The 144179-nt window shown below is 48.1% G+C and overlaps 2 protein-coding genes across 3 annotated transcripts; both read left to right on the forward strand.

Annotated features, from left to right (window-relative positions):
- Positions 1 to 4234: 4234 nt before the first annotated feature.
- On the forward strand, positions 4235 to 73559 carry gmcl1 (germ cell-less, spermatogenesis associated). Its single transcript, XM_080216917.1, has 14 exons — positions 4235 to 4486; positions 13069 to 13192; positions 22175 to 22271; positions 37584 to 37681; positions 45969 to 46081; positions 46303 to 46368; positions 48455 to 48539; positions 51467 to 51557; positions 57374 to 57514; positions 60395 to 60464; positions 62002 to 62077; positions 65544 to 65689; positions 70640 to 70727; positions 72176 to 73559. Exons 1-14 carry the CDS (start codon positions 4317 to 4319, stop codon positions 72302 to 72304), a joined length of 1494 nt encoding a protein of 497 aa, XP_080073043.1. The 5' UTR covers positions 4235 to 4316; the 3' UTR covers positions 72305 to 73559.
- A 4186-nt stretch (positions 73560 to 77745) lies between these two features.
- tgfa (transforming growth factor, alpha) lies at positions 77746 to 120302 on the forward strand. Of its 2 annotated transcripts, XM_080217015.1 has the most exons (7): positions 77746 to 77827; positions 89500 to 89600; positions 96989 to 97042; positions 112444 to 112561; positions 114949 to 115098; positions 118586 to 118689; positions 119869 to 120302. In XM_080217015.1, the coding sequence occupies exons 2-7, from the start codon at positions 89561 to 89563 to the stop codon at positions 119874 to 119876; spliced, it is 474 nt and encodes a 157-aa protein (XP_080073141.1). In that variant the 5' UTR covers positions 77746 to 77827; positions 89500 to 89560; the 3' UTR covers positions 119877 to 120302. The 2 variants fall into 2 exon arrangements, with proteins under 2 accessions (XP_080073141.1, XP_080073140.1); XM_080217014.1 differs by lacking the exon at positions 77746 to 77827 and having other exon boundaries at positions 89416 to 89600.
- The last annotated feature ends 23877 nt before the right edge of the window (positions 120303 to 144179 follow it).

Raw genomic sequence — 144179 nt, forward strand, 5'->3', positions numbered from 1 at the left:
AAAGCAGTTTAACCACCTGTTGGGGTTGTCGCAAAGAAAATATGGAGCCGGACAGTTATTTGGCAGAATTGTCCCTTTTTTCCCCAGTGTTCTGTCCATAGGAAATCATAGATTCCCTACAATACGGAAAGAGGCCATTTGGCCCATCGCGTCTGCACTGACCATCACATCCAGGCCCAACACCCCCATATCCCAACATATTATACCCATGATTCCCTCCTACCTACGCATCTCAGGACACTAAGCAGCAATTTTAGCATAGCCAATCAACCTAACCCACGCATCTTTGGACTGTGGGAGGAAACTGGAGCACCCAGAAGAAACCCACGCAGGCATGAGGACAATGTGCAAGCTCCACAAAGACTAATAGAAGCTGGGAATCGAACCCAGGTCCCTAGAGCTGTGAAGCAGCAGTGCTCACCACTGTGCTACTATGCTGCCCCCCCCACGGGAGCACAGTGGTGAGCACTGCTCCAACTGGTCAGTCATCCCAGCTTGTCCCAGAGGTCATGGTGTAACCTCAACTTATCCCTGACACGGAAAACAACTCTCACTACTGACATATCAGCAATCGGACAGGATGTTGTTTGCATATGCAAACAACATAGAATCGGTCTTTTTAAACCCTATTCCTTTGTCACAATAATAGGAAAATCTATTCCATGCAAATTTCTTGCAGCCCTCCTTTCTCCCAGTGTGCTTTTATAGGACCTTTACTGAAACCAGCCAGCGACAGATAAAGGGACCGATTCTCCCAGCCTCCTATGAGACGTAAGCAGAGTTGGTTTAGCGGGCTTCCTACTGGCCATCCCAGCTGCATCAGCTCCACGCCAGGAAATTTTTGCTATATTATTGTCATGTGTATTAACATAGAATGAAAAGTATCGTTTATTTTGCCCGGACTGACAAAGCATACCGTTCATAGAGAAGGAAAGGAGAGAGTGCAGAATGTAGTGTTAGTCGTAGCTGGGGGGTCGAGAAAGATTAACTTAATGTGAGGTAAGGCCAGTCAAAAGTCTGGACAGCAGCAGGGAAGAAACTTGAGTTGGTTGGTACGTGACCTCAGACTTTTATACCCTTTTCCTGGAAGAGACAATGTCCGGGGTGCTTTCACGGGATCCTTGATTGTGTAGGCTGCTTTGCCGAGGCAGCGGGAAGCAGAGACAGAGGCAATAGATGGGAGGCTGGTTTGTGTGATGGTTTGGGCTGCATTCCCACGACCTTTTGTACTTCCTTGCGGTCTTGAGCAGAGCAGCAGCCATACCAAGCTGTGATACAACCAGAAAGAGTACTTTCTATGGTGCATCTGCAAAAGTTGGTGAGAGTCATAGCTGACATGCCAAATTTCTTTTGTCTTCTGAGAAAGGAGAGGCATTGGTGGGGCTTTCTTAACGATAGTGTCAGCATGGGGTGGGGGGTGGGGGAACTAAGACAGTTGTTGGTGATCTGGACACCGAAAAAGTTGAAGCTTTCTACTTCGACCCCGTTGACGTATGTCAATGGGCATGTTCTATACGCTTCCTGAAATCCATGACAATCTCCTTCGTTTTGTTGACATTGAGGGAGGGATTCTGGTTGCCAGTTTAAATATTGAAATCTTCATTTGAATCTAATGGGCGGGCCCAGGACTGAAGTTTCCAGGTCTGCTTCTCTTCCACCCCCCCCACCCTTCTTCAGCAGGAAGTGGTTCACTCCAACAAGGACCCTCTGACTTTCTCTCATGGAGGAGGCCAGCGATCGGGACCACGGCAGTGTGGGGCGACTGCTTATGTGTTGATCTTGGCTCTGAAAGATTAGTGCATGCGCAGTGGCCCATCCAGCGTAGTGCTGCTGGCCTCTCCCGTGGGAATATTCCCCACCTCTGGATTGTCAGAGTGAATCCACTCCACAGTGCTCCAGGTGTGGACGATTCATTTTGAAACTCCACTGAAAAATCTGTGCGAGTTACTCCAGTCGTTGTGCAAATTTGGTGCTTATAGAGTCATAGAGGTTTACAGCCTGGAAACAGGCCCTTTAGTCCAACTTGTTCATGCCACCCTTTTTTTTTAACCCCCTAAGCTAGTCCCAATCGCCTGCGTTTGGCCCATATCGCTCCATACCCATCTTACCCATGTAACTGTCTAAATGCTTTTTGAAACACAAAATTGTACCCGCTTATACTAATACATTTGGTAGCTTGTTCCAGACACTCACCACCCTCTGTATCAAAAAAACTGCCCCTCTGGACACTTTTTTTTTGTATCTCTCTCTTCTCACGTTAAGCCTGTGCCCTCGAGTTTTAGACTCCCCTACCTTCACAACAAGATATTGACCATTCAGCTGATCTGTGCCCCCTCATTATTTTATAGACCTCTATAAGATCACCCCTCAGCCTCCTACGTGCTGCAGAAAAAAGTCCTGGTCCATCCAGCCTCTCCTTGTAACTCAAAACCCTCAAGTCCCAGTGGCCTCAGAGTAAGTCTTATCTGCCCTTTTTGAATTTTTTTTGGGAGAATCCCAGCTGAAACATTTTAATGTTGTGATAGTTAGTCGCCAAACTCCTGCAGCCACAACCCGTGTACATGATATATCCAAGGACCTGTTAGTGGTCTGTAAACTCGATGACCCCACATCCCTCTGCTCCTCATGCGAATTACAACCTCCCATTTTGAACGAGGACCTTTCCCTCCCGCATCCCTCAGTGATCCCTGTGATTCTGGCCTCTTCCACCTCCCTCATTTTAACAATGTCACCAGTGGGCGGCTGCGCCTTCGGCTGGAGTGGGGGGGGGGGGAGCATAAGTACTGGAATTCCCTCCCCGAACCCCTCAATTCCCCAAGAGTCCTGCTGGCACCTGTCCCAAATAACTCGCTCAACACGTTTGCTGTCACCGATTTAGTTTGAGGCTTCTGCCTTGGGATACGGTGCCCAAGTCCCGATAGCTGGAACTGCAGCTCAGGGTTAACGCACCCGAAGGGAGTATCAGCTGCAGAAACACCTCTTCCAGCTCGTCCTCACGATGTGATTGCTTCCTTCACTGGCCCGCACTCAGTTGCCGAAGGAGCTTTGACCTGGTGTTGGAAGACTTCTTACTGTGTCTACCCCAGTCCAACACCGGCATCTCCACAACATGCCTCTCACGGTGGCCCAGGCTTCTGCCTTGCTCGTGGCTGGGTGCCTGTTTTAGATCCAGTTACTTGTAAGAGTGCAGAATGTTCAGAGTGCTGCTTTCATTTTACGCTTCTGATTAATGTAACTTGTTCTGCATTTGGAGTCCAATATGATTCGTCTGTTCTGAGGAACTTCTGCAATCCTGCACTGTTCACTCTGTTTCTCTCTCCATAGATGCTTATGAAGAGTTTTTGTGGGAGGTCATTGGTGGGAAAAGGTCTTTCTAACATCAGATCCTTGGTCATAGAATCCCTACGTGCAGAAGGAGACCACGCGGCCCATTGTATCCATTCCAGCTCTCTGTGTCTGCTCCCATCCCTTTTCTCCTCTCTCAGAGTCCTGCAAATCCTCTCCTTGGGAACAGTCTCTCTCCATCCACTCATTCCTGATTTTTGAACAGGTCTAACAAAATTGCTCTTGACTCTGTGTGAGGGATGGATCGTTATTACATTGTCGCTGGTGGGATCTCACTGTGTGCTGGCCGGGTTGGGGAAGGGGCCGAGTGGGAGGTTGAGGAGCGAAACCAGAATCACAAATTCTTGTGGTGCAGAAAAGAGGCCAGACAGCCCATTGTGTCTGTGCCGGCTTTCCAAACAGGCAGCGTGACTTAGGAGCGATTTTCCCCTGCCTTTCCACCCCCCTACATTGTCTCTATTCAAATCCCTCACCAATTACAGAATGGTTCGAACATAGATGTGTGGCCACTCGGCCCTTTGTGTCTGGGCTGGCTCCCTGAGGGACTCATTCCCCTGGGGATGCAGCCTCATCCCCACCGTCATCATCTCCCTGTTCAACCCCCCTCGATCCTTCCTGGAAAGAAAAAGAAGCACAGCCAAACTTGTACGAATTGATTGAAAGGAAAGTTCATGACGGCTGATATTTCTTTTCAGTGAATTCGGGTTGCACAACCGATATTCTGTGAGTGCCTTTCTCGCTTTAACTGGGTGCTGGGGGCGGGGCTACAGAGATAGGGCGGGGCCAGGGAGAGAGAGAGTGGGCGCCAGGGGAGGAGCCGGCGACAGGGGCGGGGCCAGGCCAGTGAGAGGGGCGGGGTCAGGCCAGGTGGCTCCTCTGGTTGGCTTGTGGACACCCCGCCCCCCCTCCCCGGGCCGAGCGGCGCTATCAAGATGGCTGGCGGTAGGAGCGGGCGACGTTGAAGCCACAGGATGGGCGCCCTGGGCAGCAGGCTGGCGGCGGTGGGCAGCCGGCCCGGAGCCTCCAGCTGTGAGTGCGAGCGGCGGAAACGCAAGCGACTGCGGCGGGAGGACGATGATGATGATGAGGAGGAGGAGGATCGAGCGGAGAGCGAGGCCCGGGAGGCGGGCGGGCCGCGCAGGTCAGCCAGTGGGCGGGAAGGTGGGGGCGCATGCGCGGTCAGGGCAGGTCACGTGGCTTCCAGCGTTGTCCACATTGAACCTGGAACCCCAGTCCCAGCCCAATAAATACCCCAGTACTGAGCCCCAGTAAATACCCCAGTCCCATAAATATCCCTGTACTCAGCCCCATAAATACTCCAGTACCCAGTCCCAGCCCCATAAATATCCCAATAAATACCCCAGCACCCAGCCCCCTAAATAACACAGTACCCAGTCCCGTAAGTACCCTAATACCCAGCCCCATAAATGCCCCAGCACCATCGATAGCCCTGTCCCTGGCCCCATAATACCCCAGTAAATACCCCATACCCAGCCCTATAAATAGCCCAGTCCCCTGCCCCCTAAATAACCCAGTCCCGTGAATGCCCTTGTACCCCAGCCCCGTAAATGCCCCAGCACCCTCAACAGCCCTGTCCTTGGTCCCATAAACACCCCAATACCCAGCACCCAGCCCCGTAAATACCCCGATACCCATCAGTTTGAAACCACCTCCACACAGCTTCAATTACCCCCCCACGTACCCCAGTAAATATCCTGGAGCAATCAGCACAATGCTGCAAATCTGAAATTATTACATAAAATGCTGGGTAAAACCACAGCAGCACAGTAGTTAGCACTGCTGCCTCTCAGCGTCAGGGACTTGAGTTCGATTCCCGGCTTGAGTCACTGTGTGGAGTTTGTACGTTCTCCCTGTGTCTGCCTGGGTTTACTCCGGGTGCTCCAGTTTCCCCCACAGTCTGAAAGAGATGCTGGTTAGGTGGATTGGCCGTGAAAAATGTGCTTGGTTCTTGGGATAGGGCACACCCTGGATAGGATAAGCTGCCAGGGAGTCAGTGCAGACTCGATGGACTGAATTGCCTCCTGTGCATTGCAGTGATTGTATGATCGCAGGTTGTGATGAGGAGATAAAAAGTTTACAAGTAGATATTGATAGGCTCAACAAATGGGCCAGAATCGGGCAGATGGAGTGTAATGTGAATAAATACGAGGTTGTCCACTTTGGCCTGAAAAATAAAAGGGCAAATGACTATTTAAATTGGAAACAGATTCAAAAAGTGTCTGTGTGGAGGAATCTGGGTGTCCTTGTGCATGAGTCTCAGAAACTTTAGAAACCCTTCAGTGCTGAAGGAGGCCATTCGGCTCATCGAGTCTGCACTGACAACAATCCCACCCAGACCTTATCTTCGTAATCTAACATATTTATTCTGCTAATCCCTCTAACCTGTGCGTCCCAGGACACTAAGAGGCCAGTGCACCTAACCCACAAGTTTTTGGAGTGTGGGAGGAAACCGGAGCACCCAGAGGAAACCCTCACAGAGCATGGGGAGAACTTGCAGACTCCGCACAGTGGGTATGCAGGTGCAGAATGTTATAAGGATGGCAAATGGAATCTTGGCATTTATTGCAATGTGGTCTGGAGTATAAAAGGAGAGAAGTGTTGTTACAATTATATCACACGTTGGTGAGACCACACTGAGAGTATTGTGTTCAGTTTTGCTCACCTTCTTTGAGGAATGATGTGATGGCACTCGAGGTGGTTCAGAAGACGTTCGCTAGATTGATTCCAGGTTGGAAGGGGCTGTCATATTAGGAGCGGGTGAGTAGCTTCTGTACCTTGCTGGGTACAGAAGAATGAAAGCGGATTTGATTGAGGTTTATAAAATACTCAACGGGATTGATAAAGTAAATGGTAACCAAATGTTCCCCCTTCTAGAACACTCTCAGACAAGAGGAGATATTTGTAAAGTTGGTGGGGGGGGAAGTTGAAGACAGAGATGAGGAGAAGCTACTTCTCACTGAATCTGTGGACCTCACTGTCCGAGAGTGTAGAATCAATCAAGAAATTAAAGAAAGAGATCAATATTTGATCAAAGCAAGATAAAGGGCTATTGGGAAAAGGCGGGAAAGTAGGGTTTGGATGAGGTAGAGATCAGCCATGATCATATAGAATGGCAGAGTGGGCTCGAAAGGCTGAATTGCTGACGCTTGCTCCTAATGCCTATGTTCCTCTCTACCTTGACAATCCCCCTCAGGATCTTAGGTGTTTGAATATGGTCAACCCCTCACTCTCCTAAACTCTAAGGAATACCAACCCAGACTATTTCGTCTCTTGATGTAGCTCTTGGGGCAAAGAGGTCAAAGGATATTGGGGAAAGGTGGGAACAGGTTACTGAGTCGGATGATCAGCCCTGATCAGGTTGAATGGCAGAGCAGGCTTGAAGGGCTGAATGGCCTCCACCTGCTGCTACTTTCTATGTTTCTATGTCACTGGACTCATGACACAGAGAGCTAAGTTAATGCTCTGTGCGCGAGGGTTCAGATCCCATTACGGGGCTCTCTGTATCCCTGGTCCCGTGACATTGTTTCATTCCCCTCAATTCACCTGACAGTACTGACTGAGTAGATGAGGCTGGATTTGATTTCCTCACAGAAGATGATCTGGCTGAGTAGAGATGGAGGTGTGTAAACAATTGGACAGGGGTGTTAGATGGTCATTAGATACCTCCATGGGTATCTCCATTGTCGCCCAATTTGTAAGTCAGCTCCAGCCCCAGAGTTACTGGACATGGCCAGTGGTGCTGAGCTGGCGAACTCTCAGTGCTGGTGGTGGAAGGCTGAGGGACAGTAACTACTCACAGACAGAGCAGGACCCTTTCTGTATCATTAACTTTCAATGGCAGCTTTTCTAAAGAGGTGTGATGGGCTGAACGGCCTTCTCCTTTGCTGGAAGCAGACTGTGCTTTCTTGAAGCACACATCGGAAAGGCAATGGAACTGACCTGGTGTATCCTTTTCCCTCGTCAGACTGCTCCTTGAAAACGGGAGGTTCCTCCCAGAAACAGAAGAAAGAGCGACGTTTCGAGGAGTGGGCAGGGGACGTGCTTTCTAGGGTCAGTCAGCAGAGGACAGGGATTTTAAGTCTTTGTTGAAGGGATGAGATGAGGAACCACTTTTTTTTCCCCCAGAGGATGGGAGTAGTTTGGAATGCCACTATCTGAAAGGATGTTTGAGCCAGAGACCATCACCGCATTTAAAACATTCCACAACTTGTCGCGTGCAGCAATGTGGGAAAACTTGACCAGTTTGGGATACAACAGGCTGAATGGCCTCTTTCGGTGCCATTAACTTTCGATGACAGCTCTTCTAAAGAAGGAGAATGATGGGTTGAACGGCTTTTCCTTTGCTGTGGGATCCTGTTCCAAGCTAAATGTGGGCAAATAGAACAGGTTAACAAAAATACCTATCACATAGACCCAACAAACTTGAGAGGAGTTGCTACAAACGTGTATCCCACTACCATGGGGATGAGTTGAAGTCGAGAGGGCTCATGCATTTATTCAAATTTACAGTAAAAGAGCAGGCCGTTCAGCCCATCAGGTTTATGTCAGTATTTACTCAAGGGAATTGCATTCCAATTCTCTTCCCATGTGTACAAGAACAAAGAAAATTAGAGCAGTGGAACAGGCTCTTCAGCCCTCCAAGCCTTCACTGATTACGCTGTCCGAATGAACTAAAACCCCCAACCTTTCCGGGAATATATCCCTCTATTCCCATCCTATTCATGTACTTGTCCATACGCCCCTCAAAATTCACTATCATATCTGGTGCCACTATCTCCCCCGGCGGCAAGTTCCAGGCACTCACCACCCTCTGTCTAAAAACAAAACTCGCCTCGTATGTCTCTTTTAAACTTTGCGTCTCGCACCTTAAACCTATGCCCCGTCGTAATTGACGCTTCCACCCTGGCAAAAAGCTTTTGACTATCCATTTTGTCCATGCCCCTCATAATCTTATCAAGTTGGTTATTTCCAGAGTAGGTTGCTAGTCTATCGCTGGGGCTTATAGCTTAAGGGGCAGCACTCTACATCAAGTGTGGCTGACCAGGAATCTCTCCTGCTCTGCGAGGCACATTGGCATGTTTGGAAAGATGTACAGATTGACAGACTCAACCTGTTTGGCCATGTTATAATGCACCAAACTCAGTCATCAAGTCCCGGGGTGAGAATCAAACCCAGAGTTTCTGGCTCGGAGGCAGGGACATTACCCACTGCACCATTAGCCCTCTGAATTAAGGGGATGTGTGAGGACAGACAGGAAAATGGGAGGATCATGGGGCAGTGAACATTAAGTGATTAGAGTCTGAGAAGGCTTGAGTGCTGCGTTACCCAGTTCTATCAAATGGCCTGTTTCTGCAATGTAATTGGCAGGTGACATTCCCAAGGTGTTTTGCAGGACTGGGTCAGTGAGCCATGGCTAGCAGTAAAATTGGAATTTGAGAGGGGTTTGCAAAGGTAGAGAGAGAGAGGGAGACTGGGGGCTTGCAGAGGGGGTTACGTTGGACTGGGGGTTACGAGGCTGGAGCAGGTTACACACAGCAGCAGCACCAGAGGGCAAGGGATTTGAGAATCACAATGTTAAATGGTGAAATGGCAAAGTATTTATAAGGAGTAAGGAGTATGCCTGGAATTTGACAACTGTGAGAGGGTGGCATGGTGGCACAGTGGTTAGCACTACTGCCTCACAGCTCCAGGGACCTGAGTTCGATTCCCAGCTTGGGTCGCTGTCTGTGGAGAGTCTGCACATTCTCCCCGTGTCTGTGGGTTTCCTCCGGGTGCTCTGGTTTCGTTGACACTCCAAAGACGTGATGGTTAGAGTGCATTGGCTGTGCTAAATTCTCTTTCAGTGTACCCGAACAGAGTGTAGCGATGGAGGGATTTTCACAATAGCTTCATTACAGTGTTAATGTAAACCTGCATGCAAATAAACTACTTTAGATAGCAGAGGATGAGAGGCGGGTGAGGAAGGCAGCCTCAGGATGAGAAAAGCAGGATTCAGTAAAACCCAAATTCCAATTCAATCTGAAGGCCTGCAGACGGAATGAGTAAAATTGTATCCATGGTCTGTAATTGCAGCAGTGGGAAACATTCAGCTTCACTGTGAGACCTCAATGTGAAGCAAGAGCGTTGCGAGGAATGAATTCTTTATCTCGCCACAAATATTTGCATTGCAAGTTGGCTGCCTTCTCCGGTTCTCCCATTCATTACCACTCCCCTCCACATTCTTGCCCAGTATATTGAGCCATTCCGGATGATAAACTCTCTGTTTAGCAAGTTGCTGACATTGCTGTTGGGTCCAGAGAAAGCAGATCCTATCGGATCTGAATAGTTCTAGGGGGGAGGAGGTCGAGGGAGTGAGAATGGAAATTGGGACACAGCAGCCTGCCACGCTCTCACCAAACCAAGCAGGAAGGAATGACACCAGAAATTCCTCGGTGGCTCAAGTAGCGTCTATGGAGAGAAAAAGACATGAATGCTCCAGGTTGGGCAGCACAGTGGTTAGCACTGCTGCCTCGCAGCGCCAGGGACCCAGGTTCAACTCATGGTTTGGGTCAATGTCTGTATGGAGTCTGCACATTCTCCCATGTTTGCGTGGGTTTCCTCCAGGTGCTTCGGTTTCCTCCCACAGTCCGAAAGATGTACGGGTTAGGTGGATTGGCCGTGCTAAATTGACTCTAGTGTCAGGGGATTAGCAGGGTAAATATGTGATGTTCTGAGAATAGGGCCTGGGTAAGATTGTGGTCGGTGCAGACTCATTGGGCCAAACTGCCTCCTTCTGCACTGTCGGGATTCTATGAGGTCAGCGACATTTCAACCATAGCTTAGAGTTCAGGAAGACTGAGCAGGTTTGGTCTCTATACTTAAGGAAGGATATACTTGCATTGGAGGGGGTACAGTGAAGGGTCACTGCACTGGTCCCTGGGGTGAGAGGGTTGTCCTACAATGAGAGGCTGAGTAAATTGGGTCTGTACTCTCTGGACTTCAGAAAAATGAGAGGCAATCTCATTGAAACACAATTGGTACGGTGGATGGTGAGAGGTTTCCCCTGGTCCAGGGAAGTTTGAACACAACTCAGACTGAGATGAGGAAGAAATGTCTTCATTCTGAGAGTTGTGAATCTTGAGTCTGTGTACCCCAGAGGATTGTGGGTGCTCCATCATGGAGGAGCAGGGACAGAATTGTGGTGTGAGGGGAATTGAGGGACAGGGAGAGGTGTTGGAGATGCTATTGAATGATGGAGCAGGTTCAAGGGACCGTGCAGTCTAGCCCTGCTCCACTTTTTAAAATTCTTACAAGGTGCTTCAAATATCAACACATCCGTCAGGCTGCCTTTGAATGCAGACAGGCAGGTTCCTGAGAAATCCCATTGAAGATTCTGGCAGAAGCCTCGGTGAACACTGTCATTGAGCCAACAACCTCGACAAAGGCAAACTGCCAGAGATCCTACCTTCCAATTATGAGTGTGTGGCACCCAGCCATCAGTGTGACTGCCAGCAACCGAAACTTCACACTGTGTAAACAAACAGCCAATAATCCACAGATTTCACACTCTGGAGGAAATCCCCATATCGGACACACCTACGCAAAAATACTTCGTCTTCCCTCCAACATTTTCCGTCAGTTTAGAATGGACCGTAGAGCAAGTGTTGGCTCGTTGCAAAATCATTGTCACCTTTTCAAGGGTAATAAGGGATGGGTAATACGTGCTGGCCCAGACAGAAACGCCCATATCCCGTGAAAGAATAAAATAAAGATGGATTTTATCTTCAGTTACACCATCAGTAAATATTTTTGTCAGACCCGCCTGGACATGGAAAATCTCAGAAAAGAACGTTGAAAGGTGGTTCGTGGAACAGTTTAGTGAACCCACTCTGTACATAATTCACCTCCACTCTCATTGCAAACACAGACAAGACAGATTTAACAGAGGAACTGTCTTAGGAAGTAGTTGTTTGTGCAGTTCCAAACGTGCAGCCTCAGCGGAACTAAGCATTTAGCAGGAACTGTGCAACGGTGCACCTGTATGTACACAGCCCCCTCACCCTGTCTACAAAAGCCTGCTTGGAGCTTCCAGTTGGCAGCTTTGCTCCATGGGGTGGGGCTTGTAGAGCAATGCAGAGGTACACTGCCTTTACAGAGACTGCAACAAGCAGAGAAGTGGCACTTGTCTGCATACTTATACCTACACGATTGGCTTCTTTTTTAACCTGATCTGCCACTTCAAAAGCAGCATGTTCCTTTCACAGAATCGTAGATAATTGTGTTTCAATGCAGAAGGAGGCCGTTCAGCCCATCCACGGCAGAAATGCTCTGACCTGTGAGGCACAACCAAGGCTGCCAGTCAAGGAATGGCCACTTGTGTGTGGCCCTTCAGCGTTGTATTGGGGAAGGGGTGGTGGGCTGACAGCATGGGAAGGGATAGGGGGTGAGATGCCAGCCGGGAGGTGGGGTGGAGGTTAGGAGAGAAGGAGTGTTACTGGGCCGATAGTGTTGGGGAATCACCAGTGGGTGGGGGTGACTGGGCTGGCAGATGTAGTGGGGGTAGGAGTCACCAGTGGGGAGATGGGATGGGGGTGCTGTAGGAGAGGATGGGAGTTACTGGGCTGGTATGTGGGTTAGAAGAGGGGTTTATTGGGCTGGTGGTATGGAAGATTGCCAGCGGGGGTGAGCAGAGAAAGAGCGTTACTGGGCTGTCATGTGGGGGGTTCGGAGAGGAGGGGTTTATTGGGCTGTCAGTGTCGCGGGTCAGGAGAGGAAGGGGTGACTGGGCTGGCAGTGTGGGGAAGTTAGGATAGGAGGGGTTTATTGGGCTGGCAGTGTGGGGGTTTGCCAGCGGCGAGGAGAGAAAGGGGGTTACTGGATTGGCAGTGTGGGTGGGTGGGTTAGGTGTGGAGAGGAGGGGGTTTATTGGGCTGGCAGTGGGACGGAGGGGCATGATGTGTAATCTGAAGCCACACCTCACGGGTATCTAAATTGGACACAGTTGTACACACAGAGAATGAAAGAAGTTTGGACCTCACTCTAGCCAATAGAAGATAGATCAATTGGTCAGTTTTCAATCTGGGATTGATAGATTTTTTTTTTTGTTCAGCCATAGTCACAAGGACGATGTGGCAAAGGGAAGTAGCTGGAGTCCACTCACAGATCAGCAGTGATCCCACTGGACGATTCAGGGGTTCACTAATCTCCTGCTGTCTCCAAATGGCTTCTCAGCTAGACCGAGCACCATCAGGAGACATTGGTGAAGTTGTGGCTCTGAGAGGAGTAGGTGTTCTGACTGAAGAAAGCACAGGTGAGCCAAGGGCAAATGGTGCAGTCAGGCCAGGCACTGAAGCTCTCAGCCTTCTTCAACCAGTTTATATCTTCACCCAAGAGCAATCGAGGCTAATAAAGTTCTCTGCTGAAAACCAAGCAAACGCCTGGCAGTGATTGACACAGCAGCAGGTCACTTTTTGGGAAATTCTTTTATTCATCAGCCTCCGGCTTGTGATGGTGAGCAGAACGACAAGCCAGGGTTTAGAAGAATTTGGCAAGAGCCGGAGGATTTGCTGCAGGGTTAATAACCTCTCTGTTTGGTTTTGTTTGAGCTGTCTCGAACTTGGCAAACCCGTGCTCACCGCTGAACATCGAATGTCCTGTGACAGTGTTTTCTTTGTGTTTCTGTTCCTGTCATTAACATCAGGCTCTGGTCTCCTCTTACTGCAGGAAAAAATTGAAAAGCACTTCCAAGTACATTTATCAGACCCTCTTCCTCGCTGGAGAAAACAGTGATATCACAATCTGTGCCCTGGGACAGGAATGGCACCTACATAAAATCTACCTGTGTCAGGTAAGAGATTAAAGCTTCTCTGCCCCTGTTGTGTGGGATTGTATTGTGGGGTTATTATCAGAGCATTGCCTGCACCTGTAAAGACTTGATTACCTGTAAAGACTCGCATTCCAACCATTACCTTGTAATTGAGGTTGTGTCTACATAAGCCCTGTTTGTGAAACAAATCCTGCACTCAACTGATGAAGGGGCAGCGCTCCAAAAGCTCGTGCTACCAAATAAACCTGTTGGACTTCAACCATTTGGCCTTTGGAGCCTGCTCCCTCATTCATGACAATCACTGCTGATCGTACAACTCAATGGCCTAATCCTGCTTTCTCCCCATAACCTTTGATCCCATTTGCCCCAAGTGCGATATCCAGCTGCCTTTTGAATACATTCGATGTTTTGGCATCACCTACTTCCTGTGATAATGAATTCCGCAGGCTCATCATTCTTTGTGCGAAGAAATGTCTCCTTATCACTGTTCTAAATGGTCTACCCTGAATCCTCAGACTGTGACCTCTGGACTCCCCCACCATCGGGAATATCCTCCTGTATCTCCCCTGTTCAGTCCAACCCCACTCTCTCTCCTCTCTCTCTCTCTCTCTACCCCACCCCCCCACCCTCCAATAATCTGAACTCCAGTGGAAACGATGCCAACGTAGTCAATCTCTCCTCATCTGTTCAATAATTTCTTGTTTCTTTTGAGGTTTTTAATTTCTGCATTTCTTCCGAGGGTCATGTCCTTGCTGACCATACACATTTCATAAACTCAACCTTCATTTCTCCTTGTCTTTGTTTCGGCCAAACCCTTTTGTCTTTGCTGTTGGGCAGCTCTGTCTGATCGAATGTTGACTGTATTTCTCTTGTTCTTCTCTTTTTGTTGTTCTTTGGTGCCCCCTCTCTGAGGTGTTTCATTGCCCCCCATCGTGGGGTATTTTGTGGCCCTCTCTCTGGGATTTTCTGTTGCCTCCTTTGTGAAGTCCTTGTTGCCTCCTCTTTGGTGTTTCCCTTTTTGAGGTTCTCATTGCTTCATCTTTGAGGTTTTATCAGGGCCTTTTTTGCAAATTGCCCTCTTTCTGGGATCTTCTCTCATTTTCCTGTCTATTGCCAATTATTTCTTCTTGTAGTGTCACTTTGATTGTAATCTCTTCAGGGTATTGCCGCCTTAAGCACGTATCATCACAGTTATTCCCAGGGAAATATCGAACACTGACATGCACATTGAACAGAAAGACAGGAGCTGGACAAGAGTGATGATAGCCTGTTTCGCCTGGCTAAAGTGTTTACAGATAAACATCCAAATTCCAGGATCAGTGCTCAACTATCTTCTTTCATCTCCGGGCAGCATGCTAGATTATTCAAGGGTCACCAAACTGCGGCTTTCCCCGGGCAAGGCGCTGGGCAGGGCAATGTTGGGGCTCGAGGGCAGGGTGAGGAGGAGGAGGCTCTGGGGCAGGGCGAGGAGGAGGAGGAGGAGGCTCGAGGGGAGGGCAAAGGAGCAGGGTAACGAGGGGGAAGCTTGAGGGCAGGGCGAGGAGGAGGCTCTTGGGCAGGGCGAGGGGACAGGCTGAGAGGAGGCAAGTCGGAAGGTGGAGGTAGGGTGACGAGGAGGCTCGAGGGTAGGGCAGAGGGGGCAGGGTAAAGAGGAGGTTCTGGGCAGGGTGAGGAGGCAGGGCAAGGAGGGTGGCTTGGAGGCAGGGTGAGGAGGAGGGAGTCAGCAGAGGGCAGGGCAAGGAGAGGGCTCGGGAGCATGGTGAGGAGGAGGGGGAGGCACTGGGGCAAGGCGAGGAGGGGACTGGGAGGGGGGCAGGGCCGGGGGGCAGGACAAGGAGAGGGCTTGGGGGTGGTGGGGGGGGGTGCAGGGTGAGGAGGAGGTCCCAAACCTACCTCAAGGAATTATTCTGGGTCTCACACACTGAGCTCCCTTGCACCTCCCCAGTATATTAGTAAAGAATGAGATGAGGCAAAGTACCTTCAATTCTTGAGAATTCTCGACAGCCAAGAGGCCTGGCTGGTGAATCAACGAGTATAATAAGACAGAGATCCAGATGTCCTTGAGCACAGAGACAGAGCGGGAACTTGGAGGGTGGGGGGGATCTTTCGGGTCAGAGTGGGAACTTGGGGTTGAGATGGAAGATCAGCTCTGATCAAGTTGCATACCGGAATAAGCTTAAGGGACTGAATGGCCTCCTGTTCCTTCTTCTGGAGGAAGTTGAAAGTGTATAAAGCATTGCACTGGAGTTGATACAATGACAAAGCTGCCTGTTTGAGCTGAATAATAGCTGTTAAGGTGAAAAAGCTGGAAATATGTATGAAGCTGTGTGCCACTTTCTGCTCATGTATATTATCTATAATTGAGTGAGCGTCGGTTTGGAGCTAGCTGATGACTATCACTCTTTGCAAATTCATCCCTTGGTGATAATAAGTGCTCTTTCAATCTTGGTCCATTTCTCAAACATAAATGAGATATGTGGCGCTTAGCTCTGTCATTGCTAATAGCACCAACTGGTATGAGAGAACAGCAACCACAAGGCGGTTAGAAAAAGAGAACAAGAAGAGGAAGAGAACAGCCAAGACAGACAGCAGCGACAGACAAACGTATGAGAGAGGAGGAGGGAGACAGTACCAAGACGAAAACAGAGGGGAGAGAGACAGAGTGTTCCGATCACCAGCAACTTGTCCAGGTCCCCACCGTGCTGAAACTATAGTAAAGAAAGCCCCACCAACGCCTCTACTTTCTCAGAAGAGTCAGGAAACTTGGCATATCCACTACAACTCTCACCATAGAGAGCATTCTTTCTGGTTGTATCACAGCTTGATATGGCTCCTGCTCTCCCCAAGACCGCAAGGAACTACAAAAGGTTGTTAATGTAGCCCAATCCATCACGCAAACCAGCCTCCCATCCATTGACTCTGTCTACACTTCCCACTGCCTTGGCAAAGCAGCCAGCATAATTAAGCACTGCACGCACCCCAGACATTCTCTCTTTCACTTTCTTCCTTCGAGAAAAAGATACAAAAGTCTGAGGTCATGTACCAACCCACTCAAGAACAGCTTCTTCCCTGCTGTTGTCAGACTTCTGAATGGACTTGCCTTGCACTAAGTTGATCTTTCTCTATGCCCTCGCTATGACAGTAACACTACATTCTGCACCCTCTCCTTTCCTTTTCTATGAATGGTATGCTTTGGATACCATGCAAGAAACAGTACTTATCACTGTACGCGAACACACATGACAATAGATCAAATCAAAAAAAAAGGAAGGGAACAGCAGTGAGAGAGAGGGAGGGGCAGCAATCAACAGAACATTAAAGGACGGCACCAACATTTAAGCAGAGAGTGTGGTGCGAAAGACAGCGGCAGAGAGACACTAATCTGAGAGAAGCAAGAGAACACGGCAAAAGAAGAAGCAGCAACAACATGCACAGACAGAGAAAATGTGGAACTGAAGGGAAATCTCTCCACAGATGTTGTCAGACCTGCTGAGATTTTCCACATTTTCTGTTTTTGTTCCTGATTCCAGAATGCACACTAATTTGCTTTTATTATAACGACTGTCACAGTATTGATGTAAGAGTCTCACAGAAATAACTAAAGACAACAGGACACGCCAGAGCACTTCTCATCCAGGGGTGTGCAAGAGGGTGCTGGCCATTTATTCTTGGTTCACCTGAGTAAAGTCGATAAAGTGAGGAAAGGCAGAGATAGTGTTGAATCTTTTTCCCCAGGGTTGAAATGCCTGGCACTAAGGGGCATGCACTGAAGGTGAGAAGGGGAAAGTTCAAAGGAGGGCAAGAAAGTTCAAGGGTGGCACAGTGGGTTAGCGCTGCTGCCTCACAGCATCAGGGACCCGGGTTCGATTCCCGGCTTGGGTCACGGCCTGTACGGAGTTTGTACGTTCTCCTGGTGTCTGCGTGGGTTTCCTCCGGGTGCTCTGGTTTCCTCCCATGATCCAAAGATGTGTGGGTAAGGTGCATTGGCCATGCTAAATTGCCCCTTAGTCTCAGGGGGAATTAACAGGTCAAGTCTGAGGTTATGTGGGTCAGGCCTCGATGGGATTGTTTTTGGTGCAGGCTTGATGGGCTGAATGGCCTCCTTCTGCACTGTAAAGATTCTGTGATTCATTCCATGAGATGCGAGGGGCAAGTTTTTTTTAGAGTGCCTGGAAAGCGCTGCCAGTGGTGGTGGTGCAGTCAGATACGATAAGGGCATCTTTATAAGTCCAAAGATACGCGGTTTAGGTTGATTTACCATGCTAAAATTGCTCCTTAGTGTCCTGAGATGCGTAGGTTAGAAGGATGAGCAAGTAAATATGTAGGGATGTGGGGTAGGGCCTGGGTGGGATTATGGTCGTTGTCGACTCGATGGGCCAAGTGGCCTCTTTCTACATTGTAGGGTTTCTATGGTTCAGTGATTCACCCAAACATCTAAGGAATAGAGGAACATGGGCTTGGTAGGCAGAAAGGATTAGTTTAATTTGGCGTCCTGTTTGATATAACATTATAGGGCCGAAGGACCTGTTTCTCATAGAATCCCTGCATTGCAGAAGGAGACCATTCGGCTCATCGAACCTGCACAACAACAAGTCTACCCAGGACCTATCCCCGTAACCCTGTGTATTTATCCTGCGAGTCCCCCTACACTAAGGGGCAATTCAGTATGACCAATCCACCTGCCATGGCCAATCCACGGCATGCTTGCCTTCATCGGTCGGGGCATTGAGTTTAAAAATTGGCAGGTTACAGCTTTACAGAAACTTAATTAAGCCGCACTTGGTTCAATTCCGGTCGCCACACTGCCAGAAAGATGCGGATGCTTTGGAGAGGACATAGAAAAGATTTACCAGGATGTTGCCTGGTACGGAGGGCATTATCGATGAGGAGAGGTTGGAGAAACTTGGTTTGTTCTCACGAGAGCGACGGAGGTTGAGGGGAGACCTGATAGAAATCTACAGGATTATGAGGGCATGGACAGAATGGATAGTCAGAAGCTTTCTCCCAGTGGGGAAGAGTCAATTACTAGGGGGCATAGGTTTAAGGTGCGAGGGACAAGGTTTAAAGGAGATATACGAGGCAAGTTTTGTTTTACACAGAGGGTGGTGGGTGTCTGGAACTTGCTGCCGGGGAAGATAGTGGAAGCAGATCCAATCGTGACTTTTCAGGGGTGTCTGGACAAATACATGAATAGGATGGGAATAGAGGGATATGATCCCTGGGAGGATAGAGGTTTTATTTCAATCGGGCAGAATGATCGAAGCAGGCTTGGAGGGTCGAAGGGTCTGTTCCTTTGTTTTCTTTGTTCTTTGTACCCCACACACTGTCCTTTGCTGTACTGTTCTATATTTGCTTTCAGAAACTTGAAATGAAGGAAAATATGATCAATAACCTCGTAACTTCGTATTCCTAACACATATCAGGTTCAAGCACCTGAATTTCAGCTTGAATTCATGTCACGAGCTCCCTTCCCAATTATCAGTTGACAGGCCTGAAGGACAATTATGGAGCATTTGAGAATTTAACTCCATTCGAATACATGTCTTTAGCTTTCAAATTTTAAAAAACAAACTCACTCGAAGAGTTTCAATCCACGTGGAGATGGGTAACTTTTTCAAAAGAAATGCAGACTTCCAGTGACTGACTGGAAAGATCACATGACAAGTTTGAAGACTTTTACAGCAGCAAACAAATGAAGAGCAATGCTGACCAAACATCTAAAACAACTGATTCACTGTTCTACTCACTGTTCTCTTCACTGTTCTACTCTGCCCTGATGTGGAGATACCAGCGTTGGACTGGGGTAAGAAGTCTCAGAACACCAGGTTAAAGTCTAAAAGATTTATTTGGTAGCATATTGGGGAATGAGCCTGACCAGATGGTCGACGTTTCAGATGGAGAAGAGTTTGAGATCGATGACCACAATTCAGTAAGGTTTATGGTACTGATGGGTAAAGATAAGTATGGTCCTCAAGTGAAGCTACAAAATTGGGGAAGGCTAATTACAACAATATTAGGCAGGAACTGAAGAATGGAGATTAAAGACAGATGTTTGAGGGCAAATCAACATCTGGCATGTGGGAGGTTGCAGTGGGAGTCCCTCTCCCAATTTACAGCCATTCAGGTGGTAATCTGCCTCCTTGTTTTTACAAGGTTATTCACTTTGGAAGCAATAACAAGAAGGCAGATCACTACCTGAATGGCTGTAAATTGGGAGAGGGGAGTGTGCAGCAGGACCTGGGTGTCCTTGTTCACCAGTCACTGAAGGTAAACATGCAGGTGCAGCAGGTGGTAAAGAAGGCAAATGGTTTGTTGGCCTTCATTGCAAGAGGTTTCAAGTACAGGAGCAAGGACGTGCTATTGCAATTATACAGGGCCTTGGCAAGGCCACACCAAGAGTATTGTGTGCAGTTTTGGCCTCCTTTTCTGAGGAAGAATGTTCTTGCTCTCGAGGGAGTGCAGCTAAGGTTTACCAGGCTGATTCCGGAGATGGAGGGAGTGATGTATGAGGAGAGATTAACTCGGTTAGGATTGTTTTTGCTGGAGTTCAGACAAATGAGGGGGAATCTCAGATTTATAAAATTCTAACAGGACTGGACAGGTTAGATGCAGGGACGATATTTCCGATGGTGGGGTGAGTCCAAAATGAGGGGTTACAGTCTGAGGATTCAGGGTAAACCATTTAGGATGGAGATGAGGAGACATTTCTTCACCCAAAGAGTGGTGAGCCTGTTGATGCCAAAACATTGAATGTATTCAGGAGGAGGCTGGATATAGCACTTGAGGTGAATGGGATCAAAGGTTTTGGGGAGAAAGCAGGATTATTAGGCTATTGAGTTGGATGATCAGCCATGATCATGGAGAATGACAGAGCAGGCTTGAAGGGCCAAGTGGCCTCCTCCTGCTCCTATCTTCTGTGTTCCAGTGGAACCCCCTTCTGAATCTTTCTAATGAACTGTATCCTCAATCAGTCTGGTCATATTTAACAGTGAATCACCCTGCCATTGATCTGATAGCTGGTATTCCGAATCTGCCTGTCGATTCAGAAGGTTCTTCTCTGTGAGGTGGGCAGGGAGAAACATTGGCTTGTAAATTCATGTGAAGTTAAAGTTTCAGTGAAAGGAGGAAAGCCTGAAGAAAGTGAATTGGGATGAGTATCTGTTACTATTTTAAGAATTGATGTGCGATTTGACAGAATTAGATTTCTAATTATAAGGGACCTAAGGACTGAGCATTCTCAGAAAGAAGGGAGCAGTTAAATGGAAACTATCTGTGTGAAGGGGATAATTACTGGCAGACTGCTGTATAATTTTACACACCAGATTAATTCGCGGGTAAGAGAGCTGAGTATTTTTGAAAGTGAAAGGGTGGGCCTTTCAGCGTGCTGTGTGTGTGTCTCCAAAGATGTACAGACCCATTCGCTGGTTCCTTGCCTTTGAATCTCTTTGCCTCTTGTGAAGGAATCTGTCGCCTGGGTAAATTCCTGTTATAAATCTTGGCGCCTGGAACCTGTGATTCTGCCCGCGTTAACCTGGCCAGCGAAGGCGTGCAGGTAGAACACAGATGGGCTGCCCCTCAATCAGATTCCTCTTCTTTCTATCGACTCCGTTGGTGGTCCGATTGTTTGATTTGGCTAACGAGTCTTTACTAAACAGATCTGACTCTGTCAACCTGCCTTTGTCAGCTGATTGGCAGCAGTAATGGGAGTCCTCTGACGATCAATAAATCACCTTGGGTGTTACGCAGTTGAGTGTAGGAGGAGAAATTCATTGACAGTCTGCGATGTCCCCTGAGCATTGCCTTCAGAGAAAATTGAATATTCATTGATTGTGTGACAGGCAACCAGTGCAAAATCTCATACTTTACACTGTGGCAAAAGACTGATCCCATACCACCCCCTGCACAACCATCCCCTCACCTCCACCCAATACCCTCATTGAATTCTCCCTGCTCACTCACCAACCCCCGATATCCAAATGAATCCCATTCCTCCCTGATGAATTCTTCCTGCTCCCCCCACCCCGATTCCCAGATGAATCCCAAAACCTGCTCCCCCCCCGATTCCCACTTTGAATTCTCTCTGCTCACCCCTAACACCCCCCACCCTGATTCCCAGATGAATCCCCTCCGATGAATTCCCCCTGCTCCCCCAGTTCATCAGTGAATGAATTCTCTCTGCTTCCCCGATTCCCAGGTGAATCCCGCCTTCTGCTCCGTTGCGAATGGAAAAGTCTCGGTGCTGGCCATTTTCACTTCAAAGGGACAAAGTTTGTCCACCCCTGACAATGTTGCACCCTGAAGAAACGCTCAATAAACAGCTTACGGATTCCCACACTCAGCTTCACTCTACTTCCTCACACCCTAATTCCTGGAAGGACTCGATTCCATTCATCTCCCTCACCTCTGCTCAGTCCACATAACCTTCCACACTGCTGCTTCCGACGTTTTTCTATTTCCTCAGCTGAGAACCCTCCTCAGCCTGTGGATATAAAGTGAAACAGGATCTTTATGTGGTTCCTGCAGAGAGGCGATTGGTGTTGATTCTCATTTCCACTTATCTACCCTGGCCCCTTTTCCCCTTCTCCTCATTCTCCACTCCTCTCCAGAACAGATTATCAGCTTCAGTTTCCATCACCAAACACGTCTCCACAACTGCCATCCCCAGACACAGGGACTGTTCCCTCCCCAGTTCTCTCATGTCCCTCACCCCAGCCAGTCCCAACATTTTCTCCCTGTTCCTTTCCTGCCCTTCCCTCCCTCCTTTCCTGGCTCTGTGTTGCTTTAAAACACTGCAGCGTCTCTGATTTTGCCCAGTTGCAATCATTGACCTGAGTCATTAACTCCGTTTCTCTCTCCACAGGCGCTGCCTGACCTGCTGAGTATTCACAGCATTTTCTGTTTCGATTTCAGTGGCATCCTGATTGAATTTTAATTGCTGCAGGGCTGCTGGAGGTCAGCACGGAACAGAAAAGTTACTCTCTCTGCTTGTTTTGTGTTTTGCAGTCGGGTTACTTCTCCAGCATGTTCAGTGGGTCATGGAAGGAATCAAGTATGAGCCACATTGAACTGGAGATCCCAGATCAGAACATCGATACTGAGGGTATGTTTTCATTGGCATTCTCGTTGTAAGACTGAACTAAACACATGCCAGGTTATCTGAGCATGCTGTAAGAGTTTAGAATGTATATGTGTGTGCGCGTGTGTGGGGCAGCACTGTGGGGAGCAGGAAATGATCGGATAGCCTGCTTTACTGATGTTTGTTGAGGGATAAATATCGGCTGGGGCACAGGGGAAACCTCCCATAATTATTGCCAAAGGAACGCCGCAGGATCTTTCCCGGCTTAGGTCGCTGTCATAAGAACGAGGAGCAGGAGTTGGCCATCTGGCCCCTCAAGCCTGCTCCACCATTCAATAAAATCATGGCTGATCTTTTCATGGACTCAGCTCCACTTACCCGCCTGCTCACCATAACTCTTAATTCCTTTACTGTTCAAAAAATTATCTATCCTTGCCTCAATGAGGTAGCCTCAACTGCTTCACTGGGCAGGGAAGACCACAGATTCACACCCCTTTGTGTGAAGAAGTTCCTCCTCAACTCAGTCCTAAATCTGCTTCCCCTGATTTTGAGGCTATGCCACCAGTTCTCATTTTACCTGCCAGTGGAAACGACTTTCCTGCTTCAATCTTATCTATTCCCTTCATAATCTTACATGTTTCTACCAGATCTCCCCTCATACTTCTGAATTCCCATGGGTTGAGCCCCAGTCTACTCAGTCTCTCCTCATAAGCCAACCCTCTCAACTCCGGAATCAACCTCGTGAATCTCCTCTGTACCCCCTCCAGTGCCAATATATCCTTTCTCGAGAAAGGTTGAGGGATAAATATCCATCGAGACACAGGGGAGAACTCCCGTAATTATTGTCAAAGAAACACTACGCGCTTTTTATAGTTTGAGTGACTGTCTGTGCGGAGTCTACACGCTATCCCCGTGTCTGCTTGGGCTTCCTCCGGGTACTCTGGTTTCCTCCCACAGTCTGAAAGACGTGCTGGTTAGGGTGCATTGGCCGTGCTAAACTCCCCCTCAGTGTACCCGAATAGGTGCTGGGAGTGTGGTGACTGGGGGATTTTCACAGTAACTTCATTGCAGGGTTAATGAAGCCTACTTATGACAATAATAAATAAACTTAAACTTCATTGAGGGGGCAGGCAGAACCTGGGTTTAAAGTCTGGTGAACGTGGCACATTGACAGTGTAGCACCCTGCCCGTCCTGCTGTGAACGATTCAGTTGAGAGTCTTTCCCTCTGATCTCTGGCCGGAGCCTGAACCTCCAGCCTCCTGATTCCGAGGCCCAAGTGCGACCTGCAGTCTGCCGTTGAAGCAAAGTTGGCACTTCCTCACGCTGTATTTCTGGGTGCTGGCGCTCCAAGGCACTGTGATGATGTGGAGATGCCAGCATTGGACTGGGGTGGGCGTAGTAAGTAGTCTCACAACACCGGGTTAAAATCCAACAGGTTTGTTTGGTAGCATGGACTTTCAGAGCGTTGCTCCTTCATCAGTTGAGTGCCGATGAGTGAACGAGGCACTGTGAGTAATTGAAGGAGGCGGCGGGGGGAGATGTCTGGATGTGGAAGCTGCAGATATTGCCAGGCTGAAAGAATCTGAGTGTAAATGATACTTATTGCCGTTCCCACCACCTCGACATTGCAATGAAGCATTCGAAGGAAATTCCCAGGAGCCTGCTGATGGTGTAGGGCGTACAAATCCAAATACACAAGGAACACAGGCAGTGCAGACATTTGAATGGAACAATTTATGGAGCCACTTGATCCCATCTCAGCGTAACGAAACCTGTGCTGATGGTTCATAAAAGGAATAAAACCTTCACTTCGTGTCACCACTTCAGAGATGATCTTTCAAAATTGCATTTTTTTAAAAATTTATCTGTTAATGTCACAAGTAGGCTTACATTAACACTGCAATAAAGTTACAGGTCAAGGCATGTAAAATCGCCGGCTCCAACACATCCCCCCCCGATGCGCTCATTGCATTCTCTGTCCGTTTTGAACAAGAGGTTGACCTTCAGGAAAGCTGACCCCAGATATAAATTCATCCAGGGCTTCCAGGGTGCTGATGACACCACTGTCGTGGGTCAGATCTCAAACAGTTATGAGACAGAGTACAGGAATGAGATAGAGAATCTGGTGAACTGGTACGGCAACAATAATCTCTCCCTCAGTGTCAACAAAATGAAGGAGATTGTTATTGACTTCAGGAAGCGTGAAGGAGAAAATGCCCTTGTCTGCATCAATGGGGAAGAAGTAGAAAGTGTTGAGAGGCAAGTTTTTAGGTGGCCAGACCACCAATAATCTTTCCTGGTCCCCCCGATGTCGACACTGTAGTTAAGAAAGCCCACCAACGCCTCTGCTTTCTCAGAAGATTTGGAAATTTGGCATGTCAGCTACGATTCTCACCAAGTTTTCCAGATGCACCATAGAATGCATTCTTTTTGGTTGTATCACACCTTGGTATGGCTCCTGCTCTGCCCAAGATCGCAAGGAACTACAAAAGGTCGTAAATGTAACCCAATCCATCACACAAACCAGCCTCCCATCCATTGACTCTGTCTACTTCCTGTTGCCTTGTCAAAGTAGCCAGCATAATTAAGGACCCTACACACCGCAGATGCTCTGTCTTCCACCTTCTTCCTTCAGGGAACAGATACAAAAGATCATGTACCAACCGACTCCCTGCTACTGTCAGACTTTTGAATGGACTTAGCTTGCATTAAGTTGATCTTTCTCGACACCCGAGCTATGACTGTAACACTACATTCTGCACTCTCTCATTTCCTTCTCTACGAACAGTGTACTTTGTCTGTGTAACGTGCAGGAAGCAATGCGTGTTAATACATGTGACAACAATAAATCAGATCAAATCAAATGTTAGTGTGAAAATCCCCTCGTTGCCGCACTCCGGTGCCTGCTCGGGCACATTGAGGGACAATTTAGCATGGCCAATGCACCTAGTCAGCATGTCTTTCAGAGTGCTCTTGGAAACTGGAGCCCCTGGAGGAAACATGGACACGGGGAGAATATGCAAACTCCTCACAGACAGCGACCGAAGCCGGGAATTGAACCTTGGACTCCAGTGCTGTGAGGCAGTAGTGTTCACCCACTGTGCAGCCTTAAATTTCCATCCTTTTCAGTAAATATTGATTCATTGCCAGGTGTCAGGCTGCAGATCCATCTGCCAGGGCTTTAATCTGCTGGACTGTGCTTCCAAAGTTGGAGAGATCTTCCTCCAGCCAGCTGTGGGTCAGTGAGAGGAAGCTGGCGTTCCTGTATATGACAGCCTTCCCTGCCGGACTGCTGCATGGTGCACACCAGCTTTTCACCCGGCATTAACTCAGTGTGTCTTCCCACCAGCATGGCCCATTGCCCCGAACTGTCTACCCACGACGTATCGTGTTGAATACTGAATGCTCACCTTGGTTCCGTTTCAGCTGGGAGATCAGCACCAAGTTGTTGGGTGGGTTTGGTTTCCACACCGTCTGAAGGTTTTTTGCCACAGTCAGCAGAGATTGACAAAAGGGAAATCATGCTTGACAAAGTTACTGGAATTCTCTGAGGATGTTACTAGTAGAGTTGATGAAGGGGAGCCACTGGATGTGGTTTATTTGGACTTTTCAGAAGGCTTTCGACCAAGTCCCACATGAGAGATTAATGTGTAAAATTGCAAGACATGGATTTATAGAAATTGTAGAATCCCAACAGTGCAGAAAGGCCACTTGGCCCATCGAACCTGCACCGACCACAATCCCACCAGGTCTTATCCCCGTAACCCCAAATGTTTACCCTGCTCATCCCCCTGACGCTAAGGGGCAATTTAGCACGGTCAATCAACAGTCACCCAAGGCTGAAATTGAGCTTGGGACTCTGGCGTGGTGAGGCAGTAGTGCTCACCACTGTACCACAGTGCCGCCAGTATATTGAAACAGGTAGAAAACTGGTTGTCAGACAGGAAACAAAGAGTAGGAGTAAACGAGTCTTCTTCCAAATGGCAGGCAGTGACTGGTGGGGTACCGCAGGGATCAGTGCTGGGACCCCAGCTATTCACTATATATGAATTTCTATGAGGGAATTAATTGTATAGCTCCAAATTTGCAGATGACACAAAGTGGGTGGGAGGGTGAGCTGTGACGAGGATGCAGAGATGCTTCAGTGTGGTTTAGACAGGCTGAGTACATGGGCAAAAGATTGGCAGATGCACGTGAGGTTGTCCACTTTGGGAGCAAAAACGGGAAAACAAGATTAAAATATATTCGGAGAGGGGAATGTGCAACAAGGCCTGGGTGTCTGAGTATACCAGTCACTGAAGATAAGCATGCAAGTTTTTTTCTTGATTCGGTTGTGGGACACGAGCGTCGCTGGCTGTGTCTGCATCCATTGGAGTTTCAAGGAATGAGAGGTGACCCTTTTGAAAGATATAAGTTCCTGAGGGGACTGAATAGGGTATGCTGAGATGTTGTTTTCCCTCTTGGGATAGACCACTAAGTCGAGGGACACAACTTCAATTTAAAACAGAGATGCGGAGAATTTTTTTCACAGGGTCCTGAGTTTGTGGGGGCTCTCTTCCTTGCAAGTTGTTGGATATTTTTAAGCCAGAGATAGATAGCTTCTTGACGAACAAGGAAACCAAAGTGTATCGGAGGAGTGGCAGGGGGGGAGCGGGTGCAGGATGGTGACATTGAGGATATAATCAAATCGCTCTGATCTGATTGAATGGCAGAGCAGGCATGCCAATTTGTACAGTGTACGTATTTTAGGTGGAGAGCATTGTTTAATTAAGTACCTAGAGCATTTACAAAGAGAGACTGCTGTGTTGGTGGCTGAGTAGGCAGGAAGCAGATCAAGGATATGCTGCATTTTGCGAGTAACCCTATGACTGAGAAAAGTATGAATGCCTTGTTTTATAATGGCATCAATTTAACATCATGAGTGACGGGATCGTGCTCTTTTATTACCTGTGCTGTTTGCTGACAGAACCTTTTTGTTAAATTCTGACCCCTGTTGAAACTACCTGCATCTTGTCTTTTTGAAAGCATCATGTCTGCCTGCTGTACTGAGGAATGTTCTGAGAAGCACATCGCTGTAACCATACCTACCCCTGATTTCTATGTACCATTGCTCCTGTTTCCATCATTGTATGGAAGCCAAAGTATTTGAGCTGACTGAATGCAAATTGTCATTGAAGGAGAGTGCCTTGAATCCAGCAAGTCGAGAGTGTTCAAGCCTTTTTTTTGTTTTAATTGGTTGCTTAGGTGTGTAGCACACGGGCCTTGGGGAATTTCAGATAGTTCAGCAACAGGAGGAAGTCCTATCGACTCTCGAGCCTGCTCCAATATTCAATTAGCTCTGAGCTGATCTGTAGCTCATCTCTGTTTATGCATCTTAGTTCACATCCCTTGATACCCATACATAACATAAATCTGTTGGTGTTGCTGTCGAGAATTTTAATTGTCCCAGTGTCTGGAATCATGATTGCAGAATACTCACAGATGCAGAACCTTTTCACCGAAGGACCTACTTGCCTCTGTGATGTGAACATTTTGCCCTCCCTCCCCCGCCCCCCCGGTTCTGGTCCTCCCTTCCCCACCTCCCTACCAGAGTAAATAGTGGGTGTCCATTAGCTTCATAGCTAGAAAGTGTGCAGTGGAATTATGCCAATGGTGTGGGCTCAATTATTCAGTTCCTGTACTAGCTGAGCTAGTTCCTGGAGGACTATCTCCTTGCCTTCGAGTCATACAGTTTAACAGCACAGAAAGAGGTTCTTCAGCCTATCGTCTCTGCGCCAGCCTTCAAACACCCATCTATCCTCATCCCCGTTTCCTTTCCTTGACTCGTGTCTGATGCTGAGGGCTGCTCCTTATGCCAACAGACAGAAATGTTTATGGTTCTATCCGGCCTGGTGACACAACGGTTAGCACTGCTGCCTCGCAGCACCAGGAACCCAGGTTCTATTCTGGCCTCGGGTCGCTGACTATGTGGAGTCTGCATGTTCTCCTCATGTCTGCGTGGGTTTCCTACAAGTGCTCCGGTTTCCTCCCACAGTCCAAAAGACGTGCGGGTTCGGTGAATTGTCCGTGTTAATTGACCCTAATGTCAGGCGGTTAGCAGGGTAAATATTTGGGGTTACAGGGATAGGACCTGGGTGAGATTGTGGTCAGCAAAGGTCCGATGAGCCAAATGGCCTCTCTCCACACTAGGGAATCTATTTTATAACCTGACCGCTAGAAAAAAAGACTTTGATTTATTATTGTCACATATATTAAAATACAGTGAAAGGTATTGTTTCTTGCGTGCTATACAGACAAAGCATACTGTTCATAGAGAAGGAAATGAGAGCATGCAGAATGTAGTGTTACAATCATAGTTGTGGTGGAAGATCAACTTAGTGCTGTCACATCCCTCCTTTATTGTAGATTCCAGTACTGCACACCATACTTTAGCTGTGGCCAAACCAACATTTTATGCGGTTCCAGCATAACCTCCATGCTCTTAAGCTTTATGCCTTGGCTAATAAAGGCAAATGCCTTTTATTTTGATTTACTGTTGTCACGTGTATGAACGTACAGTGAAGAAGTATTGTTTCTTGCACGCTGTACAGACAAAACATACCATTCATAGGGAAGGAAACGAGAGTGTGCAGAATGTAGTGTTACAGTCACAGCTAGGGCAGAGAGAAAGATCAACTTAATGCAAGGTAAGTCCATTCAAAAGTCTGACAGCAGCAGGGAAGAAGCTGTTCTTGAGTCGGTTGATACGTGACCTCAGACTTTTGTATCTTTCTCCTGAACGGAGAAGGTGGAATAGACAATGTCCAGGGTGCGTGGGATCCTTAATTATGCTGGTTGCTTTTCCAACAAAGCCCAAGTATGGACAGAGTCAATGGCTGGGAGGCTAGTTTGTGTGATGGATTGGACTACATTCACGACCTTTTGCATAGACTCACCTTGCATTAAGTTGATCTTTTTCTACACCCTAGCTATGACTGTAACACTACATTCTGCACACTCTCCTTTCCTTCTCTATGAACAGCATGCTTTGTGTAGCGCACAAGAAACAATACTTTTCACTGTATGTTAATGCATGCGACAATAATAAATCAAATCAAAAACAGCTGAAGCTGGGCTCTGATTGGGACTACTGAACGAACTACTGTTCGAGGACTTTGATTTTTGAATGGGTCTGCTGCTGTAGTGTTGTCTCCCTCTGCAGGACATAGATGATATTAGCCAGCTTACCCACATCAAGGAAGAAAAATGTGAGCTGATTTCACAAATCCAACTGATTTAACTCTAGTTTGTGCTGAGCAATATTGAATATTTATTCAGCAGGACTTTTCACTGATCTGGTGGACATGTCACTCCTGAGTTAGGTTACAGTGATGATCTCTGCAGTGACAGGAAGTTGGCGGGGAGTGGGGGCAGGGGGGAGATGGTGGTATAACGATAAAAGCACTGGACTAATAATCCAGAGGCCCAGACTAATCTTTTAAAAACAAAATACCGGGGATGCTGGAACCTGAAACAAAAACGGAAAATGCTGGAAAATCTCAGCTGGTCTGACAGTGCCTGTGGAGAGAGAATACAGTCACCGTTTCGAGTCTGGCTGACCCTTCGTCAGAGCTAAGAGTGAAGAGAAACAGCAGAGATTCAACAATTTCAGACCATCAACTCTCTGCTCCGCCTTCACCCCATTTCATCCAGTTTATCATCCTTTTTCACTTCTATTTTTCCACGTCTCTGTTCCAGCTCTGCTTTCCACACCCTCTCCACTGCTTCCATCTCCCTCACTTCAGGGCAGCTGCCACAGTCCTCAGGCAGTCCGTTCACCACTTCTCCGTCTGTTCTGCCAATCTCGCATTCTGATCACTTAATGGACACTTTTAGCACCTCTTAAGATTTGATGGGCCGAGTGGCCTAATTCTGCTCCAATGTCTTACTGTCTTATGGCCTCAGCCTTCTGTATCTTTATTTACATTCCCTTTCTCCCATCCCAACAGCTGGTGGAATTTAAATTCAATTGATAAAAAAAATCATAGATCTGGAATCTTTAGTCTCAGTGATGGTAACCATTGAAAGCATTGACGATTGTTGTGAAAGCCCAGCTGGTTCACGAATGTCCTTCAGGGAAGGAAATCGGCCGTCCTTACCTGGCCTGGCCAACATGTGACTCCAGACCCACAGCAATGTGGTGACTCTCAACTTGCCTCTAAGGATAATTAGGGATGGGCAATAAATGCTGGCCCAGCCGGTGACACTGGCATTCCCAGAAAGAATAAAGAAAAAAGTGTATGTCAACAGTACTAATTTGTTGACATTTGGTTGACTTTTTTTCATTTTAGAAAATGAGAGTCATGAGAACATGATTACACACAGTTTTTGGAATGTCAAGCCAGTAAAGGTTGAAATTCAGTCATGGCAATTTCTGCTGAAGGCATTGTGTTCCACACTTCAGCACACCATTGGCCAACTGGGGCTTGAGTTTTCTTTCTCCAGGGTAAATCATTACAATCAGTGCAGATTAAAAGATCAACAGAATGAATTCAAATATGAACAACGCTTGCCCGCCAAGATAACAGAACATCTGTATTTGGCCGTCAGAAAGTCAGAGAGGTTTACAGTATGAAAACAGGCCCTTCGGCCGAACTTGTCCATGCCGCCCAGTTCTTAGCACAAAGCTCATCCCAATTGGCTGCATTTGGCCCATATCCCTCGACACCCATCTTACCTGTGTAACTGTCTAAATGCTTTTTGAAAGACACAATTGTATCCGCCTCTTCTACTACCTCTGGCAACTTATTCCAGACACTCACCACCCTCTATGTGAAAAAATTGCCCCTCTGGACCCTTTTGAATCTCTCTCTTCTCACCTTAAACCCATGCCCTATAGATTTAGATTTCCCTACCTTTGGGAAAAGATGTTGACTATTTAGCTGATCCATGCCCCTCATTATTTTATAGACCTCTGTCAGCCTCCAGTGCTTCAGGGAAAAAAATGTCTCAGTCTATCCAGCCTCTCCTTACCACTCCAACCATCAAGTCCCAATAGTGTCTGAGTAAATCTCTTCTGCACTCTTCCAGTTTAATAATATTCTTTCTATAAGAGGGTGACCAGAACTGTACACAGTATCCCAAGTGCGGCCTTACCAATGTCTTGTACAACTTCAATAAGACGTCCCAACTCCTGTTTCAATGTTCTGACAAATGAAACCAAGCATACCAAATGCCTTCACGACTCGGTCTACCTGTGACTCCACTTTGAAGGAGCTATGCACTTGTACCCCAAGATCCCTTTATTCTATAACTCTCCCCAGTGTCCGACCATTAACTGAGTAAGTTCTGCCCTGGTTCAGTCTACCAAAATGCATCATCTTGCATTTGTCCCAATTTAGAATTTTAACTTTTGGGCCAGACCTATCAATCTCCATAGCTATCTTAAAACTCATGGAATAATGGTGACTGGTCCCAAAGTGATCCCTCACTAACACTCCTGTCACCTGCCCTTCTTTATTTCCCAAGAGGAGGTCAAGTTTCCTTAGTCTCCTGTAAGTATTTGTATTCAGTAACAAAATCTAAGTTCAGTTTTCTCATTGCAGTAATAATTCACAAATGGCCGCCAGCTATGTTTCTGAATTGATCAAATCTTTTCCTCAGTTTCGGCACTGAGCATGCGATGGAAGTGATTTCTGATGTGTGAACGTTAGGACTCAGAGCAGGTGTTAACCCATTCAGCCCCTTGAGCCTTCTCTGCCCCTCACTGTAGTCATAAAACCATAGAGTCCGTGCATTGCAGAAAGAGGCCATTCAGCCCCTCAAGCCTGATCTGCCCCTCAGTATAATCATAGAACCATAGAATTCCTACATTTGCAGAAAGGGTCCATTCAGCCTACCGAGTCTGCACAGACTCTCCAAAAGAGCATCCCTCCCAGCACCACCCCCCACCCCCAACCCCGTAACCCTGTGTGCATTTACCAAGGTGGGGAGATGCCAGCATTGGACTGGGGTAAACACAGTAAGAAGTCTCTCAACACCAGGTTAAAGTCCAACAGGTTCATTTGGTAGCAAAAGCCATGAGTTCTTGAAGTGCTGCTCCTTCATCAGGTGAGTCACCTGATGGTGTTAGTATTGGAGGAGTTAGCTGCGATGTGAAGGATTGGGATATGGAAAGATTTGATGAAGTTGGTGGGATTGAAGGTTGCTGGGTGGGGAAACCAGTGTATCTGTTGAGCATAAAAGCTGATGTGTGATTGACAATTGCTGAGTTAGATGGAAGTTCACAGAAACAAGAACCTGTAGCCTGGTGGACAATGTCACAGACTTGCTGAGCTGCTCATCTCCATTCTGCTGCCTTTGGTGAGTGCAGTTGGAGCTCAGCATTAAGAGAGAGCGAGGAATGAGCACCCACCAAATTAATAGATCTGTCAACAGGCATGACCTGAAACACAATATCCTCTGACTTGCTATGAGCAATATTACAGTGGATTTGCTGGTATTTCACAAGCTCTTCAGCTGCACCAAGGCTGCCGGGATAGAGGCAGTGGTGAGTTCTTGTTACATCAAAGTTCTGCAAATGGCCCTCTGGATTTGCCAGCGGTGCATCTTATTCCCTTTATACTTCACCGGTCGGGCACAGCAGTGAGTGTCTCCTACAGGTGGTGGCAGCTGCATTACCATTACTGTTGCATTGAATTCCATTGCCCTCAAAGGCACAGGTAGCAACAATCTGTTGCATCTTCAGCTCCTCCAGCAAAAATGAAGTTCTCTGAATGTCGGTCTGGGTTGGAGCTTGCTCCGGATCCCCCAGGGTAAGAGGAATGGTGTTTATTCTGCTGAAAAAAAAACACCACTTAGCAGCTGATGGTGGGTTTTCTCCCAGTTTGGGAGACCCCTTTGCGTTCCATCTTATTGTCAGCACAGTAAACGTGTTCATGCAATATTAACCACTGCTGGTAAGATCAGGCAGTTTTTAAAATTCTGTATGATTGCACAAGGTTTCTGCAAGTGGATTTGTGATTATCTCTGCAAGCTTATCATGCTGTTTTGGGCCGGACAGCAGTCCCTGTGCAGCTATATTACTGTTTCTTTTCCAAAATCACAATTCAGAATCTTAATGATCCAAATTTCCTTCAGCGGCAGATTTCCTCTTTCCCTGGTACCTAAGGATCTCATTACCTGACCTTCCTGATGCACCCCCCCCCCCACCCCCAACGCTGCACAAGAAATTATGCAATTCCCGTCACTTCAAACCTCGATAAGCTAATTGAACCAAGCAAAATGCAGCAGCTTCTCGCCATCACGTTACCAAGCCCTGGCTTTGCCAACAACACACACATCCCATGAAGGAATTTGGAGAAAAAAGCTGGAAATTAGGAAATAAAAACACCAAATGCTGGGAATCTTAGCAGGTCAGGCCGCATCTGTGGAGAGAGAAGCATTCTTGCCACATCTTCGTATCTTGTCTCTCTCTCTCTCTCCACACCACCCCCCCCCGCCCACCCAGTCTCTTTCGCCTCCTACAATCTCTTTCCTCATCGTTCTCCACAGAAGCAATGATCTCAGAATCACCAAGGTTTACAGCATGGAAACAGGCTCTTTGGCCCAACTTGTTCATGCTGTCCAGTTTTTACCACTAAGCCTGCATTTGACCCATATCCCTCTTTATCCATCTCACCCATGTAACTGTCTAAATGCTTTTTAAAAGACAAAATTGTACCCGCCTCTACTACTACCTCAGGCAGCTTGTTCCAGACACTCACCACTCTCTGTGTGAAAAAATTGCCCTCCTGGATCCTTTTGTATCTCTCCCCTCTCACCTTAAACCTATACCCTCGAGTTTTAGACTCCCCTGTCTTTGGAAAAAGATGTTGACTATCTAGCTGATCTTTGCCCCACATTATTTTCTTGACTTCTCCAAGATCACCCCTCAGCCTTCTATGGTCCAGAGAAAAAGCCCAGCCTCTCCTTGTAACTCAAACCATCAAGTCCTGGTCGCATCCTGGGAAATCTTCATGTTCTTTGCTTTGCAGTGGTAGTGGCTTGTTGATGAGATCTTGAAGCGTGTGTGTTTAAACATGAACACCTTGATTGGTAGCTCCAAGTATGGTCTTGCACCATTCAGGCTAATCGCTGACAGTGTTCTCTGACCACGTGATTGCATACATGACACTGTGGGCAGCGCTCCATTCGAGTCCCAGGATCTGGGTGGGATGGTGGTTGGTGCAGACTCAATGGGCCGAATAGTCTGCTTTTGCACTGTAGGGAATCTACGGTGTCCCCTCCCCCTGCCTCCACTGGTCAACTGTTGTGAGCTGGGTGGGGGGGGGATGCCTTTTGGAGAGTGGGTTTGCCTCAATAAATCAGCACCAAGTTCTCTTCGTATCGGCAGCCTGAGAAATGCGTTAATAAATGGGAACTCTGATTTCAGCTTCAGCCGTGGCCCCCATGGATCACAGGTTTGCAGGAGACAGAGAGTGGGCTGACTTGGATGAACAGCCTGTGCATGCTGCCAGTTTGAAAGAGTTTACTGCCTGCGACTCGGGTGGTTCTTGTTAGTCTGTCCTTTATTTCTCACTTCAGCGGATCCCCTCACCGGCTCCACCTGCCCCTCCCACCCTGTTCACAGCACCACCTTTTTGGACATTTTTGCGCTGCTCCATTGTTCTGAGAACAGTGAGGGTTTTAACATCTGCAAACGTGAAGCTGCGCTCGGATTCTCTGCCTGTTGATCGCGGAGTGATGTTGAGCAGGGATTTGGTGTACGTGGGGATTGGGGGGGGGAAAGGTGGTGCTCTATATTGTCTCCGGTGTTCATGCTGAAGGTCAATAGTTCACTTTAATCTGCATTTCACTTCAGACGAGATCACACTGTCAGCGAAAGGACCAAAGGCTGTATGTAAGTCATTAATGAGCTCAATAAAGTTGGCTGAGGTGAGAATGGAGAGCGTTGTGATTCCAGACATCTGCAGCAGTTGTCTGCTTTGCGAGGATCTGACCATTGGGTGGCTTCAGGGAGGGAACGGAAGAGTTAGCAGGGCGGTTTGATCCAGGAAGCAGTCACACCTCCTTGGTGAAGAAGCTGGATAGGGTCAGGGGCAGTGAGGCAGATAGCTAAGGAAATCCAAAACTGGAGGAGCCTTTGCCCAAACCCAGCAGTTTGGAAGTCCTTGCCACCTGTGTGAGCGAGGACATGGCCAGCTGGGTGGGTGAGCACAGTAACAGCGACACAGCCAGCCTCTGGAGTGGAACGTGGTCATGTTTAGGAACAGTAAGAGTGATTGATGTTGCTCTGTAGGCCAGGAAGGTTGATCATCTGGAGACAGGGGGGTTAAAAACATCTTGCTGCTGGAGGGGAATTGGGAGTGGGAGGGGAAGAACCCAGTTGGCATGATCCTCCTAAGCACCCATTTAAATCAGCCAGTAAAAGCCATCAGATTTAAAAAGCAAAGCCTGCAGGGTAATAATCTCTGGATTACTGCCTGAGCCATGCCCTGAGGTGATATTGGGATTACCAGATCAGCTGCTTGAATGAGTGACGCACAAATTGGTGTGGCATACATGGCACCAGGAGTGGGGAAAGAGAGCTGTTCCATTGGGATGGGCCTGATTTAAAGAGGGCTGGAATCACTGTGACCAGCTCTCTTGGCCGCAGAATGGCCTTCTAACAAAAATAGGTTGGTGTCGGGAGACAGATTTTAAAAGGATGGTGCTGCAAACCGGATGGGGGTGTGTGGCTGTGATGGGCAGGTGCAGCAGGTGAGGTTGGGGGGGGCGGCGGGTGGTGAAATTTGTTCAGAGTAAAGCCAAGACCACAGATCAGGGTGGCAATTTGGGAATTTTAGGAATTTACATTAAATAGACCAATTCTCGCTGGACAAGTGACAAACATTTAAATAAATATTTCATCATTTTTAATCAATCTGTGGAGAAGTAAAAGCTGTGTAAGAATGGTGATGAATGCATGTTGAATTGAGGAGGGTCAGGATAGCATTCGATTAAAAGAAGAGGTTCACAATATTACCGAGAAAAATTACTGGGTATATTGCAGGCTGAGATTGATAGATATTTAGAGTCCCAAGGGAATTGAGGGGTTGGCTTGGAAAGTGTCGACCAGCCAATGGTTGTCTTGAATGATGGAATAGACTGTTAGGTCCAGATGGCCTCTTCCTGCCCTGTTTGTTGTGTTTGAATGCTTGCTGGATTGGGAGATTGCTCTGTCAGTAACCAGTGGGAAATATTACTCTTGGATTGATATCATCACAGCTTTAATACCAAGACCTGGAATGGGCAGGTTGGTGAATGAGGACAGATTGGATAGGCTCAGCTTGTATCCACTAGGATATTGACAGGGTGAATGTGGAGAGGATGTTTCTTCTCGTGGGAGAGCCTAAAACTAGGACCATTTTGTCTCTCTCTCTCGCTGGTTTTGGAAATTCTGCTGGCTAGCTGAAAGCAACGTCTTGCCTTTCTGAAAGAGGTAATTGGCATTTGGTGGCTTGCCAAAAGTCCCGGGTGTCTGAGGAAGCTATTCTGACTTCAAACTGTTCTGAGTCGATGCAGAAAACTACAGGTTTCATCCAAAAGTCTCAAGTCCAGAATCACGTGAGCATTAGGAAACCATAGAAACCCTACAGTGCAAAAGGAGGCCATTCGGCCCATCGAGTCTGGACCAACAACAATCCCATCCTGGCCCTATCTCCATATGATTACCCTGCTAATGCCTCTAGCCTACCACATCCCAGGACACTAAGGGTTAATTTAGCATATCTAATCAACCTAACCTGCACATCTTTGACTGTGGGAGGAAACCAGAGCACCCAAAGGGAACCCACGCAGACATGGGGAGAATGTGCAAACTCCACACAGGCAGTGACCCAAGCCGGGAATCGAACCCGGATCCCTGGAGCTATGAGGCAGCAGTACTAACCACTGTGCCACCCCCTTTGGAGTTTCTGACCTGAACCATAATAATGAGGAAAATCATTTTCTCTCAGGGGTGAGTCTCCATAACTCTCTTCCTCAAAAGGCGGTGGAAGGAAAGTATGAATATTTTCAAGTAAAGACAGATAGATTCTTGGGTGTGAAAGGTTATCGGGGGCTGTGAGGTTGAGGGTGCAGTCAGACCTGCATGATCTTATTGAATGGCAGAGCAGGCTTGAGGGGTTAAGTGGGCAACTGCTGCTAATTTGTACGTTCAAATGTTCAGCAGCTTCCCCACTCACGGAGCAACACGGCCACCTTGCATAGAATTCACAGTGAGAGGTGATTGAGTGATTTGACAGGATCTGACGACCTTCCAGTGAATGTGTTTGTATCATGTTGAGCTCTTATTCCACTCCTCTCTCTGGCAGCACTGCAAGTGGTGTTCGGGTCGTTGTATCGAGACGATGTCTTAATCCATCCGAGTCGAGTGGTGACGATCCTGGCAGCTGCCTGTATGCTTCAGCTGGTAAGCCTCGAAATGCAACAGCAAACGTTTGGCGCTGAGGAATCACTGTAACCCTTTGCCCAACCCCACTCTCCCGCCATGTGAGCTTGGGAAGAACTGTCCGAGCTCCCACAGCTCACAGCTAGTCTTCATCAGAAACTGACACTGATGTTTCCCTGGTGTGAATGACAAACCGGTGTCTGCGTTAGTAATTGCCTAACCTCCCACTTCTCTCTCTCTGTAACCTCTTTCCTCTCCATGTCCATCTGAAATCTCTGTGCTCCTGACTGTGTCCTCTGGAATAATTGGCCCCAACATTGGAATTTAGAAGGATGGTTGGCGGAGGGGAGTGGGATCTTACTGAAACTTACAGGATACTGCAAAGTCTGGATAGAGTGGACACGGAGAGGATGTTTCCACTGGTAGGAAAAACTAGAACCAGAGGGCACAACCTCAGGCTAAAGGGACAATTCTTTAAAACAGAGATGAGGAGGAATTTCTTCAGCCAGAGAGTGGTGAATCTGTGGATTGCCACAGAAGGCTGTGGAGGCCAGGTCATTGAGTGTCTTTAAGATAGAGACATATGGTTTCTTGATTAATTAGGGGATCAGGGGTCATGGGGAAAAGGCAGAAGAATGGGGATGAGAAAAATATCAGCCATGATTGGATGGCAGAGCAGACTCGCTGGGCCGAATGGCCTAATTTTGCTCCTATGTCTTATGGCCTTATTGCTGCCCGCTCGTTCACTTGTCTCAGCCTTGAACTCTGAAATTCCCATCTGAGCCTCTTCACCTCTCTCCCTCACCCTCCTCCTTTCATCGAGAGCACCTCCTGAACTCATACCAGTCTTTCTAGATGTCTCGACTCTCAAATCTGTTGTCATGTGGAGATGCCGGTGTTAGACCGGGGTGGGGCACAGGAAGTAGCGTCGTAACACCAGGTTAAAATCCAACAGGTTTATTTGGTATCGTGAGCTTTTGGAGTGCTGCTCCTTCATCAGGCGACAGCCTTTTCATTTTTCAATAACTCCCTTCAGTTTTCAAGACTTCAGTTTTCCCGGTGACGGGAATGGGGCCTTGAGTGGGATTCAGTACGGATTTGATGGGCCGAATGGCCTCCTTCTGCACTGTAGGAATCCTATGATCTGTGATCCAAGATGGTACTCTTTTATTTCCTCTTTTTCCTCCCTCATTTTTTCAGAAGTCTTGTTTCCTTACGTGATGTGCCTGCCTCAGACGCTCTGTTCCTCATTGTGTTCAGGGCATTTACTTCTTCATTCACTCTCCTCAGCACCCTGTCATTTGTTATTTTTTACTGTCCAGCTGAACCTTTGCATTATCTGCTCAAACCCACACTTCAGGGCTGCTGAGCAAGTTGACTTCCCTTTCCCCAAAGGCCTCACAGCAGCAGGGTTCGAAACTCGGCTTGGGTCACTGTCTGTGGAGAGTCTGCACATTCTCCCTGTGTCTCCATGGTTTTCCTCCAGGTGCTCTGGTTTCCTCCCACAGTCCAAAGACGTGCTGGTTCAAATAGAACATAGAACATTACAGCGCAGAACAGGCCCTTCGGCCCACGATGTTGCGCCAACCAACTAAGAAAAAAGCAATGACCCTCTCACCTAAACCAATCCCTTTCCATCCATAAACCAATCCCTTTCCAGCCATAAACCAATCCCTTTCCAGCCATAAACCAATCCCTTTCCAGCCATAAACCAATCCCTTTCCAGCCATAAACCAATCCCTTTCCATCCATAAACCAATCCCTTTCCAGCCATAAACCAATCCCTTTCCATCCATAAACCAATCCCTTTCCATCCATAAACCAATCCCTTTCCATCCATAAACCAATCCCTTTCCAGCCATAAACCAATCCCTTTCCAGCCATAAACCAATCCCTTTCCAGCCATAAACCAATCCCTTTCCATCCATAAACGAAATCCCTTTCCTTCCATAAACCAAATCCCTTTCCATCCATAGGGTGCATTGGCTCCCTCAGTACACCCAAACAGGTGCCAGAGTGTGGCGACGAGGGCGACAGTAACTTCATTGCAGTGTTAATGTAAAACTACTTGTGACTAATAAGTTTTTTTTTTACATAGCTATGTCTCTGGCATCACATATAGGCCAGATCAGGTCAGGATGGCAGATTCTTGGATCCAGAACTGGCTTGCCTGCAGAAGGCAGAGAGTGGTTGTGGATGGGTCTTTTTCTGCATGGAGGTCGGTCACCAGTGGAGTGCCCCAGGGATCTGTTCTTGGACTCTTGCTGTTTGTCATTTTCATAAATGACCTGGATGAGGAAATGGAGGGATGGGTTAGTAAGTTTGCCAACAATACAGAGGTTGGTGGTGTTGTGGATAGTCTGGAGGGATGTCAGAAGTTGCAGCGTGACACAGACAGGATGCAAGACTGGGTGGAGAAGTGGCAGATGGACTTCAACGCGGATAAATGTACCGTGGTCCATTTTGGCAGGACCAATGGGATGAAGGAGTACAATATCAAGGGTAGGAATCTTAGCTGTGTTGAAGAGCAGAAGGATCTTGGGGTCCGGGTCCATAGGACTCCTAAATCAGCCTCGCAGGTGGAGGATGTGGTCAAGAAGGCGTGTGGTGTACTGGCCTTCATTAATCGAGGGATTGAGTTTTGGAGTCGGGAGGTAATGCTGCAACTTTATAAGACGCTTGTCAGACCCCACTTGGAGTAGTGTGCGCAGTTCTGGTCGCTTCACTACAAGAAGGATGTGAAAGCTATTGAGAGGGTGCAGAGGAGATTTACAAGGATGTTGCCTGGATTGGGAGGCATGCCTTATGAAGATCGGTTGAGGGAGCTAGGTCTCTTCTCCCTGGAGAGACGAAGGTTCAGTAAAAAGTCTGACAACACCAGGTTTTAGTCCAACCTATTTATTTGATAATATACTCACAAGCTTTCGGGTTAGCCCCTTCGTCGGGTGAATGGAGAGTTCTGGCCTCAGACAGAGCATATAAAGCACAGACAGTTTAGAAAAACTTGATGTCTGACTAAAACCTGGTGTTGTCAGACTTTTTACTGTGTTTACGCCAGTCCAACGCCGGCATACCCACATCGAGACGAAGGTTGACAGGCGACCTGATAGAGGTTTATAAAATGTTGAGAGGAATAGAACGGGTGGATTCTCGGAGGCTATTTCCCAGGGCTGAAATGGTCGCTACAAGAGGACACAGGTTTAAGGTGCTGGGAAGCAGGTACAGAGGAGGCGTCAGGGGAAAGTTTTTCACTCAGACGGTGGTGAGCGAGTGGAATCGGCTGCCGCCAGTGGTGGTAGAGGCGAACTCGCTGGGGTCTTTTAAAAGACTTCTGGATGAGTATATGGGATCTAATGGGATTGGGAGTTACAGATAGTTCTATGGCTTGCTAGGTATGGATGTGATCGGCGCAACTTGTGGGCCGAAGGACCTATTTGTGCTGTAGTGTTCTATGTTCTATTTCCTTCCCTAAAGGACATTAGTGAACCAGATGAGTTTTTACAACAATCGAGAATGGTTTCATGGTCATCAGTAGATACTTGATTCCAGATTTTTTTTGAATTCAAATTCCACAGCTACCGTGGCAGGATTCAAATACGGGTCCCCAGAACATCAGCTGAATTTCGGGATTAATAGTCGAGCGATAATACTGCGAGGCCAATGCCTCCGTTGGCTGCATCTTCCACCTGCAGATTTGAAGGGCTGCACGGTGGCACAGTGGTTAGCACTGCTGCCTCACAGCGCCAGGAACCTGGGTTCAATTCCAGCCTCGGGTCACTGTGTGGAGTTTGTGCTTTCTCCCCGTGTCTGTGTGGGTTTCCTCCAGGTGCTCCGGTTTCCTGCGACAGTCCAAAGATGTGCAGGTTAGGTGGATTGGCCAGAGTAAATGTGTGGGGCTAAAGGAATAGGCCGGGGGTGGGGGGGGGCGGTGGTCGGTATGGGCCTGGGTAAGATGCTGTATCCGAGAGTCGATGCAGACTTAATGGGCCAAATGGCCTCCTTCAGCACTGTAGGAATCCTGTGATAAGCCCTCCGCCAAGAGGAGAAGTTTCTCCCTGCCTACTCTATCTGTGCCCCTCAGTCTCCTCGATTCCAATGAAACAACCCCAGCCTATCCAATCTCTCTTCATAACTAACTCTCCAGCCCAGATAACATCCTGGTAAATTTCCTCTGCACCCTTTCCAGTGCTATCACATCCCTCCTTTATTGTAGATTCCAGAACTGCACACTATACTCCAGCTGTGGCCTAACCAACGTTTTATACAGTTCCAGCATAACCTCCATGCTCTTAACCTTTATGTCTCAGCTAATAAAGGCAAGTATACTGTATGTCTTTTTTTGATTTTCATTTGCTTTGATTTATTATTGTCACGTGTATTAACATACAGTGAAAAATATTGTTTCTTGCGCGCGACACAGACAAAGCATACCATTCATAGGGAAGGAAAGGAGAGGGTGCAGAATGTAGTGCTACAGTCATAGCCAGGGTGGAGAGAAAGATCAACTTAATTCAAGGTAGGTCCATTCAAAAGTCTGACAGCAGCAGGGAAGAAGCTGTTCTTGAGTGAGTTGGTACGTGATCTCAGATTTTTGTATCTTTTTCCCGACAGAAGACGTGGAAGAGAGGATGTCTGGTGTGCACGGGGTCCTTAATTATGCTGGCTGCTTTGTCAAGGCAGCAGCAAGAGTAGACAGGGTCATTGGATGGGAGGCTGGTCACCACAAATGGAGGTGTTGGCAGGGTGGGAGCCAGGCTGGGTCAGTGAGCACTCCGCTTTCTGCTGCCTGGGATGAGCTCAGATTGCACCAATGAGTTTTGGAAGCTGCTTTAGCTTTTCTCTTCCTTGCCTCCTGCTGTTGGAAAAGCTTTAATATTTTGCTTTTCCCCTTGGCCTTCCTCACTGGGGGATGCAGCCCGTTGCTAGGTTACTGTTCCGCAGGCCGCCAGTGCATCACCAAGAAGCTCTTTTATGTGAGAGTGCAGACGTGGATTTGCGGTCAGTTTATTCAGCCAGTGTAACAGAATAATTTGACAGTTTGACAGTCTACCGGAGCTCTGAAGATCAAGCTCAGGCCAGGGGTCTGCCCACAATTCTTTGGTTGATCAGCAGCAGACATTATTCTCAGGGAGAAGATAGAAAGAGCAGAACCCCCTCAAGTACTGAGCAAGAAGATCAAACAGAATATCTACTGCTCTCGTAGAATCATAGTTTCCCAACAGTGCAGAAGAAGGTTACTCAGCCCATCGAAGCTGCTCCGACAACAATCCCACCCGGGTCCTATCCCCATAACCCCATATATTTGCCCTGCTAGTCCCCTGACACTAAGAGGCAATTTAGAATGGCCTAACCCGCACGTCTTTGACAGTGGGAGGAAACCCACACAGACATGGGAGAAGGTGCAAATTCCGCACACACAGTGAGGCGCTGTGAGGCAGCAGGGCTAACCATTGTGCCACTGTATTATCCTTGTACAAGTGCAAGCGTAAACACAACACTGGCTGGTAACTACCCTGCTCCATTCTACAAGCTGTGGGTTGACTTGGAATCATACTCCACATTAACCATTGCCACACCACCGGGATATCCTGTCTCCCTGAATAAAGACTCCTCCGACTCTCCTCATTCTAAGAATGAACAGACTTGGTTTTCAGCCCTTCATTGTTAGGGATCAGCTTTGTCGTCGCTTTCTGTATCTTTTCCAAGATTCGTTCTCCATAACAGAACCATGTTAACTTTTCTTGATTGCATCCATCCAAACCCAACTCCCATCAGAAACGATTGAACAGTCTGGGGCTCTATGTTCCAGGAAAGAGAATGGAGATCTTGAAATTTATCAGGTGTTGCGTGGGAAAGGCATGGAGATATTTGCACTTGTGGGGGTGATTAAAACTAGGGGTCCTCAAGAGAGGATCGTCACTGATAAATCCTGATGTGGAGGTGCCGGCGTTGGACTGGGCTGGTGTTGTGAGATTTCTTCACTGATAAATCCAGCAGGGCTTTCAGGAGAAGTTTCTGGTAGTGAGATAAATAACACAAATATGTTTGAGGAGACACTTGCAAAGTGTGAGGGGAAGGTGGTGATACGATGAGCTGATAAGATAAGAAGAAGCATGAACACCAAGATGGACCAGTTGGTTGGCGTATGGCTGGAGATTGTATCCCAAGGCAATGGTTTGATTTGATTTGATTTATTATTGCCACGTGTATTAACATAGAGTGAAAAGTATTGTTTCTGGCGCACTATACAGACAAAACATACCGTTTATAGAGAAGGAAATGAGAGAGTGCAGAATGTAGTGTTACAGTCAAAGCTAGGGTGTAGGGGAGCAAGGTAAGTCCATTCAAAAGTCTGACAGCAACAGAGAATAAGCTGTTCTTGAGTCGGTTGGTACGTGACCTCAGGCTTTTTGTGTCTTTGTCCCGAAGAAAGAAGCTGGAAGACAGAATGTTTGGGTGCGTAGGGTCCTTAATTATGCTGGCTGCTTTGCCGAGGCAGCAGGAAGTGTTGACAGAGTCAATGGATGGGAGGCTGGTTTGAGTGATGGATCGGGCTACATTCACAACCTTTTGTTGATCCTTGCAGCCTTGGGCAGAGCAGGAGCCATATCAAGCTGTGATACAACCAGAAAGAATGCTTTTTATGGTGCATCTGTAAAAGTTGATGAGAAGTCGTTGTAAGACGTGCCAAATTTCTTCAGTCTTCTGAGAAAGAAGAGACATTGGTGGGCTTTCTTAACTATACTGTCAGCATGGAGGAACCAGGACAGGTTGTTGGTGATCCGGACACCTAAAAGCTTGAAGCTCTCGACCCTTCCTACTTCGTCCCCATTGACATAGATAGGGACGTGTTCTTCTTTACGCTTCCTGAAATCTCCAGTATTTGGGGATGTGATGGGAGCAGGCTGGGGGAGAGAAGAGACATCTCTTGGGAGGTGGAAGCTCGGAGTTTGGAGTTTTGTGTGAGGGAGAAGGGGATTGACCACAGTTGACTGGAGCGAGAGAGGCCGGTGGCGATGACACAGCGAAGAGAGAGCTCACGGTTGACACAAGACTTTCAGCATGGGGTCGGGGGGAACATTCCTGTATTTCTTGGCCACACGGAGTGCTGCAAAAGGCACTTATTGTATGGGGCTATTCTGCAATATCACAGCAGGAGCCTAATTCAAATAGATCATTGTAGCGTCCTCCCTGTCCTGGGCAGGAGGTTTGGACATCCTGAAATCAGTGGGCCATGGATTCAGACTAGGCTCCCCGATGGACCCTGCATTGGCCCTCTCCCAGTCTAATAGTGGGGCATGGATTTGTGTCACGCACTATGCCTTACCCCGCAGGAAGAGCCGCACGATGTGCCTTGGAGGGGAACCCCTGCCGGGTTTCGAACTTCCTGAATGAAGGTAGCTGGCATCCGAGTGGATTTCTCTGAGTGTCAGTGCCCGTGCTGATGTTGAGGTCATTGTCTCTCCTTTTCCATTGGGTGCGAGAGCACTGGGCACAGCACCTTCTCAGATCCAGCTCACATCTTCAGCAAGGAAAATGAGTTTGTGTCAGCTGCGTTAGCCAGAACCAGCTTGTGTGACAGTGAGTCAGTGTCACAGGGAAGGGAAGGAGTCTTGTGTGTAGGTGGCTGTGCAGGGTGTTGTAAATTCACAACTTTTGGGGCACCAGTTTGATTTTCATGACAAATTAGGGCAAGCCCCATCATCGCGAGTGCAGGAATTGTTCAGCTGAGGTTGTACATGAGTAACATGTGGCCAGGCATCAGTTCCTGGTGCCTTTTCAGCCGAAGTAACATGGACATACCTGTACCAGGTGAGTGCTGTCATTGGCCAGCCATACTGGGTGGCAATGAGGTATGACAGGGCAAAGAGGAGACCCAGCAGTGGGTCTCCATTCATTTTACATTGCAAAGAGCCTTCACTGATTCTGCCCGAGAATGGTATAGTGCAAGAGACACTTGTCAGCCCATTGTATCAATGCTAGCCCTTTGAAAGAGCAGTTAAATTAGTCCCACTCTCTTGAAATCCCTGCACATGTTCCGACTGATCTAATTTCCTTTGAGGAAGTTACAAGTGATTCTGATTCTACTGCCATTCCAGATGTCAAAAGATAAATTTGCTAAACGGTGTAAGATGTTTCAGTGATGTAAAGGTTACATCAGTATGGGAAAGATTCAGTGACAACTATGTGTGATGCTCCCTCAGGGGTAGACTGGTTTCAGTTCAGGGCTCTGAGATTGTGTTCTGCCTGGAGGCAGTCGACAGTCCCTTTACTCTTCATCTCTTTTCTCTCTGTTTGATTTTGGAAGGATGCTTTGATCCAGCAATGTGGAGAGATTATGAAGGAGACAATCAGCTCCAAATCTGTCTGCAGCTTCTACACAGCAGCTGGAACCTACGGACTTGACTCAGTCAGGCAGAAGTGAGTTCCGGAATATGTTGTGTTTTTTTTTGACTTTGCTTGTGAGTCGCGTTGCGTCGATGTTATTTTTATTCATGATTGTCCCATGGCCCCCGAGGTGCAGTGCCCTGACTAATTGTTCTTTCATTGTTATTGCTCGCTAAGACAGAAATACTATGCTGCAGCCGTTAAAAGTCTGGCATTCATCGAGAATTGCTTATTGATTTTCTTCGCAATTCCAGATGCCTCGAGTGGCTTTTGAACAACCTGATGACACATCAAAGTGTGGATCTGCTGAAGGATCTGAGGTAAATCATCACCGCTCTCTCAACAGTTCAAACTCTCTTCTGCTTGCTTCTTCACCGCTTGGGAGAAGCGCGTGAAACGTTGGCTGTTTTGAGAGAATTCACTGTGTGAATGGTGACGTAGTTCCTGCTGAAGTTTCCTCAAACGAGTTCGCAAAGTTCAGAGCCCTGAGGGGGAGTTCACTTCTCCAGCCAACTCTTACCAAATAAATCCAGAGCGTCGCACAGTTAGCAAATGACTCCAGAGATTTCACCTATTCATTATTCCAGGTAACCAGTCCGGCTGTGAGTGAAAACAATGTTCCTTGCATTACTCCTGAACTTCAAGGGATGGATCATAGAGTCCTCCAGTGCAGAAGGAAGCCATTCGGCCCATCGAGTTTGAACCAACCACATCTTCCCAAACCCTACCCCCAATACCCCCATGCATTTACCTTAGCTGGTACCCCTGACCCGAAGGGTCAATTTAGCATGGCCAATCCACCTAACCCTACCCATCTTTGGCGTGTAGGAGGAAACCCACACAGATAACGGGGAGAATGTGCAAACTCCACGCAGTGACCGGAGCTGGGAATCAAACTCGGGTCCCTGGCGCTGTGAGGCAGCAGTGCTGGCCACTGGGCCAAACGCGGGCAACTGGGACTAGCTGGGAGGGCATCATGGTCAGCATGGACCGATAGGGCTGAAGGGCCTGTTTCTGTGCTGTGACTCAGTGAAACGAAAGCAACCCGTGCGTTTCTTTCACAGTCTCGGGACGTTCCAAATCCAGGAAGCCAGTCCAGTACTTTGTGAAGTGCAGCCACTGTTGTGATGCAGTAAGCTAGGCAGCCAGCCTGGTTACGGGTCAGGGAGGATGTCAGGAGAGGGGATAGAGGCATTGTACTGGAATTAATCCCAGGGCTGAGGGACGCGTGAAGCTGCAGTTGTTCTCCTTCCAGCAGAGAGGTTTAAGGGGAGAGCTAATGGAGGTGCTGAAAATCATGAAGGGTTTTGATGGAGTTGATGGGCAGGAACTGTTTCCACTGGCAGCAGGGTCAGCCACCTCAAGGAGCAAAACTCCAGAGGGAGAGATGAGTTGAATTGCCTTTGTGCCGTGAGTTTCGGAACATGCGCAAGTCTGAAGGGGCAGTGGATTCAAGAGGACCTTTTTCAAAAGAGAATTGGCAAAACCGTTGAAAGATTTGTAAGACCAGTGGGAGTGGGGTGACTTAGAAAGTTCTTTACGTGAACTGGCACACTTACGATGGGCTGAATGGCCTGAATATTTTGCAGTTCAAATCTGATATTTGTTCAGCATTGGAGCCAGATGGACGAACACGTCCTCTCTTTGATCACCTGTGGCAGCTCACCCCATCAGACCTGTCTCTCGAACCAGAGAGGCAGTGTTGTAGTGATATTGTTGCTGAACTGATAACCGAGAGACCCAGATTAATGGCTGAGGGGTCCCGAGTTCAAATCCCACATTTAAATGATGAAATTTAAATTCAGTAAAAACCTGGAATTGAAAGTCGAATGATGACCATAAAACCATTGTCAGAAAAACCCATCTGGTTCACTCATGTCCTTCACTGAAGAAAATCTACCGACCTTACCAGTGTGGTTGACTCTCAACTACCTCTGAAATGGCTGAGCAAGCCACTCTTCAAGGGACAGTTAGAGATGGGCAGTAAATGTTGGCATTGCCAGCTATGTCCGCACTCTCATGAATAAATTTAAAAAAAACCTCTCATTCCTGCCCACTCAGACCTGCTGTGAAGATGCTGGTGTTGGATTGAGATAAGCACAGCAAGAAGTCTCACAACACCAGGTTAAAGTCCAACAGGTTTATTTGGTAGCACAAGCAACCTCACACCTGCAGCAGAGATTGAGAACTATGCTCTCCATTGTGAAGCAGTTGTAACAGATACATCCCCCATGCTGGACCTCGAGCTTCTCTCGTTCAGTGTTGCTCTTGTCCAGTTGAGCAGATGAATGTGATTCTGCTGTGTTTCGTCTGTGCGTGCGGGCGAATAGGGGACTCTGCTACTGACGCTACTGGTAACGTGTCGTTCTGCTCAGATTATCATCTTTCTTTTCCCCACCTGTCCAGCATTGTTCTGATGGAGAAGTTGATCAGCTCACCTGACTTGTTTGTGATGCAAGTGGAGATGGATGTGTACACAGCACTCAAAAAGGTATGTAGCACTTTTGTAACTTTACTGTTGTAAAGATGCCACAAGGCACCTTCACAGGAGTGTGATCAGCAGGGATGTGACTCTGAGCCAAATAACAAGATATTGGGACTGGTCACCAAAGACATGGTGAAGTCAGAAGACATAGGGCAGAATTAAGCCACTCGACCCATCGTGTATGCTCAACCATTCAATCATGGCTGATATTTTTCTCTTCCCCATTGTCCTGCCTTTCCCCATAACCCCTGATCCCCCTATTAATCAAGGGCCTATCTGTCTCTGTCTTAAAGACACTCAGTGACCTGGCCTCTGCAGCCCTCTGCAGCAAAGAGTTCCACAGATTCACCACTCTCTGGCCAGAGGAATTCCTCCTCATCTCTGATTTAAAGGATCATCCGTTTAGCCTGAAGCTGTGTCCTCTGGTTCTAGTTTTGCCTACTAGTGGGAACATCCTCTCCATGTTCACTCTATCCAGGTCTCGCACTGTCCTGTAAATTTCAAGAAGATTCCCCCTTCACCCTTTTAAAGTCCAAGTAGTACAGACCCGGAGTCCTCAACTGTTCCTCATACGGACGAGCTCTTCATTCCAGGGATCATTCTTGTGAATCTCCCCTGGACCCTTTCCAAGGCCAGCACATCCTTCCTTAGATATAGGGCTCAAAACTATTCACAGGACTCCAAATGGAGTCTGACCAGAGCTTTATACAGTCTCAGGAGTACATCCCTGCTGTTGCATTCTCGCCCTCTTGATATGAACGCTAACACTGCATTTGCCTTCCTAACTGCCGACTGAACCTGCACGTTAACCTTAAAAGAATCTTGAACAAGGACTTTTAAGTGCCCTTGTATTTCTGATTTCCGAAGCATTTTCCCATTCAGAAGATAGTTTATGCCTCCATTCCTCCTTCCCAAGTGCATAACTGCACAGTTTCCCACATTGTCAGTTTGAAGGAATATCTTAAACGAGGAGAGAGAAGTTGAGAAATTTGGGGAAGGAATTCCAATGCCTTGAACCCAGGCAGCTATAGGCCTAGCCACCAGTGATGGATTAATAGGAACACAGGAACAGGAGTAGGCCATGTGGTCCCTTGAGCTCCCTCTGCCATTCAGTTAGATCGAACTCAACACCACTTTCCCACACTATTTCCATATCCATTGATGCCATGAGTGTCCAGAAAGTCAGAACTGGATTGCCAGAAGTTTTGTCCCAGAGTGGAAGAGTTACTAGGGGGCATAGGTTTAAGGTGCGAGGGGTGAGGTTTAAAGGAGATATATGAGGCAAGTTTTTTTTTAACACAGCGAGTGGTGGGTGTCCCAAACTCACTGCCAGGGGAGGTTGTGGAAGCAGATACAATAGTGACTTTTAAGGGGCATCTTGACAGACACCTGAATAGGATGGGAATAGAGGGATATGGTCCCCAGAAGGGTAGGGGGTTTTTGTTCAGTCGGGCAGCATGGTTGGTGCAGGCTTCGATGGATGAAGGGCCTGTTCCTGTGCTGTAATTTCCTTCATTCTCTTTGTTATATCTATCCGTCTCAGTCCTGAACACACTCAGTGATGCCGTGAGCAGACCGATAATCAAATTCCCAGCCTGGTTTTTATTCAGCTGCCCAGTGACTAACCAGTGATGGGCGAGGGGCCTCGTTCTTATCAAGTTGTTTCGGTCCATGCTTCTCAGACCTTTCTGCTGTGCGAGAACCTTTCTGCACTCAAAAGGCTGCTGGAAATCCCCACTTCCACTCTCTCCATGATCCCTCCTCCAGTCATAGCTCCCTGTGAGGAGTTTGTGAATCCTCTCACGGGAATACACTGCCAGATTACTCTTGATATCACGGAGGTAATTACCATTCTATTCCAATGTCTGGGCACCAATACCCAAACAAGCATCAGATTGATTTTTCAAACCTACTGCACTCAAATATACCCAATTTACAACAGGACAGGGTATTCGATAGGCAGGAAATACTTTATACCCAGTTTGGTGTCACTTTTGTTTATTCATGGGACGTGGATGTCGCTGGCTGGGCCAGCATTTATTGCCCATCACGAGTTGCCTGAGAGCAGTTGAGAGTCAACCACATTGCTGTGAGTCACGTGTAGGCCAGACCAGGTAAGGACGGCAGATTTCCTTCCCTGAAGGACATTAGTGAGCTAGATGGGTTTTTCCGACAATGGTTTCACGGTCGTCAGTAGATCCTTTAATTCCAGACTTTTTTCTTTGCCGTGGCGGGATTTGAACCCGGGTCCCCAGAACATTCGCTGAGTTTCTGGATTAATAGTCTAGCGATAATACCACCAGGCCGCCACCTCTCTTCACCTGCAATGAGACAGGATGTTGTATAAATCAGTGGAATTCTTTACTGCCGTGAGCTGTAGAGACTGGGTTGTTTGGTATGTTCAAGGCTGTGGTCGACAGATTGTTAATCAGTAAGGGAATCGAGGGTTATGGGGATAAGGTGGGAAAGTAGAGTTGAGGGTTATCGCAGCAAATCATTCACAAACTCATTGAATGGCAGCAGCAGACTTGATGGGCTGAATGGCCATCTGCTCCTATGTCTCATGGTCTTAGAAGCAGAAATATTTGATACCTAGTTGAGTGTCATCTGCATCAGGATAGAGCACTGTCTAAGCAAAGACAGATGCTTGTCATGTTTCACATGTTTATTCTCTGTTGTTTTTGACTGACATTTACAGCCCTCAGACCAGCTGAACACAATGAGAACTGACCTGTACTTCGCCGTCTGCTGCTTTCGAGTTGCTTTAGCCGAAGAGTAAACCATCTTAAACAGCCAATCCTCCGCAGTGCACGTTTTCTTGTTGTAATGGCCCAATCCCACTGGCAGGGTGAAGGTACGGTCAGTCCATGGGGGCAACAGTTCCCCCAGTGTCTCTCGGGCCGCTTTTGAATTCAGTCCTTTCCTTTTTGCAGTGGATGTTCCTTCAACTCGTGCCCTCCTGGAACGGCCCTTTGAAGCAATTGTTAACCGATGCAGATGCCTGGTTCTCCAAACGTAGGAAAGGTAAGCACTGTCTTCCGTCTGCTGGGCTCATCCCTGTGGCTGTGTGGCTGAACATGACTGCGGCTGGCGCAACGTACAGTGCCCCGAGAATGCAGTGTGTCTTTTTCTCAAGAAAGTTGGGGTAAAACCTTGCCGTGTGCCACTGGTTATCATTGTGTCTCTTTCATCCACGTTAAGGATAAGTAAATAGCCAACATTAAATAGCACTCAGTCCCGTGGGAAGCCTGCAGATTGCCGCAGGGTACTTCTCTCGAGAGTTTAGCCACAATTGGTTCCAGCCGTCACATCCACTTACGCCTTGTGGAATACATTTATATAAAGCTGACTGTCGGATAGCTGCAACAATGATTTGTCCTTTGTGTAATAAATGGAATATAAAAAGCTGTCAGACTCAGTAGATTGCAGTCAGTTCACACTGCCTGTTTTCATCCTGATGTAAATTTGCAATGTCTGTGCACCTTACTCATCTGTTCATTAGACTGTTTCCCATTTGTGTCCAAGCTCACTGGGTTTGATGAACAAACATAATCCCTTCCATGTCCCTCCCAGTGAAGGAACAGGGGAAAACAGCAGAATCTTCCCCAGGACAGACATTAAGGAAGGTTTGCTTTCCTGGAAACATAGAAGCGAGAAGCAGGAGGAGGCCATTTGGCCCTTTGAGCCTGCTCCACCATTTATTATCATTTTGCCTCATCATCGAATTCAGTGTCCCAATTTCTCCGCCCTGCCCCCCACCCCCATAATCCCTTGATCCCTTTCGCCCCAAGAACTACATCTAATTTCTTCTTGAATTCACACAATGTTCTGACCTCAACTACACCCTGTGGTAGTGAATTCCACACATTCACCACCCTCTGGGTGAAGAAATTTCTCCTCTCCTCCGTCAAAGAACAAAGAAAATTACAGCACAGGAACAGGCCGTACGCCCTCCCAAGTCTGCGCCGACCATGCTCCCCACCCTTATCAAAATGCCCCTGAAAAGTCACGACTATACCTGCTTCCACTACCTCCCCCGGCAATGAGTTCCAGCGCTCGCCACTCTCTGTGTAAAAAAAATCTGCCTCGTACTTCTCCTTTAATTCACACCTTAAACCTGTGCCCCCGAGTAATTGATGCTTCCACCCTAGGAAAAAGCTTCAGACTATCCACTCTGTCCATGCCCCTCATAATCTTGTAGATTTCTATCAGATCGCTTCCTCAACCTCCGTCATTCAAGTAAGAACAAACCAAGTTTCTCCAACCTCTCCTCACAGTTCATGTCCTCCATACCAGGCAACATCCTGGTAAATCTTTTCTGTAGCCTCTCCAAAGCCTCCACATCCTTCTGGTAGTGTGGCGACCAGAATTGAACACTATATTCCAAGTGTGGACAAACTAAGGTTCTATAAAGCTGCAACATGACTTGCCAGTTTCTAAACTCAGTGCCCCGGCCAACGAAGGCAAGCCTTCTTGATTACCTTGTCCACCTGCATTGTCACTTTCAGTGACCCAAAAGGTTTACCCCTTATCTTCAAACGATTACCCCTCGTTCTGGGCTCCCCTCACCATGGGGAACATTCTTTCTGAATCCATCCTGAAGAAGCTCCTGAGTTTTGCCTTTTTGAGATTGAGCCTCGCGGCACAGTTGAACAACAGATCAGGTCGTAGCCTCTCCTGGTGTGAATTAGAAACTGCCTGAAAGGCCAGGGCAGGTCTGGGGATCAGAGAGGGGACAGGGTGTGAAATGATGGGCTGGATTCGGTATGGGTTGGCGAACTTGGAAACATTATAAAAAGTAGGGATGCCACTCTGTGCTTGGTCTCTGCCTTTATCTTGTGAGCACTGCATCTTGTGTCTTATCTGTTATCTTGTGTCTTAGAAGACCAGGTTAAAGTCCAGCCGGTTTATTTGATATCACGAGCTTTCGGAGCAGTGCTGCTTCATCACATTATATCTTGTGAACACTCGTTCTTCAGTAGAGCTTTCTGATATTTGCTTCTTGGACTCCTTGCCCACTCCCTCTGATCTTGCCCACTCCCTCTGCCCATTGCCCACAATTTTGTTGAGTCTGAAGAAAAGCAGAGGTCATTGCTGGTGTGACAGTTTCAGCGATCTGTTGTGCTTACATGGCTGTGCAGTGCGGCTCTGTCATTCTGTGTATGATGTCTGGCATGGTCAGGTACTAATGTACCATTTGGCTTTGGTGAATACCTGCTGCCTCGGGCACCCCAAGTCCATGTGTTTGGTCAGTTCAGTGACAATCACTTCAACCTTTAAAAGACTTGAAATCATTGCAATGTGAAAATCCCAGTCTTTTCATGAGGAGAGAAAATAACATACTCTATCACACATCAGGATGAAAAATCGCCCATGACTATGTCCCCTGGATGGCACGGGAGCACAGTGGTTAGCACTGCTGCTTCAAAGCACCAGGGACCCGGGTTCATTTCCTGACTTGGGTTACTGTCTGCGTGGAGTTGGCACATTGTCCCCGTGTCTGCTTGGGTTTCCTCCGGGTGCTCCAGTTTCCTCTTACGTTCTGAAAGACGTGCTGGTTAGGGTGCATTGACCTGAACAGGCGCTGGAGTGTGGCCATTTGGGAAATTTCGCAATAACTTAATTGCAGTCTTCATGTAATCCTCCTTGTGACACTAAATAAATATACTTTTAATGTAAGCCTTACTTTGACCAATAAATAAACTTTAAACTTTACTTTTTACTTTAAATATCGCCCATGACTATATCCCCTGAAACATATGGGTGGCACAGTGGTTAGAACTGCCAGCCTCACAGCTTCAGGGACCCGGGTTCATTTCCTGACTTGGGTCACTGTCTGCGTGGAGTTTGCATGTTCTCCCTGTGTTTGCGTGAGTTTCCTCCGGGTGCTCCAGTTTCCTTTCATAATACGAAAGATGTGCTGGTTTGGGTGCATTGGCCGAGCCAAATTACCCCTCAGTGTACCCGAATAGGCGCCGGAGTGTGGTGATGAGGGGATTTTCACACTAACTTCATTGCAGTGTTACTGTAAGCCGACTTGTGACACTAAATAAATATATAACCTGACTGCTTTCGGTAGCAATGCAGTGAACCTTGGTGACTGTGACATGCTTGCAGAGACCCTGGCACTGCCCACCTTGAATCACTTTTCCAGTGAATGATAGGCATGTTTCAGGGGCATCAGCTGGTAACCGTGGAGATGATCGGTGCAATGCTTTTGACTGAGTGTGTAGCGTGAGGGACACTTGAAAATGTAAAAGACTGCAGTGAGCGCAGGATTGCAACAGAAACCCTTGTCACTATAGCACGTTGGTTCCATTCCCCCACTGGACTTGTTTGCAAATTAGATACAAGCAGAATAAATGATTTGTTGGAGCATGGTTTCTACTTGAAACGATCAAAAAGGTTTATTAATAGCAAGTAGACTAATAAGAAGCAGCAAAGGTAAAAAAAAAAGCATGCAAGAACATTGCTGATTAAAATATGAAAAGTAGCTACAGTTGCAAATGCTGGGATGGAACACGGAACTGTCCTCATTCTGTCTTTCTGCCACACTTCCTCTCATTCCAGCTGTCTATCTCTTCCTTACTCTCGTTCACACACACTCGCTTTTGTATCTAGCTCCCTCACCCATCTCTCTCATCTCTTTCTCTGTCTTGCACTCTCTTTTCGCTCTCTCTCTTACTTTCACTCTCTTTGTTTCTGCTCTCTGTCTCTCTCACACATGCTTGCTGGAATTTTACCGGCACGCCCTGCCCAGAATCGGGGCGCCCGTGGCTTGCAGAATGGCATTCTCCAATGGTCTCGGGCGGGATCTTACGAGCCTCAGGGCAGGTGAGGTGTTAAAATTCTGACAACTGTCTTCAGTCCACTCTGTCACTCAAATCTCTCTCTCTCTTCCTACCTCCCTCGCCCTCTCTTCCTCCCTCTCTCTTTATTTCACTCCCTTTGTCTCTCGCTCTCTCTTTGCCTCTCTCTCTCTCTCCCTCCCTCCCCCCTCTCTGCCTCTCTCTGTCTCTCCCCTCTCTGCCTCTCTCTGTCACACACGTGCACACATTCATTGTTCTCTCAGTCTGTCTCACACTCTATCACTCTGGCAGTTTCAGAAGTACTGCGGAATTACAGGAAGTTTGTATGCGACAGACTTTGACAGCATTAGTTGAGCTGATGTGGTGATGGAAAGCGGGACTATTTCCTTGCTAACTTGGTGACAGCCACAAGAAGTGATGGATTATCACTGTTCTTTCGAGAAACTGGTTTCCAAATGACATCCTTCCATTTCTGCTCCGATTAAAGGCGGATGATGGGGGAAAAGTAAGAAGTGACATTTCATCAGGACAGAATGTTGATCTTCCCATCATCTTCCTGGGCTGATTTCTATCAAACAGATTGAGTTCTTCAAGGAAACATGCATTCAACCTTGGAGTTTTCACCCTGACAGGACAGAATCGTAAAACCACATCGCTGGCTCTCTGCACAGACACTACCTGATCGACACACGGTGCTGTTCAAAGAGTGAAAAATAGCAGAAATCTGATTGAATAAAAATTGCTCATAGAATAACAATCTCTGAACAGACGGTGATTTAAATAAAATTTGTTACTTTGCGCCACTAAATGATTTCACCTCATTTTATTTTTCCACAGTCTCTGCTGCCTTTCTGAATCTAATAATACATCATTCTGTGGCTGAGAAGCAGCTTAGACCATTTCTTCACTTGATAAGCTAGCTCATGACACAGAACTGCTGCCTAGATTACATTCCGATTTACTGTGTGCCTTTTTCTTTGTTAATGTTTGTCATGGCACAGAATAGCTTTGTGAATTCATCTGAAAATACTACTTTTTTATTCATTCGTGGGCCATGGGCGTCACTGGTTGGCCAGCATTTATTGCCCATCGCTAGATTTGATTTGATTTGATTTATTATTGTCACGTGTATTAACATACTGTAAAAAGTATTGTTTCTTGCACGCTATACAGACAAAGCATACTAGATGGGTTTTTCCGACAGTCGACAACAGTTTCATGGTCATCAGTAGATTCTTAATTCCAGATTTTTTTTTATATTGAATTCAACTTCCGCCATCTGCCATGGCAGGATTCGAACCCGAGTCCCCAGAACATTAAAGTTTATTTATTCGTGTCACAAGTAGGCTCACATGAACACTAATGTAACATTAGTTAATGTTACATTTCACACTAACTAATTCAGTTAGTGTGAAAATCCCCTGGTTGCTGCACTCCGACGCCTGTTTGGGTACACTGACGAAGAATTTAGCATGGCCAATGCACCGAACCAGCGTGTCTTTCGTCTGTGGGAGGAAACTGGATCACCCGGAGGAAACCCACACAGACACGGGGAAACGTGCAAACTCAGCACAGTCACCCAAACTGGGAATTGAACCCGGGTCCCTGGCTCTATGAGCCAGCAGTGAGTTAGCTGAGTTTATGGATTAATAGTCTCGCAATAATACCACGCGGCCATCATCTCCCCTTCTGTCTTTTCAATTTTTTTTTAACGGTTAATGTTGCACGGGGAAATCTCTCACTCTTTGGTAGTGATACGAGGAAGAACGGTGCTATGCAGCAAAAGCTTCGGGTCTGGAATGAACTGCCCAAGACTGCAGCAGAGGCTGGTTCAATCGAGGGGAGGCATTTGGATTATTATCTGAAAAGGTAGAATGTGTAGGGTTATAGGGGAATAGGCACAGGTACAATGGGCCAAATGGCCTCCTCCTGCGCAGTAACCATTCTGTGGTCTAACAGCTCCAGATGAGAGTGGCAGTAGCTGAATTCGGATCAGTAAACCCCTTAACACGTGTTTGTTCTTTCAAACAGAAAGCTGTAATTGTAGCAGCTTCCTGGACACAGAGCAAGGGCAGAAGTTTGCTGGAGTCTTCAGCCACATTCGCCTTCAGTATGTCATCAATGACCTGGTGTCAGCTAAAATAATCGAGCGCGACATGATTATTCCTTCGGGTGAGTGAGTGCTCAGTTCCTCGGGATGGTAGAGAGCCTTCCTTTGCAATCTCTTAGTGGCTGCATACTAGGAGTATGGACAGAACGGTAATGTCTCGCAAGTTCTCCTGTCACTGCTCAACACAGCTGGGATTGATTGTACACACACGTTCTATAAATATCCTCCACTGACTGCATTCTGCTTAAGGAATAACCCTGCTTTTATTGGGAGATTTTGCTGTAATTCATCGTGACTCTTTAAACAGACTGTGCTAATTAGAGTCACGGGGTGGGTCACTCACTGGGTGAAGGAGCAGCACTCCGAAAGCTCGTGATTCCAAATAAAGCTGTTGGATTTTAACCTGGTGTTGTGAGACTTCTGAAATAGAGTCACAGGGTTGTTCAGTGCAGAAAAGACTCTTCGGCCCATCGAGTCTGTACCGACAGTACTTAGCACTAAAGTCACGCTAATCCCATTTTCCTGTACTTGTCCCATATCCTTGAATGTTATGTTTCAAGTGCTCATCCAAATGTTTTGTAACGGTTCCAAGGTTTCCAGCCTCCATTACCTTCTCGGTAGTGCATTCCAGATTCTCACCACCCACTGAGTGGAAAAGATTTTTCTCAAATCCCCTTTGAATCTCCTGCTCCTCAGCCTTAAACTCTGCCTCCTTGTGATTGACCCCCCGCAACCAAGGGGAACAGCTACTCCTTACTCACCCTGTCCATACCCTTCATAATCTTATGCAGCTCAATTATGCCCCCACCTCAGCCTTCTTTGCTCTCGAGAAAACAATCCAAGCTTATCCAGTTTCTCCTTACAGTTCAAATGCCCAGGGAGCGATGAGGTGAAAAGGTTACACACTGAGCCAAAGATGGAACTGTTGGGGTAGGAGAACCAAGAGGCAGATTCTGAGAAGAGCCTTAACCAAGTGTGATTGAACAAGGGTGTGATAAGCCCCCTTGACCTGCATAGGGAATTGCTAATTGACCTCCCAGTTGGGTTGGTTGAACATGAGATCCCTGGGCATTGGTAATCAGGTAACAAGGTGAAGCTTGAATACTGAGCCCTGTATAAAGCAAGACCTTGAGAGTGTCCATTAACCTTTTAGTCCAGGTTGGCACTCTTGTGTTCGTCACAGGCTGGTCATTATTGTTTAGTTATGTTTGTACAATAAAAGCGCCGCTGACTCTTGGAATTATTATAAAGGGACAGAATTCCACAGCTTGGAGCTCGGTACCGAACGGTAAGGCTCCCAACCATTCGGCCCTGCAAGGAGTGGGGGTTCAGGGGGGCTTTGGAATTGTGGGAGAGGTGAGGCTGTGGAGGATTGAAAAATAAATATAGAACCGAACATTTCTATCGCATCTTCCCTGAACTCAAGGAACCCTCGAGAGCTTGACAGACAATGGCCAGGATTTTACAGCCTCTCCCTGCCCAGTGGGATATTACAGTCCCGGCACTGGAAATGGCAAGTTAAACAGCCCACTGCTGCTGGGGTGAGACATCTCCTGGTGAGACTGTAATCCTAGCCTGTGCGTTTGACAGCTCAGTAAACTAACAGTGTATTCACTGGTGTTGGAGGCTGCAGTGGAAGGGGATTTCCTGTTGAATGAACAAAGAATAAAGTAAATTACAGCACAGGAACAGGCCCTTTGGCCCTCCAAGCCTGCATCGACCATGCTGCCCAACTAAACTAAAACCCCCTACCCTTTCAGGGCCATATCCCTCTGTTCCCATCCCATTCATGTGTTTGTCCAGACGCTCCTTAAAAGCCACTACCATATCCACTTCCATTACCTCCTCCGGAAACGAGTTCCAAGCACCCACCACCCTCAGTATAAAAAAAATCTGCCTTGTACATCTCCTTTAAACCTTGCCCCTCGCATCCTAAATCTGTGACCCCTAGTAATTGACTCTTCCACACTGGGAAAAAACTTCTGACTATCCAAATGCTGCTGCTTCTATCAGGCAACTCCTTGTTCGTAGATGTTCACAATCACCCTACTAAATTAAACCTTGCAAGGTTCATGGGGAAGTGGCAATTGGGTTTGGTTCAGCTGACAGGGTCTTGGTTTCCGATTGTGCTTCGATGTCCAATTGGTTCTTGTTACTTGACAGCTGTCTTGAACCTGACACCAGTCATGCTGCCTCTTAACAGAGTACAGCTATGATATGGAGATGCCAGCATTGGACTGGGGTGGGCACAGTAAGAAGTCTCACAACACCAGGTTAAAGTCCCGCGAGCTTTCGGAGCGCTGCTCCTTCCTCAGATGAGTATGAGTGAGAATGAGCTGTCAGTTCTCTGGCAGCATTGCTTCAACACAGATGTTCTGCCGAAGTTTGTGTGCCACATTGCGTGCTCCACAGTCTCGGGTGTCTTTCTGACTCTGCGAGAGTTCGGCAGAATGCTTGTCGTATGGGGAATGGTTGAGGACTCTGTGTCTGCACTCGTTGAAGTTCAGAAGGATGGGGGTTGGGGAGGTGGATCTGATTGAAATTTACAGGATACTGCAAGGCCTGGGTGGAGTGGACGTGGAGAGGGTGTTTTCACTAGTAGGAAAACCGAAAACCAGAGGGCACAACCTCAAGCTAAAGGGACGATCCTTTAGAACAGAGATGAGGAGGAATCTCTTCAGCCAGAGAGTGATGAATCTGTGGTACTCTTTGCCGCAGAAGGCTGTGGAGGCCAGGTCATTGAGTGTCTTGAAGACAGAGATAGATAGGTTCTTGATTAATAATGGGGTTATGAGGAAAAGGCAAGAGAATGGGGATGAGAAAAATATGGAAAAAATATTGAATGGTGGAGCAGACTCAATGGGCAGAGTGGCCTAATTCTGCGCCTGTGTCTGATGGTCTTATGAACTCGTGGAAATCTAACTGTGAGCTCTGTTTCCCAGGCTGGCTGGCTGCAATGTACAAACAACAGTGGTATGCCATGCTCCGAACTGAACAGGACAATGACTTGGGGTAGGTCACTGCGCTGGTTTCATTGTCACAAATGTGACTGAAGTTAGTTTTATTTTAGAAGCGCGCCCTCCTTAATTGGGCAACAACAGGATGGATTCTCATTTGTGTGGCCTGGCTGTAACAAAGCAGAAACCGGTTATCAATGGGGTCACCACCGCCCCTTTCCCCTCCCCCCCCTTGCTGCCCTGAGCCCACCTTTGAAAGCTGCCATTGAAAAAGCCCGTCAGTTTGAGGTCTGTCTCATGTTTAGAAATGTGCAGTCCTCAAGGTAAACACAATGGCGATGGCCAAGGGAGGGTGGAACAGGTTAGCGTTTGAACTGTGCTGACCCCACAATCAGGCAATAGTGCTGAAGACAGCCACCCAGGGTCCTTCTGGAGACGCTGGAGTCTACATGTGGGCACCAGTCACAGAACCCCAGTCTCTGTCCCCCCACCTTGTCATACTGGGAGCCAGGGCAGCCTGTTTATCCTCACTCAAACAAGCAAGCTTCCTGAAGAGATTGGGCAACAGGAAGTATGAGCAGGGGATGTGACTGCATTGAACAGGCACGCACCTACCCGGGCATACCTGTACACCTACACCGACATACCACACAGAACACATCTATACATGGGTGTAACGTAGCTCACACAGACAAACCACACAGGGCCCTGGATAATGAGGGCATGTTGGAATTTCACCCTGAGGTTTGACAGGGTTTGTTAGAGCCCTTGATGAGGTGATTTCACCAGCAGCAACCCTGAGTGATTCAGCGATCGCTTTGTAAATGCCACACCTTATTCAAGTGCTGAACACCCATCCAGGAAAGCAAGAGGCTGAGACCAGACTGTCTTCAACATGAGTTCATTCACAAAACCCAGACAAGGTAGAAGGCGGTTCTGAAAGATGTGTGCGAACCTTTCACTGCTCTTCAACGCAACTCAGTCAAGCACTAGGCTTTCACACCACAGCTAACTTGTGAATCTTCAGGCAAGGAAGTTTCTGTCAATCTTCTCCCCACAGTAGGTGTAGTCACTGTTTTCAGAAAAGCTGAGCCAATTTACACACAGTAAGATCACAAACAGTATTCAGATAATGAATGACTTGCTGTTTTCTTGTGCTAACAGTTGGGTAAATATTTGGAAGGATGCTGTGGAAGTTCCTGTGCCCTTCAAAATAGGGGCTATAGCATCTTTTATAGGACAGTGAGGGACCTTGTTTTTACTGAAAGACTGTCGGTGCGGCGCTCCTTCAGCGCTGACCCTCTGACGGTGCGGCGCTCCTTCAGCGCTGACCCTCTGACGGTGCGGCGCTCCTTCAGCGCTGACCCTCTGACGGTGCGGCGCTCCTTCAGCGCTGACCCTCTGACGGTGCGGCGCTCCTTCAGCGCTGACCCTCTGACGGTGCGGCGCTCCTTCAGCGCTGACCCTCTGACGGTGTGGCGCTCCCTCAGCACTGTACTAGAGTTTCAGCCTGGAATTCTGTGTTCAGTTGCCTTGAAGAATGTTGATTACATTGAACTAGTTTCAATGAGTTTGTAATTTGGTCTTTTCAGGCCAAAGGAAATTGTCAAAGAAGAGTTTGAAGGACGCAGCATGCGTTGTGGAAGGAAACTGGCAAAGGATGGCGATGTAAGTACCTGGAGAAAAGATGGAGGTCTCTCCCAAGATGAGAGAGGAACCTGGGTCCCCAGAACATTCGTTGAGTTTCTGGATTAATTGTCTACCAATAATTCCACGAGGCCATCACCACCCTTCTCTGTAAACTGCTGAGAGTTTAACTTTTAAAATTCCTCGAAACTGATGAGTGAATTCTCTCTCTGAGGTTTCCTAGCCCCAAATCCCCCAGCCCCGAAGGGGAGTTTGAATGGGTGATCTGAACTTGTCCTGCTTGCTGATTTTTAACAGAGGCACAATTGGGATGGGCTGCCTCTCTGGGCAGTGATAGCCTTTGGATCCCGTCACCATATCCAAAGGGAACAGTTGTCCCAGACTGAATGCTCTTTGTTCATGGACGGGGTTTTCCATTCCTGCCGACGAAGCTATCCAGTCCCATTGAAGTCAGTGGACTTCTGAATGTATCGCCATATCTTTTGGGTCCCATCCCCCCATCGTGAAAGGGACAGTACACGTCTACCATGGTAAGCATCTGGCATTGTTTGTATCGATGGAGGCTGTGTATGTTTGAACGTCTCTGTCTCTGTGTCTATCGATGTCTCAGAATCCTTTTCAGAGAGAGCTTTGAACACCATTGACAGGGCACTGGCTTCCTGAGACAGTAAGCTATGTTTGGTGATGAGTATTTGATAATAGAGGATTTTTATGGAGTCAGCATCTGAGGAAGGGTATCCTCCAAGCCTCTAACGATCTTCTTTTGGAAAGATTCTGGCCTTACCTGCTGTGAGTTAAGCAGTTAATGTGGTGTATCTCTCACCTGATGAAGGAGCAGTGTTCCCAAAGCTCGTGATAACCAAATAAACCTGTTGGACTTGAACCTGGTGTTGTGAGACTACTTTACTGTGCCTACCCCAGTCCATCGCTGGCAACTCCACATCCTGTGTTGTATGGCTTTGGTTTGTTTGAACTCTGTATAGTTTTTTTGGTTCTGATATAATTGAGTCTGCCCTCCAGAGAGGGTCATTTTGACCTTTGGGAGGTGACTGAGGAATGGGGCGGCAACTTCACCTCATCTCTGGGCAAGGATTTACCATAATATCAGGCTAAGAGACTTGGACGGGCTGGCTGAGTGGGCAAATACTTGGATAAATGTGAAGTTATCTGCTTTGGTGGCAAAAACAGGAAGGAAGATTATTATCTGAATGGTGGCAGTTTAGGAAAAGGGGAAGTACAACGTGACCTGGGTGTCATGGTGGAACAGTCGCTAGAAGTTGGCATGCAGGTACAGCAGACGGTGAGGAAAGCTCATGGCAAGCTGGTCTTCATAGCAAGGGGATTTGAGTAAAAGAGTTAAGGATGTCTTGCTGCAGTTACACAGGGTCTTGGTGAGGCCACACTTTGATTACTGTGTGCAGCTTTGGTCTCCTGGTCTGAGGAAGGATGTTTTTGCTATTGAGGGAGTCCAGTGAATGTTCACCAGACTGATTCCAGGAATGGCAGGACTGAGATATAAAGAGAGACTGGATCGACTGGGCTTGTACCTTGTGGAATTGAGAAGAATGAGAGGGGATCTCACAGAAAATACTGATGGGACCAGACAGGCTGGATGTGGGATAAATGTTCCTGATGTTGGGGAAGCCCAGAACAAGGGTTCACAGTCTAAGAATAAGGGGTAAGCCATTTAGGACTCAGATGTGGGAAAATTACTTCACTCAGAGACTTGTGAACCTGTGGAATTCTCTCGCACAGAAAGCTGTTGGGGCCAGTTTGTTAGATATGTTCAAGAGGGAACTGGACATGGGCCTTGTGGATAAAGGGATCAAGTGGTATCGAAAGAAAGCAGGAGTGGGATACTGAAAGTGCAGGCTCGAAGTGCGGAATGGCCTAGTCCTGCACCTATTTTCTCTGTTAATTATTAAACTCTGACTTCCCTCATTTACACTCATAATAAAGACTGGGGTACCTAATTGAAAACTTACCTGCTTGAGAAAATGCTCATCTCACCACAGGTATGACAGTGTTCCAAACTTAGGAAACACAAGCAGATGACATTGAAAAGGAGAACACAAACTGTCCATCATTCTCATGACAAAAACAAGGTGACAAGACATACTTCTCTCCTTCCCATCCCTGCACCGTGCTACATGCACCATAGCATAGTGATTAGTACTGCTGCCTGCCTCACAGTGCCAGGGACCCGATTCAATTCCTGGCTTGCGTCACTGTCTTTGTGGAGATTACACGTTATCTCCGTGTCTGCGTGGGTTTCCCCCGGATGCTGCAGTTTCCTCCTGTGGTCTGAAAGATGTGCTGGTTTGATGCATTGGCTGTGCTAAATTCCCCGTCGGTGTAACCCGAGCAGGTGCCGGAGTGTGGCAACTAGGGATTTTCACAGCAATTTCTTGCTGTATAAGGCTACTTGTGACACGAATAAATTCAAACTTTATATATAAAAAAAAAGAGCCTCACTTCATTCCCCCAAAATCCAAGTCAGTTCATCTTCTTAGACAGTTTAAATGTGAATCCCCTGGGTCTCCCTGTTTTCTAGCTGAAAATCCAGTTACTGAATTAGATGTTCTGATCATTTACTACTGTTTTATTGTGGTATAGCAGTTCAGGACAAATACTATTCCCCTCTGGAACCTCTCCCTTTCCAGAAGCCCCTTGATGCCTGGGGAAAACGCCACCTCTTCAGTTCAAGCTTCAGTGAGAATTATTTACTCTCAAATCTCTGTGAAGCAAGACCCGGTTAACAACCTTGTCACTCCTCAAACAGTGTTAAACTGGGAGGAATGAACACTGAGTGCATAAAGTCCAGCCAGCAACTTGTAAGGTGCCAAAATACTTAGATTTATATTTAATAGTTCTCTGAGTACATGAAATATCTTACCTGCTTTGGAGAGGATGTGCGGGTTAGGTGGATTCGCCATGCTAGTTGCGTGGGGTGACAGGTTGGAACTGGGGCCTGGGGAAGATGCTGTATTGGAGACTTGTTGCAGATTCGATGGGCCGAATGGCCTCCTGCTGCACTGTCAGGATTCTGTGAAAAGTGTTCTCCTTGCAACCTCACCTCCGTTGCTATATTGACACCTTGCAAGTGTACATCATAGAATCCCTGCAGTACAGAAGGAGGCCACCCAGCCCATTGAATGTGTACCGATCACAACCCAATCTGGGCTCTATTCCTGTAACCTTACACATTTACCCTGCTAATCCCCCTGAACTAAGGGGCAATTTATCATGGCCGATCCCTCCAGCCTGCACGTCTTTTGGAGTGTGGGAGGAAACCCACGCGGACAGGGGGAGAATGTGCAAACTCCACACAGACAGTAACCCAAGCCGGGAATCGAACCCGGGTACCTGGCGCTGAGGCAGCAGTGCTAACCACTGCGCCACCGTGCTGCCTGTCAGTGGCGTTGAAGAAATGCTTTGCCGTGGGAATGCATTGAAGCAGTGATTGCCTTTCCTCTTCCCCTTCCAGTACTGTTGGCGCTGGACCGGTTTCAGCTTTGGCTTTGACCTGCTGGTCACCTACACCAATCGATTCATCATATTCAAAAGGAACAGCCTGAGCCAGCCGTGCGGTGGCGCCGTTAGCCTGCTTCCTCGCAGGAACATCGCCTTTCGGTAAGAGTTGGTTTCCTGTCTTTACCAAGCATGTCAGGAGGTCTCTGTGGAGGAACCACAAGTGCCTTTCACCTGAAATATTCAGGTGAAATACAGAAAGAGAGATACAGAAGTGTCCAGAGGGGCAAGTTTTTCACATAGAGGCTGTGAGTGCCTACATGTAAATTGAGTTTGTGTCTTTATATGCCCTGTTACAAGTCCATGAGGAATGTTTCCCTGAGAAATAACTTCCCGTGTAGAGTTTGCACTTTCTCCCCGTGTCTGCATGGGTTTCCTCCAATTGCTCCGGATTCCCCCATCATGTAAAATTGACCCTCGTGTCAGGGGGATTAGTAGATAAATGAGGATCGTGGAAACTGGAGCCTGGGTGGGGGTTGTGGTCAGTATAGACTCGATGGACTGCATGGCCTCCTTCTGCACTGAAGGGATTTTATGATTCTATGAAATAAGCATCTTACCCAGACCCTCTCCCCTCACCGCCGTTTTATCCCTGCAATCCCACATACTTCCCATGGCTAATCCTCCTAACTCTCTAACCTTGGCAGCACAGTGGTTAACACTGCTGCCTCACAGCGCCAGGGACCTGGGTTCGATTTCCAGCCTCGGGTCACTGTCTGCGTGAAGTTGGTATATTCTCCCTGTGTCTGTGTGGCTTTCTTCCGGATGCTCCAGTTTCCTCCCACAGTCTTAAAGACATGCTGGCTAGGTACATTTACCCAAATGGGCGCTGGAGTGTGGCGACTAGGGGAATTTCACAGTAACTTCATTGCAGTGTTCATGTGAGCCTTATTTGTGACTAATAAATAAACTTTTAACTTTACACAATTTGGGACACTAAAGGGAAGTATAGCGTGGCTAATCCACCGAACCTGCAAGTCCTGGGACTGTGGGAGAAGAGCAGAGCAGATCACTCAATGTGTCATTCAGTATGAGGATGTCTGATGACCGTCCGTCATGGTTCCAGTTCCCTGTACAGCAGGATTCCATCGATCACGGAGTTGAAATGATGAAGAGAATGGTTTGTAAGCTTCAGCCGGAGGAGAAATGTTGGAATGGTGAGCGACGAAGAGGCCTCCTCACCGCGTGGCAGGAACTGTGTTTGTAATAACGAAGGGCCTGCCTGCTCTGGAATTGCTGAGATGATTTATCAGTGCTCAATCCAAAAGAATGGTCCATTGTACAGAGAACAGCAAATCCACCCACAACCTGTGGGAGTCTCGTGTCTTGATTGCAGCCTTTCTCAGAAATGTCAGAAGGCGATGAGTGAGTGAGTCTGCTGCTTACTGAGCAGGAGGATGAAGCAGGAGGATTGAAGTGATTAGTGACATTGAGTGGTAGTCCAGGCTGTACGCAGCTCATTTGTATTTTATCTCTTGCTGGTGAGTTAGGTTGGGAGGTGACAGTTCCACCAGGTCGCTAACACAGGAATGACATTAAGTTAAAGTTTATTTATTAGTCACAAGTCAGGCATACATTAACACTGCAATGTAGTTACTATGAAATATCCCGAGTCGCCACAGTCCGGCACCTGTTCGGGTCAGTGCACCCTAACCAGCAAGACTTTCAGAATGTGGGAGGAAACCGGAGCACCCAGTGGAAACCCACGCAGACACGGAGAGAATGTGTAAACAGTGACCCAAGCTGGGAATCAAACCCGGGTCCCTGGCTCTGAAGCAGCAGTGCTAACCACTGTGCCACCGTGCTGCCCCCATTCAGTTTACACATCAAATGCTGCATTGATAAAGTTTGGCCATTCTAATATTGTCTTTGTTTCGTGGGTGAAAGGAGGGGATTGAGGGAGGATCAGTGATCAAGAATGGCTAAAGTACACTGACCCTCGACAATGTGATTACGAAACTTGTGTTTGATGAAATTTGTATTTGTAACATGTTAATATCAGATATTTCGATCGTGTATTAAGTGCTTCGAATGGGATCACGCTGCTGTTAACATTCTGACCCAAGAGAACTTCGGGGAGGAAAAATGATGGCACAGAGGGCCAGTCAGTCCTTTGTCCTCATACAAGATGTGCAGGTGCAGTAGATTGGCCACGCTAAATTTGAAAAGTTAAAAGTTTATTTCTTAGTCACAAGTAAGGCTTACAATAACACTGCAATGAAGTTATGTGAAATTCCCCTTAGTGTCCCAAGATGTGTAGGTAAGGAGAGTCTGTCAGAGAGTCAGTGCAGACTCCAGGGGCTGAATGGTCTCTTCTGCACTGTCAGGATTCTGTGATAATCAACTAGTTTGTTCATGTCATGAACACACCTTCCATGGCCAGCGAGTTCCAGGGTAGGACTTGAACCAGGCCGTGTGCAACACTGTTACCGTGTTTCCCTGTGCATTTTCACTTCCTTCCTTTGAAACCAGTGTTCTAGTTTTTTCATTCATGGAACATGGGTGTCGCTGGCTGGGTCAGCATTTTTTGTGCATTCTTAGTTTGCCCTTGGAGGGCAGTTGAGCGTCAACCACATTGCTGTGGCTCTGGAGTCACATGTTGGCCAGACTGGGTAAGGACGGCAGATTTCCTTCCCGAAAGGACATTAGTGAACCAGATAGGTCTTTCCACCAATCGACAGTGGTTTCCTGGTCATCAGTAGATTCTTAATTCCAGATATTTTTTATTGAGTTCAAATTCCACCAACTGCCGTGGCGGGATTCGAACCCGGATCTCCAGAACATTAGCTGAGTTTCTGGATTAATAGGCGAGCGATAATACCACTAGGCCATGATCTCACAAAGTCTCTGCCTCAGTCGCCATTTCTGTTTAAAACATTCCACGTACAAATAACCCCATCTGTCAAACACTGTCTCTCATTCAGGGTAGTGTTCTATGCTGCCAACTAACAGAGACAAGTCTTTCTCAGTATTCCCTCTCGGGATCTTTCGTAAGTTGAAAAACTGGAACTGTGTCCACCAGTGCAAACTGTTCCAATTTTCCATCCTTTCTCCAGACTTTGAGAGGGATTGTCGCAGCGGCTGATGGTATCGTGAGGTGTTCTGAAGTGTAGACTGTATTCTAAATGGAGCTGAACCAATGCCACTCATGCACGCATATGAATACATTAGGAACAGAAGTAGGCCACTCAGCCCCTCGAGTCTGCTCCAGCATTCAGTAAGATCATAGCTGATCTGTTTTTAACCTCAACGTACTTTCTTGCCGACCTCAATAACTTCTCAGCCCCTTGCTTATCAAGAATCTATCTAGATCTGCCTTAAAGATATTCCAAAACTCCATTCACACCACCTTTGAGGAAGAGTTTCAAAGATTCGCAACCTCGTGAGAGAAAATCAACTGACTTAAATGGGTGATGCCTTGTTTTTAAACAGTGACCCATGGTTCTAGATTCTGCAGCAAGAGGAAGCATCCTCTCCACATCCACATCCTCTGCACATCCACATCCTCTCCACATCCACCCTGGCAAGTTCCCTCAGGATCTTGCAAGTTTCAATCAAGTTGCCTCTTACTCTTCTAAACTCCAGTGGACACAAGCCCAACCTGTCCAACCTTTCCTCAGAAGACAATCCAACCATTGCTAATACTAATCCAGAAAAACTGCTTCCAATGCATTCACATTTTGTCTTAAATAGTGTCCACAGTAATCCAGACTTCGTCTCACCAATGCCTCATATTGCTGAAGCATAACCCCCTACCTTTGCAATCAATTCACCTCACAGTAAACATTCTCTCAGCTTTCCTAATTACTTACTGTATCTGCATACCAGCCTTTTGTGATTTATGCACTGGGACACCCAGTCCTTTCTGTGCCTCAAGAGCTCTGAAATCTCTCACCATTTAGGCAACAATATTTTTTTTTTATTCTTCCTGCCAGAATGAGAATTTGACGCTTTCCCACATTATACATTTGCCAGATCTTTGCCCGCTCACTTTATCTATCTGTCCCCTTTTGTTGTCTCCTTCAATCCCCTTTACAGTTTATTTTCCCATCTATTTTTATGCCATCAACAAATTTCACATCCAGGTAGTGCCAGGGATTGTCAGAGGATACAACAGGATATACATAGATTGGAGACTTGGGCACAGAAATGGCAGATAGAATTTAATCCGGAGAAATGCGAGGTGATGCATTTTGGAGGATCAAATTTAGTTGTGAATTATACTGTAAATGGCAGAACTCTTCAGGACATTAACATACAGAGGGATCTGGGCGTGCAGATCCACAGTTCCCTAAAATTGGCAACACATGTGGCCAGGGTGATTAAGAAGGCATATGGCATGCTTACCTTCATCAGCCGGGGCATTGAATACAAGATATGCTGCAACTGTATAAAATCTTTGTTAGGCCTCATTTGGGGTATTTTGTGCTGTTCTGATCACCACACTCGCAGAAGAACATACAAGCTTTGGAGAGACTGTAAAGTAGGTTCACCAGGACGTTGCCTGGTCTCGAGGATAAATGTTATTCTCTCATGGGATAAAAGGTGAGCAAGCTAGATGTGTGGAGAACTGGCTTGGCCATAGAAGACAGAGGGTAGCAGTGGAGGGGTCTTTTTCCGGTTGGAGGTCTGTGACTTAGTGGTGTTCCGCAGGGCTCTGTACTGGGACCTCTGCTGTTTGTGATATATATAAATGATTTGGAAGAAGATGTTTCCTGGCTGTCTGATATGACATGCAGGAGCAGTTTGGACTGGAACACAAAGCTGAGACTGAGTTCTGTGCCTCCTTGGACAAGATGCCCAACAGCCACAATGGGCCGTTCTCGCTGGTCCTCACGGTAACTGCAGCCGTGACCTTCAAGAGCTTTCCAGTTGCTGCAAAGACACAGGATAATCCTGTCAGGATGAGGGACAGGTTGCCTCTGAAATGGAGTTGGGGACACGGGAAGGAGAGTCGTGACGTGTTCCAGGCTAGGTTTGGCGATTGAGAAAGAGGGCGCTTGGGACTGATGCTGGTGTGAACTTACTCTCTATTGATGCTGTCTATTTCAGATTGAGATTGGCGTCGTTCGACAGCAACGGGAAGGTGATCTGTAGTCGAGCAGTGGGCTACCAGATCCTATCACTAGAAAAAGACCAGGTAAGATGCGCAGTACCTGGAGGAAGGGAACTGTGGATCCCCTCACTCCCGGTATAAATCCCTCCTCTTATTAGAAAGATTGTTTTATGAAGCACTGGTGATGTTACTGTGGGAATTATGATCAATAACCTGGATGAAGAAAGCAAAAGCAAAGCTGTCCTGTGCAACAAAACCTCAAAGCTTTGAGAAGCTGTGGGACTCGCTGGAATCTGACTGTTTGTTGCTGTGAGACATGGAGAGGAATGTTACAAAATGCAGCGAGGCATTCCAAAAACATGTGGGTTAGATAGATTGACCATGGTATTTGAGAGGGGTTACGGGGATCGGATGCGGGGGGGACAACCCGGGTAGGATGCTCTTATGGAGAGTCGGTGCAGACTTCGAATCATCAAATCCCTACAGTGCAATGGGAGGGCATTCAGCCCATCAAGCCTGCACTGACTACAATCCCACCCAGGCCTGTTCCTGTAACCCCACATATTCACCCTGCTAATCCCCCTGAGACTGAAGAGGCAATTTAGCATGGCCGAATCTGCACATATTTGGAGTGTGGGAGGAAACCAGAGCACCGGTGGAAACCCACGCAGACACAGGGACAATGTGCAGACTCCACATAAAGAATGATCTGACGCCAGAATTGAACCCGAGTCCCCGGCACTGTGAGACAGCAGTACTAATCACTGAAACCACAGGAGAAAATGCTGGAAAATCTCAGCAGGTCTGGCAGCATCTGTAAGGAGAGAAAAGAGCTGATCCTTCGAGTCTGAATGACTCTTTGTCAAAGCTTTGACGAAGAGTCATCTGGACTTGAAACGTCAGCTCTTTTCTCTTCTCATTGATGCTGCCAGACCTGCTGAGATTTTCCAGCATTTTCTCTTTTGGTTTCAGATTCCAGCATCTGCAGTAATTTGCTTTTATCAAGTACTAACCACTGTGCTGCTTGATGGGTCGAATGGCCTCTTTTGCACCGTAGAGGTTCGACCATTCAAAGCTCTAGTGAATTGGGTGGAAGCAGTGAGGTTCTGCCCATAGATACCCACAGGGATAAAGAACGCATGTTTCCAAGTTATTGTAATGAAAACAACTTTTACATTTTGGTGTCTAGTCCGTTTTGAACAGTGATGGAAGTAGAAAGCACAAGAGAGGGATTTATACCTTGCTTAACCTGCGTGGATTTCTTTAGCACTAAGTGTGTACAGGGCATGCAGAAGTGCTCAGTGACCGTGCTTTCACTAGCTGTCATTGAGCAATTCCCCTGAAAATATTTGGCTTTGCTAATAAGAGTTTATACACTGGACAAAACGGGGCATTTTTTTTTATTCTCAGATTGATGGGCTCAGAAAGTTTGTAATGATCCAGAATTCGAGCGTTTGCCAGCCTTTGTTAAGCTCGCTCTTGTTACCTTGCTCCCCATTCTGTTGCTGATCTTGGTTTGTGTTTGAATGCAGGAACAGATTGTACTGAACCTGGACAGCAGGCTCCTGATGTTCCCACTCTATATCTGCTGCAATTTCCTTTATACCTCGGCAGAAGCAAAGCCTGAAGTGGATGAGCAGCCGGTGCACGGTGAGAACTGAGAGTCGCTCAGGAATCCCTGTCTGAGAGGAGAGCTGTACCGGTCCACAGACTGGTGGTGGAAATCACGGTACGATCAGTTCATTCCATCTGCTTGTGCGGGCAGGTACCTTCTGGAACCATCAGCTTTCTCCTTGGTACGGCCTCCAGCAGCATTTTGTGGCAGGATCGAGGCTGCGGTGGAGATTTACAATGAAGAGTGTGGAAACTGGCAGAGTCCGGCATGTGGCCAGAGGAACCTATCCATACCTCACTGTCTGCAGACAGCTGGGCAGAGTGACTGCGAAAGCAGCAATGGAATTTTCAATCGGGCTGATGTCTTCAGCTACTGGCCTGTTTGTGCACCAGTCGCGAAGAGAAAGGGAAGCTTGAACAGTGCTTCCCTCCCACACGGCCACGGAGCCATCGCCCCTTCCTTCTGGGACTTGTGCACAGACAGCCCTCCGACTCCTGGCTCCAAATTCTTGAAGCGAGTTGGAGAGAGATGGGCAGCGGATCGCAAGTTGGGGGAAGCGGAGATCAACAGATGCTCCCAGTTGGCAGCAGAGAGACAGTGAGGGAGCAGAATAGCAGCCGATTTGTTTTATCAACGTCCATCTCACACACGAGTACACAGACGCACGCACACACACTGACGCACAAACACAGATACACACTCACACATAGACACACACAAACATAGACCACCAATGCAATGCAAGTGCATTGAGTGCAATTATCACCTTCCCTGGGACCCATTCAGCTGCTTGGACACTTGGAGAGGGTGCGGGCAAGCCCTCTAATCTTTCATTCCAGAGAATCAGCAACCCCACCCCCACCCACCACCCTGCCCCACAGAGTAAGTCAGCAGAACAGCAATAACACCTTCCTTCCGCACCATTGTACACAGCACTTCGTTCCTGGGGGGAGAGAGAGCAGCACTGCCCTCCACAGGTAGCAGGTTGCAAACACTTGTGTTATTTTTTTACATATAAAAGGCTTATCTCTTTCCATCACCAACCTTCCAATCCAAGTTTGTAAATACATAGAAACTCCACTTGCTTGACCAAACAGTATTGAAGGTTGGATGAGGTTTAGAGTGTGTGTTTTTGTCTCTGTTGGTGTGTTGTGACAGAGGGAGTGAGGAGGAAGCGTGCGAGTTGTCCCATTCTGCATCTTGAAGGATGTTTATTTTGGTTTGCAGCATTGAATTGCAAAGTTTTCTTCGTGCGCGCGCGTGTGTGTGTGTGAGAGAGAGAGTGACACACTGTGTTGAGATATTATTATTAAAAAGCTGACCTTCTACACCGTTTACTGTTTTTCATAAGGACTCCAGGAGAAAGATTTGATTTGATTTATTATTGTCATATGTATTGGTAAACAGTGAGAAGTATTGTTTCTTGCATACTATACAGACAAAGCATACCGTTCATAGAGAAGGAATGGAGAGGGTGTGGAATGTAGTGTTACAGTCATAGCTAGGGTGCAGAGAAAGATCAACTCAATGCGAGGTAAGTCCATTCAAAAGTCTGACAGCAGCAGGGAAGAAGCTGTCCTTGAATCGGTTGGTACGTGACCTCAGACTTTTGTATCTTTCTCCAGAAGGAAGAAGGTGGAAAAGAGAATGTCCGGGGTGCTTGGGGTCCTTCATGATGCTGGCTGCTTTGCCGAGGCAGCAGGAAGTGTAAACAGAGTCAATGGATGGGAGGTTGGTTTGCGTGATGGATTGGGCTACATTCATGATCTTTTGTAGTTACTTGCAGCTGAGGGCAGAGCAGGAATCATACCAAGCTGTGATACAACCAGAAAGAATGCTTTCTATGGTGCATCTGTAAAAGTTGGTGAGAGTTGCAGCTGATATGCTAAATTTCCTTAGTCTTCTGAGAAAATAGACGCGTTGGTGGGCTTTCTTAACTATAGTGTCAGCATGGAGGGACCAGAACAGGTTGTTGGTGATCTGGACACCTAAAAACTTGAAGTCCTTGACCATTTCTACTTTAACCCCGTTGATGTATGCAGGGGCATGTTCTCCTTTTATGCTTCCTCAGTCGATGACAATATCCTTCATTTTATTGACATTGAGGGAGGGATTATTGTTGCCTCATCAGTTCACCAGATTCTCTATCTCATTGCTGTACTCCGTCTCGTCATTGTTTGAGATCCGACCCACTTATGGTGGTGTCATCAGCAAACTTGAAAATTGAGCGGAGGGGAATTTGACCACACAGTCATAGGTGTATAAGGAGTATAGTAGGGGGCTGAGAACACAGCCTTGTGGGGCACCGATGTTGAGGATGATCGTGGAAGCACCTGCTTGTCAGGATAGAGTGTACAGCCTCATATTTAGCACAATGTGAGCTTGGTCTTTCTGAAACACTCTGTCGCAGCCCCTCGCCCTCTCTTTGGGTGGGGTGGTGGGGAATGAAAGGTTGGGTTGCAGTATGCAGCAAGACAGATAATGCCGATAGCTCCTGCTTCCCCCCTGAGACCGGCAATCCTAAACCCAGCAACACTGATCTCATTCAGTCACTCCTCTGTAACACTTCATCTGAAGATTCACGATCAGCTTATCCGTATTTTTTTCCAGTCTCCCCAGAGGCAAAGACAACAATCTGCATGTAGATAGTGCCACGGACGTGGTTCAGAGGTCCCAAGGCTCTTCACCTGTACGTTAACAAATGAAATCTGATGTTGAAGCACACAAGGATAGTCGTGTGGTACCCCTGTGATGACATGAAGACACTGCAGGTTACGTTAACTAGATGGCTCTCTGATGTATTCTGCCTGAGAGAGGACCCCACCCTCTGGGGTGATCACTCGCTCTCAGTCCCCATTGGTCCTTCCAGCCAGGTGACCTGTCTTTTCTGTGTTGTCTGAGAAACAGACTTCACAGCTACTAGATCAGGTAACCAAAATCTTGGCGAGAGCGAAGTGTTCAGGATTTGGTTTGATTTATTATTGTTACACGTATTAACACACAGTGAAAAGTATTGTTTCTTGCGCGCTATACAGACAAAGCATAGAGAAGGAAAGGAGAGAGTGCAGAATGTAGTGCGACAGTCATAGCAAGGGTGTAGAGAAAGATCAACTTAATGCACGGTAAGTCCATTCAAAAGTCTGACAGCAGCAGGGAAGAAGCTGTTCTTGAGTCGGTTGGTATGTGTCCTCAGACTTTTGTACCTTTTTCCCAATGGAAGAAGGTGGAAGAGAGAATGTCACTGCAATGAAGTTGCTGTGAAATTCCCCCAGTTGCCATACTCCAGCGCCTGTTCAGGTCAATGCACCCAAACTAGCATGTCTTTCAGACTGTGGGAGGAAACCGGAGCACCCGGAGGAAACCCATGCACACATGGGGAGAACATGCAAACTGCACACAGACAGTGACCCAAGCCGGGAATCAAACCTGGCTCCCTGGAGCTGTGAAGCAGTGGTGCCAAATACTGTGCCGCCGTGCTGCCCTGTTTCTGATTAGTGATATGGAGAACAAGTGGCGGGTGGGGAGGGGGGTTGTGGAAGAGGCCCATCGAGCCTGCACTGACACATGAGAAATACCTGAACTGTCACCTCATCCCATTTACCAGCACTGTGCCCAGAGCCCTGCATGTTATGATGTGTCAAGTGCTCATCCAGGTACTTTTTCAATAATGTGAGGCATCCCTCCTCCACCATCCTCCCAGGCAGTGCATTCCAAACCCTCACCACCCTCGGGATAAAAATGTTTTTCCTCGCATCCCCTTAAACTTCCTGCCCCCTCACCTTGAAACGATGTCCCCTTGTGACTCCTTCAACTCAGGCTCCTTATCCATTCTGTCCATGCCCCACATCATCTTGTACAACTCAACGAGTTCAACCCTCAGTCTTCTCTCCTCCAATGAAAATAACCCAAGCCTATCCAGCCTCCCTACATAACTGAACTGTTCCATCCCAGGCAGCATCCTGGTGAATCTCCTCTGCGCCCCCTCCAGTGCAATCTCATCCTTCCAATAATGTGGCAACCAGAACTGCACACAGTCCTCCAGCTGTGACCTGACCAAAGTTCTGTAGAACAAGAAAGATCAGTATTGAGTGAATGCTATTGTAGAAAGGATTTTATTAAGCTGGAAAGATTGCAAATAAGATTTACGAGGACGCTACTGGGATTTGATGGTTTGAGTTGTAAGGAGAGGTGGATAGACTGGGACTTGGTTCTCTGGAGCAAAGGAGGCTGACAGGTGATCTTATAGAGGTCTGTAAAATAATGAGGGACATCGGTAAGGCAGATAGTCAACATCCTTTCCCAAAGGTAAACGAGAGGGCGTAAGTTTAAGGTGAGAAGGGAGAGATACAAAAAGATCCAAGGGGGCAGTTTTTTCACACACAGGGTGGTGAGTGTCTGGAACAAGCTGTCACACGTAGGCGTAGAGGCGGGTACAATTTGGTGTTTTGGAAAGCATTCAGACAGTCACATTGGTAAGGTGGGTATAGAGGGACATGGGGCAAACGCGGGCAACTGGGACTAACTCATTGGTTCAGAAAAAGGGTCATGATGTGGAGATGCCAGCGTTGGACTGGGGTAAACACAGTAAGAAGTCTTATAACACCAGGTTAAAGTGGCTTTTGCTACCAAATAAACCGGTTGGACTTGAACCTGGCGTTGTAAGAAAAAGGGTTGCATGGACAAGTTGGGCCGAAGGGCCTGTTTCCATGTTGGAAACCTCTGTGACTGGATTACACTGATGTGGTGATGCCGCCGTTGGACTGGGGTGAGCATAGTAAGAAGCCACTCATCTGACGCAGCAGCGCTCCAGAAACTCATTGTACCAAATAAACCTGTTGGGCTTTCATCAGTTGCACTGTCAGAGGATCATTTGTAACCCTTTTGATCTCCTGCACAGAACGGATAGACTGAGCTTTACAGCCATAGTAAAGCCCTGGTGGGCTGGTCCGACCTGGAGCGGCCATGCATTATGTTGGGGGGAATCTGCCGGGACGCAGACTGAGCTGTTTGCTCAGTGGCAGTGGCAATGGAGGGATGATCTAAATGTTCCTGAAGGTGGCAGTATTGAGCTGTATAACACAGCTCACTGCATCAGGGGAATGGGGCAGGAATGAAATGAATGTGAGCGCAGTCACTGAGAACAGGGTTGGCACAGGAATGGAAGCCGCACATTAAACAGCAATACATGTGTTCCTGTTCAAAGCACATCTCCCAAATACAGACGTCAGTGAAATCTCAGTGGGTAGCACGCTCACTGCAGACTCTGAACATTTGCTGAATTCAGAGGTTTGAGATCAAATTACGTCAATGGCACAGTGGTTAGCACTGCTGCCTCACAGCACCAGGGACCCGGGTTCGAATACCGGCTTGGATCACTGTCTGTGTGGAGTTTGCGCGTTCTCCCCATGTCTGCCTGGGTTTCCTCTGGGTCCTCCAGTGTCCTCCCACAGTCTGAAAGACTGCTGGCTAGGGTGCATTGGCCATGCTAAGTTCTCTCGCAGCGTACCTGAACAGGCGCCAGAGTGTGACGACCAGGAGATTTTCACTGTAACTTCATTGCAGTGTCAAGGTAAGCCTCACTTGTGACATTTATAAACTAAATTTTAAATCCATGTTGATATTCCCACAATGGTACTGAGGGAGTGCCGCATTGTCAGAGGGTCAGTGCTGAGGGAGTGCCGCACTGTCAGAGGATCAGTACTGAGGGAGTGCCGCAATGTCAGAGGGTCAGTGCTGAGGGAGTGCCGCACTGTCAGAGGGTCAGTGCTGAGGGAGTGCCGCACTGTCAGAGGGTCAGTGATGAGGGAGTGCCGCAATGTCAGAGGGTCAGTGCTGAGGGAGTGCCGCACTGTCAGAGGGTCAGTGCTGAGGGAGTGCCGCACTGTCAGAGGGTCAGTGATGAGGGAGTGCCGCACTGTCAGAGGGTCAGTGCTGAGGGAGTGCCACACCATCAGAGGGTCAGTATTGAGAGGAGTGCCGCACCGTCAGAGAGTCAGTATTGAGGGGAGTGCCGCACTGTCAGAGGGTCAGTACTGAGGGAGTGCCGCACTGTCAGAGGGTCAGTATTGAGGGGAGTGCCGCACTGTCAGAGGGTCAGTATTGAGGGGAGTGCCACACTGTGAGAGGGTCAGTGCTGAGGGAGTGCTGCACTGTCAGAGGGTCAGTGCTGAGGAAGTACTGCACTGTCAGAGGGCCAGGACTGAGGGAGTGCTGTTCTGTCAGAGGGTCAGCACTGAGGGACCCTGTTGTGCATAGCAAGATCCCACAAACAGTAGCGTGACAATGCCTTCTGCATGTGTCCTGGGACCCAGGAAGAACTCCCGTTCTATGGTTCAAAGCTGTGATTGTGTGCTGTTGGAATTCTGCCTCCCTGAGTGATCTGTAACGCACCAGTCAGATTTCAGATTGACCCTTCAGTGACATAATACTGGCCTAAAAAATAACACCGGCCTCTGAGTTTCTTGGCCTTTTGGCGAAGACCAAGTGTAGTTTTGCTGTCCTACACTTGGTGGAAATCGATGAGGTTAAACCGAGGTTTCATTTGAAGCAGTTTTTTAAGCAGCCTTTTGGCTAAGATGCAGATGAGATCAAGCACTGAAGAAGGTGCAATGCCTGCTCCTATCAGCTTGGATCAGGTAGATTAAGCCCAAAACAGAAAGAGGCTTGTGTGTCTTGTCAACTTGGATCTGGAATGTCTCACTGGTTGCGACATTGAATTGGACTTTGGATATAGCTAAAAAAAAACATTGGCCCATGGGCTAAGATCAAGTGTAGTTTGTGATCCTTCATCTGCTCTAAGCTAATGAGGTTCAACCAAGGCTTTACCTGACAATTTTTCAAAACCATCTGGACCTTAGTGAAGCTCAGGTTGAACTTAGGAGGGGGTGCAATGCCTCATCCTGTCAGCTTGGATCTTGTTTGATCAAGTCCAATCCAGGAGGAATGGCCTGTCTTGTCAGCTTGCATTGTTTTGCCCCTCTTGTGGGGACTCTGGACAAAATTGGATTTTTGATTGGGAATAAAGTTCCAAAAAAAAAGCCCTTTGCAAAACTACAAAAGTTTGTGAATGTAGCCCAGTCCATCACGCAAACTAGCCTCCCATCCATTGACTCTGTCAACACTTCCTTGACAAAGCAGCCAGCATGATTAAGGACCCCACACACCCCAGACATTCCCTCTTCCACCTTCTTCCTTCGGGAAAAAGATACAAAAGTCAGGTCATGTCCCAAGTGACTCAAGAACAGCTTCTTCCCTGCTGTTGTCAGACTTTAGAATGGACTGACCTCACACTAAGTTGATCTTTCTCTTCAACCTAACTATGATGGTAACACTGCATTCTGCAATCTCTCCTTTCCTTCTCTATGAACGGTATGTTTTGTCTGTATAGCGCGCAAGCAACAAGACTTTTCACTGTATTAATACATGTGACAATAACAAATCAAATCAAATCAAACCTCAGAATATTCAAAGGGAATCACAGATAATGAATGTAGTTCAAGACAGTGGATTGATTTTCAAACAGCCAGAGTACTCCAACTCAATAGTTTGAACCAGTTGTCTGTCACGGAATGTTTTTACACAGAGTTTCCTTGGCTCTGTTTCCCTGCCCCATCGCTGGTGCTCACACTGCACAGGTACCCAGTCCAGCAATCAATGTTCGTTTTCCAATCCCTCCTTGGCCTCTCTTCCTCCTCCCTGTTATTGTTATCCTCTTCAGCCCCACTCTGCTCGCCCTTAATTCCAGCCACTTGCATTTTCCATCTTTAATTGCTCCAGCATTCATGGCCATGCCTGGAACTCAACAGGTCAATCTAGTTGTACCACAAAAAGCAACACCTCGTCATCTCTCACGACCTGAAACTGTCCTTTATTCTAGTAACATGTTGAAATGCAAAGATAACATCCAACTTCTTTTCTGTACTGATAACATTCCTCTCTTTTCCACACGCTCTTCAAATGTACGAGGCTGGACTTCTGTCACTGAACCTGAAATCATCTGATTAGCTGTCCCTCCCACAACCCTCCCTTCAGCGAGCCAATCATATAAAACCTTTCTGCTGTCCTGATTTGACTTTCTGCTCCAGTTTTTCTGTTATCTCCCCCCACGCCTTCTCAAAGTTCATCTTGTACACATGACCCAGCTCCTCCCTCTTTGAACCCATTCCGACTACATTGCTAACACCAAAATGATCTTCTTGTCCCCTACGTTTGCTGATTTTGCTAATGGTTCACTTTCCTCAGGCAAGATCCTTGTCTCCTTCAATCTGCCATTATGCTTCTCCTAAAAAAAAACTGACCTTCTCCCCCCCCCGCCAATCCTTGGAACCTCCCACCTCTAATCTTCCTTTTCTCTACAAAGTCTTTGAATATGCTGTTACTCTTCAAGTCCATACCCATCTTTCCATACACTCCATGTCTGAATCTCTCCAATCAGTTTCTACCAGTCATGGACCCACAACATCACTTGTAAAAATTATAAATGGCACACAACGTGACTACAAGGAAGGTAAGCCATCCCTCCGAAAGCTTCTTGATCTGCCTACAGGTCTGATCACACTACCCTCTGCCAATGCCATTGAGGTGGGTCTGCATTTATCTGGTACCATTGTTCTCTGTATCACCATAACCAGTGAATCAGTTGCAAGGGCTTTTCTTCCTGCTCTCTCTTGGAACCTACAATGATCTATCCTCGGCTTCCTCCTATTTTTCATCAGCAGACTCGCCCTCAACAACATATCCAAAAACGCAGTCAATTTCCATGTCGATGTTGACAACTCCCCCACACCTCTACCCCACCGCTCTGTGTCTTAACTTTTCCACTATCTCTAAATTGTGGAGGCTGCTTTCCCAATAATGTGGAGTTGCTGGCTTTGGACTGGGGTAGGCACAGTAAGTAGTCTCGCAGCACCAGGTTAAAGTCCAACAGGTTTATTTGGTAGCACGAGCTTTTGGAGCACTGCTGATGAAGGAGCATCTCATGATTCCAAATAAACCTGTTGGACTTTAACCTAGTGTTGCAAGACTACTTCCTGTGTTTTCCCGAAAGGCAGCATTTCTTCCAATGACACATTGGGAAGAAGACCAGAGCCACGGAACTCCTCGAGCCTCTCCCTCTCTCCTCCTTATAAGACACTTGATTACCTACCTCCTGAACCAAACCTTTGGTCACCTCTCCAGATATCTCACCTAGCTTTGATGATATACATTAGAAGCTACTTGGGCTGTCTTACAGTGTTAAAGCTGTAACCTAGCAAGTTCCTATCATTGCACTGTGTGCCGGCTGCTCATCTATTTCAGGCTTTGCTTCTGCTGAGGTATAAAGGAAACTGCAGCAGGTATAGAGTGGGAACTTCAGGAGCCTGCTGTCCATGTTCAGTACAATCTGTTCCTGCATTCAAACACAAACCAGTATCAGCAACAGAATGGGGAAGAGCGAGCTTAACCAAGGCTAGCAAACACTCGAATTCTGGATCATTACCAACTTTCTGAGCCCATCTGAGAATAAAAAGTGCCCCGTTTTATCCAGAATATAAACTCCTATTACCAAAGCCAAATATTTACAGGGTAATTGCTCAATGACAGCTAGTGAAAGCACGGTCACTGAGCACTTCTGCATGCCCTGTAGACATCATGTGAAGAAATCCACACAGGTTAAGCAAGGTGCAAATCCTTCTGTTGTGTTTTATACTTCCATCACTGTTCAAAATGGACTGAACACCAAAATATACAAGTTGTTTTCATTACAATTCCTTGGAAACATGCGTCCTTTGTCCCTGTGGGTATCTATGGGCAGAATCTCGTTGCTTCCACCCAATTCACTGGAGCTTTGAATGATAGAATCTGGACAATGCAAAAGAGGTTCTATAGTGCAGAAAGGCCATTTGGCCCATTGAGTCTGCACTGACCACAATCCCACCCAGAACCTATCTTTGCAACCCACTAAATTTACCCTGGCTAGTCTTCCGAAGGGGACAAAGTGGCAATTTAGCACAGCCAATCCACCTAACCCACACATCTTTGGAGTGCATGAGGAAACCCACGCAGACACAGGGGAGAACATGCAAACCCCACCCAAATGGTGACCTAAGCCGGGATTCGAACCCAGGTCTCTGGCACTGTGAGTCAGCAGTGCTAATCACTGTCACTTAGCGCAGAAGAGAAGTATGCTTACGTTGGATGTTGCAGCTTTCCAACCCCTCTCAATGGTCTAGTTCTGTGGATGGTGAGATGAAAATGCTGAGACCTGACCCTGGTGCTTTGAGCACACTTCAAGGGACAGAGGTCCTTCTTGTCTCCAGCTGCCAGGTAGCCAGCCACCAAGAGCTAAATTTCCAATACCAGGGAGAGATGCAGAAATGCTGCTTATGGGCTGCAGTTCTTACAGCTCCTGGCTAAACCTGAAAGAGAATCCTTGGATTCTTCTGTGAAGAAACCACCTGACCATGACCTATCAACAGTCTTTCCCCAACAATTCAAAAGGGTCGTAAGCCTTCAGGACACTGCACGAGGCCCAAACTAAAAATAAAATAAAAGGCCCATTGCATTTCTTCAACAGATACCACAGCAACAATACCAAAGAAAAAGAATTAAATGACATTCCTTAAAGGCACAGTAGCATCACATCCCAGTCATTTTGTGATGATTGCCAATAAAATGAGCATTAATTAAGGAATAGAATGAACAACGTTCAACTAAGCTTGACGTACACCAAAGAACGTAGGAATTAGGGAGCAGACAATTCGGCCCTTCAAGGCCATTCCACCATTCAATCAGATTCTGGCTGATTCTGTCCTGGTCTGAGCTCCACTTTCCTGCCTGCTCCCCATCGCCCTTTATCCCGCTTTCCATCAGGAACATATCCATCTCTTTTTTTGAATCAGTTGTTTGATTCTGCCTCCACTGCTGTCTGGGGCAGTGAGTTCCACAGATTCACAACCCTCTGTGAGAACTTACTTTCTCCTCATCTCAGTTTTGAACCCACCTCCTCTCCACTCTATATCTGTGATGTCTTGTTCCAGACTTTCCCATCTAGACTGACCTAAGAAATGGTGATACACAGTATCATTGATCGGAACAGTTCCAAGCAATCTCAGTTATCTTCAGGGCTAACTTACCCCTCCCCCACCCCCCGCCACCACCCCAAAATGTTTGACAACGCCTTATAAATTTTAAGAGCTGCAAAAATCCAGTAACTGTTACTACACTGGGCAGTTAAATCTCTGTGTTCCTTCTTGTATCAGGCATCCTTCGCACATTATTTGCTGGGAGTTAAACATCTGTTCCTGCTATTGACTCAGATCGAAAAGCCAGTTGTCCGATGCACAGGTTTCAGTATCACCTTAAATATGTTTCTTCCCTTTGATACTTCCCTCACCCCCCTTTGAACGACACTCTCCCAGACCAAACAAACTTCATCTCTTTATTTTAGCCTTTTGAGTTTAAAAACAAACTCCCTCTGTGAACTTTTTTAACAATACCTCTTCACACTTTGTATTCCTTGTTTTGAACTCTTAACAATGGATTCAACTCTATCCATGTTCTATCTCCCACTGTTACTAAATTGCCTGAGGTAAACATTTTATTTGTAGTGTTGCACAGCTCATTAACGTATCAAAATCTCTGGTTCCGTTGGCAGTTTGTCCCTGCCTTAAATACCTTAAACCTTCCCGCAATTTAAAATGTATAACCAGCAGGAAATATTCCAATTTCTTGGATTTCCTGGATACTTTCCTGACACCGATACTTTCTGGACAATGGGATCACTGTGACGTACTCACTGGCCAAGGGAAAACCATCATTGGCATTGATGGCTGAAGGCCACCAGAGGGAAGTCACCTTGCTACTCTGTCTAGTTTGTCTAAACTCTCTCATCTCTGAGAAGCATTCATCATGCATTAAAAAAAACTTGTGCTGTTATTTTGTTCGGGGCAGCACGGTGGCACACTGGTTAGCACTGCTGCCTCACAGTGCCAGGGACCCAGGTTCGATTCCTGGCTTGGGTCACTCTCTGTGTGGTGTTTGTACATTCTTTTCACGTCTGGGTGGGTTTCGCTGGGTGCTCAGGTTTCCTCCCACAGTCCGAAAGATGTGCTGGTTAGTTGCATCAGCCGTGCTAAATTCTCCCTCAGTGTACCCGAACAGGCGCTGGAATGTGGCGATTATGGGATTTTCACAGTACCTTCATTGCAGTGTTAATGTAAGGCTAAATGTGACTCTGATGAATAAATATTGCAAGATCCAGCAACTGGGGAATCAAGAAGTGCACAGGCTGGTAAGATCGTGCTCAGTGAGTATGTGAATCAAACAAAATTACAGCACAGGAACAGGCCCTTTGGCCCTCCAAGCCTGCATGGATCATGCTGTCCCGCTGAACTAAAACGCCCTACCCTTCCGAGGACCAGATCCCTCTGAAGTACATGGAGGTTGGTGGAAGTAAATTCAACAGGAGTTTCCGAAAGGGAACTGGACCAATACTTGAAGCAGGATAATTAGTTGGAGCATGAGGAAAAGTCAGGTTGACCGAGATAAATTGGATCGTTCTGTCAAAGAGGCATGGGGAGCCGTCTGACGACCGTGCAACTGAATTGCTTTTCTGATCTTTACAGGGAGATGAAAAATCCCTCACCCCTTTCCCCTCACTGTCAGTGTTTCAGATGGGATCAATATGAATACAAACCCATTTCATTTTTGGTACTTAATGGTAAACTTAACACCGGAGGGGTAAAGTTCAGAGGGATTATTCCCAATGGGACAGGGGCTCAATCACCATCTCTCATCTTCAGCAAATGTGTCCCGGATTTCGAGGACAGAGCTCCCAGGCTGATTGGGTTAGACAGTGACACTGTGGTAACATCACTGGATCAGGAACCCAGAGGCCCCGGCTAATCGACGGGGACATGGGTTCCAATCACATCACGGCAGCGGCTGGTAATAAATTCGATTAAACCCTAAATAGCCCTCCATCTGAGAAAGAAAAGACAGAACCCACGCTGGCGCTACAAGTGCTGTGTGGGCACTACCAAGGAAGAGCTGCTGTATCGCAAGCGCCACCTTTTGGAAAAGGCGGCAAACCCAGACCTCATCTGCCCGAGCGCTGGGGTTGGTGTAACAGACCCTGTGGCACTGCTTACCAGGGAGCTGCTGAGTTATCCTGTGTTCTGGGTCAGTATATATCCCCGAGAAACAGAGAAGCAGATGTTTATCTCATTGCTGTTTGTGGGATCTTGCTGTGTACGGTTTGGCTGCTGTGTTTCTGACATCCAAGCAGGGAGGAAACTGCAAATAAGTGACATCCGGGGACCTAGGTTCGATTCCCGGCTTGGGTTACAGCCTGATGGAGTCTGCGCATTCTCCCCGTTTCTGTGTGGGTTTCCTCCAGGTGCTCCGGTTTCCACCCACAGTCTGAAAGACATGCTGGTTCGGTGGATTGGCTGTGCTATATTCTCCCTCAGTGTGCCCAAACAGGTGCCGGAGTGTGGCGACTGGGGGATTTTCACAGTAACTTCATTGCAGTGTTAAGGTAAGCCTGCTTGTGACACAAATAAATAAGCATGATCATCCCTGTGGCCCTGAAACAAAAAAAAATGCTTTGTTGGTTCCACTGTAAATGTAAAGTCAACATCGTCCCAGATGGCTGCTGGGAGATAGATACAAAAGTCTGAAAACATGTACTAACTGTTTCAAGAATATCTTCTTCCCTGCTGCCATCAGGGAATCGAGGGGTTCTGATTTTTCTTACATTTAATTTCTTGGAAATAGTTTGTAAACACCCACATGGCAGGACTTCCTCAGTTAATGGTAGGGTACTGGGGAGAGTTACAGAACAAAGAGATCAAGGGGTATGTTCATAAGTCCTTGAAAGTGGAGTCACAGGTGGACAGTGTGGTGAAGAAGGCATTTGGCATGGTTGATTTCATTGGCCAGAACATTGAATACAGGAGTTGGGACGTCTTGTTGAAGTTGTACAAGACATTGGTAAGGCCACGCTTGGAATACTGTGTGTAATTCTGGCCACCCTATCATCGAAAGGAAATTATTGAACTCGAAAGAGTGCAGAAAATATTTACTAGGGTGCAACTGGGACTTGATGGTTTGAGTTTTGAGGAGAGGCTGGACAGACTGGGACTTTTTTTCCCTGGAGGACAGGAGGCTTAGAGGTGATCTTATAGAGGTCTATAAAATAATGAGGGGCACAGATCAGCTTGATTGTCAACATCTTTTCCCAAGGGTAGGGGAGTCTAAAACTAGAGAGCATAGTTTTAAGGTGAGAGGAGAGAGATACAGAAGTGTCCAGAGGGGCAATTGTTTCTCACAGAGGGTGGTGGGTGTCTGGAACAAGCTGCCAGAGGTAGGAGGAGAGGCGGGTACAATTTTGTCTTTTTAAAAAGCATTTAAACAGTTATTTGGGTAAGATGGGTATGGAGGAATACAGGCGAAATGTGGGCAATTGGGACTAAATGGTTAAAAAAAAGGGCGGCGTGGACAAGTTGGGCCAAAGAGCTTGTTTCCATGCTATAAACCTCTCTGACTGTATGACATTAGTATCAAAATTAGGTATCAACATCCACCTCTTTGAACACCATTTCCCCTGTCTATATACCTTGTTGTGGAGATGACTGGGGTAAACACAGTCAGGAGTCTCATAACACCAGGTTAAAGTCCAACAGGTTTATTCGGTAGCACAAGTCACTAGCTTTCAGAGCGCTGCTCTTTCACCAGGTGAGTGGGAGTTCTGTACACACACAGGGCAAATAAAGACACAAACTCAATTTACAAAATAATGGTTGGAATGCGAGTCTTTACAGTAATCAAGTCTGAAAGACAGATACAGTGTGAGTGGAGAGAGGGTTAAGCACAGGTTAAAGAGATGTGTATTGTCTCCAGGCAGGACAGTTAGTGAGATTTTGCAGGCCCAGGCAAGTCGGGTTACAGAAAGTGTGACATGCCACATTGTCTGTACGTTTAAGACTTGATTACCTGTAAAGACTCGCATTCCAATGATTATTTTGTAAATTGAGTTTGTGTCTTTATATGCCCTGTTGAACTCTCACTCACCTGATGAAGGAGCAGCGCTCCAAAAGCTAGTTGGCTTGTGCGACCAAATAAATCTGTTGGACTTTAACCTGGTGTTGTGTGACTTTTTACTGGATATACCTTGTCGCAAAGGAGTTGATGATATGGACAGGATGGGCCAAATGGCCTCCTTCTGTGCTGAAACCTTTCCAGTGGTTCTATAGAAATAGATTCATTGCCCAGTAGCCACTCTTCAACAGAATGTTCAACCCTCAGACACGGAGTTAGTCTCATTGTCTGAACTGCCTTGCAGGGAAGCAGTGATGTGACATTCTGAGCCACACACCTAGCCTGGTGAGAAGCCATTTGCCTTGTTTGGGATGTACAGCCCATGTGTAAACCTCCACCAGAGGGGGCCCATGCACCTTACACAAAGATCAACTGGAGATTGGGCCCAATCTGTGACAAAGCAAAGGGTGTCACACTTTGGGTCTGTGCTGTAGCAGCGGGGGGAGAGTGTTTCATTTCTAATCCAAACCTCAAGCCCCGGAAGATGCTGGCATCTTTGAAGGCGGCAGAGCAAGTCCAAAAGCAAGACTTGCATTTAGATAGCGTCTTTCATGAGTATCAGTCTCAAAGGTCTTTCCAGCCACTGGAGCCACAGCAAAGTTACAGTACAAAACGAGGCTATTTGGCCCATCTTGTTCATGCCAGCCCAAGGACACACAGGTGCCTTTCTAATCCCACCTTCCTGCAGGCCCATCGCCCTGTAGGTTACAGCACTTATGGTGCATAGAGTGCAAAAAATGCCATTTGGCCCATCACGTCTGCGCAGACAACATCAACCAATAAAGCTGCGCGAATCCCATTTTTCTGCAAGTGGAATAAGCGGATTAGCAGACCCAGGGACTTGTTAAAAGAGTTTAGGGTCTCTGCCTCCACCAACAGGCAGTGAATTCCAGGTATGACCAACCTCTTCCTCAAGTCCCCTGCTACACCTACATTTATCTTCAATCCATTTCCCCGGCTCCAGAATTCCAGATTTTAGAAATAGTACGGAGGGAGTGCCACACTGTCAGAGGGTCAGTATTGAGGGAGTGCTGCACTGTCAGAGGGTCAGTACTGAAGGAGTGCTGCACTGTCAAAGGGTCAGTACTGAAGGAGTCCCGCACTGTCACAGGGTTATTGCTGAGAGAGTGCCGCACTGTCACAGGGTTATTGCTGAGGGAGTGCCGCACTGTCAGAGGGTCAGTGCTGAGGAAGTGCTGCACTGCCAGAGGGTCAGTACTGAGAGAGTGCCGCACTGTTAGAGGGTCAGTGCTGAGGGAGTGCCGTACTGTCACAGGGTTATTGCTGAGGGAGTGCCGCACTGTCACAGGGTTATTGCTGAGGGAGTGCCGCACTGTCAGAGGGTCAGTACTGAGGGAGTGCCGCATTGTTAGTGGGTCAGTGCTGAGGGAGTGCCGCACTGTCAGAGGGTCAGTGCTGAGGGAGGGCCTCTCTGTATTTATTGCCCATCCACATTTGCCCGAGGCTTGTTAGGCCATTTCAGAAGGCAGTTGAGAATCAGCCACATGGCTGTGGCTCTGGAGTCACATGTAGGCCAGACCAGCTAAGGACAGCAGATTTCCTTCGCTGAACAACATTAGTGAAGCAGATGGATTTTTCCGACAATCGACAATGGTTTCATGGTCATCAGTAGATTCTTAATCCCAGATATTTTTCATTGAATTCACATTCCAATATCTGCCGTGGCGAGTTTTGACCTCAGGTTCCCCAGAACATTATCTGAGTTTCTGGATTAATAGACCAGCGCTTAAAGTGGCATTACATTGGCATTAGTCTGGACTATTAATCCAGAAACTCAGATAATGTTCCAGGGAACCAGGTTGGAAGCCCACCACAGCAGATATTAACATCAATTCATCTTTCGATAAGCGCCTAAGAGGGAGATGATGAAACACTGAGCTATACTACGATCCAGACACACAGGATGTGTCATACTTGATGTACGTCAAAGAATTTTGGTTGTTCAGCATTTCTGAGAAAACTGGGATAGACCAAGTCTTAAAGAGTCACCCTCAACAAGTGAAGGTTTGACCCAAGTGGAGGCAGGCAGAGTGTCAATCGGTTGTTTTCCATTTGCCTCGTCAAGGACAGGATAGCTTTAAGAGTCAGTTTTGCCTGGCTGGTCACACACACTCTCTCTCTCTCTCTCTGACTCCACAGCCCAACCCACAGCAACATCACAAGCCACAGTGTGTGTGTGAAGGCAGGCAAGTGAAGGACAATGTTCAGTTCCTGTGTGGAAGTTATTCTCATCCTTTTAGGTAAGGAATCATTGCTTACTTTCCCCCCACCCTCCCCTTTCCCCAGCCTATTCGTTTAAGAGAGACATCTCCTTCTGGCTAGGAAGCTTGCTGCTGCCGAAAGTGTGATATTTTGCTTGGCATTGCCAAAAGTCTCTTCCTAAGTCTGTACCTGTGTGTGTATGTGTGTGTGTGCTCAATGCGAATAGCTTGATTCATTCAGGGGAGACAGGATTCGAGTCTTTCCTGATGTTCTGGTCACAGTCTAGTGATCTTCCCGTCGCTTAAGGAGCTAAAGCAATCTCAATGAACCAGTAAATTGAATCAAGTCCCTCCAAGGCAAAGCGAAGTGGGAGTCCTGTGCTTTTTAGAATGGGGTTTAAATCACCGGCTCATTAGAAAGAATCAGCTGGAAATGAAAAATTGTCTGGAAATACCACTGCGCCGGGAGAAAATAGGGAGTGAAATGTAGATTCTCCCATCCCCTGAATGAGCGAATTACCCCAGGGGTCTTTTGTCAACACTCTTGTTGCCTGGAGGAAGGATTGAAGTTTATTCTTCCTGACAGAGCTTTCTGTGAGTGTTTTTGCTGCAGTGCATCTCTCTCGCTCCCAATACATTCTCAACGAGATGGGGAGAGAGGGGCCAACTCATTGTCACTTGTGTGCTGAAGGTTGGTGGGGCGGGGGCGCGGTGAAGAAGCCCCCATTTTCGCCCCGGGGGTTGATATTTCCATGTTTCTGGAGGGTTGCAGTTGCTGGAAGCCGGGAGAGTGATTGCCCTGTTTCAGCTGAAGTCTCTGCTCCGGTCAATGGCAAATCGACCAACCTTGTCCCCCGAAGATCTCGTCCGGTCTGACCTGGCAGATGAAGCAGTCACCTGAAAAAGGAAACATCAGCCTCTGCCTCAGGGCTTCTGTGAGCACTTCACGGGCACTGAAGTTCTCTCGAACTGCAGTCACTGCAGGAAGTGCAAAACAAAAACAAAATCACTTGCAGCACAGCAAGATCCCACACAAAGGAATGTGACAACCGCCTCTTGTGCATCCGTCCTCTTGTGATGGAGAGACAGGGAACGACGAAAGAACTCCCCTGCTCATCTTCAAATTGTGGCTATGCCGGCGTTGGACTGGGGTAAACACAGCAAGAAGTCTGACAACACCAGGTTAAAGTCCAGCCGATTTATTCGATCGTAAACTCGCAAGCTTTCGAGGTTTCCCTCGTCGTCAGCTGAATGGAGAGTTCTGGCCTCGGACAGAGCAGATAAAGCCATTGGACTTAAACCTGGTGTTGTCAGGCTTCTCACTGTCTTCAAATGGACCATGGGATCTTCAGTGTCCAAAAGTGCAGCACTGACCCTCTGACAGTGCGGCACTTCCACTTTGTGCTCAGGTGGTTGGACTGGGGACTTGGAGCCACGAACGACCTGACATTTCAGGCAACGTGTCCAGGTTGTTCAGACTAAAACCCTTGCTGTAGCAACGCCCGTCCACTAGATGTTCCTGCTGTCCATTTTTCTGCTGTCTGCCTGGATCGTGGGGGGGGGGTGGGTGTTGAAAAGTGCCCAGCAGAGGGTCTCAGAACGCCACTGTCCGATGACAGGGCTGGCTCAGAACCCTTGTCAATTGTTGCTTCCCTGTCAGTGAGGCAGGGGAGATTGTGAATGAGTCAGACTCATTCAAACTTTCGGCAAGCGGCGAGTTACCTTGATATAGCGCCTATCGTATCCTGAAATATCCCAAGGATCTTCACAGGAACATGTGTGTGTGTGTGTGTGAGACCTCAATTGAGACAGGTGACCTGAGGTTCGGTCACAGAGAGGTGGGGAGGGGGGAAGGGGGTGGCCGAAAGCAAGGCAGCCAGCCAGGATGGTTTAGCAAGGGAATTCCAGAGCTGCTGGAGTATTGGAAATCAGGAATGTCCAAGTGGCCAGGAACACAGAGATCTCAGATGGACTGTAGGACTGGAGGAGGTGACAGAGATATGGAGGGAGTTGAAAATACAACTGAAGAAAAGAGTTTTGTTCTGTCAGTAGGAGGATCTGATCCGGACTGATTCCGGTCGGAAGGAAGTCTTCCAGTAATTTTCTCCCCATTATCGGTGCCTGGGATCCCTGGTGAGTTCTGTCCCTCTTTGAGGCAGGGTTCATAGAATCATTGAATCCCTACGGTGCAGAAGGAGGCCACTCGGCCCATTGAGTCTGCACTGACCACAATCCCACCCAGGATCTATCCCCGTAACCCGTAGCATTTACCCTAGCAAGTCGTCTGGACACCAAGGGGCAATTTAGCATGGCCAATCAACCTAACTCACACATCTTTGGACTGTGGGAGGAAACCGGAAGCACCCGGAGGAAACCCACACAGACACGGGGAGAACGTGCAAGCTCCACACAGACAGTGACCCAAGATGGGAATTGAACCTGGGTCCCTGGCACTGTGAGGCAGCAGCGCTAACCCACTGGGTCAGTAATGTGTACTTTTGATATTCCAGCATTGTGTATTTGGATCTTACCATGCCCCTCTATCTGCCCCGCCCCACCCCCTCATCCCTCCCTCCCCACCCCCTCTCTGTAAACACCGACTCTCTGCTTCCACTGGTCTCCATGATCAGTGTCAGGCAGAGAGCTCAGCTGGAAGCTCCACAGCTCACTGAGATCCGGGGTCTGTTCGCTGATGGGCGTGCGGTTTTTGGGGGTCAGAGACACAGGCGGGGTTTTGGTGAGGGGCTTTTTCTTTCCAGCCTGTTTTCTCCCCATGGGGGGAGTGGGGGCGGGGGTGGGGGGTCAGGGTAGGATGATGGAGTGTTCGCTGGGCAATGTTCGGGAGCAGCAGTCCTTGGCCAATCTTGTGGGCCGGAGTGCCTGTTTCTTGCAGTATGACTCCTTGTGCCTCTGTGACCCCGGGCTGACAGCTGGAGCTTCCTGAGGACTTTCCTCTCGCTGATGAAACGCGCTGAGTCACCGCTGGAGGATTTGCTCATCGTCAACTCCAGACTTGGGGGAGTTGATTGGTGCCTGATGAACTCCCAGTGACAGTCTCTGGTAAGGAGTTCAAAAGTGATGCAAACTCCCGTCCTCTGTCATATCGCCATGGCTAACCCTTGACCTGAATTCCACTCAACAATCATCCAGCCTTTTCATCAGCTCACAGCAGGTTTGGACTTTCTTACCTGAGGTATAACAGATCAGCCCCCTGGAGGTGGGTGGAGGGTAGGGGGGGGTGTCGGGGGGTGAGGGAGGGGGCGGTAAGTGAGGCTTCACCAGACTGATTGCCAGGTTGAGAGAGTCAGTCCGTGTTGAGAGGCCGAGATTTTGATTTGATTCATTATTGTCACATGTATTAACATGCAATGAAAAGTATTGTTTCTTGCATGCGATAGAGACAAAGCATACCGTTCATAGAGAAGGAAAGGAGAGAGTGCAGAATGTAGTGTTACAGTCACAGCTAGGGTGGAGAGAAAGATCAACTTAGTGCGAGGTAGGCCCATTCAAAAGTCTGATGGCAGCAGGGAGGAAGCTGTTTTTAAGTTGACAATAATCTCACCCACAATGTCAATAAAATGAAGATTGTCATCGACTTCAGGAAGTGTAGAGGAGAACATGCCCCTGTCTACATCAGTGGGGACGAAGTAGAAAGGGTCGAGAGCTTCATGTTTTTAGGTGTCCAGATCACCAACAACCTGTCCTGCTCCCATCATGCCGACACCTAGTTAAGAAAGCCCCACCAACACCTCTCCTTTCTCAGAAGACTAAGGAAATTTGGCATGTCAGCTACCACTCTCACCAACTTTTACTGATGCACCATATCACAGCTTGGTATGGGCTCCTGCTCTGCCCAAGACTGCAAGAAACTACAAAGTGAATTGTTCTGCAGAGTTTCGAAGAATGTGAGATGATCTCAGGGTTGTGAAAGGTTTGACAGGGTAGATGTGGAGAGGATGTTATCTCTGGCTGGGGGATGTGCACACTCAGAACCGCGGGCCAGACATTGACAAGCAGGGAAACGTCTTCACTCTGTGGCTTGTGAGTCTTTGGCATTCGTCGTCCCAGAGGCGCCCCATCATCAGGCATACTCAGGACTCAGACTGTGATCTCCATTGCAACAAGGAAATCAGATGATAAGGTGATAGTGCAGGAGAGTGAAGATTTTTGTCAATGGCTCAGCAGGCTTGAGTGGGCTAAATGGCCTCCTTCCCTTCCAATCAGTCCGATGGCTTGACAGACCCACGGCTCTTTTTGTATTTCATTCATTCAGAGGTGTCACTGGCCAGGCCAGCGTTTATTGCCCATCCGTAACTGCCCCTTGAGAAGGTGGCAATAAGCTGCCTTCTTGAACCGCTGTAGTCCATGCGATGTAGGTGCACCCTGAGTGCTGAGCGGGAGGGAATTCCAGGACCCAGCGACTGTGAAGAAACAGCGACATATTTCCAATTTAGAATGGTGTTAAAGGTTTTTAGCAAAATCCGGAAAGGATTAGAAAGAGGCAAGCTGATTTGGCAGTTGAGTAAAAGTGGTTCCAGGACATTTGTCTCGTTATTCCTATTCCAGCGCTTTGGGGAGTCTGCAGAGACTCCGTGGGGAGTGCGGCAAGGGGGTGGATGGGGGGGGGGCGCTGTACAGGTTAGGAACGAACTCTGACTGTGCGATCATTCTGTCAAAGCTGACCCAAATTCTATCCTTCTGTCTGACTGAATTTGCTCCCATGTGTTCACATCTTGAGTGGAATTGGACCTGCTGGGCACTGACTGCCTGCTGCACTGATTTCATTCCATCGGTTCACAGCGCAGGGATGGGAATTGGTTCAAAGGGAATGTTAATGCTCGCTTCCCCAGCTTTGGGATTTGATTCGGGAGCAAGTCCGTGCTCTCGGTACAGGGGAGGATGTGAGTGAGTGAGTGAGGACGGGACCTTGCAGCAGAGTGAGAGAGGGCTGTTGTTCTCCAGTTGAGTGAGTGAGTGAACAACGGGATGTGCTCAGAGTGAAAGATCAGCGCGCTAATGTGCTCTGCTTGTAGTTCCTGTCACTTAGACTTATGTCTGTATCTCCCTCTCCACCCCTCACACTGGCTGTCAGCACTGATAACATGCACACACACACAGACGCACACACAGAGCCCTGGCTTGTAATCCTAAAAGTGATGTTTCCTCGGGGCACCCATGTTTCAAAAAAAGCTTCACTGTGAAAGAAGCAACAATAAGCTGGCTCATTGCCACAGTGACGTCCCTGGGAGAGTGAGTTTCGGCCGGGGTGGGAGGGGCAGCAGGAAGAATCCACCCCCTACCTCCCAGTCCCCTTCTTACCCTCTCCCTCCCTCCCGCCTCCTCCCTCCCCTCCCTGACTCCCTCCAACCTCCCACTCCCCCTTCTCACTTTCCCCATCTTCCCCCAACCTCCCCACCCCCTCCTCACCTTCCTCCCTACCCCAGCAATAACTCTGGTTCAGAAATGGTATGAATATGTGTGCAAGTGTACGAGTGGGAGCAGGAGTAAGGCCACCTGGCCCCTGGAGCCTGCTCCACCATTCAGTAAGATCCTGGCTGGTCTGATTATAACCTCAGCTCCCCCACTCGTGCCCACCCCACCGTCCCTCGTTAATCAAGAATCTGCCCAGCCCTGCCTTTAACCTCAGTCAAAGTCTCTGCTTCCACTGCCTTCTGAGGAAGAGTGTTCCAAAGATTCACCACCCTCAAAGAGAAAATAATTCTCCTCGTCTTTATTTAGGGGTGGCACAGTGGGTTGGCTGACTGTCTCATGGCGCCAGGGTTCACTTCCGGGCTTGGGTCACTGTCTGTGTGGAGTCTGCACATTCTCCCTGTGTCTGTGCGAGTTTCCTCCCAGTCCAAAAGACGCGCAAGTTAGGGTGCATTGGCCATGCTAAATTCTCCCTCAGTGTACCCAGACAGACGCTGGAGTGTGGTGACTGGGGGATTTTCACAGTAACTTCATTGCAGTGTTAATGTAAGACTTAGTTGTGACACCAACAAATAAACTTTATTTTACTTTTAAGATCTTTCCTGGATATGATCATTGGGATGGAAAGGTCCGTTCCAGGATTTTCACATTCCTGGAATGGCTCGATGGGTAACATTCCCACCTCTGAGGCAGCAGAGATTCCCCACCCTCTACCAAGGGACATTTCTACACACCTCAGTTTTAAATGACAACCCTTTGTCCTGTAGCTATGCCCCCTTGTTCGAGACTCTCTGACTAGTGGAAACATCTCACCATCCACCCGATCAGCAGAGTGAACCCACAGTTCAGATCCAGGGGAACCGGATGGGGAAATGTATGACTCGCTAATAAATGGGGAGAGACTTCGGGGTGCTCCAGTGCAGAGGGATCTGGGTGTTCTCTTTCATAAGTGACAGAAAACTAGCATGCAGGTACAGCAGGTAATAAAGAAAGCAAATGGAAATGTGGACAATTATTGCTAAAGGAATAGAATATAAAGGTAAGGAAGTATTGCTGCAACTATACAAGGCATTGGTGAGGCCGCACCTGGAGTATTGTGCACAGTTCTGGTCCCCGTATTTGAGGAAAGATGTTGTGGCATTGGAGGCAGTTCAGAGGAGGTTCATTAGATTGATTCCAGAGATGAGGGGTTTGTCGTATGAAGAGAGATTGAACAGTTTCGGCCAATGCTCTCTGGAATTGAGAAGATTGAGGGAGATCAGATTCAGCTGTTCAAGTATATAAAAGGTACGGATAAAGTAGATGTGGAGCAGATGCTTCCTCTTGTGGGACATTCTAGGATGAGAGCTCATAGTCTTAAGAAAAGGGGTAACAAATTTAAAACAGAGTTGAGGAAGAACTACTTCTCCCAAAGGGTTGTGTATCTGTGGAATTCGCTGCCCCAAAGTGTGGTGGATGCTGGGACAGTGAGTAAATTTAGGAGGAGTTCGACAGATTTTTAATGGGTTGAAGGGTTATGGGGAGAAGGCAGGAAAATAGGGATGAGGAGCACATCAGCCATGATCTAATGGTGGAGCAGACTCGATGGGCTGAGTGGCCTGATTCTGCTCCTATATCTGATGAACTTATGAACCCTGACCCTGAAGCAGAGAGTATTTGAGAGAGTCGTGAAAAAGGATCATTATAATAACTTTCAACGAGCTGAGGTACTGGAAGAGGATGTTACAGGGAGAGAGCAGGAGTTGGGGGAGTGGCACCAGCCAATCATTCTTTCCAAGGGTGAGTAGAGGGTCGATGGGCCAAATGGCCAACTGTTCTCTGGGGATCTGCAAATTGAGAAAAGACTCCTCTGAACCTGTCTGTATTAAATTGATTCCATTCGAAGTGACATTGAACTGAGTGGAATGTCAGTGATAATTTTTTTGAAAGGAATGTGTTGAGTCAAGATATTATTTCCCATTCTTCACAGTAATCGCTGTTATTTGTTCTTTCAACAGCTTCCCTTTTAGCTGTCTGTAACTCCCTGGAAAACACAACCTCCACGTTGACAGGTGAGTGATTGGATTCCACAATTAACTCGTCAACTTAAAAAAATAACTCAGTGGTAGCGGAGGAGGCCATTCAGCCCCTCCAACCTGTTAATAGAATCATGGAGGCTTACAGCATGGAACCAGGTCTAACTTGTCCATTGGCACTGTTTGGTTTTTAACCCCGAATGTAGTCCCAATTGCCCGCAATTGGTCTACATCCCTCTATACCCACCTTACCCATCTGACTATTTAAACGCTTTTTAAAAGACAACATTGTACCCACCTCTACTACTACCTCTGGCAGCTTGTTGCAGACACTCACCATCCTCTGTGTGAAAAAATTGCCCCACTGGACACTATTGTATCTCTCCCCTCTCACCTTAAACCTATGCCCTCGAGTTTTAGACTCCCCTACCTTTGGGAAAAGATGTTAACTATCTAGCTGATCTATGCCCCTCATCATTGCTCAGTTTGATTGGGTCACAGCTGATCTCTCTTTGTTCCAGTTCACTTGATGTCCTTTGATGCCCTGACTGAATGCAATGTTTTCCAATCTCAACTCTGAAAGCTCTGTTGATCCCAGCATGTCCACACCTGGCTGTTTCTCGGGAGGGGCTTTCCATGGCCCTGCAATAATGTGGGGGACACGGAAAGCTTCCTGAAATCAGCCCTCCGTCCTGGGTTCAACCCACCCAGGATGAAATTCTTTCTCTATCTCGCAAAACCTTCAAACAGTGTAAACACAATGAGTTCAGCTTTCGAAACCCAAGGGCTTGCTGAAGCAACAGAACCCTGTGCAAGTATCACAAACATGGGACAAAATGTTCTTGAAGGCGTCAGCAGATTGTTCCCGGGCCTCGGTGATCCCCCCATTCTGATTTCTCCACTTGGGGGCAGGCCAGACACACAAGTGACCTCCGAGTCGACTCCTTCACTCCGTTCAGCTCTGCAGAGATCCTCTGCTCTGCCCAGTGGAAAAGTGGACCTGGGAAACATGGCACTCACTTTGTGCACAGCAAGATCCCGCAGAGGGCAATGTGTGACGATTGTTGCACCATCAGCTTTGGTGACGTTGGTCGAGGAATAAGTATTGGCCAGGGCTTCGGGAGGAGAACTCGCTGCGGCATCCGTGTGTGATCTTGTACGCCTGCCCAAACGAGCATTGTTTCACGCCTCTGACAGTGCGGCAGTCTGTCGGTGCAGCGCTGGGAGGGTCAGACCTTGGTCTCTGACTCAACTCTCTGAAATAATCTGTCTTCTGAGTCTGCGGTTGAGGGTGCTACTGTCTGCGCTGTGATCAGCACCTGCGATGTGACCCGGAGTGAGATCACTCTGGAAGTGGAAGTAGCTGACAAACAATTGTCTTTGGAGATAGAATGAGAACATTGGTATTTTCGTTCGACACAGCCTCAGCTCTGCCTGTGGCTAACGTGTCAAACGTGTGCGAAGAGAGATAAAGGGTTTGTTAAGCAGGCAGCCTCAGGCCCTTCAAACATTTCCCAACTAACACACAGCTTTCCAAATGCAGTCATTGTGATTTGTACCCCGTCACTTTCCAACAAGGTGGAGGCGCTATGTTGCTGCCGATGAGAGAGAGATACGTCAGTCAGGACTGTAGAACTCTCTCATCTTCTTTGGGACCTTTGGAGGTTTGATTTCAGTGACAGTGCGGCACTCCCTCAGCGCTCCTTCAGCGCTGGAATACCAGCGCAGATTACTCCCAGAGAGGGCAAGTGTCAGGAAGGATGCCTTGGCTTGTCCCAAAATGCTTCGCAGCCAGTGGTTGAAGTGGACTCGCTGATGTAACTCAAGGAGATCAGGAGACAATCTGTGCACAGCAAGATCCCACAAACACCAGCCCATCTGTCCCCTTTCTGATGTTGATTTGAGGGATGAAGATTGGCAGGAAGACTGGGGAGAACTTCCTTGCTCTTCCCGGGAATCCTAGCTGTCCGTCCAACAAAGCAGGAGGGTCTTTGACTCAGACAGTGCAGCTGTCCCTTGGTACTGCGCTGAGGTCTGGACATTGGTGCTGGTCTCTGAAGCAAGGCTTGTACTGAGAACTTCGTGACTCAGAGGTGAAAGGTCTCCCCACTGGGACATGGAAGCAGGAAGTATATCATAAGCTGAGACGTTGTGTTCCAGATTCACAACCAGCCTGCTTCTCGCCTTACTGGGAAATCAAACTGAAATCCTGTAAACTATCACAGAGTGAAGGCCATTCACTCTATCCAGCCTGCCTGTACTGGCCCTTCCTGCTCTTTCCCCCATCGCCATGGGAATTTATTAACAAGCAGATTTAAAAGGCAATGGTCTCGTGGCTTTATCGCGAGACTATTTAATTCAGAAATTCAGCTCATGTTCTGGGGACCCGCATTCGAATCCCACCCACAAAAGATGGTGGAATTTAAATTCAGTAAAAACTATCTGGAATTAAAAACCTGCTGATGACCCTGAAATCATTGTCAGAAAAACCTGGCCTGCATGTGACTCCAGAGCCCCAGCAATGTGGTTGACCCTCAGGCAACGAGCGATGGGCAATAAATACTGGCCCAGCCAGCTGGCAGTACAATAGATGTAATGTAATTCAATGAATTTTCCAGCCCTTTCCGGTGATGGTATTTTCCAGTCCCACCGATAGCAGCAGGATAGTTCCGCTGTTCCCACAGCACCAATAGCTCCCAGGCAGCGTAACCGGAGGAGAGCACCAAACTCGGTTGCCGTGGGTAGGACCGGCCTCTGCAGAAAGCAGGCCCGGCCAGGGCAGGGGGGGTGCGGAGATGGGAAACTGCCCCAACTCAGGAGTGGAATTTGAGAGGGATTTAAAAATGTTCAACAAACTGCACGCAAACACCTTCAATCGCTCCTTCTCCAGCACATCAAACGCTCAGAACAGAATACTCCGAGCTCGGGTTACACCACACCTGGACGGGGACTTGAATGTGAAATTTGATTCGTCCTTCTCTATCTGGGAATCAATGACCCAAGTGTCTTCTTCCAATTCTCTTTCCTGGAATTTCTGAATATAGTTCACTGGCCTACACCCTCGGGTAAAGGACAGGTATCATTCTGAGAAAGAACAGTTCCTGTGTGGAAAGTCTGCGTGACACAGCAATTCGGAATGATGATGGTATCAGGCAGGGGGGAGAGAAGGCAACTTTCATCGACAGTTCACATTCTCAATCCTGTTCTCAGCCCGCTCTTCTCAATCCCCATCTCAGCTTATCAGCTGCTGAATCCCTCATTCATACCTTGGTTATCTCTCAATGAGAAGAATCTTGACTTATTATTGTCACATGTATTAATGTAGAGTGAAAAGCATGATATCGAGCATGCTGTACAGACAAAGCATACCATTCATAGAGAAGTACAGGAGAGAGTGCAGACTGCAGTGTTCCAGTCACAGCTAGAGTGCAGAGAAAGATCAACTTAATGTAAGGTAGGTCCATTCAAAAGTCTGACAGCAGCAGGGAAGAAGCTGTTCTTGAGTCAGTTGGTACATGACCTCAGACTTCTGTATCTGTTGCCGCACGAAAGAAACAGAATGTCCAGGATGGATGGGGTCCTAAACTATGTTGGCTGCTTTTCTGAGGTTGCGGGAAGTGTCGATGGAATCAGTGGATGGGAGGCTGGTTTGTGTGATGGATTGGGCTACATTCATGACCTTTTGTAGTCCCTTGTGGTCTTGGGCAGAGCAGGAGCCCATACCAAGCTGTGATACAACCAGAAAGAATGCTTTCCATGGTGCATCTGTAAAAGTTGGTGAGAATCGTCGCAAACATGCCTAATTTCCTCAGTCTTCTGAGAAAATAGAGGCATTGGTGAGGCTTTCTTAACTATAGTGTCAGCATGCGGGGGACCAGGACAGGTTGTTGGTGATCTGGATGCCTAAAAACTTGAAGCTCTTGACCATTTCTACTTCATCCCTGTTGATGTAGACAGGGGCATGTTCTCCACTACGCTTCCTGAAGTCGATATTCTGGGCAGCCAGTCACAGACGTAACTTGAGTGCTGAATGGAGATAGGGATTGAAATGGGAGCCTGCGTGGAGGTGACAGGTTGGTGATTCCCGCTCGGAATCTCCGCCACAGCCACTGGCAGGAATTGGAACGCTGGTCTTGCTGTTTGACAGTGGTCACCAGGACGCCTTCTCCTGGTCACCTCCAGACAGTTCAAGACCGACACTCTCCTCTGCAAACTTCACACTGGCATTTCTGTAGTGCTTGTCCTATCCTTCGGATGGCAGCATTGAATGAGGCCATTCTGCCCGTCATGGCTCTCATGGTTCTGGGAAAAAGCGTCCCCCCTCCTCTCCTGCATTTCCTCATTCGTGTTGCAATGATTTCTTTTTTGCAATATTTCTCCAGTGTCCTTTTTGAATGGAGTGATTCATCTTCATTGCCTTGTTGCTCTGCCACCTTGAAGGACAAGGGCAGCTGACACATGGGAACCTGGAGGTTCCCCTCCAAGTCACGCATCGTCCTGACTTGGAAAAATATCGGCTGTTCCTTCACTGTCACTGGGTTGCAATCCTGGAGTTCCCTCCCGAACATCACTGTGGGTGTACCTACACCACCGGGACTGCAGTGGTTCCAGAAGGCGGCTCAGCTCCACCTTCTCAAGGAACTGGAGCACAAATACTGACCTGGGCCTGTACCCCAGCAATGAAATGTAATAAAATTCCGCGTTGCTGACTCCAAAGCAGAGGCACTGGGGTCAGTCATCACCTCCCAGTTAATAGTTGGCCTTGAGTGAACAACGTCATTGTGAGACAGAAATAAAAGCCAGAACCTTTCAGGGCTGTAGTGCTGTGGAATGTTCTAATCTGTTCATTCCTCTACATTCCTGCGTCCAAAATAATAGTGTGTGTGTTCTCAAATACCAGGAAGGAGCTTCGAGGCAGTAATTACACTGCCGAGATCCGGTGTGACTGGGGGAATGAGCTGTTTCGCCTGGGGAGGCCTGACTGTCTGAACCTGAAGTGCAAATTTACACAGCAGGATCTCACATCACTCCCCTGCCTCTCTCAACCTCAGAGCAACCCAAAGCACTTCACAGCCAATGGCGTCCCTATGCAGTGCCGTCACTGCCTGAATGGAGAGAACGAGGAGGTTAATCAGCGCACAGTGCGATCCCACTAGCAGCCGTACCAATCGTCTTCTGGTTTTGCGGTGGTGTTGGTTGAGGGGTGAATATTGGTCAGGATGGCAGGCAGGAGTGGCGCAGTGGCACAGCGGTTAGCACTGCTGCCTCACTGTGCCAGGGATCCCGGGTTCGATTCCTGGTTTGGGTCACTGTCTGTGTGGAATCTGCATGTTCTCCCCATGTCTGCGTGGGTTTCCTCTGGATGCTCCGGTTTCCTCCCACAGTTCGAAAGACATGCTGACGAGGTGCATTGGCCGTGCTGAATTCTCCCTCAGTGCACCTGAACAGGTGCCAGAGTGTGACAATTCGAGGATTTTCACAGGAACTTCACTGAAGTGTTAATGTAAGCCTTACTTGTGACAGTGATAAATAAATTTTAGACCTGACCACTGTTCTGCTCCCAGTTAGAATCCACGCGCTTGCGTGCCGATTTTCCGAGTTGTGAATTCACATTTCCTGGGATGGAGATTGGCAGAACCGGCAGGCCAGAGAGTGGGGAAGATCCAGCAGGATCAGGGCTGTGTCTACGGAGACAGAAAGCGAGAGCTGGTTGATGTTCAGGCTGAAACAGGCTTTCCACAAACACAGGGGCAGGGAGAGGATATCTGGAGGTCACCGGGGAGGTGGGGGACAATGAGGAAAGTAACAGAGACAGCCTGTGATCGGAGTGATTCAGGAATACAAGGGTTGATGATGCATGTGGAGGGAGATGGCATTGGGACAAGTAAAGGGAACAAGAGATGGCCCTGGTGGAGAGGCCAGAGTTACAGCAGAACAGCAAAGAGGTTCTCCCTCTGTGGGGCTCCTGACAGATCAGGATGGAGAAAGCTGGGAATGTAGAACAAGAAGGAATCCTCCTTCACCTTCTCCACCCTTGTCCCTCTGCTTCCGCTGTCCCCCATGAGCAGGAGACGATCCGGTTTGGATCGACAGAGGAGGCTGTTCAGCCCCTCATCTGGTCCACCATGGAGCAGCCGATCTGTGCCTGAACTCTGAACTTTAACCTTGGCCTGAACATGGACGTGGAGACCCCACACAGAGAGGCTGCAATGAACCTGGGTCCTGGCGCCGTGAGGCTAACCAATCTGACCACACAGTCCAACCTAACAATTGGGCTTGTGGAACTGAGAAGTAATTCCTGTACCCGCAGCAGGTTTTCCTGACCTCGAGCCTGAAAGTTCAAAGGTGACATTCTCCAGTCCCTCTCATTGTGGACTCCCCCCCCGCAACTGCCCCTCAACCATACACCCTCTGCCCACCTCCCGCCCCACTCCTTTCAATCGCTTCTCTCTAACTCAACATTATCAAAGCCTTTAATCATCTTAAACACTCCATTCAGATTAGCTGTGAATTATCTATGCTTGCTGGAAGACCAGCTTGGTCAGTGCTTCCTGGCCTCTGAAGGCTGATTGACCAGGGTAACGTGTGTGTGTGTGTGTGTGTGTGTGGTTGCGAGTTGCAGTCACGACCTCCAGATGTGACCAACATCTGCCGTACTAGCCACCGCCACACCCGAGCTCCAGATAAGGCAGTGTCGTCATTGATGAAGAAGGCAGGAAACGCAGCAGCCAATTTGTGCACAGCAAGATCCCACAAGCAACAGCACAACCGTGAGCAGACAATCTGATGTTGGTTGGGGTATCAGTATGGTCCACACCACTGTGGGGGGGCGGTGGGGTGTGGTGTTGGGCGAGGGATTTCCCTGCTCTCCTTCAGAATGGATACATGGGATCTTTTCCATTCATCCTCGGGGAGAGACAGAACCTTGGGTAGCGTCTAACCCGAAGGATGGCACCTCCGGCAGTGCAGCTCCCCCTCGGTACTGCCGCTGGAGTGTCCACCTTGATTTCTCACCTGCTGAAGTGGCTGAAGCTTTCTCAGCGAGAGGGAGAAAATATCATCTGTGTCTGAGCCAACCCGGGAAGCAGGAACATGAGGGAACAACTTCACTCCTGGATCAAAGGTCTCCTAAAGAATGGATTGGTAACTGGCTCCTTCAGAAAGCCATCACACCACTCGCACTGAGGAACTTCCCTCTGAAAGTGGAGGAAGCTGGGAGTCAAAACAGCAGCAATGTATCAATCCCTCTTCCTCAGAGTGAGTGCATTCACCACTGAAATGACCATTGGGTCTGAGCTCAGTCAATACTGGGGAGAATCGAGGAAGAATCAAGTGGACTCCATAAAATCCATTCAGTGCAGAAAGAGGCCATTCATCCTGTCATGTTCACAGTGACTTCCAGAAAGAACATCCAAAAGGCAGTCTATCTCCACACATCGAGAATCCCTACACTGCAGAAGAAGGCCATTTGGCCCATCGAACCTCCACCTACCGCAATCCCATCCAGGCCCTATTCCCATAACCCCAGATATTTACCCTGCTTCATTCCCCCTGACACTAAGGGTCAATTTAGCATAGCCAATCAGCCCAACCCGCACATTTTTAGAGTGTGGCTGGAAACCGGAGCACCCGGAGGAAACCCACGCAGACACGAGACAGTGACCCGGACTGGGAATCAAACCCAGGTCCCTGGCACTGTGAGGCAGCAGTGCTAACCACCGTGCCACCCCACCTGCCACAGCCAATCCACCTCACCCACATATTTTTGGGAGGAAAGCCTCGCGAATGCCTTACTCTCTCCACAGATGCTGTCGGACCCGCTGGGTTTTTCCGACGTTCTCCGTTTTTATTTCAGGGGAGGTTGTTTGTTTTCAGAGGGAGTTGGGATAGCATGCGCCGTGATAACAGCAAGGACTTAGATGGCTAATAACACTTGTTGCTCCCCAGTCGCTTCCCAGGCAGTGGAATCAGCAGGCTGCCACCAACAGCAAGGCGCTAAGTGAGCAGTTCATCTGCATTTATTGGTGTTTGATGAGGGATTAAAAGACTCCAGGCCACGGGGAGAACTTCCCCTTCCCCGAGCTGTGACCATCTAAGGCAGCTTTCTCACACATTCAGTTCAGAAAGCCCAGAGGCTCCTTGGAAACGTGCCAAAACTGCAGCTTAATGCAGTCGGAACAATTTAACCTCTCAATCCTTATCTGGGAGCTCCCGACTGATTGGGGATTTGTGTGCAGGATTAACCAATGCGTTTTCCACGCCCTCCTGCCCCATTATCCCAGGAATTAAGAGGCACCCAAGGATCCTGCGTGACACTCGCACCAGAGTCGCCCTCGCAGACGCCCTGCATCTTAATGAAGTCCAGTTATTTAACAAGCCGGCCGCTTCCCAGTGCTGTCATTCCCACGTTACCCCAAGAAGCTTGGCTCCGGTTTGAGAATGCTGAATCTGCTCCCGGCCGACCCCCGGGGACACATCTCATTGTCCCCTCTGAATGCCCCTGTGTTTCCTGGAAGATGGAATGCCAGGGATGGGAGCTCCGACTATGACACTGACCGTCGGAGAGTTGGCCAGTGACGCTGTGTACCCTCTGCAATCACTTGTCACTTGGCATGCATGTGGCTCAGAGCCTTGGTGCCAACAGCAAACAGCAGGGGGGTCTGACGGAGACCTTTTATTCCCCCTATGTCCGGAATAAACTCGTGCCAAGCCCCTCTGTCCTTAGCAACCCTCCAGTTCCTGGCAACCTTCCTCACTCTCACACTGAATCCCCCCCATTTCTGTATCTGGGGGAGCAGCACGTGGCAGCCACCCCGTGCTGAGTGCTCACGCCTCAGGAGGTGAGAGACTGAGATGGACGGGGCGCTGACCCCTGTGCTCCGGTTGGGAAATTGTGGGGGGAAGCCGGGGGTGGGGGCCACTGTAAGTCGGGAATACAAGTTGTCGTTTCTCAGCAACCCCTGATTGGAAGACAAGAGTCCATGGCCCCTCAGTTAAAGGGGTTTCCCTGTGGAAATCCCAAACACTGACTGTTCCACTCAAACCCCTCCCCCATGACAGTGGAAGGACCCAGAAACGGAGCTTCCTTTATTTGGGATGTGGTTGTCTCGATGGCTGGGCCAGCATTCATTACCCATCCCCAATTGCCCCTTGAACTGAGTGCCTTGCTCGTTTGATCATTTCAGAGGGGCAGCTGAGAGTCAACCACATTGCTGTGGCTCTGGAGTCACACAAAGGCCAGACCGGGTAAGGACAGCAGATTTCCTTATCTAAAGGAACCAGATGGGTTTTTCCAACAATCGACAATGGCTTCATGGTCAGCGTTAACTTTTACCTCCCACTGACCTGTCCACCCCGCCCGCAGCGTGTGTGATCGGGAATACCTTTCCAATGCAAATTCCACTCCAATCCAGGTACTGCTACCACTGTAAATCCTTACAGCTCCCCCGCCCTCCCTCCCCCACCGCCATCTGCAACTGAATGACTGAATGCTGCTAGCACCTCTTGTCCTGGAATTGCATACCTTTATGCAAGAGCCCATTCGGCCCATCTGTTCTGTGCTGGTGTTTATGTTCTCCATGAACTCCCACTTCATCTCCCCCTATCACCCTGTCTGTCTATTCCTTTCTCCTTCATGTGTCTATCCAGCTTCCCCTGACATATATCAACACTGTCCCACACTCTCCCCCATTCCCCATGGGAACGAGTCCCACATTCTCCCCCCACTCCCTGTGGGAACGAGTCCCACATTCTCCCCCACTCCCTGTGGGGAAAGAAGTTTCTTCAGAATTCCCGATGAGATTTATTTGCGATGTGTTTGAGCCTCGGGGTCTGCTGCTATTTGAGTTGAGGTGGATTCTCTCAGCCCCTTACCCCACGGAACTGACTGCCAGAACTGTGGAAGCAAAGGCAATGCTTGCAAACCCTTTGATGTCTCGCCATCAGTAAGGAAATACTCCGACAGCTGGAGAGCAGAGCACCTGCCATCTGACCGGTTTTTGTACCTCAGTTGGGCTGAATAATTGCGACAGTAACTCTAGAGTCCCGAACCGCCACCTTTGGGAATCAGAGTTTTGTTGTGGATGTTTTCAGGTATTCACTTCCCTCCTGGAATGAGGTAGAGTCGAGAGCTCAAGAACCGTTTACTGTACAATACTTGGAAAAGACAGTGTCGGTATATCAAAGAGGAACATTGAAAATGGGAGCAGGAATAGGCCATACGGACCCTTGAGCCTGTTCCACATTCAATATGATCATGGCAGATGCTTTATCTCAGCTCCCTACTCCCACACCCTTCCCATATCCCTGGACACCTTTAGCTTCCAGTGCCAGAAGTTTACCATCTCGCCCATCCAAAGCCAACAGAGAATGCCAGCCTCACCCACCCGGTAAAATTCCGGCCTAGAGATTGATTTAATTCTTAAATCTATTCAGTAATTTGATTTCCACAACCTTCTGCTGTAGAAAATTCCACAGGTTTGCCACTCTCTGAGTAAAGAAAGTTCTCCTCACCTCAGTCCTAAATGGCCTCTCCTGCATCCTGAGACTGTGACCCCTTGTTCTAGACCCCCACCCCCAACTGCAAGCCAGCATAAGAACTCGGAGCAGGATTCGACCATCTGGCCCCTTGAGCCTGCTCCCCCATTCAATAAGATCATTGCTGATCTTTTCGTGGACTCAGCTCCACTTACCCACCCACTCACCATAACCCTTACTTTGTTCCTTTACTGTTCAAAAATTTATCGATCCATGACTTAAAAACATTATTTTGAGGCCATGCCCCCAAGTGCAAATTTCACCTGCCAGTGGAAACAACTTCACTGCTTCTATCTTGTCTATTCCCTTCATAATATTACATTTTTCTATCAGATCTCCCCTCATTCTTCTGAATTCCAATGAGTCTAGCCCCAGTCTACTCAGTCTCTCCTCATAAGCCAATCCTCTCAACTCTGGAATCAACCTAGCCAATCTCCTCTGCACCCCCTCCAGTGCCAGTATATCCTTTCTCAAGTAAGGAGACCAAAACTGTACACAGTACTCCAGGTGTGGCCTCACCAGCACCTTATACAGCTGTAACATAACCTCGCTGTTTTTAAACTCCATTCCTCTTGCAATGAAGGACAAAATTCCATTTGCTGCCTTAATTACCTGCTGCTCCTGCAAACCAACTCCTTGAGATTCCTGCACAAGGACACCCAGGTCCCTCTGCACAGCAGCATGCTGGAGTTTTTTACCATTTAAACAACTCTTTTGCACCCAAGCTCAGCTCTGTCAGAATGTTTATATCCTTTCCCTGTCATTATTCTAAATTCCAGCAAGTACAGGCCCAGTGGACCCAATCTCTCCTCGTAAGAGAATCCTGCCATCCCAGGAATCAGTTGAGAGTCAACCACATTGCTGTGGCCCTGGAGTCACATGTAGGCCAGACTGGGTAATGACGGCAGATTTCCTTCCCGAAAGGACATGACTGAACCAGATGGGTTTTTCTGACAATCGAAATGGCTTCATGGTCATCAGTAGATTCTTAATTCCAGATATTTTTCATTGAATCTGAATTCCACCATCTGCTGTGATGGGATTCGAACTCGGGTCCCCAGAACATTAGCTAATGTGTCCCTGCGTCTTCCTTCTTCATGTCAGATGGAGTCAAAACCCAGCCCCCTCGCTCACCCATTTGTGGGTTTCAGTGAAATCTGACACCACCCGTGTCCAAGGTGCCAACCCTTTCAGAGCCCGACACAGTCCGAGACCAGGGGCAGAATTCTCCGGCCCTTTCCACTGGCAGCATCTTCCAGTCCCACTGAAGGTGCGCACATTGGTTGCGACACTACCCACAGCAGCCATGATGCTTCCCAAAGTACTTCACTGGCTGTCAAACACAATGTAAAAGCAATGTCCTGAGCTGCTGCAAGGTGCTACAAAAACACACGTCTTTGTTTCCTCGTAGTGAAGGGTTAAAAAGAAACCTCACACATACACACACACACACACACACACACACACACACACACATTCACAAATATACACACACACACACACACACAGACACTCTCACTCTCACACACACTCTCACACACACTCACACTCACACACACTCACACATTCACAAATACACATACACTGTCACTCTCACACACACGCACACACACTCACACTCACAAATACACACACACACTGTCACTCTCACTCACACACACTGTCACTCTCACTCACACACTCACACGCACACACACTCTCACACACACACACACTCACTCACTCACTCACTCACACTCACATATAAACACACCAGACACACACACATATGCACACAGACACTCACATATCCACACACACACATATACACAGACACACATTCACAAATACACACACACACACACTGTCACTCTCACTGTCACACACACACACACACACACTCTCACACACACACACACTCACACTCACATATAAACACACCAGACACACACACATATGCACAGACACACATTCACAAATACACACACACACACTCACTCTCACTGTCACACACACACACACTCACTCACACTCACATATAAACACACCAGACACACACACACATGCACACACATTCACACATACCCACACACATATATACTCACACACACACAGCACAGTTTCTCTCTGTGCTGAGTACCAGGTGTAGTAGCGACAGGGCTGGTGGGAGGAGCAGGTTGAAGGATGAATGGTTCTCTCCCACTCGACAGGCTCCCTCAGTAAACACATGAATACAGACATTGGAAACCCTGGCTACCTCCAAGCCTCTGAAGCTTTGGGGAATCGGCGCTTTTGACTGTACCTGAGCCAGCAGTCGGCAGATCAAAGCGGCTGGCATGGGTGAGCGGGCATTGCACAGACAACAGCTGCTGAGATAGGATGTCTTCATTCTGCCCGGTGAATGAAAGCTCTCCTATTCTCCAAACAAAACGACAGCACTGTGTGCTGGCCACACAATAACATCTTCCACAGTTCAGAGCATGTCAGATGTCCCTGCGTATTTTCAACACGTTGACATGCGATGCCTTTTTAAACTGTTAACACTTGACTGTACCTGAGGCCTTTCCACCTCTGGAGGAAGAAACATGCGAGGGACGGACTGTACGGAAAAGTCTTTCATTAGAAAGCAGTAACACTCAGCATAGAATCCATGGTAGATTCCTCACAGTGCAGAAGGAGGCCATTCGGCCCATCCAGTCCATACCGACCACAGTCCCACCCAGGCCGCAACCCCGTAACCCCACATGTTTACCCTGTTCACCCTCTGACATTCGGGTCAATTTGGCATGGTCAATCAACCTAACCGGCACATCTTTGGACTGTGGGAGGAACCTGGAGGAAACCTATGCAGGCACTTGGGAGAACATGCAAACTCCACACAGACCGTGACCCGAGGCCAGAATTGAACCAGGGTTCCCTGGCGCTGTGAGGCAGCAATGCTAACCGCTCTGCCACCTTCCCACCCCCTAGACCAAAGCAGCTTCTACTTTGAGGCAGCTGTATACACTATTCCAGAATGATACAGTAAGAAGTCTCACAACACCAGGTTAAAGTCCAACAGGTTTGTTTGGAATGACGAGCTTTCAGAGCGTTGTCCCTTCATTGGGTGAATGGAGAGGTCGGTTTCACAAACACAGCAGATCTCGACAGAGACACAGTTGCAAGATAATGGTTGGAATTTGAGACTCTAACCAGGCGGTTGTGAGACTTACTGTGCCTACCCCAGTCCAGCTGGCATCTCCACATCCAGGCTTCCAGAATGATGGATTCCAACCATGTCTCTCCAATCTATTGGAGAAAAGGGAATGAGATTGGATTGGACAGCACCCTTAGTGGGTGCGAGCTGTTTTGCACTGGTTAGTGTGCACCCTCTGAGTTAGAACATTGTGGGTTCAACCCCCCCCCCCACTCCGAGTTGAGCCCCTAATCCAGGCTGACACTCTACGGGCTGCACGACTGTGGCCGAGACATTTAGCAACTCCCTGACTCAGAGACCAGAACGTCTTCGGATCTTCCGTCAATTGTTGAGCTTGTGGAATCTTGCTGTGCACAGATTGGCCGCTGTGCTTGTCTCCATCACAGCGCTGACTACATTTCCAAAGATATTACTTTAGACTAGAAACCACAATGAGACCCTGCCTGCCCTCTTGACCTTCTGAGTGATTGCAGGCAATACAATGGCACTAATCAGGGAAACCAACCCTGATATCCTTACCCAATACCCACCCCTCACCCTGCAGCTCAAATGGATGATCTCAGTCTTCTCACCTTGTTGTTTGTGGGATCCTCCTGTGTGTAAATTGGCTGCCCTGGTTCCTACAACAGCAATGATGCTTCTGAAATAACTTCCTGGGGTTGTAAAATTCTTGGCGATGTCCTGAGGATTGTCAACGGGACAAACAGAAACCCAAATACAAGTTTCTTTTGGCAACCCAACCTCTGTTTCCACGAGAGGGAAAAACTGGAACCAGAGGGCACAACCTCAGGCTGAAGTGACGATCCTTTAAAACAGAGATGAGGAGGAATTTCTGCAGCCAGAGAGTGGTGAATCTGTGGAACTCTTTGCCGCAGAAGGCTGTGGAGGCCGGGTCATTGAGTGTCTTTAAGACAGAGACAGATAGGTTCTTGATTAATAAGGGGATCAGGGGTTATGGGGAAAAGGCAGGAGAATGGGGATAGGAAAAATATCAGCCATGACTGAATGGCAGAGCAGACTCGGTGGGCCGAGTGGCCTAATTCTGCTCCTATGTCTGATGGTCTCTGTTGCAATATGGACAGATGTAACAGCTGTTTTGTGCACAGCAAGATTCCATTAGCTCGAGAAATGGAAAAGCGATCTGAAGACATTCTGACTGCTGACTCATGAGTTACGATGCTTAGTGCCGACTGAAACAGCCCCACAGTCACCTCCCTTACCCACAAAATGCAAGCTCCATCAACCGAGTATCCCTCGCGGTATTTTACAGGGTCCGAATGGATCTCTGCGCTCAAGTCCTGGATCTTGAAATTTCTGCCTCGGGGGCAAAGGTGGCACCCCCGACAGCCCCTGCCGCGCCCCCCCCACCCCCCTCCCCCCCACCCCCACCCCCCGGCTCAAATCTGACCACGCTGCTCGGCTCAGGGAGAAATAATGTCCCTATGGACTGGCGGTGCATCAGGAATCACGGGGTAGGCTTGGTAACCTGAACCCCGGGAGCTGTTTATTTAAGGTCGGCACTCACTCGCTCACAGTCAGATCTCAGATTGCCCAATGGAGAGAGCTGACAGCCTGGGGAGGGTCACCTGACCCACACTCTTAAAGAGGTAGTCCACAGCACTAATCCCGACGTGCGGTAGATACATGTACGACATGACGTGGTCTTGCCACGGTGAGCGAGATGATTGGTTTGCTTATCAAAATGCTCCTTGTTCTGTCTCCGTAGGTCCACCAGTTGCCGCAGCTGTCCGGGCACACTTTGAGGAGTGTCCTGCCACTCACTCACACTTCTGTTTACATGGGACGTGTCGCTTTTTGAGGCAGGAGTCTTTTGCAACGTGCATGTAAGTCGGGTTGTTCAGAAGCTTCTGGAATAAGCGGGGCAGAACGTATTTAATGCACTTTCACTGACTTCATCAGAAACCCCCCCTCCCCCACCAAAGGGATTTATTCATAAACTCTCTGTCATCCCGATCGGTTCCCTCAAACCAGGCGAACCTTCCTCTGCTGTGTTGCCCTCAAAGGGACAATCACCACAGTCACCTCACAAGCCACCTTCAATCTATAGGTAAATTTGTTGGCATTTGTGAATGACAGCAGATTTCGCTGAACGCTTAGCCCTCTTTCTCCCCCATAACCTCATCCCAACTTCATTGCAGCGTTAATGTAAGCCCACCTGTGTCACTGGTAAATAAACGTTAAAACATCATGATCCACTTCCCTTTGGAAAACTACATTCAAACCCACCTCCACCACACTCACAGTGGGCAGTGAGTTCCAGATCCTTACCACTCACTGCGTGAAGGACTGTCATCTGCACCTTGTCATAGAATCCCTGCAGTGCAGAAGGAGGCCATTCAGCCCATCGAGCCTGCACCGATAATAATCCCACCTCGGCCCTGTCCCCGTAACCCCACATATTTATCCTCCTAATCCTCCACCCCCCCCAACCACCCGACGCGAAGGGGCAATTTAACGCGGCCAATCCACCGAACCCGCACATCTTTGGAGTGTGAGAGGAAACCGGAACACCCGCAGGAAACCCACGCAGACACGGGGAGAACATGCAGACTCCACACTGTGCCACCGTGCTGCCTTTGTCACTTTGCCAGTTACTTGAAATTCTGCATCCTCGGTTGGTGATACTTCCACTGATGGACTCAGTTTCTCCCCATCGACTGTGCCCAAAGCTCGGGTGTATTGTGCTGCCCTCTCTGTGTCTGGCTCAGAGAGGGTGGGTTACCCACTGACTCAGTCTGTCCCACTCAGATGACTTCAGTGTGGTTCGGTCGAGTGGTTGGGGTTGGGAATGAGGAAGCCACAATGATTGGTCAATTAGCTCTCCCCAGTTGTAATGAGTGACTCAGCAGCCAAATCCAAACTCATTCTGAGGGGTGTGGGGAAGGCAGGACAGACTGGATGGAGGACACCCGAGAGCTTAGCAGAAGAAAGGAGTCAAAAGTTTATTTACGAGTCACAAGTAAGGCTTCCATTAACACTGCAATGAAGTTACTGTGAAATCCTCCTTATCGCCACACTCCAGCGCCTTTCCGGGTCAATGCACCCTGACCAGTACGTCTTTCAGACTGTGGGAGGAAGCTGGAGCGCCCGGAGGAAACCCACGCAGACACAGGGAGAATGTGCAAACTCCACACAGGCAATGACCCAAGGGGGGAATCGGACCCGGGTCCCTGGCACTGTGAGGCGGCAGTGCTAACCGCTGTACTACTGTGCCATCCCAAGAGCCCTCAGTTATATGGAGAGACTGCCATTATTATCCTCTGAGCAAGGAAGGTTAACAGGACATTTAATAGAGGCGTTTAAAATCACCAATGGCTGTGACAATGAAGATGGTTTGTTGAGGGATTGGACGGAGTTGAGTTTTTTTTTGTGGTGAGTTTTGATTTGTTCTGCACCGTCCAGTAAGCTGTAATGCTGATAAAGAATTGGAAGGGTCCAAAAGGGAAGGGTTGCTGGCTTAGACCATAAAACCATAAGATTTAGAAGCAGAACTAGGCCACTCGGCCCATCGAGTCTGCTCTGCCATTCAATCATGGCTGGTGTTTTTCTCATCCCCATTCTCCTGCCTTTTCCCCATAACCCCTGATCCCCTTATTAATCAAGAACCTATCTGTCTCTGTCTTAAAGACACTCAATGAGCCGGCCTCCACAGCCTTCTGTGGCAAAGAGTTCCACAGATTCACCACTCTCCGGCTGAAGAAATTCCTCCTCATCTCTGTTTTAAAGGATCGTCCCTTCACTCTGAGGTTGTGCCCTCAAGCTCTAGTCTCTCCCACATCTCCACATCCAATCTATCTCAGCCTCTCAGAATTCTGTAATTATTGATTCGATTCCCCCACCACATCCTTCTAAACTCCAACGAATACAGACCCAGAGTCCTCAACCGTTCCTCATCAGACAAGCACTTCAATCCAGGGATCATTCCTGTGAACCTCCCCTGGACCATTTCCAAGGCGAGCACATCCTTCCTTAGATATGAGGCCCAAAACTGCTCACAATGCTCCAAATGACCAGAGCCTCATACAGCCTCAGAAGTACATCCCTGTGCTTGTATTCTCGCCCAGGCTTCTGGGGAATCTGGGTAGATTGATTGGATAATTATCTCCAAAGATCCAGAACTGGCACATGATGGGCTGAAGGGTCTCCTGTCGTGTTACGCGATTGTATCAGTTTGAGAATGTCTTTCACAAATGAAATGTTTGCTTTGCAGTTGTTTCCCGGGCTTCGTTGGTGAGCGATGTGAACATGCTGACCTGCTGGCGGTGGTGGCTACCAAACAGAAGCAGCAAGCCATCACTACATTAGTGGTGGTGTCTGTCGTCGTCTCGGTCCTCCTCATTGCAGTGTGCGTCTTACTACAGTAAGTTCCGTCTTGCCGGTACCAGGGTGGCAGGGTGAGGGTTAGTGACCAGCCATCAAATTCTAACTGGGACAGTGAGGGGTCCATCTGGGAACGGGACGGCTCCACCAAACCCCTCAAAGGAAGGAAAGAACTTGCATTGACAGAGCGCCTCATGGGAACTGCGGGTGTCCCACCAACCCTGACAACTGATGAAAGTATTGAAATGTAGCAGCCTGGGGAGGATGGTCAAGAAGGGACATCTCATTATGTAGGACGAGATATAAATACACGTCCTTATTTTCAATTTCTCACAGAGGAACATATGGAATAGGAGCAGGGATAGACCATTCAGCCCTTTGAGTTTGTTCCATTATTTGTAAGGTTATGGTTGATCTGATCGTGGTCTCTGTTTTACTGTCTACTCCCCACATCTTTTGATTGCCTTGTCATCGAGGAATCTCTCACACTCAGTCATAAAAATATTCAATAATTGAGCTGCTTCTGTTCTCTGTGAATTCCACAGAGTATCGACACTCTGTGTAATGATACGCATTCACAGATTTCATTGGAAACATACAAGGTATTTAGTAATGTGAGAAACTGTACAGGAGTGGGCACGGTGGCGCATTGGTTAGCACTGCTGCCTCACAGGACCAGGGACCCGGGTTCAATTCTGGCCTTGGGTCACTGTCTGTGTGGAGTTTGCACAATCTCCCCGTGTCTGCGTGGGTTTCCTCCGGGTGCTCCAGTTTCTCCCACAGTCCAGAGATGTCCAGGTTAGGTAGATTGGCCATGCTAAATTGCCCCTTAGTGTCAGGGGGGTTAACAGGGTAAAAAACATGGGGTTATGGGGATAAGGCCTGGGTGGGATTGTTGTCAGTGCAGGCTTGATGGGCCAAATGGCCTCCTTCTGCACCGAAAGATTCTAAGATTACATGATTCTACAGAAGCTAGCAACCCCACAGTTGACACTTTGCCTTCTGCCTGAGAGAGGACTCCACTCACTGGTGTGATGACGCACCCTCCATCCCACTTGGTCCCTCCAGCCAGGTGACCCTGACTCTGCTGTGTTGCCCTGAAAGGAATAATTACCACAAATTACCACACTCCAACAGGAAGTAAACATGTCCTCATCTCCATGTGAAATGGAAATCCCCGTATTTTGAAACTTGTGCCTGCTATTTTTAGTCTGTCCCACCAGGGGAAACATCAGTTCAACATCCTCTCAACCTCTTCCCTTTTTGTTTGTTTCACTGACTCTCTCAAACCTAGTGAGAAATTGGGCAGAGAACATAAGAACATAAGAAATAGGAGCAGGAGTAGGCCATCTAGCCCTTCGAGCCTGCCCCGCCATTCAATAAGATCATGGCTGATCTGTCTTGGCTCAGTTCCACATTCCCGCCGTCTCCCCATAACCCTTAATCCCCTCTCTTATCAAAAACCCATCAACCCGCGTCTTAAAAATATTTAGCGAGGCAGCCTCCACCACTTCAACGGGCAGAGAATTCCAGAGATTCACCACCCTTTGAGTGAAGAAGTTCCTTCTCAACTCCGTTCTAAACCGCCCCCCCTCTATCTTGAGGCTGTGCCCCCTAGTCCTAATCAGACAAGTCAACCCATATAGTGTCAATAAATCTCAGCACAGGCTGGTGAAAGAGGCCATTTTTGTGTGAAGCCTCGGAGGAGAAGAGAGAGAAGTGGCAACGTTTTACAAAGCAGGTTTTAGGGAGAAGGATAGAATGACTGTGCGACTGTCCAAGTCCACTTAGAGAGGACAACTTTGACAATAAGACATTGAAACATCTGGCCCCTGAGCAGTCCTTCTCATGTTTCTCCTCCACCCGAACAGTAATCCTCAACATCCGAACCCACGAAAACAGCTCTGAACAACAGGGATCTGGTTCCTGTCTGAGATGTATCATTGTGCCTGCGACTGAGCAAATCCGCTTCATCAAAGCATGTCGCCTCTTTGAAAGAACTACCCAATACTCCCTCCCGCACTCCCTGGACCCAGTAAACCTTCCCTGATCTGCCTCCACTGCCCCCTCAGATTGAACATTCCAGATCAACACCTGGTTACCAACGTAATGTGTTCAAGAGGTGGCTAGATGCAGCACTTGGGAATGTGATCAAAGATGGGGAGAAAGCAGGATTAGGCTGTTGAGTTGGATGGTCAGCCATGATCGTGATGAACGGAGGAGGAGGCTCGAAGGGCCAAATGGCCTCTTCCTGCCCCTATCTTCTATGTTACCAGAAATCCATAGAACTCAAGTCCCTGATCTCACTGAGAGTTCAATGATAGATGCTAAGATCGGGACGATCCCAGAGGAAGTGAATTTAGGATGAAAGGGAAGTCAGTCAAAGCGCCAAAACACCACTGTGGAACTGGGAGGAGGCCATTCAGCCCCTCAAACCCCTGTTCAGCCGTTCAGTCAAAGATCTCAATCTTACTTCCAACTCTTGCCTTTGTTTCCATCTCCTTCATCCTTGCCTTAAGGTACCAATTGATCTCAGAATTCAAGAGATTAAGTGGGTAAAACTGGACTTTTTTTTGTGGAGAGAGGAACGAGGGTTTGTTTCCTGGCTCATTCCGGAATGGTCTAGCTCTCTTTTCCAGATGCTCTCCCCTCTCTACCCAAGACTCACTTCACCATCTCTCTTTATCCCCACGATCAATTCATTTATAAACTCTTCCAACCTCTTCAATCCAATACTGGTCAACCTTCTTTTCCCCAATATTCCACACAAGTATCCTCGGGACAGCGAGGTGGAGAATTGAAATTCAGTCGAAGGAATCTGAAATTGGAATCCAGGGTGAGATCTTATGGCCTCTCTCGTCCCAAAACTGCAAAATCCCACCCGAGGCCAACTGACACTTCCGTTGCCCGCCCTTCGCCCGCTCCGATTACTTGGTGGGCGGAGCAGTAAAATTCCAGTCCTAGCCTCAGTAACGATGACCACAAAACCATTGTCGATTGTCGGAAAAACCCATCTGGCTCACTAATGTCCTTTGGGAAAAGATATCTGCCGCCCTTATACGGTCAAAGAACAGCTTCTTCCCTGCTGCCGTCAGACTTTTGAATGGACTTGCCTCGCATTAAGTAGATCTTTCTCTACACCCTAGCTATGACTGTAACACTACACTCTGCACTCTCTCCTTTCCTTCTCTATGAACGGTATGCTTTGTCTGTGTAGCGCGCAAGAAACAATAGTTTGCACTGTATGTTAATGCAGGTGACAATAATAAATCAAATCAAATCGAAGTCTGGCCGACATGTGAGTGGAGAGCCACAGCAACGTGGTTGACTCTGGAATGCTGAGTGAGTAACTCAGTGGTTAAGGAAGGTGTCTTTTCCACCATTTTCTCAAGGAGCAATAAGGGATAAGCAATAAGCACCAGCTGAGTTCAGCAGCAGCCACGTTCCATGTTTGGATAACATAAGAACATAACTCATGTCCATCGGATTTTACTGACTCACCTCTTGATGTTTTCTCTCTCTGGCAGTTGTTGCTGGAAACGGAGGAACTGTGACCTGTGCCGAAGGATATTTGCCAAACCCGATGCCAACCTGCTGAAGAGTGGACCGCCCAGCACTCAGGGAGACACAGGCAAGTGTTACGGCTCAGGTCAGAAACTCCAGCCTGTTGTATGAAACCTGCCTGGATCAAAAGTTTTACCTCTTGAACTTGGCTCGAATGGGCAAGAGATGTTTCATTTCAGGTCTGATTCAAGTAACCCACGAGGGAGCTTTCATCAAACAAAGTTTATTGAAGAATATAGTTAACATGTATAGTAAGAAAGTTAGCAACAATTTTTTATCAATTACAAACAAGAAACAAAACCATCACCATAATATATAACCCTTAATGAATATCCCTAATGTGTTCCAAATAAAACCAAAAGCCATAGACAAAACCCTTGAAGCAGATTTATCACTGCACAGGCTAAAGCTCACATGATGCTGGAACCCAATTCCATGGGCTGAATGTTGATTTTGAATGATCTTGAAAATTCAGAGCAGCTTGTCGTCATCAGCTCTCCAAAAACACCAAAACATGGATTCCTTACTGCAGCATGGCAAACAAAATGTGTTTTCAGCTCACTGGTAAAACTTTCAAAAATAAAAACAGAGGAAGAGGCTTATTTCAGATATACTTCCAATGCTGCAGCCAAAACAACTCTTGTCACCTGAGCGACACAAAGTTTCTTGCTCCCCCCACCTCTTACTGTGCCCACCCCAGTCCAATGCCGGCATCTTCTCGCCTTTGAAGGAAGAGCGGTGGTTTTCTCCCTCACTCATCACATGGTCAGTTCATGGTCTCCTTCCTGTTTGCGAGATCTTGCCATGCGCAAATCGGCAGCGGCATTTCCTGCAGAACAACCAGGACTGCGTGTCCAGGAGTGAGGCATTGGCCGTAACGTGCTTTGGAACATCCTGAATTCTCTGCCCGTTGAAGTGTTGGAGGCTCTGTCGCTAAATATATTTAAGACGCGGGTAGATAGGTTTTTGGTAGGCAAGAGGATTAAGGGTTATGGGGAGAAAGCGGGAAAGTGGAACTGATCCACTTCAGATCAGCCATGATCTAATTGAATGGCGGGGCAGTCTCAAGGGGCTAGATGGCCTACTCCTGCTCCAATTTCTTATATTCTTATTATGTTCTTATCCTGGGGGTCCTGAGAAGGCGGACAGGTCTTTCTTTGGTCATGTTCTGAGCCTGCAGTGATTGAACTTGCCTTTCCGGTGGCAATGTCTGTTTTAATAACTCTTGGCTTTCCGTCCCAAACAGGGGTGTGAGGCAACGAAACACCGGCACCGCCACGTCTGACCTCCATCCATCCACCCATCTGTCCTCCTGCACTGCCACAGCACTGTAATAGGCAGTGGAATCTCCCCCCACTCCGACCCCCGGACATTTCTGTTTTACCCGAGAGGACCTCACCTCTGGGCACAAGAATCACACCTGTTGAGGAGCACAAAGGAAAGCATTTTGTACAACGTGGGACTTCTATTTCTGATGTTTTTTTTGTTTCTTTATTGTTGATTTAATTTATAGAAATGTTAAAAGCAGTGAAGCAAGCCATTTGCTCATTCAGAATTGCAGAATGTAATTTAAAACCATACCTGTGGGATTGTTTCATTATTTAACAACCAGAAAAATAACTCAAATTATATGTGAAACTATTTAAATTTCTGAGACATAAAATAAAAAGTTTTTTTTAATATGTGTGTGTGTGTCTGTCACATGGTGTTATAGAGTTATCGCGTCGTACAGGTTTACAGTATGGAAACAGGTCATTCGGCCCAACTTGTCCATGTTTTTAAATCCAATTGCCCACATTTGGCCCATATCCCATGCTACTCTGCACAGACAGTGACCCGAGCTGTGAACTGAACCCAGGTCCCTGGCACTGTGAGGCAGCAGTGCTGAACCACCATGCCACCGCGAGGAAGAGTGGGATCTTGCTATGCATAAATGAGCTGCTATGCACGATGGCAGTGACTACACTTCAGAAGCCCTGCCTTTTCCCTGAAGCAGACGGGGGTGTTCGCAATCCGGGAGGCTCAGTCTCCTCACAACCTGACTGGACGATAAGCCCTCGCTGCCATTGGCTGCTCACATCCGCATCACTTCCTGTCCTGGATTGTCAGTCACAGGAAGTTGCAGGAGTGTCCCAGGAAAGGATGTCACTCTCTCATTTGGTGAAGGGAGGTGAGAGGGATTTTCCATTTCCAGAATGCAAAACATCCCAACCGTAGTTAGACTGTTTGATGCAGAGTCACCCCGGTCAGGTGATTGAAAAACTGGCCAACAACTTCGCTTTGGTAGGATTTTAGGAAATAGGTGTAAGGGGTCGTCCATTAGGCCTATCGAGCCTGTTCAGTCGCATCATTTCTGTTCTGACTGAGGCCTCAACTCCACTTTCATGTCTGCCAACCCCTTGACCCTTGAGTACTTTGTCCATCAGGAACATATCCAGCTCAATCTGGAATATATTCACTGACCCACATCCCCCACTGCTGTCTGCGGGAGGGCAGAATTCCACCGACTCACGATTCTCCGAGAGAGGAAATTCCTCCTCATCTCCGTCCGAAGTGGACGACCCAGATTTTGAAGCTTTGCCCTCTCTACTTTTTGATTCCCTCATGAGATTTGATTTGGTTTGATTTATTATTGTTACATGTATTAACAAACAGTGAAAAATATTGTTTCTTGCGCGCTACACAGACAAAGCATACCGTTCACAGAGAAAGAAAGGAGAGGGTGTAGAATACAGTCACAGCTAGGGTGCAGAGAAAGATCAGCTTAATGCGAGGTAGGCCCATTCAAAAGTCTGACAGCAGCAGGGAAGAAGCTGTTCTTCAGTGGGTTGGTACGTGACCTCAGACTTTTGTATCTTTTTCCCGACGGAAGAAGGTGGAAGAGAGAATGTCCGGGGTGCGTGGGGTCCTTAATTATGCTGGCTGTTTTTCTGAGTCGGCGGGAAGTATAAGTAGTGTCAATGGATGGGAGGCTGATTTGTGTGATGGATTGGGCTACATTCACGACCTTTGATAGTCCCTTGCGATCTTGGGCACAGCAGGAGCCCATACCAAGCTGTGATAATAAGAACATAAGAAATAGGAGCAGGAGTAGGCCATCTAGCCCTTCGAGCCTGCCCCGCCATTCAATGAGATCATGGCTGATCTCAAGTGGATCAGTTGCACTTTCCTGCTCTGCCCATAACCCTTAATTCCTTTGTCTGCCAAAAACCTATCTACCCGTGACTTAAATATATTCAGCGAGGCAGCCTCCATCACTTCAACGGGCAGAGAATTCCAAAGATTCACCACCCTTTGAGTGAAGAAGTTCCTCCTCAACTCCGATCTAAACTGCCCCCCTCTTATCTTGAGGCTGTGCCCTCGAGTCCTGTTGTCCTTTCTAAGTAGGAAGAATCTCTCTACCTCTACCCTATCCATCCCCTTCATTATCTTCTACGTCTCTATCAGATCCCCCCTCATCCTTCTAAACTCCAGCGAGTACAGACCCAGTCTATTCAGTCTCTCTTCATAGTCCAACCCCGTCATCTCCGGTATCAGCCTAGTGAACCTCCTCTGCACTCTCTCCAAGGCCAATATATCCTTGCGCAAGTGCAGTGACCAAAACTGCACACAGTACTCCAGCTGCGGCCTCACCAGTACCCTGTACAGTTGCAGCAAGACCTCCCTGCTTTTATATTCTCTCCCCCTCGCTATAAAGGCCAGCATTCCATTCGCCTTCTTGATCACCTGCAGACTGGGTTTTTGTGAGTCATGCACAAGGACCCCCAGGTCCCTCTGCACCGTAGCATGCTGCAGCTTTTTGCCCTTTAAATAGTAATCCCTCCTACTATTATTTCAGCCAAAGTGGATAACCTCACACTTGCTCACATTATACTCCATCTGCCAGGTCCTCGCCCACTCGCTCAGCCTTTCCAGACCCCTCTGCAGACTTTCCACACCCTCCGCACGATTTGCTTTTCCACTCATCTTCGTGTCACCAGCAAATTTCGTCACCCTACACTCAGCCCCCTCCTCCAGATCATCTATATAAATGGTAAATAGCTGACACCCCAGCACCGATCCCTGGGGCACTCCACGAGTCACCAACCGCCAATCAGAATAGCACCCATTGATACCAACTCTCTGCCTCCGATTAGACAACCAATCCGCTATCCACGCTAACACCCTACCGCCAACTCCATGCACCCGAACCTTCTGAAGCAACCTTTTGTGAGGCACCTTATCAAACGCCTTTTGAAAATCTCGAAACACCACATCCACCGGTTCCTGTCTGTCTACCTCACTAGTCACATCCCCATAGAAATCCAATAAATTCGTCAAACAAATACAACCAGAAAGAATGCTTTCTACGTTACATCTGTAACAGTTGCTGAGAGTTGGAGCTGACATGCTGAATTTCCTGAGTCTTCTGAGAAAGTAGAGGCGTTAGTGGGCTTTCTTAACTATAGTGTCAGCATGGGGGGGACCAGGACAGGTTGTTGGTGATCTGGACACCTAAAAACATGAACTTGAATCTACCTTGTCAACATCCTCTCAAGATCTTAAATATTTCAATAAGATCATCCCTCATTCTTCTAAACTCCAATGAGTTTCGGCCCAATCTATTCAACCTCTCCTCATGAGACAGATTCCTTCATCCCAGCAATTAGCTGAATGAACCTTTTCTGAACTGCTTTCAATGTAATTAAACCACTCCCTTCATGACCTGCACACCATTCAAGGTGCAGTCTCACCAGTGATGGGTCTTTTTCTGCCTGGAGGTCAGTCACCAGTGGAGTGCCCCAGGGATCTGTTCTTGGACCATTGCTGTTTGTCATTTTCATAAATGACCTGGATGAGGAAGTGGAGGGATGGGTTGGTAAGTTCGCCGACGACACAAAGGTTGGTGGTGTTGTGGATAGTCTGGAGGGATTTCAGAAGTTGCAGCGAGATATGGATAGGATGCAAGACTGGGCGGAGAAGTGGCAGATGGACGTCAACATGGATCAATGTGCAGTGGTCCATTTTGGCAGGACCAATGGGATGAAGATAATGAAGGGGATGGATAGGATAGAGGTAGAGAGATTCTTCCCGCTCAGAAAGGACAGCAGGTCTAGAGGGCACAGCCTCAAGATAATGGGTGGGGGGGGCAGTTTAGAATGGAGTTGAGGAGGAACTTCTTCACTCAAAGGGTAGTGAATCTCTGGAATTCTCTGCCCGTTGAAGTGGTGGTGGCGACCTCGCTAAATATATTAAGACACGGGTAGATAGGTTTTTGACAGACAAGGGAATTAAGGGTTATGGGAGAAAGCAGGAAAGTGGAACTGATTCACTTCAGATCAGCCATGATCTTACTGAATGGCGGGGCAGGCTCGAAGGGCTAGATGGCCTACTCCTGCTCCTATTTCTGATGTTCTTACGCTCTTACGTAAGGAGTACAATATCAAGGGTAGGGCTCTTAGCAGTGTTGAGGAGCAGAAGGTCCTTGGGGTCTGGGTCCATAGGACTCTTAACTCGGCCTTGCAGGTGGAGGATGTGGTCAAGAAGGCATATGGTGTACTGGCCTTCATTAATTGAGGGATTGAGTTTAGGAGTCAGGAGGTAATGCTGCAACTTTATAAGACCCCTGTCAGACCCCACTTGGAGTACTGTGTGCAGTTCTGGTCACCTCACTACAGGAAGGATGTGGAAGCTATTGAGAGGGTGCAGAGGAGATTTACAAGGATGTTGCCTGGATTGGGAGACATGCCTTATGAAGATCATTTGAGGGAGCTAGATCTCTTCTCCCTGGAGAGACAAAGATTGAGAGGCGACCTGATAGATGTGCGGGTTAGGTTAATTGGCCATGCTCAATTGAGTGTCAGGGGGACTAGTAGGGTTAATATATGGGATTATGGGGAGAGGGCCTGGATAAGATTGTTGTCGGTGCAGACTTGATGGGCCAAAGGGCCTCTGTCTGCACTGGAGGGATCCTATCTTGTGGGGTAGTAGGGCTGTAAGTGATTTAATTATCTATTGTCAGCAGTTGTCAGTGATGTTTATTCCCATATCAAAAAGGCTCACAACACCAGGTTAAAGTCCAATAGGTTTATTTGGTAGCACGAGCTTTCAGAGCACTGCCCCTTCATCAGGTGAGTGGAGAGTTCGGTTTCACAAACACGGCGTTGATGGACAGAGACACAATTACAAGATAATGGTTGGAATGTGAGTCTTTACAGGTCATCAAGCACAGAGAATGTGAGTGGAGAGTGGGTTAAGCACAGGTTAAAGAGATGTGTATTGTCCCCAGACAGGACAGTTAGTGAGATTTTGCAAGCCCAGGCAAGTCATGGGGGTTACAGATAGTGTGACATGAACCCAAGATCCCAGCTGAGGCCGTCCGCATGTGTGAGAAACAAGAAGTCAAGTTTCTTACTGTGTCCACCCCAGTCCAACACTCGCATCTCTTCACCACATGTTCCCATTTTGTTTGATATCTCCGTAGCCAGGACGATAAAGATGATTTCCTCACCTTGAAAATGACCCTCAGTTTAACGATAGAAATCTTTGCAGTTTGTCTTCTATCTTGATCTGCTTGACACTTTGATTTATTATTGTTGTGATGTGCAGGGGATCGCGGATAGGCCTCCCTGTGGGCACCCTGGAGTACAAGCTCCCTGAGTGGGGAGCTGGCTCAATGGGAAAGGGCCTGCGAGGGTTTTTAAACCTGTCGCTGTCTCCGGACCGGTGTTGCAGGTCTCGGGGTGTGGACTGCCTCGTTGAGAGCTGTGAGTGCGGCCTGTCTCTTTGTATATTGTGGGTGCCACAGTGGTTATAGAGACAGAAAAACTACAGGACAAACAGGCCCTTCGGTCCACAAGTTGCACAGAACATGTCCCTACCTACTAGGCTTATCTAGAACCCTCCATTCTCCTAAGTTAAGAATTATCCAGCCTCAGGTGACTGTTTGTCGGGAGTCCGTATGCTCCCCTCCCATGCAGGTTGAGAGAGTTTGGTGATGAAAAGCTGGCATTCAGCTGAGTTCAAGGTGAAGTCAACGCAGTCCCAGGTGACCATGACCTGCTCTCCCTCTTTAACCTGAGGATCTCCACACCTCAGACAAGGGGATAAGGGTGAGAAGAATAACCTCAGCTGGTACGGGAATTGAACCTGCGTTGTTGGTGTTGCTCTGCACCACAAAGCAGCCGTCCAGCCAACTGAGCTAAACAAATTACAAAAATCACATGTGGCTGAAATGAGACACAAAGAGATAGGCTCGGGATATGGGAAGCGCAGCAATGTGACGTAATCAGAGTGTCCCTCCTGGATCAAAAGCAGGATCACTCTGGGTGAATCAATGGGGAGGTGATGGCCGTGTGGTATTATCGCTACAGTATTAATCCAGACGCTCAACTCATATCCCGGGGACCCGGGTTCGAATCCCACCATGGCACATGGTGGAATTTGAATTCATGTGATGAATATCTGGTATTAATAATCTACTAATGACCGTGAAACGATTGCCAATTGTCAGAAAAACCAATCTGGTTCACTCGTGTCCTTCGACTATGAGGTGGGCAAAGAAGTGGCAGATGGAATACAATGTGAAAAAGTGTGAGGTTACGCACTTTGGAAGGATGAATGGAGGCATGGACTGTTCCCGAAATGGGGAAATGTTTCGGAAATCAGAAGCACAAAGGGCCTTGGGAGTCATTGTTCAAGATTCTCTCAAGGTTAACGTGCAGGTTCATGCGGCAGTTAGGAAGGTAAATGCAACGTGAGCATTCATGTCGAGAGGGCTAGAATACAAGAGCAGGGATGTCCTTCTGAGATGTATAAGGCTCTGGTCAGACCCCATTTGGAGTATTGTGAGCAGTTTTGAAAGGATGTCCTGGCCTTGGAAAGGGTCCAGAGAAGGCTCGCAGAATGATCCCTGGAATAAAGAGCTTGTTGCATGAGAAATGGTTGAGGACTCTGGGTCTGTACTCGTTGGAGTTTAGAAGGATGAGGGGGGGATCTTATTGAAACTGACAGGACACTGTGAGGCCTGGATAGAGTGGACACGGAGAGGATGCTTCCACTAGTAGGAGAAACTAGAACCAGAGGGCACAACCTCAGGCTAAACGGATGATCCTTTAAAACAGAGATGAGGAGGAATTTCTTCAGCCAGAGAGTGGTGAATCTGCGGAACTCTTTGCCACAGAAGGCTGTGGAGGCCGGGTCATTGAGTGTCTTTAAGACAGGGATAGATCGGTTCCTGATTGGTAAGGGGATCAGGAGTGACGGGGAGAAGGCTGGAGAATGGGGATGAGGAAAATATCAGCCATGACTGAATGGCGGGGTAAACACGATGGGCTGAGTGGCCTAATCCTGCTCCTGTGTCTTCTGGTCTGAGTGAAGGAAATCTGCCGCCCTTACCCAGTCTGACCTCCATGTGACCCCAGAGCCACAGCAATGTGGTTGATCCTCAACTGCCCTCCAAGGGGCAACTACGAATGGGCATTAAATGCTGGCCCAGCCAGCGACACCCATGTCCCACCAATGAATAAAACAAAAGTTAATTCCCCTCTGTTCATCTATTTTTGGAAGAATTCGTTTGGAGGGTAATTTGCAAAGGGTTAACTTCCCATACTGGACGGCTGAGTAACTCTGAATAGACGTTGTTCATTTTATACCAGACAGGAATGGTGCCAGTTATCCGTTTTGTTACCTTTGCAAATCAGAATTGAGTGGAGCTCAGGAACCGCTCGATGTTCTAAGAATGAACATCTGCTGCAGATTTGGTATGTTCATTCCCTGCCCCAAAGTTTGCCTTTGTACCATTTGGAATGGTCGAGGGTTTACCATCTGCTGTTTGTGTTGTCAGGATGTGGCCGGTTATTCTTCCTCCTCAGATGACCTGAGTTTGGGAGCATTTGGCCACCTCCTCCGTGGGTTTGACACAAAGCCACTTCAGAGGCCTGTCCAGAGCGTGTGGGAGTGCGAGTCGGATTTTGCCCCAGGCCTGCTGCAGATGTCAGATTTCCTTCCCTCAAGGACGCGAGTGTGAGTCGGCCGTCCCCCTTCCAAAGGAAAAAGCAGCAGCTTTGTGGTGGCTTTTCCCAAAGTGGTGTGACCGCTCCCTGAACTGACCACTCAGAGTGAGGCAGCAAACCACCCTCCAGACTGGACAAAAGTAGCAATGAGCACAGCTCGGGCCCACAGCAAAATGGCTTCCTGCTTTAAGAGCCGGAAGCTTCTCTCCACTGAGGGGTAACAACCACAGTCACTCCCTCGAGAGCTCTTTATTATCACAGGGCCAGCGTCCAAACCCAGGCTCCTCTCTCAGTGTTCTGCCAGGAACATTAACATGGGCCAGAGGAAGAATATAGAATCCCTACAGAAGGAGGCCATTCGGCCCATCGATCCTGCACAGACAACAACCCCACCCAGGCCCTATCCCAGTAACCCCACATATTTACCCTAGCTAGTTCCCCCTGACACTAGGGTCCGTTTGACATGGTCAATCGACCGAACCTGCACATCTTTGGACTGTGGGAAGAGACTGGAGCACCCGGAGGGATAGTCCAGCCTCTCTATTCTGGGCCAAGTGGTTTTCCTGCACTGGACTGTCCATCAGAGTTGAGCTCAAGGCTTAGAATCAGGCTTGACATCAGCGCGAGAGAGAGGAGTGTATCTCGTGACACCTTGGCGTTGGTGGAGAGTTTTTGGAGAGTCAGGGGGTGAGGTACTCATCACAGAATTCCCAACCTCTGGCCTGCTCTGTTGAGGATTGTGTGTTGGTAAAACTCCTGACCAGGATGTGGTTCATTGTGCTGCATTATTTCAGCTTCAGTGGGGGCAGAGGGGTGGGGAGGGAATAATAAAGCCAGTGATGAATGATAGACTGCGCGACAGAATTCCGTGACTGACACTTCAGAGAGAATCGAATGTGAACGTCTGGGGAAAACGTGGGTGCTGAGGATCCATGCTCAGTTGTCCCAGAAAGCCCATCCCTGTTGGGAGAACAACTTGAGAAGCAAGGCCGCAGAACAAGGGGGTCATCGTTTGAGGGCAAGGGGTCAATCTTTTAGAACTGGGATGAAGAGAAATTCCTTCACCCAGAGGGTGGCGAATGTGTGGAATTCACTCCCACAGAAAGTAGTTGAGGCCAAAGTGTTGTGGACAGCAGGTCGCACAGTGGTTAGCACTGCTGCCGCACAGTGCCAGGGATTCAGGTTCGATTCCGGCTTTGGGTCACTGCCTGTGTGGGGTCTGCACGTTCTTCCCATGTCTGCGTGGGTTTCCTCCGGGTGCTCCGGTTTCCTCCCACGTTCTGAAAGACGTGCTGGATGGGTGCGTGAGCCCGAACAGGCGCCAGGGTGTGGTGACGAGGGAAATTTCACAGTAACTTCATCGCTGCGTTCATGTCAGCTTCCCTCGTAATTAATAAATTAACTTTAAAACTTGAATTTCAAGGAGAAATTAGATGTCGCTCTTGGAGCTAAAGGGACCAAGGGATATGGGGGGGAGGGGGAAGAGGGGGTCAGGATATTGAGTCAGCCATGATGAAAGTGAATGATGGAGCAAGCTGGAAGGATTGACTGGCCCCCTCCTGCTTCTAGTTTCTGGGTTTCTCAGTCAAAGTGAGGATCTGCCATTTGACTCCCATCCAGAAAGCTCAACTTCAACATTCAAAACTTTTCAATGGGGCAGGGGAAGAGGAGATTGAATTAAAACATTGGAACGGAGAGAAAAGTGAAGAATGACTCAGATTTCTGCCATTCCTTTCATGCCTGTTGCAATCCCAGACTGGATCCACAAAGTTTTGGTCAGGTCCAGTCTCGCTACCAAGAACGGTTTATTTAAAGCAGGCAAAACTTGAGATTTAAGACACTTGCGAAGTCGATAAACGAGATTCCATGGGTGAAAGTAAAGTTCATTTACTACTGTTGCAAGCGAGGCTTACATTAACACCGCAATGAAGTTACTGTGAAACTCCCCCCCCCGTCACCACGCTCCGGCGCCTGTTCGGACCAATGCACCCGAATCAGCACCTCTTTCGGACCGTGGGAGGAAATTAGAGCAGCCGGAGGAAACCCACGCAGACACGGGGAGAATGTGCAGACTCCACACAGACAGTGACCCAAGCCGGGAATCGAACCCGGGTCGCTGGCGCTGTGAGGCAGCAGCGCTGACCACTGTGCCACCTCGGGTTTTGGGTCAAAAACAAATTGTTATACGACATCAGAAATATGAGCTAAATTACAAACCAAAAGAGAAAATGCTGGAAAATCTCAGCAGCTCTGGCAGCATCTGGAGGGAGAGAAAAGAGCTGATATTTCGAGTCCAGACAGCCCTTTGTCTGCTGCCAGACCTGCTGAGATTTTCCAGCGTTTTCTCTTTTGGTTTCAGATTCCAGCATCTGCAGTAATTTGCTTTTTAAACTAAATTACATGTATTTTTGTTCTCACTGACATTCAGGGTAAATCTGAGCAATGTGTGAGTTAACAGACAAACTGTGGTCAAACGCGCCACACTCAACAAAGATCAAAAAGAGCCACAGTCTAGAGTACAGAGACTGTGGAGAATTCAAGTGAATGTGTCCAGTGAGGCTCAGAGAAATAAAACGCAGGGAAAGTGTACAAAACATGACCAGGCAGATGGTCTGAGAAAGCAAGAAAAGTTGAGATGAAACTGCATTTATTCCAATGCAAGAGGCCTGACAGGCAAGGATTTCTCTCTTGACTCGACTCGACTCCTACACCCCCGACACTCTTCAAGAGACTCACTTGACCCCAGAACTCAGGGCGTGGATGGGGACACGGGACTGGGATATTATAGCTCTTACTGAAACATGGCTAAGAGAGGGACAGGACTGGCATCTCAATGTTCCAGGGTACAGATGCTGTCAGAAAGATAGAACAGGAGACAAGACAGGAGGGGGAGTTGCATTTTGTTTAGGGAGACCATCACAGCAGTACTGACAGGGGATATATCCGAGGGTTCATCCACTGAGTCTATACTGAAAAATAAGTAGGGAAAAATCACTTTGATACGACTGTACGATAGGCCCCCAAATCGTCAGTGGGAAATTGAGGAGCAAATATGTAAGGAGATGACAGATCGCTGCAAGAGAAATAGGGTGGTAATAGTAGGGAACTTTAACTTTCCCAACATTGACTGGACAGCCATAGTATTCGAGGGTTGGATGGAGAGAAATGTGTTGAGTGTATTCAGGAGAAATTCCTCATGCAGTATGTGGATGGCCCGACTAGAGAGGGGGGCAAAACTTGACCTCCTCTTATAGAGTCACAGCAGTTTACAGTGTGGAAACAGGCCCTTCGGCCCAACGTATCCATGCTGTCCCATTTTTAACCCCCTGAGCTCGCCCCAATTGCCTGCATTTGGCCCATATCCCTTCCTCCCCATCTTACCCATGTCACTGTCTAAATGTTTTTAGAGGACAAAATTGTACCCGCCTCTACTACTACCTCTGGCAGCTTGTTCCAGACACTCACCACCCTCTGTGTGAAAAAAGTTGCCCCTCTGGACACTTTTGTATCTCTCCCCTCTCACCTTAAACCTGTGCCCTCAAGTTTTAGACTCCCCTACCTTTGGGAAAAGATATTGGCTATCCAGCTGATTGGTGCCCCTCATTGCTTTGTAGACTTCTATAAGATCACCCCTCAGCCTCCTACGCTCCAGAGAAAAAGGATATTCGGCCTCTCCATATAACTCAAACTCTCGGGGAAATAAGGAAGGGCGGGTATCAGAAATGTGAGTGAGGGATCACTTTGGGACCAGTGACCATAATTCTATGAGTTTTAGAGAAGCGATGGAGAATGATAGGTCTGGCCCAAAAGTTACAATTCTAAATTGAGACAAGGCCAATTTTGATGGTGCCAGGCAGGAATTTTCAAAAGCAGATTGGGGAAGTCAGTTGGCAGGCAAAGGGACAGCTGGTTAGTGGGAGACATTCAAATGTGTGTTCACAGTTCAGGGTCAGCCCATTCCTTTTGGAGTGAAGGGCAAGGCTGTTAGAAATAAGGAACCCTGTATGACTCGGGACATTAGGCCCTGGTCAAGGAGAGGAAGGAGGCATATGACATGCAGAGGCAGCTGGGGTCAAGTGAGTCTCTTGAAGAGTATAGGGGGTGTGGGAGTCGAGTCAAGAGAGAAATCACGAGGGCAGTCACGGGGTTGCTTTGTCAGATAAGGCAAAGGAGAATCTAAAGAGCTTTGACAAATACATGAAATACTCTGAGGCCCTGTTCTAACAAGAGAGAGAACAGGGCCTCAGAGGATCATGAAGGTCATCTCTGTGTGGACCCAGAAGAGATGGGTGAGATTCTAAATGAATATTTCTCATCAGTATTTAATGTTGAGAAAGACATATATATTAGGGAACTTGTGGAAATGAAGAGTGATATCTTATAGAGTCATAAAGATTTCCAGCATGGAAACAGGCCCTTCGGCCCAACTTGTCCATGCCACCCTTTTTAAAACCCCTAAGCTAATCCAAATTGCCCGCATTTGGTCCATATCCCTCGATACCCATTGCACCCATGTAACTGTCTGAATGCTTTTTAATAAACAAAATTGTACCCGCCTCTACTACTACCTCTGGCAGCTTGTTCCAGACACTCACCACCCTCTGTGTGAAAAAAATTGCTCCGATGAGAAAGTTATCTCCAATTGCAATGGGATCGAGATCAATTGGGCCAGTGGGGTGATGAATGGCAGATGGAGTTTAATTTAGTCAAATGCAAGGTGATGCATTTTGGTAGATCGAACCAGGGCAGGACTTACTCAGTTAATGATAGGGCATTGTGGAGAGTTATAGAACAAAGAGATCAGGGGTACAGGTCCATAGCTCCTTGAAAGTGGAGTCACAGGTGGACAGAGTGGTGAAGAAGGCATTCAGCATGCTTGGTTTCATTGGTCAGAACATTGAATACAGGAGTTGGGTTGTCTTGTTGAAGTTGTACAAGACATTGGTAAGGCTGCACTTGAAATACTGTGTGCAATTCTGGTCACCCTATTATAGAAAGGATATTATTAAACTACAAAGAGTGCATAAAAGATTTACTAGGATGTTACTGGGACTTGATGGTTTGAGTTATAAGGAGAGGCTGGATAGACTGAGACTTTTTTTCTCTGGCACGTAGGAGGTTGAGGGGTGACCTTATAGGGGTCTATAAAATAATGAGGGGCACAGATCAGCTAGATCGTCAATATCTTTTCCCAAGGGTAGGGGAGTCTAAAACTAAAGGGCACAGGTTTAAGGTGAGAGGGGAGAGATACAAAAGGGTCCAGAGGGGCAATTCTTTCACACAGAGGGTGGTGAGTGTCTGGAACAAGCTGCCAGAAGCTATAGTAGAGATGGGACATGGGTGTCGTTGGCTAGGCCAGCATTTACTGCCCATCCCTAGTTCCCCCTTGAGAAGGTGACGGTGAGCTGCCTCCTCGAATCGCTGCAATCCATGTGCTGTGGGTTGACCCACAATGCCATTAGGGAGGGAATTCCAGGAATTTGACCCAGTGACTGTGAAGGAATGCCGACATGTTTCCGAGTCAGAATGGTGAGTGGCTTGGAGGGGAATTTGCAGGTAGTGGTGTTCCCAGGTATCTGCTGCCCTTGTCCTTCTGGATGGAAGTGGTTGTGGGTTTGGAAGGTGCTGTCTAAGGATCTTTGGTGAAATGCTGCAGTGCATCTTGTAGGTAGTACACACTGCTGCTACTGAGCACTGGTGATGGAGAGAATGTAGATGTGGTGCCAATCGAGTGGGGCTGCTTTGTCCTGGATGGTAAGGAATGTAAGGAATGGAAGTGGGAAGTTGCAGAGGCTGCTATTGGAGAGATGCAGTAACCTGCAAGGGTTGTAGGATTGCAGGAGGTGACAGAGAGGGAGGGTGGAAATGAGGAAGATGGTTGAGGTATTGGTCTGGAGCACAATGAGTGCAGGGGCTGTGGGGGAAGAGAAAGGAATCCAGTTCTCCGATCCAAACAGCGGAATTGGGTGGATCCCAAGCTTGGAGAAGACGGTTAATGGAATGTGATTGTCTAGGGATAACAAAGACACGAATAAGGGTCTGGATAAAGTCACATCCCAGGGATAAAACAACACAATCAACCACTTCCTGTGCTATAAGCCTCAGTGTTTCTGACTGCATTGGATCCTGAAAGGTTTTGACTTGGTGGCACCTGGCATGTCCACGGTACGGTGGCACACTGGTTAGCACTGCTGCCCCCCCAGCACCAGGGACCTGGGTTCAATTCCCAGATCGGATCACGATCTGTGCAGAATCTGCATGTTCTCCCCGTGTCTGCATGGGTTTCCTCCGGGCGCTCCGGTTTCCTCCCACAGTCTGAAAGACATGTTGGTTAGATGCATAGGCCATGCTAAATTCTCCCTCAGTGTACCCGAACCGGTGCCGGAGTGTGGCCACTCGGGGATTTTCACAGTAACTTCATTGCAGTGTTGATGTGAGCCGACTTGTATCAATAATAAACTGAACCAAACAAATGGAAATCGAGTTCATCACAAAAACCAGGTGTGAAACTTGACTCATCCAGTGCACAATGAGCCCATCTCAGTCAAGCTGCCTCAAACACCTTGCCCACCATGACCCCGGAGTGACCCCTCTCTGAGCTCCCAACCAGGAGAATGGTTCACAATGGCGTCCCTGCTTTTCCCATGCTGCCCCTTCAGTGACCTCCGCATACGGTCCTTGCAGATTGGACCAGGTTCCGGTGAAGTTCCTCACCTTTCTGTGACACACCGCACGCTTTCCAGAAGAGAAGGAACTCGCTATCCATCAACCTGAGGCAAGAATTCTGTGGCAGCCTCGTCTGATCGAGCGATGAGCTCATTCATTCCAGAATGTCCAGATAATATCATCAACTTGACAAAGCCCTGAGTTTCACACATTCCTGCGTTGGGCCACAGCCAAGGGTGGAGCTTTAAAAACTTGTTATTCCACTTCCACGTTCATGAAAGTTTTTATGATGTCCTTTCTGGGGTGTGGGAGTTGCTGGCCCTGCTAACATTTGTTGCCCACTCCCGAATTGCCCCTTGAGCTGAATATTGCCAGGCCGTTTGAAGGGCAGTTGAGAGTCAGCCACATGGCAGTGGCTCTGGAGTCACATGTCGGCCAGACCGGGTCAGGACGGTGGATTTCCTTCCCTGAAGGGACATTGGTAAACCAGATGGGTTTAACCTGATTCTGACCCATGCTGTTGGACCACCCGAGCAAACCCAGCCCTCAGTTTACTGTTGATGAAGAAGTTGAAACCTGAATTTTATTGAATCTGGAAGATTAAGGGCGGATTTCATTGAGGCGTTTGAGGTGATTGAAGGATTCTGGGAGGATAAAACAGGAGAAATCCTTTCCTCATGAGGAGGGAGGCTGAATCTTCCAATTCGATCATTTCTTCAAATGAAGGGTCCTGGAAAGCTGGAAGGCTCTCTTCCTCTTTATCTCTCTTCCTCTCTTTCTCTCTCTCTCTCTTTTTCTCTCTCTCTTCCTCTCCCCCTCTCCTTCACTCTCTCTTTCTCTATCTCTCCCCCTCTCTTCCTCTCCTCCTCTCTTTTCCTCCGTCTCCCACTCTCTCTCCCTCTCTGTCTCTCCCTCTGTCTTGTTCTCTTACCCTCTCCATCTCTCCCTTTTTCTCTTCCTCTCTCTCTCATTCTCTCCCCCTCTCCTCTCCATGGTCTCTTTTTTTCTCTCTCCCCTTCAGTCTCTCTCTCTCTTTTCCCCTCTCCCCTCTCCTTCACTCTCTTTCCTCCCTCCCTTATTTGCTCTCTCTGACTCTTTTTCCCTCTCTCCCTTTGTCTCTCACTGTCTTTCCCTCTCTCCTTCCCTCCGCCCCCCCCCTTTCTCTGTCATTCTCTGCCTCTCTCTGTCTCTCTCTGTCTCTTTCTCTCTTTCTGTCTCTCTGTCTTTCTCTGTCTCTCTCTCTCTGTCTCTCTCTCTCTGTCTCTCTCTCTCTCTGTCTCTCTCTCTCTGTCTGCCTGTCTCTCTATCTGTCTCTCTCTCTCTGTCTGTCTGTCTGTCTCTCTGTCTGTCTGTCTCTCTCTCTCTCTGTCTCTCTCTCTGTGTCTGCCTGTCTCTCTATCTGTCTCTCTCTCTCTCTCTCTCTCTGTCTCTCTCTCTCTCTGTCTGTTTCTCTCTCTCTGTCTCTCTCTCCGTCTCTCTTTCTCTCTCCGTCTCTCTTTCTCTCTCTCTCTCTTTCTCTCTCCGTCTCTCTTTCTCTCTCTCTTTCTCTCTCTCTCTCTTTCTCTCTCTCTCTCTTTCTCCGTCTCTCTCTCTCTTCCTCTGTCCCTCTCATTCTCAGTAAAAAGTCTGACAACACCAGGTTTTAGTCCAACTGATTTATTTGATAGTAAACGCACAAGCTTTCGAGGGAAAGCTAGTGAGTTTACTATCAAATAAATCGGTTGGACTAAAACCTGGTGTTGTCAGACTTTTTACTGTGTTTACCCCAGTCCAACGCCGGCACATCCACATCATGCCTCTCATTCTCGCCCTCTGTCTCTCTCATTCTCTCCTTTTCTCTCTCTCTCTGTTTCTCTCTCTCCTTGTCTCCCTCTCTCTTTCTCTTTCCCTCTCTCCCTCTCTCTCACACACACGCTAATTCCCTTTCTGCTACTTGAAGTCTCGGTTTGCTGCCATCCTCTCCCTGCACTGTGTTCTTCCTGCTATCTTCCCCCATCTCCCTGAGCTCTGACTAAGTGTTAGCTGTTGATAATCCATGTGTCACATCCTTTCACGTTGCTATGTTCTATCTGACTGGCGTAAGGACTCTCTGATACGACAGTAATGGGCAGGGTGGCTATGTCCCTGCGTTACTCGAGTTTGTAGAGTATAAAATAAGGGAAGCCATCTGTAACTGAATGAGGTGTTGGTGAGAACCAGCTCAGTTTTGGTCTTTATTTCAAAACATTTACTCCATTCTTAAAATTCCAAAGCTGGTGTTCAGCGTGGACCTGTCAAACCCCAATCCTGGCTGGCTCCAAAAAAACCAAATCCAAAATCCAGTTCAGTCCAAATCAGGGACCCCGCCCAACGAGAGAGAGAAACAAGATCCAAGCTGACCAGATAAGGTATCGCACCCCATCCTGGGCTCGATCCGACACATGGGCTTAGCCACAAGGCCTGCACTGTGCTCCTGAACTCGCCCATCCCACCCAGCATGCAATCGGAGCGGACGGGGGGTGGACGTCGGAAATGTCCACTGACCTCGGGCCCGAATTTGTGGTCTTGTTGGAGCGAGGTTGTAAAATCTGGCTGATGAAGTTCTGGCTCATTTTTGAAGGAGTGGTACTGCTGTACTGGAGACAATCCTGAGGAGGATCACTCCAGGATGAAGAGTTATAGAGTCATAGAGGTTTACAGCATGGAAACAGGCCCTTCAGCCCAACTTGTCCATGCCGCCCTTTTTTTAAAACCCCTAAGCTAATCCCAATTGCCGCATTTGGCCCCTATCCCTCTATACCCATCATACCTATGTAACTGGCTAAATGCTTTTTAAAAGATAAAATTGTACCCGCCTCTACTACGACCTCCAGCAGCTTGTTCCAGACACTCACCACCCTCTGTGTGAAAAAACTGCCCCTCTGGACCCTTTTCTATCTTTCCCCTCTCACCTTAAACCTGTGCCCTCTAGTTTTAGACTCCCCTACCTTTGGGAAAAGATATTGACTATCGAGCTGATCTGTGCCCCTCATTATTTTATAGACTTCTATAAGATCACCCCTCAGCCTTCTACGCTCCAGAGAAAAAGTCCCAGTCTATCCAGCCTTCAATAAGTGTGAGGTGATTTATTTTGGTAGGACAAACTTGAATGCGGATTACAGGGTCAACGGCAGGGTTCTGAGGAATTTGGAGGAACAGAGAGATCTTGGGGTTCATATCCACAGATCTCTGAAGGTTGCCACTCAAGTGGATAGAGCAGTGAAGAAGGCTTATAGTGTGTTAGCGTTTGTTAACAGGGGGTTTGAGTTTAAGAGCCGTGGGGTTATGCTGCGACTATACCGGACCTTGGTGAGACCACATTTGGAATATTGCCTGCAGTTCTGGTCACCTCACTATCAGAAGGATGTGGAAGCATTGGAGAGAGTGCGGAGGAGATTTACCAGGGTGCTGCCTGGTTTGGATGGTAGGTCTTATGGGAAAGGTTGAGGGAGTTGGGGCTTTTCTCTTTACAGCGGAGGAGGATGAGAGGTGACTTAATAGAGGTTTATATGATGACGAGGGGGATAGATAGAGTGGACGTACAGAGATTATTTCCTCAGGTGGATGTAGCTGTTACTCGGGGGCATAACTATAAGGTTCATGGTGGGAGATATAGGAGGGATGTCCGAGGTAGATTCTTCACTCAGTGAGTGGTTGGGGTGTAGAATGCACTGCCTGCTGTGATAGTGGAGTCGGACACTTTAGGAACTTTCAAGCGGTTATTGGATAGGCACATGGAGCACACCAGAACGATAGGGAGTGGGATAGCTTGGTCTTGGATTTGGACATAGCTCAGCACAACATCGAGGGCCAAAGTGCCTGTACTGTGCTGTATTGTACGATGTTTGTTTGTTTCTAAGGCTCTCCTTTTAACTCAATCCATCAAGTCCTGGTAGCATCCCAGTAAATCTTTCTGCACCTTTCTAGTTTAATAATATCCTTTCTACAATAGGGTGACCAGAACTGTACACAGTATTCCAAGTGTGGCCTTATCAATGTCTTGTCCAACTTCAACAAGACATCCCAACTCCTGTCTTCAATGTTCTGACCGATGAAACCAAGCATGCCGAATGCCTTCTTCACCACTCTGTCCACCTGTGACTCCACTTTCAAGGAGCTATGAACATGTACCCCAAGATCTCTTTGTTCTGTAACTCTCCCCAACGCCCTCCCATTAACTGAGTAAGTCCTGCCCTGCTTCAGTCTACCAAAATGCATCACCTCGCATTTGATTAAATTAAACTCCATCTGCCATTCGTCAGCCCGCTGGCCCAATTGATCAAGAACCTGTTGCAATTGGAGTTAGTCACAGTTGTCTTTGATTCCTTTTTGCCTCATTTATTTGTTAAACTTCCTTTTTGATACTTTCCTACTTTCACCTCAAGTTCCTCATTCTCACCACTCTTTCACCAACTAACTCAAGAACAGTTTCTTTCCTGCTTCCATCAGACTTTTGAATGGACTTACCTCACATTAAGCTGACCTTTCTCAACACCCCAGCTATGACTGTAACACTATATTCTGTGCTCTCTCCTTTCCTTCTCTATGAATGGTATGCTTTGTCTGTATAGCGCGCAAGGAACAATACTTAAAGTTTATTCATTCGTCACAAGTAAGGCTTACATTAACACTGCAATGAAGTTACTGTGAGATTCCCCTCGTTGCCACCCTTTGGCACTTTGTTTGGGTCAATGTACCCCAACCCGCACATCTTTCAGACTGTGGGAGGAAACCGGAGCACCCACAGGAAACCCACGCAGACACGGGGAGATCATGCAGACTCCATACAGACAGTGACCCAAGCTGGGAATCGAACCAGGGTCCCTGGCGCTGTGAGGCAGCAGTGCAAACTGTGCTGCCCCATATACCAGTCCAAGTGGCAATAATAAATCAAATCAAATCATTGAAAGAAATGTCCCCTGAATTCCTGGTTGGATTTGAGGTCTCATTATCTGACATCTGTGAGATCCTGAGGTTTGGTCTCACCCACAAGCGGAAATATTCCCACGAAACCTGTTCCTCATTTGACAACGTAACCAATCATAAGGTTTCAATTTGATTTTCAGCTCAGTTGGTTTATTGAGTGAAATGGCAGTTCGACTTTGCATTCCATGCCTCGTCCCTCTGCCAAACACAGTGACATGTTCAGACCTTCCTGCTTTGCTCTGTGATCGTTCTGAGTGATCTGTGGTAAGTGTTTGGCTGTTTGGAGGACATGATCAGTCCCTGTGTCCCCGCAGATTGCCCAGCAGGATAGAGGAGTCAAACCTCTTCCTCCACGTGACTACCTGACTAATATCAGGGTGCAAACAACCTGGATACCTGCCCCCCCCCGACCCCCGCCACCGCCCTTCAGCCTCACTCCAGCCACACCTTCCCAATCCCCAACAAGTTGCCCCAACGCATCCCTCCCAGTCAAAGTGCGGCACGGTGGTTAGCACTGCTGCCTCACAGTGCCAGGGACGGGGTGTCGATTCCCGGCTTGAGTCGAATTTGCACCTTCTCCCCGTGTCTGCGTGGGTTTCTTCCGGGTGATCCGGTTTCCTCCCACGTGCCAAAGATGTTAGGTGGATTAGCTGTGCCCCACGCCTGGGGTTATGTGGGGATTGGGTAGAGGAGAGGGCCTGGCTAAGGTGCTCCGGTGGAGAGTTGGTGGGGACTCGATGGATCGAATGGTCCTTTTCTGCACTGCAGGGATTCTATGGTTCAATCAAACCCCCTCTCAACCAAACCAAACCTGCCTGGATCAAGGACAGAGGCTGAGTGAAGCTCACTTACTCTCTGCTCACTGACCTGTAGCTGTGTCCAGCTCACTCTCTGCTCACTGACCTGTTCCTCAGTCCAGCTCACTGTCTGCTCACTGACCTTTAGCTGTGTCCAGCTCACTCTCTGCTCACTGACTGTAGCTCAGAGCAGGTTAAAGTCCAACAAGTTTATTTGGTAGCAAATGCCACCAGCTTTCGGGGCTCTGCCCCTTTGTCAGGTGAATGGGGAGTTCAGAGATCCCAGTTACCTGACGAAGGAGCAGGGTTCCGAAAGCTAGCGGTGTTTGCTACCACAGAAACCCATTGGACTTGAACCTGGTGTTGTGAGACTTCTTCCTGTAGTCACACACTTGGCCAGACCGGGTAAGGAAGGCAGATTTCCTTCCCTAAAGGACATTAGTGAACCAGGCAAGGGGAATCCTGAGATCTGGTCAGGGGCAGGAGCAGAGGTCACAGGGTAAAGGTCAGCACTGAGGCAGTGTTCCCTCAGAGTAAGAGGGAGGTTAAGTCATGCTTCTGTTGTTGCGAAAGCGTTACACTGACGCAGTGACAGTGTGTGTTCTGCAGGCTATGCATTCCTTTGCAATTCGTGGCTGCCAATCTGTGCACAGTAAGATCCCACCGGCAAAATGCGCTCATGATGAAACAATCCGCTTTGTTGCAGTCACAGCAACCAGGATGTGATGAAACAGGAATCTTTCCCAATGTGGTATTATTCAAAATGTGCCCAGAGGACACAGAGTGAGTGTGTCTGAGTCACAGAGTGTTCGGCAGGGAGACTGGGGGGGGGGAGCGGAAATTGCGCGATTGAAAGTGAAGGTGTGGGTGAGCTGATAGGATGTGGACTGTGATGGTCAACAACAGGCTTAAGGAGAGTTACGTGGCCACCTCGGAGAGCCAGGCTGGTGCAGACAGCCGAGATACAGGAATTCCAGAAAAATGAACAGGAACAAAGAGCTGGAGCAGATCCAGCAAGAGCTCACATTTCATAGAATCCCAACAGAGCAGAAGGAGGCCTTTCGAACCATCCAGTGTGCACCAACCACCATCTCACCCAGGCCCTATCCCCATGCATTTACCCTAGCTAGCCGCCCCCCGACACAAAGGGACAACTTAGCATGGCCAATCACCTAACCGGCACATCTTTCGAGGAGCGTGGGAGGAAACCGGAGCACCCGGAGGAAACCCACGCAGACATGGGGACAATGTGCGGACTCCACACAGGCAGTGACCCGAGGCTGGAACTGAACCCGTGTCCCGTGCGCTGTGAGGCAGTCGTGCTAACCACTGTGCCACCCAGTGTTTATAGAGCACCTTTCATCTCCAATGCCCCATACAAGAGCATTCTTTCAAATTCATTTGTGGGACGGGTGTCGCTGGCTGGGCCAGTATTTATTGCCCATCCCTCGTTGCCCCTTGAGAAGGGGGTGGTGAGCTGCCTTCTTGAATCACTGCAGTCTGTGTGCTGTGGGTTGGTCCACATCAGGGAAGGAATTGCAGGATTTTGACCCAGCGACTGTGAAGGAACAGCTGACATACTCTCTCACAAAATCTGGCACTCAGCCAGATGGGAGACACTGGGCGAGGATGGCCTGAAGCTTTGCCAGGTTGCGTCCTAAGGTTGGAGAGATGGAATGGTTTAAAGAGGGACCTTCACAGCTCAGGATTCCCAGCTGAAGGCATGGCCTCTACGAGCAGGAAGCTGGCGGTCGGTTGCTCAAGAGGGCCGAATTCGAGCTGTACATTCATTTGGGTGGTTTGTGAGGTTGGAGGAGATTACAGAGATAGGGAGGAGGGGAATGTGAAAACAGCTGGGAACTTAAGAATGAAGAATACTTTTGAGATGAGTAACACCGTAAACACCCATCATCAAATGGAAGGTGAAGTCATTGATTGTGATGGCACGGTAGTGCGGCGGATCGCGCTGCTGACTCACAGCATCAGGGACCTGGGTTCGATTCCTGGCTTGGGTCATTGTCTGTGTGGAGTTTGCACATTCTCCTCGTGTCTATGTGGGTTTCCTCCGGGTGCTCTGGTTCCTCCCACACTCCAAAGATGTGCCGGTTAGGTGGATTAGCCATGCTAAAATTGCCCCTTTGTGTCAGGGGGACTAGCGAGAATAACTATGTGGGTTCCGGGGATAGAGCCTGGATGGGATTGTGCTCGATGGGGCGAATGGCCTCCTTCTGCACTATAGGCATTCTATTCTATGACTCTATGGGATCCTTAATATTCCTTTAGTTGCACTGTGGTTAGCCCTGCTGCCTCACAGTGCCAGGGACCCGGGTTCGATTCCTGGCTTGGGTCACTGTCCGTGCAGAGTTTGCACGTTCTCCCCATGTCCGCATGGGTTTCCTCCGGGTGCTCCAGTTTCCTCCCACACTCCGAAAAACATGTTGGCTCGGTGCTAAATTCTCTCTCGGTGTAACCCAAACAGGCACCAGAGCGTGGCGACTGGGGGATTTTCACAGCAACTTCATTGCAGTGTTAACGTAAGCCTACTTGTGACACAAATTCATAAACTTCAAGTTGAATCTTGTGTTTGAGTTGTTAGTCAATGGGCCAGGCTCTCACCTTCCAACCAGCATATTGTGTGTTTGAGTCGATTGACTTGGACACGTTGAAGGAGTGCAGCACTGTCAGACGGTGACCTGTCTGCCTGTTTAGGTACTGTAAGAATCTCACCAATCCTGGTCTTCCATCTTGATAAAAACTCTTTATTTACACAGTGATTGAAGCATTGCTTCTGCGGCTGAAGGGCATAGGTCGATCCCACCAGTCCTTTGGCACCGGCTTTTTAAATTCCCTTCCTCTCGGCCAACCCTTGCCCGTTCAATCGGGGAGCTCGTACTTCATGGGGCACATGGGGAGGGGGGGAGGGGGGACAGCGATTGACGATTGTCTTGCCAGCTCCGTGTGAAAGATTCCCAGAAAGGCTGGCGAGTCTTCTCCCCTACCCCGGACAATATCTGTCCCGCAAGTTGGCCCCACGTCTGGTCATTGCTGCTTTGTGGGATCTTGCTATGCGGCAGAGTGCCCAGCACAACATCAGTGAGCACGCCCTGCAAGTCAGCGAGGGTTGTGAAATACCTCCTCCCGCAACCGCCCCCCCCCCACCCCCACCGCTCCCCCCCACACCCCCCCCCACCACCCCGCCAACTCCGGGGCTGAGGTTCTGGCAGAGGCTGAGGACATGGGCAGTGTTCCTCATTTTTACTCCAATTAAGGGCATTTCACCGGGACGACAAACATGTGGTTAGGAAAGGAATGGAGGATTGAGCAAGTTTCCGGTGAATGTGCTCCTGACGGGCGATAGATCCTGCAGAGGTTGTGAATAAGCAGAGTGGCAGCAATCGTGTGTGCAGAGAGAGAGAGAGATCGGTCAGGAAGTCAGGCTCTCACAACAAACCGTCTGACTAACCACAAACCTCTCATCAGCCCTCCCCACTCAGGCCCCATTGGGACAGTCAATCCATCCTGTTTCAGGAAGATAATCATGTGGAGATGCCGGCATTGGACTGGGGTAAACACAGTCAGAAGTCCCACAACACCAGGTTAAAGTCCAACAGGTTTATTTGGTAGCAAACGCCACTCGCTTTCGGAGCTCTCGCCGCTCCTTGGTCAGGTGAGTGGGAGTTCTGCTCACAAACAGGGCAGAGAAAGACACAAACTCAATTTACAAAACAATGATTGGAATGCGAGTCTTTCCAGGTAATCGAGTCTTAAAGATGCAGACAATGTGAGAGGGTTAAGCACAGGTTAAAGAGATATGTATTGTCTCCAGACTGGACAGTTAGTGAGATTTTGCAAGCCCAGGCAAGTTGTGGGGGTGACAGATGGTGTGACATGAACCCAAGATCCCGGTTGAGGCCGTCCGCATGTGTGGAACTTGGCTATCAGTCTCTGATAATGATCAGTCTGATCGATTGAGGGCAATTCGATGTAAAATGAATCAACCGTATTGACCAAATAAAGAATCATTTTAATACCACACGGTCAGACTCGATTGCAATGCATCTGCTCTACTCAACTCACCAGCTCCGACTGTGAGTCCCTCCCTGACCTGTGGTACGCACCCTCCTTTCGACTGGCTCAGCTTCCCTCCGGGATGATCC

The sequence above is a fragment of the Carcharhinus amblyrhynchos genome, chromosome 34, assembly GCF_965287045.1.
Source record: "Carcharhinus amblyrhynchos chromosome 34, sCarAmb.v2.hapA, whole genome shotgun sequence".
NCBI classification, from domain to species: domain Eukaryota; kingdom Metazoa; phylum Chordata; class Chondrichthyes; order Carcharhiniformes; family Carcharhinidae; genus Carcharhinus; species Carcharhinus amblyrhynchos.

Excerpts from the sequence above, each read along its gene's own strand:
- gmcl1 (XM_080216917.1), top strand. The coding sequence starts at position 4,317 with ATGGGCGCCCTGGGCAGCAGGCTGGCGGCGGTGGGCAGCCGGCCCGGA. Across the intron at positions 46,082-46,302 it reads CTTGACTCAGTCAGGCAGAA|ATGCCTCGAGTGGCTTTTGA; the intron begins GTGAGTTCCGGA and ends TCGCAATTCCAG. Across the intron at positions 60,465-62,001 it reads GAACAGGACAATGACTTGGG|GCCAAAGGAAATTGTCAAAG; the intron begins GTAGGTCACTGC and ends TGGTCTTTTCAG.
- tgfa (XM_080217015.1), top strand. The coding sequence starts at position 89,561 with ATGTTCAGTTCCTGTGTGGAAGTTATTCTCATCCTTTTAG. Across the intron at positions 89,601-96,988 it reads AGTTATTCTCATCCTTTTAG|CTTCCCTTTTAGCTGTCTGT; the intron begins GTAAGGAATCAT and ends TTCTTTCAACAG. Across the intron at positions 112,562-114,948 it reads GAGTCTTTTGCAACGTGCAT|TTGTTTCCCGGGCTTCGTTG; the intron begins GTAAGTCGGGTT and ends TTTGCTTTGCAG.